Source organism: Euleptes europaea, chromosome 11, assembly GCF_029931775.1.
Source record: "Euleptes europaea isolate rEulEur1 chromosome 11, rEulEur1.hap1, whole genome shotgun sequence".
In the NCBI taxonomy this organism is placed as follows: domain Eukaryota; kingdom Metazoa; phylum Chordata; class Lepidosauria; order Squamata; family Sphaerodactylidae; genus Euleptes; species Euleptes europaea.
In genome coordinates, this window is record NC_079322.1 from 6,992,992 (window position 1) to 7,137,170 (window position 144,179).

Here is a 144,179-nt window from a genome sequence, read left to right on the forward strand (position 1 = left end):
TGGTGTTGGCAACCCTATCTGAACTGGTTTTAGGAGGTATTTAGATCCCTCGTAGCCCATTCAAACATGTAAGTCATCCCCAGATATCTAGTGACAAACACACACACACACACACACATGAACCGACCACAAGAGACAGTTTAGAAGGGCAGAAAAGGAGCCGACACGGATGGGAGACATACCTGAACTCCCACGTGAAATGCAGCCTCCACTTGAGCTTTGAGAATATTACACTTCAAATGATCCGGAGTTGCAGAAGGTGACACTGGAGGAGGATGAAGACTCTTCTCTGGAGCCTTCTTATCTTCACCCTGCTATGAACATAAGAAGAAACAGTGTTTTTTAAGGTACTGGCAAATCAATATCAGTGATTTGGAGAAATGGGGGGGCAGCATTAAACCTTTCAAAAGAAATGCATACACATTTCCCGGGTTTGTTTCTGACAATGGAATATTCTTATCATCATTAAAACCTTTTTATGCTGCCTTTCCACCTGATCAGGGTCCCCAAGCTGGGGCTCATAAAAACATTAAAATATTTAAATAACCCAAAACAACCTTTGCCAACCCTATTTATAGGGAGGGCCCCATCCAGCTCCACCCCTGCCTAGGGTTGCCAGGTCCCTCTTTGTCACCGGTGGGAGTTTTTTGGGGTGGAACCTGAGGAGGTTGGCAACCCTACCCCTGCCTGGTCCCCTCCTGCCCCTTCCGAGGCCATATAAGATCTCTGGGCTCTCTTTCTTCAGAGAGCCCCGATGTGGGCCACCTGGCTTGATGCTGCCCCGCCTGGGCCTGGCCACCTGTCAGCTGTTTGGCGGCGGGCTGACCATGAGCGTGGGCAAGGTCACCATGGTTTTACTCCAGCGATGGGAGGAAAATCGTGGTGACCTTGCCCATGCTCACGGCCAGCCCACCGCCAAACAGTTGACAGGTGGCCGGGCCCGGGCGGGGCAGCGTCAAGGGGCACTGGCTTCCGTGTCGCCTAGGGTCGCCAACCTCCAGGTACTAGCTGGAGATCTCCTGCTGTTACAACTGATCTCCAGCTGATAGAGATCAGTCCCCCTGGAGAAAATGGCTGCTCTGGCAATTGGACTCTATGCCATTGGAGTCCCTCCCCTCCCCAAACGCCACCCTCCTCAGGCTCCGCCCCCCAAACTCCCACCGGTGGCAATGAGGAACCCGGCAACCCTAGCGTCACCCCGCCACGGCTTCTGCCCACCCAGCCATTGCCTGCCCGAGCCTTCTCCATCCCCCTGGAGCCGGCTGCCAGGTAGGCTCCAAGAACGTGGGGGGGGGGAGGCGCCGTGAGTCCCCCCCAACCCAGGACAATTGCATATAGGTATTTAGTATGGGATTTGAATTATAGGAAAATATACCTAATCAACCAAGCAACTTAAGTCCCTAACGCTGGGCTCCCCAACCTTTTTGAGCCTGTGGACATCCTTGGGATTCTCACACAGTGCGGCAGGGGCAGCCACAAGGCGTCTGTCAAAAAATGGCTGCCGCAGGAGGTGGAGCCCCACACAAAATGGCTGCTGCAGTTACCGTCACTCCCACAGTGATAGGGTTGCCAGGTCCCCCTTTGCCACTGGCAGGAGGTTTTGGGGGCTAAGCCTGAGGAGGGCGGGGTTTGGGGAGGGGAGGGACTTCAATGCCATAGAGTCCAATGGCCAAAGCGGCCATTTTCTCCAGGTGAACAGATCTCTATTGGCTGGAGATCAGTTGAATTAGCAGGAGATCTCCAGCTAGTACCTGTGGTGGCAGCTGCTGCCAAAGCGACTTGTTTAAAAATGTGCAAAGCCAATCAAGTCTCCAGTGCTCCATCAGAAGCCTTGCTGGGCAAAAGCCCCCCCCCACTTTCTAAATACAGCTGGCAGGCACCAAAAAAGGAGTCAGCAGTGTCCCCCATGCTGGGGACCCCTGCCCTAACATCTCCTTGTCTGCCAGCCCTGTGGACTAAATCACAATATTTAGTCTGTAGAGAGAAAATTAATCAAGAGGAAGACCTAAACAGCTAATTAGCCAATTTTCTTATCGTCCTGATTTCCACTTAGCTGCTTTTGTAAACAAAGTTTCTCTTGGGCATATAGATCTGTAAACAGCTTACTGGCGTCCGGGGAAACTTCTAGGTTCATAATCCAAAATGTATCCACTGGCTTTTCTCTGTGCAGGTTTTTATCTAAGTGACTACAAAAAACTCTGCCTTTTCTTGCACAAAACAGAAGCTGGTTAACATTACTGTTGAGTTAACCACCGGTACAGTGTTGCCCAAGTGACAAGAATGATCTTTAATTAGCTAACAAGTTGCCTTTTTTCAACAGGAACACATTTGGTGGTTAAACTGACGGCTCTGGGAAAAAAGGACTTGTTAATTTGTTCAGTCAAGTGGATGTGCACAGAAATATTGGAAGGGTTAGCTCACTATACATGCACAAAAATCCCTTGATTAGAAGAAGAAGAGTTGGTTTTTATATTCCGATTTTCTCTACCTTTTAAGGAGAATCAAACTGGCTTTACAATCGCCTTCCCCTCCCCACAGCAGACACCTTGTGAGGTATGTGAGGCTGAGAGAGCTCTAAGAGAACTGTGACTAACCCAAAGCCACCCAGCAGGCTTCATGTGTAGGAGTGGGTTAGAGTCCGCCACTCAGGTGGAGGAGTGGGGAAGCAAACCCAGTTCTCCAAATTAGAGTCTGCTGCTCTCAACTGCTACACAATGCTGGCTCTCAACATTTAGTCAAGCTTGCTAGCTGCTGGCTGAACGTGTGGACCGTCTCCATCAAAAAGCCTGGTGTCTGAGCGGGCAGCACGTGATTCCAAGTGATGAGACCTGAGAAAGCTCATTTCTCATGAGGTTACCATCAACGAGCAACGGAAATACGTGTGTGAATCAGAATTTAATGGCACATTCTTGGACAGCCATCTTTACCCCAAAGAAATACCCAGCACGTTCTTGGAGAATCAGCTAGACAAGAGAAAAGCAGGGGCAGATAAGGAAGTGAACACAGCCCTGGAAAAAGCCACCAGAGTAGTCCCATGAGAATAACAGACTTGTCACTTCCATGCTAAACAGGGGCTGGTATTCTATACCTCTACACGTGCTCCCGATCAGGTTGAAGGATGGCGCCTAGCAAATCAGAGGGTGCACCTTCATGGGACCCCGGCCAGCTCCTTTGTCTTCTGCTTACCTTTTCCGTGCACTTTTTTATTATATAGTTTTTTAGCAGTGCCAAAGAGGGTCATGACAGTGATCAGTTGTTGCCCTCAGCGCTGTGCCCACTGTATATGGAGCAACGGAGTCTTTCCCGCTTGCTCTGCTCCAGCGAAAGCTCTGCTACAGACCTGCAACATTGTTGTCAGTGGCCATTTATTCATGGAAGGTTTTGCATTGGATTTGCCACTCTTTAGATGCACTTTCCCCCCATTCATATTCTCAAAACTCAACAATAAGTTGCCATGCAGAGTTTTGAGAATTCAGATGGGGAAAATGTGCATCTAAAGAGAGACAAATCCAATGCAAAACCTTCCATGAATAAATGGCCAGTGAGTCAGGTGTTTTAGGGCACTGCTTGAGTTCACGTTGTTCTCTCGGAGTGTGTCAGAGGGAATGGCCGCCTTACTCTCTCCGAACCACCTCTTGGGCACCTTTGATGTCTAATTTGCATTAGTTAGAGCGGTCCAGTAGCCCTCACAAGAGTCAAGTACGTTCTATTAATGTGCCCGGTTGTATTTGGCTTTCTCTCATCTTGTCGTCTAATTAAACATATGAAAACAAAATATACACGAAGACAAGAACAGACGTTTGGATCTCACGGGTTATTTGGCAGCGGGGTTGCCATGACGCCCTGGAGAAGGTTGCTCCACCACCCCTCTCGGCACAGAACGGAGTTCAGACACCGTTGAACGCAGGCACCACGGCACCACTCCAGAGACAGAGTTTTCATGAAAATTAATTGGGTCCTAACACCCTCAACTCATGCTTACGCCTTGGAAATAAGCAGGATAGATTTAAAATGGACATCCACATAAGTCTGCTGACAGGTGAAGTCCGTTGTGCAGCGTCGTCACTGCGGGGTGTTGAGACAGAATCCATTTTCTCTCTTTGAAATCCATTTTGTTCTCTCTAGCTGGTCATGCTGCAATTCTCCATCATGAGCCCCCCCCGGGCTTCTCGGAACTGCAGGTGTGTTGTCTGCAGGCCTCCTCAAGGTCTTTTTCCCAGGCCAGAGTTAATTAGCTCCTGAGATCCAGCTGAGTAGGGGGGGACTTGGTCTTCTTCCCCTGGGAACGCAGACCCAGCCAGACCCAGCCCAAAGCACCCAGAAAGTTCCAGCTAGACACCCCTGTGATTGGATGCTAGCTTGTTACCGGCTAGCTTGTCCTTATGTCTGAGTACCCAGAAGTTAGTTCACCCTCTCCTCTACCCACCTATGCTTCCAGATATGCTGCTCCTCAAAACCATGCTTGGCTTAAGAAACCATATGCCTTAATCACTAGCTATGCTATGCAACATCCTTAAGTAAATATTTAGCTAGACAGATTTCTTATTTTTATGCCACTGACCTGTAACTTGTGTTTTTAAAACTTTTTTGCTTAATTTTGTACTCAATAAAGTTTTTTTGCTATTAATGGTGAGTCTGGTCATGCAAACCCAGTACTGCTCAGCTGCATTACCAGGAAAGAAACAGGGGCTGCAGGGGGGCTTCTTCTGCATTAATTAAAATGGTCCAATGGCCCTCACAAGAGAAGCATAGAAGAAGGCGCAGACTTTCTCTTGCATCGCTGCCACCCAGCTGGGATCTGTCTAGCCCCCCCTTCAATGAATCCAGAGCGAACTACAGTAAAAAAGGTACCCCTCCCCTCCCCTGCTGCCCGGCCATGATCCGTCCAAAGATGGTTGCAGGGGTGCTTCCAAGTGGCAGGGAGGAAGGTACTTGTGGCCTGGAATGGAAAGCTTCACTTCCCTACTGATCAGTGACTCCTGTGCTGTCTGAAAAGCAACCTGGGTGTAATGGTTAGAGGGTCACACTAGCATCTGGGCGATCCCAGTTCGAATCCTCACTTGGCCATGGAAGCTTGCTGGGTAACCTTGGGTCAGTCACACGCTCTCGGCCTAACCTACAGGATGGTCGTTTCGAGGATAAAATGGAGGAGAGAAAAGCTACGTAAGCTCTTTTGTGTCCCTATTGGGGAGACCGCAGGGTATCAATGAAGTAAGTAAACAGATATTTTTGAAGAGACATGGATGAAAAATTGAAGGGAGATACACTCCTCCTTGTGGTATTTTTCCTCACCTTGGAGCTTAGTAACCATTTTGATCTAATCCCCGCAGTGCTGATAAGAGCAACCAGCTCCTTGAATGTCACTGACGTTGTTCGAGAGGGCTTCGTCTTCTGCGCTTCGCTTTGAGGCCTGCAGGGCGCTAGGCCTTATGTGCTGCCACCTCGGGCTCAAAGCAAACAGCGTTTGTGGCATTTTTCAGGATCATTATTCACGCCCAAGAGGAGCAACAATGACCTGAGTCCCTCTAAATCTTGGGGGTGTCGCTTTGCAGAGCTGCTACTGGAAAAGCAGGAGGCCGGCCAGGCAGTCTCATTGCAGGGGGAAGTGAGGGGCTGAAGGACGAGGGAAGTGTCGCTAGATTAGGGGACATCGACAGCAGGGCTCCCCTTTTAAGCTCTCACCACCAGACCCCCATGGAAAGAGGAGCATTTTCCAGGTCTCAAAACAGTTTTTTAGCAAACCTCCTTTTGGGGGAGGGGCTAAGTGTAGGGGGGAAATGGAAATTAATCCAATCCCTTATGAGGGGCAATATCCCAGCACTCACTTGGTGCAGGATATTCCACTTGTATAAAGCAGCAGAGTTCAAAACAGCCAAAAGCTACGTGGGGGAATATGAACAGCACACGTATTAAAAATAGAAGAAAACTGAATTTAATAAAAGTTTATAAAGTTCTTTTTTTCTATTCTTTTTTCCCCCCTATTCTAAATAAAAAAAAATAGGAAAAAAGTTTATAAAGTTCTGTAAAATGATCAACATTTTCCTTAAAAGGTTTGTACTACTTTTCTCATATTAACTGAAACATTGTTACTTCTTCATAGAGTGTGAGGCAGAGAATGAACACAGAGTGATACCTAGAGTGAGACTGACTGACTGAATCTGAGTGAATGACAGTTGGCAGCGTCAGTTACAAGTAACTGCCACCAGAAGGGAGGGGCTGCTTCTACAGGAGCACAGAGCCCTCTGTCAATCAAATTAGGCTCCAGCATTAAATCCAACACTAAGCACTAAGGAATATTTAGCCCTTCGCTCATAAGAAATGTCCTTGAGCTGAGCCAAGAAAAGTGGTCAGCCTCTAAAGCACGTTTATAAAGAGAGTTAATTTTCTGCAATGAAAGGGGGGGGGGTTCCTATAGAAAGGGTCCCCAACCTTTTGGGCCTGTGGGCACCTTTGGAATTCTGACACCGGGTGGTGGGCGCAACCACAAAATGGCTCCTGCAGGAGGCGGAGCCCGCCACAAATACACAGAGGAAGCCCAAATGCAGTGGGGAAGGGGGTCATTTAAAAAAGACTGGGACAGAGGAGTGAGAGAGAATAAAACCCACACCGTGGTGGTAGCTGCCACTGAAACAATACTATGCTCCTCTGCACAACCAATTAGATCTCCAGTGGCATTTTAGAAGTCCTGCTCAGCATGAGACAACGGGGCTGCACCCATTTTCAATAAACCCTCGGTGGGCACCAGGAAAGGTGTCAGTGGCTGCCCAGGCGCCCACGGGCACCATGTTGGAGACTCCTGTTCTATAGTTTCTGTTCCCCTTTGCATTGTGGTGGGGACTAGGTGAGCCCTTTCCTGAAGATGCAGCTGTTTTCTAATCTCACCTTCAGCAGCAATGAGAGACAAGGTCCCGGGAAGTTCTACAACCGGTTCCCAAAGGGAGGGGTGGCAGGAGAAGGAGGACAGGACAGGTAGGCATGGAGACACTCAGGTTGGCCGTTTCCCCTCCTCCAAAACTGTCTCTGACAGTGCATACATAACAGGCTCAGAGATGTGACACTCCAGACTTGACAACTTCAAGGTAAAGTATGCACAAGCCATAGGCTGTGGTGGTATTTGGGGTAAGGGCCAGGGGTCATTTGGTGCTCCCGCACACTGTGGTTTTGGAAATATCCAGGGCCGGTGCTTCATAGAGACCTCTTTTCTTTGGGGACCCCCCCCACCAGTTTATCGGTTCAGTTGCATGCTTTCTGTTGTCATGACTCACATGTACAAGCTCCAGATTCTGTCCCCCTCGACATCACCAAGAGACAGAGATATTCAGATGACAAGACTGGGGCCGTGCAGTTGTGGGGTGGGCTTAGTTCTCAGTAGGCTCCATGGAATTTTGTGGCAAATCTGCATGCTGCCCTCACTCCTGATTTTGTGCAGGGTCGATTAAAAGATCTCTCAGGGGAAATAAGCTTAAAGATCGGCTTTGCAGTCAACAATTTGCACCTCCTTTCCCCCCCATGCATTAGGCTTGGTTCCCCCCCCCCATTACCATGTAGGCATCCCAGAGCCGACCTTCACTGCTGTGAACGTCACCATAAATGTCAGTGATGTCGTCTTTGTTGGCATCCCAAAGTCAACCCCCTCTTGTTTTTGCACAGGCGCACTATCGATGCTGCACACTATCAATAAATTAGGAATGCGGGGGAGGAAGGAGGGTGCAATCATTTCTTCTGTGGGGAGAGGGGGGGAAGGTCAGTGGGGAGAAAACCACTGCAGGACATGGCGGGGGGTCGTTTTCTGTTCCAGAATCCTGTTTAAAAGGCTCAGGGAAAACAGTAGTGTATAAAAGGATGCTTGTGTTCACAGCAGATCAGCAAATCAACACACGAACGCTAATGTGTAGTTTTTAAAAAGCACAGGAAAAAATGAAGTCAGGAAATAGAAGGGGGGAGAGAATAGGTGGGATGAAGGGGGCATGGATTTGCCCGGTGGGTAGCAGGGGTGTGTGGATTTCAACCTAGAACAAATTCGGGAAAAGCATTTTATACAGAGAGTCAAACTGATTTGCTACCACTTTAAAAGGAAAGATCGCCATATAAGCACTCGGGGGGTGGGGAACAGAATAACTGTTATTGGCCCTGCCCCCTGGTTGTGTTGTTATGTGTCTATATGTTTATACTGAATTGCTTATTTTATATATACTTTATTAAAATGCTCTTTTAATGTTGAAATGTGTTAATGTTTCGATGTTGGCCATCTGGGGACTCTACTTGGGTGGAAAGGCGGCAGAGAGATTTTTTAGATAAATAATGATGGGCTTCTTATCCCTGACAGTTCCAGCCTTATTCGGTCCCTAAAGATACTTCTACATTTGCTCCCTCCTAAATAGTGTTGCTAACTCTGGGTTGGAGAGTTCTTGGAGATCTGGTGGAGGAACCTGGGGAGGGGAGGGGAAGGACTTCAGTGGGGTATAATGCCATAGAGTCCACTTTCTCTATGTTCCCCCTCCAGGGGAACTGATTGTCTAGGGATCGGTTGTGATTCCTGGTAGAAACAAATCTGGTTCCCCCACTCCTACACATGAATCCAGCTGGGTGACCTTGGGCTAGTCACAGCTCTCTTAGAGCTCTCTCAGCCCCACCTACCTCACAGGGTGTCTGTTGTGGGGAGGGAAGGTGATTGTAAGCTGGTTTGATTCTGCCTTAAGTGGTAGAGAAAGTTGGCGCATAAAAACTAACTCTTCTTCTTCTTCCAACCATCCATCCAAATCACAGGCCCTTTGCTAGCAGGACAGAAAGGCAGAGCCCCGGATAGAGGTTCCCATGCTGTACCTTGTTCATGTTGATGTGCAGCGCCGGCCACGGCCCAACCGCCTTCACCGTCTCTGCTTCCATCTTCTTCAGATGGACAGAAGCATCGTCATAAAGGCGGGGAACTCCTGGATGCCCAACATTAGCAAAGAAAACAGTCTGAAAGCAAAGTACAAAAACCCTGCCAAGATAACTACTGGACAAAGTTTATGCACATTTCCAAATTAAAATAATGTTTTAAGCTGTTTTTTTATAGTTGTACTCATCACTTTTTCATGATAACAGCTTGTAATAGGTTGTAACAACAAAGTTTTTAAATGTACTGAAAGTAGGGTTGATTACTCTAGTATGGTCAGTTCCTGGAGATTTGGGGGCGGTGCCTGTGGAAGGAGGAATTTGGGAAGGGATTTCATCTACAGTCAATATATACATTTAGAACTGTATACCATAGAGTTTGCCTTCTGAAGCTGCCATTTCCTCCTGGGGAACTGATCTCTGTATTCTGGAGATCAGCTGTAATTCTGGGAGAGCATCAGGCCCCACCTGGAGGATATCCAAAATGAAAGGGATTTTTTCCTACCTAGCCAAAGGAACTACTGCAGTTTTTCATACTAGCATGGTGTAGTCGTTAGTGTGTCAGACTAGGATCTGGGAGACCAAGGTTTGAATCCCCCACTCCGCCATGGAAGCTCGCTGGGTGACCTTGGGCCAGTCATACACACTCCGCTTAACTTACCTCACAGAGTTGCTGTGAGGTCAAAATGGAAGAGAGGAGGACAACGTAAGGTGCTTTTTGCCATTATTTGGTTCTTCTAATCCTTTTTACTTGGTAGAACCAAACCCTACAATCATGACTTCATTATTGTAACAGTTGGGCAGTCTGTCCTCCTTTTGTCTCTGTTGGTTATGTGTGCTTCCTCACCTTAAACACTTTTGCTTATAAGGCTCACTGAAATTTTAGTCATTCTAGCTCCTTTTAATATTTTTTTAACATAAACTGTGTGTTTTTTAATGTAAACCATGTTTCTAGCCCTGAAGAACTTAGCTACCCATTTTCCATATCTGGGGGCAATACTGCCGATTACATACAATGCGCCCACCAAATGCATGTACAATGTGCCCACCAAGTACATGTTCAGGTACAGTAAACTGAAATTTAAATTGTGTCATAATGCTCTTTTTCAATTTAGGATGGTAATGAAAAAAGGCAAATTTAATGCTGGGAATTATTAGGGAAGAAACTGAAAATGTAATGGAATTATAATGCTTTCACATAAAACTATGTTATAGCTGCCTTTGGAAAGCATACGGCTTTAGTCAACCCATTTTTTTTAAAAAAGGTATCAGAAGCAGAAAAGGCATCCACTACTGTAAAGTGTGTGGCATGAAGGATTTCGACAGAAGGGGTTCTGGTGTGGCAGCACAAATGCTCTTATCTTAGGGAACGGTAGAAATCAAGATCAGTGAAGAGGGATGGATTCCCATTAGCAGTCAGCCCACCCATTTGACTGATCTGATCAATCAAATCAATCAGGACTGACAGTTCTTCATTTCAAAAATCCATTTCCACTTCTACGAAGATGCAGCAGTGCCCTGAAAATTGCTGAGGCACACTAGTAAGTAAATTACATGGTGCACTTAGATCTCAAGCTTTTATACAGAACCATCCAGATGGAGAATTCCTGAGGGAGGGAGGAAGGGGAAAAAGGGACACAGACAAGGGCAGAAAAGTTTAACTGGAACACCATTTTTCAAAGTTTTGCAAAACTCTTTAAAGAAAAATAAAAATGAAATCTCAGGTCACTCTTGTGGATTACAGCTAACTTGTGGATTCCCTCACAAAAATCCTTGTGTCGTCCAGGTTCACCACGCCAAAACATTCACGGAAAAAGTTAATTGTGACTAGATTTCCTTGAAAATCAGTTTCCTTGAAGAGCATTCTTCTAGCGACAAGTCACAAGCCTAACAGCAGCATCTACTGCTTGGGGGATTCAGCTGATCATTGGAAAGGTTTCTGTCAGGAAGATGGTTTAACCTCTCGCTTCAGCTTCATTGCCTTCCCAAGAGTTTCCAGGGAGCCAAAAATTAATTTAGTAGACTTACTATTCGGGCTTGGAACAGAAGCAACTACGTCCTTGCTGTCAGGGGGGGCAAGTCCTCCATAAGTGGGGTGGTGGTGATGGTGGTGGTGGTGGTGGTGATGTCGTCCAGACGCTTTGGCCATGAAGGGCGTTCCGCCATTTTCTTCAATGTTAAACGGGTGAAATTCTGTGTTGTTCAAAGGGTAGCTGTGAAGCACAAATTTGGTCCAAATTTGGTACATTTAGAAAGGGTCAGAATCACATTAACAACAACATGGTCATTGTGAGGGGAAACTATGTATGTGCATTTATCACAGTTATTCCTGCCCACCCTTCCTCAGCGCACCATGGAACACTTCACTCTCTGAATGGGGACCCTTAGCCACAATAATTGCTGGATAGGACTTTTACAACGTTATCAAAGGATGGGAGTTACCACCAGGGCTTTTTTTGTGGTGGTACTTACCAGTACTGAATACCAGCAACTTTTTAGGGGGCTTTCCCAAGTCCTGAGGGAGCATTCCCATTCTCTTGAATGTAAGTGAAAAGAATGTAAGTGAAAAGAACTGTCCAGAACTAGAAGCTTGCAAAGAGGTGGATGAGATTTGGAGTAAACAAGGGGTAAGTCTTCTCATAGTGGTAACCAGTGCTTTTTTTCCCTTTCATTTTAAACAGGTGCTGGTAATTATATTTAAGGTTGATTTCCATCAATTGCTCCCTGCAGTCTGAAATGGTACAGCCTAGTAAGGAGCTCTATCACAGTCTTCCATCTAAAGCATGCTTAAAGGCAAAATATGGGGGTTCCTGCTCAGACAAAACATTCAAGAGAATGAGAGAGAAGGCAAGCCCTGACCTGGATGGCCCCAGCTAGCCCAACCCTACTAGATCTTGGGCAAAGCAGGGTCTAGTTAGTTCTGGGATGGGAGACCACCAAGGAAGTCCAGGGCTGCTGCACAGAGGCAGGGAATGGCAAACCATCTCTGAATGTCTCTTGCCTTGAAAACCTCCGACCATAAGTCCGCTTGCAACTTGATGGCGCTTACCACCACCACCAGTGATCCTACGGATTCTACACCATTTCTTTTGTGTGCTTGTGTTTCCTCAAATAACTGCCTTCATTAATGTCCAATACATCTCAGATTCCAAGAGAAGAGGATTTTATGAGCTTCTGGTTCCAGACTCTGCAAGGGGCTTATTTAGACGGCAAATACTCCAGAAACCCAGTAGATCAGCACAAGTATGCGTGTGCGTCTTTGGATCAGAACAACAGCAAATGCTTCATTCGTTTACTGTTGCACTGCCCTTTCTAGAATATTCTGAGACCCAGATTCTTGTCAAGTGCCCTGGCTATGGTGCATCTGATTTTGGATTCCGTAAATGTTTGTTTTTTGTTTTTGTTTTTTTTACATATAGTCATTCATTAATTCATTCATTTCATTTAGGCCATTTTAAGAAATATGCTCAAGGCAGCACACAAGATAATAAAATAAGCAGTAACTTTCAAAAAGCATTAAAACAGCTGAACAGAATTTAAAAACAGAAAAAGTAATTTAAAAAGGCTCTTATCTTTGTCTGACTAGGGCCAAGGACTTCACTTGGACCTCACTGTGGCAGCCCCCAAATGAGAAGCCAATACCTTGAACAGCTAAGCAGTCACCTGTGCTGGGAGTGATCAAGATCCTTGGAGGATTTCTGGCTATCACTCCTGATGGTGAATAACTACCTATGTTTTGTTCATTGTACGATACATACTTTTGTATCCGAGACTGAAATATATCCAGCTTTATATTCCATTGTGAGGTGTAGTCGGCAATGACCTTTAATCTTCAACTAACAAAAGAACTGAACAGGAGCCATATTTTGAACTCAGCGAGGGCCGGCCAACATCCAAAGCTGGTTCCAGGTATTTTGTTGCATCAAACAAAGCAGAGCTTCCCCCTCCTGGGCCCGTTCTGGCACTGCCTCGGCCCAAGTCAAGCCCTGGCAGTGGTGTTGCCTTATACTGAATCAGACCACCGAGTATTGCCTACTCAGACTGGCAGCATCTTTCCAAGGTCTCAGCCAAAGGTCTTTCACATCACCAACTGCCTGGACCTTTCAACTGGAGATACTAGGGATTGAACCGGGGACCTTCTGCATGCAAAGCAGAGACTCTGCCATTGAGCCACGACCCCTCACTCACTTCTCAGTGTTTGTGGCTAAGTGTGGGCTGAGACATTTGGAATACTAATAACCTGCCTTTCTCCCCAATGGGATCCAAAGCAACTTACCTAAACATTTAAGACAACAATAAAATCTCTTTACATACACTTTGAAGCTTACACGGTCTGGGACCCTCGAATCTGCGGGACCGCCTCTCCTGGTATGTTCCCCAGGGAAGGTTAAGGTCAGCTAATACCGATTTACTGGTGGTCCCTGGCCCGAGGAGTGTCCAGCTGGCCTCGACCAGGGCCAGGGCATTTTCTGTCCTGGCCCCAGCCTGGTGGATCAGTCTTTCTAGTGAGACCAGGGCTCTGCGGGACATTATGGAGTTCCGCAGAGCCTGTAAAACAGAACTGTTCCACCAGGCATACAGCTGAGGCCAGCTGCAGCTCCTACCATAAATGCTGGCCTCCCTACTTTACCTGCTGCCGCTGTGGCCTCGTATTGCAACGGTACGCGCCATCAGAAATTATGATTTTAATTGATTAGGGCGGTTTCAATTCACCGCTGTATGTGATCTTATGGCTTTTACTGTGTTTTAAGGTTTGTGTGAGCCGCTCTGAGCCCAGCTTGCCGGGGTAGAGCAGGTTATAAGACTGATATAACAACAACAACAATGAAGTGTTTATGTGAAAGCAGGCTTTTTACCTAGTTTGTCCCACTAGAGGCAAGATGTCCATGAAGGGACAGGTCAAGCCCTCTTGGCTTCTATTCCCAGTATTCTTTTCCAAGAGCACCCTGATTTCTACCACCCATCCTTACTTGCCTCCATTTTAAAATCACCCTCAGAGTTCTGCTGTGACAGAAAATAGTATTCCCCCCCAATTTTTTTTTTAATTTTCCCTGCCCTGCATAGCCCAGGCTTGCCTGACCTCATCAGATCTCAAAAGCTAAGCAGGGTCAGCCCTGGTAAGTACTTGGATGGGAGGGCCACCAAAGAAGTCCAGGGTCGCTATGCAGAGACAGGCAATGGCAACCCACCTCCAAACGTCTCTTGCCTTGAAAACCCCAAGGGGTCACCATAAATTGGTTGCAATTCTATGGCAATACACACACACACACGAGAGTTCCAGGCTTGCTTCTGCTTTTTAATTTTTTTCTGCTTCTTGTTTACTGGACTCTATCCCCTTTGAAATTTGAATACCCCACTGCACCCCAATAGGTTCTTCCCTGTCCTTCCTATATAACGTATATTTGGGGATACTATCTTTTACTCATTTTCCCCCATCCTATCCAGATTTCTGACATGCCCATGGTATGTTACTCTCACTAAGCACTCCAGGTCTCAGTCTTTATGTGCACAGCCAGCCACAGTCCCATTTCAGTTCAACTGAATGCCATGGGTCTTTGGTACAGGGTCAGCTGGCCCCCAAACATTCTCTGTCCTCCCAACATTACTACTTCATCCATCTATCAACACTCCCAAGTTCCACCCCCCCCCCATCCCTTTGGCTCTGCTCACTCAAAAGGCTGACTTTCCCAGCTACGTTGGAGGCCCTGAATTTTAACTTTCTACCAGTAATCTAATCTTTCCTCCATGACTACACCGTGACACTTCCCAACAGACCCCATAACCACCTGTTCCTCCCATCACACTACCACCAGCCCATCCAGAGAGCATGTGAAGTCTACAATATTCATCGCAACCAAAGCCATCACACAAAGACATCATAGACCTATCCTTTATCTTGATTTCAGTAAGGCTATTGATAAGGTTCCCCATGATATTTTTGTTGACAAATTGGGAAAATGTGATTTAGTTCCTATTACTGTTAGGTGGATCTGTAACTGGTTGACGGATTGCACCCAGAGTGCTTGTTAATGGTTCCTCATCCACTTGGAGAGGAGTGACTAGTGGAGTGCCTCAGGGATCTGTCCTGGGCCCTGTGTTCTTCAATCTTTATAAATTATTTGGATGAAGGAATAGAGGGGATGCTTATTAAATTTGCAGATGATACTAAATTGGGAGGGGTAGCAAATGCGGTAGACAGAGTCAGGATACAGGATGATCTTGACAGGCTGGGAATTGAGCTAAAACCAATAAAATGCATTTCAACAGAGATAAATGTAAAGTTCTGCATTTAGGTAGAAAAAATCAAATGCATAATTATAGGATGGGGGAGACTTGTCTTAGCAATAGTGTGTGCAAAAAGGATCTTGGGGTCTTAGTAGACCAAACACTAAACATGAGTCAGCAGTGTGATGCAGCAGCTAAAAAGGCAAATGTGATTTTGGGCTGTATCAACAGTAGTGTCCCGATCACACAAAGTGATGGTGTCGCTTTGCTCTGGTTAAACCTCACCTAGAGTATTGTGGGCCCCTTCTGATGGATCATTCCCTCCCTCTCTTGCTCCAAGACCATCAGTGGCCTGCCTCTTGCAGGCACCTAAACGTTTCATCTACATACTTCTCCACCTTTCTCAGCTACTCCATGTCAGCATCTTTTGCCTCAAGGGCAAGGGTCCCCAACTTTTTTCAGCCTGTGGGCACACTTGGAATTCTAACATAGCGCGGTGGGCGCAGCCACAAAACGGCTGTCGCATCTTACCTTCAGTCACACAGAGAAGATCCTTGTGCTGTGGTGGCAGCCCCTGCCAAAGCAACATTTTTAAAAATCCGTACAGCCAACCAAATCTTCAATGGATAGTCAGAAGCCTCACTGGGCAAAAAGTCCCACCAGCACCTGCCCACTGTCTAAAAACACTTGGCGAGCAGCAGGAAAGGTGTTGGCGGGTACCATTGAGCCCATGGCACCACATTGGAGACCCCTGCTCAAGAGTACAAGTTCATCATCTGAGAGCTGGGAGCTCATCGCATTGAAACCCCCCCCCCACCTACCCACTTGTGAGCCGGGGGAGGGATCTTCTGTGCTCTTCCCGGCCCCCTCCGTGCTGCCCTTGCTCCCCAGTCCCTGTTGGGCCAGCCTCAGACCGGGCAGAGATGCTGGATAACGCCTCCAAGTGCCTCCTCTGCCCTAGATTTCTGCTTTAGCACTCTGTACTCCTTCTCTCTAGTCCTCTCTCTCCTTGTGCTTTCAGCTCCGTCTCTCCTCCTCATCGGCGGGCCCTTCCTTCCTATTTATCCCTTTCCCCTGAATTCCCTACACCTGCTCCTTTCCAGTCACCACCCTTCTCCCCAGGCGCTCCCCTGTTCCCATTATCCCTCATCAGCCAGGCTTCCCGCAGGCGGGGCCTGGCTCTGTCACTGACGTTACTCCTGAGGAGGGCTTCTCTCCCCCCCTTCCCTCCTTGTCATCAGACTCCTCCAGGGAATGTTGTCTTGTTGGTCCCCTCCCCAGCCAGGCAGCTCATGTTCCTGCTGGGCTGTCTGCTGAGAGGGGTTGGGGTCAGCACCCACCCGTAGCAGCACAATCAGGAGCGGAGGAGGTGGAGGAACCTGTGCTTCTCTGTTTTCCTCCCATTTTGCAGGTAAGTAGGATCCCTGAGGTCTTTCTCGCCTTCCTTTGTCTTGCCCTTCCCTTTCCCGGGGCTGGAGGTCGCTCCCCTTGGGCAAGCCAGCGTCGGGCGGGACTCTGTCCCTTCCCCCTGCTCGGCTGCCTCCACACCAGTCCTGGCACGGGCCCCTTCTCCTGGCATGACTGAATTAACCAGGAGCCTCCCCAATGGCATCTTCCCCGTGTCGGGCACTGTGTCTGTGCCAGCCCAGAACTGCTTGGTGCTGACCCATGGGGTCAGTGATGTGTCTGCTGCAGCCTTGCCTGCCGCCTCTGCAACGGCTCCCCTGGCAGTGCTGTCCGGGGAGGCCGTGCCTGACACGGGCGCCTCCGCCAAACCCGGACAACAACTCCTGCTTGGCAGGTGAACAGGTCTATAGTTAACAGTCTGTACAGGACATTGAATAGTCCCCTCACCTGTGCCTCTTGGCTTCCTACCTTCATGACTGGCTTTATGATCCTTAAAGCATTTACTTTTGATTGTACAGTTGTCAAATAACAAGAAGGGCTGAGTTTGGTATCCTGAAATCTCATGCTTCTTATCCTTTTTCAGATGGCTTTATTTCTGGGGACTTGTTCTGAAGAGAGACCTAAATATATAGATAGGGCCAAAACCCCACCCACCAGCTTCAGCCAATCAAGCTGATTGGGACCTAGAGCATAAAGGCTGGGTGTGGTGAAATCAAGGGGGCATTCAGGAAAAGAGATCTGTTCCACCTTGAAAACTTCAAACTGAACAATTTATCGGTTGGCTAAAGCCTCATCTGTAGTTTTTAGCTTTTACACCTAGCTTAGACCTAGACCAAGCTGTATCTGAAGTTTCTTAGCACTACAGAAGAGCCAAAAGGACACAAAATGTAAGATATCCACACTCAATTTTCTTTGGGTTTGGGTTTTTTTTGGGGGGGGGTTTGTTTGTTTTAAAGCTGCTCCATATGGATCTACCGAGAACAAAACCAGCAAGTGAAAGATGCAGTTATTCAGAAGTCTTATAATCATTTCCTGTGTTTAAAGTTCTGACAAGAACCATCGCCGCTCAGATGTGGTGAGGCTGTGAGAAACAATCCACCACTATGCAAAGGAGGAGCGTATCCTAGCCTCGCTTTTAAAGAAGTGGCAAACCTGCATCTGAGCAATATTTCAATGAGATTTGGGACCACCCAGCTGACGGCCTTTCCATATGGAAGTCTCACCACATAGAAAACAGACTGCCTGTGAGAAGGCTCAGGTGAGCTCCCTGCTTGGAGTCAGAGGAGATGCAGCCCAGGCACAAGTTTAGTACTAGATCTCTGTTCCAACCCAGGATTCATCTCCCCTTGCGGTGGTTATGGGCTCAAACTCCACACACCCATTAACCACTGGTCTATATGGGCCAAGTTGGACTCCTGCACATTTTTTCACATTTATTCCAGTGTAACTATTTGCATGCCATTTTCATGTAGATGAAATAAGGTTACTAATCCAAAAATGTTACTCTTCCAATTGTTTGAAAGCCTTTATATACAACCATGAAAGGGTTTCCTCTCTGCAGAACATACCTGCTGTCAAAATTTTTAGCCAGTTTAGGTAGCCACAAAAACTATTCTTTGTTTAACAGAAGTGGTACGAATGCACTGGGGATCGAGGTCTAGTTTCCTAAGGCTGAAAGTAGCCAAAGGGGGTATAGAACACAGAACTCCAGGCAAATGAAAATATTCATATTTATTATTATTTGTACTTAGCACATACAAAGATTAGAACAAATGTCAATAGCATCTGTAAACATACTTTAAATAAAAAAAATTAAACTCTCACATATTTGCTCTGAAAGAATGTAGAAAGAATTTATAAATTCAGATTAATTAAAATCACATTTAAAACACTAGCACTTCCGATATACAAAGATATTCCTTACTCTGATCAACTTCAAGAGATCACAGCTTTAGGGCTAAAAATCAATGGGTTAGCTAAAGCTGGCACTGTAATTTCCATATCTGAGAGAGTTAAAACAAATTAGGAAATTGTGATTGTTTAAGGAACCTGAGCATGCAGAATATATGTCTGACTTTTGATTTATTCATACCCCGCTTCAAAACATGTCCGTCTAATCTATCCTTTATCAGCCCCTCTTAGGGGGGGGCCCTGTTCAGACTCCTGTGTGATGAGACTGGTGGGGGGGGGCTGGTCTTGGCTATGCCATCTCCAAGTGGAGATGACTGCCTACAATGGAGAAGAATGACTGCCTATAGTACAGTGACTGTAACCTCTTTCTGGACGTGGTGGTGGAAGGGAGGAAAGCCTCATGAAGGAGCCCATGAGCCCCCAGTCCCCAAACTCACAGCCGTGGAAATCCGTGGCCTGAACATGGTGTCCTGTCAAAAGTTCCACAAAGCTGAGGCACTTTTCCTTTCTGCCACTTCCTTACCGTGACACTCGACTGAAAGACAGCACCATCTATTATTAAGGCACTGTTTAACATCACAGGGATACAATATTGTAGCAGCAAGTACAGTATCATTGATGAAGATCACTAAAATCCAAATGGACACACGATGTAAAAACAATTCTTAGCAGTTTCCTGACACTTGTTAAATATGGCACAAGAACCGGCACGTCAATCTGGGATAAAACAGACTGTGGTTTAAGCATCCAATTTGTCTCCTGGATCCCTTTATCACTGGCCATTAAGTCACGCTTGATAACTACAATTTTCCTGATTCCCGTGTCACTCAAAGCGCAAAAAAGAAGAGGAGACATTTAAGTGGATGAACTGTGTCCTCTACATTAAAATGTACATTGCAAAGAATAAAGATGAGATGGCTGTACAAAAACTTGGGGGGATGGGGAATAAGCAAATGACAACATGCCAGACTTCTGGGCAGTGGAATTCCTTAAACCCCTCCCGAAGTACAAGGAACAATCATTTGCAAGAGTACCTGGAGAGCACTGTATGGATTATGACCCCATTTCTACAACTTATTTGCCATACACACAGACATTTTATGGAATGTGATGAAGACTGAAGATGGAACACGAAATCCCGATGTCTTTTCAAAGGGTTGTCATGAGCTTATCCTGGTACAACAGACTCTGGATCCCACCCAAGTTCTTCTGGTTCTGTTCCTGGATATACCGTAAATTGCTGTCCTCGCCTCCGCACTTCCAATACAGCCTGTCATCATGATAGGGTGGCCTGAACCATGCACACAGTGAAGGCAAACGAGAAGCCAAAAGCAAAATTACAGTTAGGAATGACAAAAAGTAATGAGTTCGTCACTTGGGGTACAACACACACAAAATGAGGCGAGAATGGGGAACAAATATCATGGACGGAAAGAGGGAGGGAGCCAAACTAATGTACGACCTACACCCAGCCAGGATGTGTTTTCTTGCTCAAACTTTGTCGCAAAGCACAACAGCTGCACAAAGGCCTACGATGCCCTTGCACCAGTCTCATTCCTTGCCACAGGGATTGTGAAGGAGAACTTCTCAAGGAACTGTGCTTCATAATTTATTGTCTACCTTTGAGCCCAGGAACACCTTAGACACCAACAAGATTTTAGGGTTATACGTTTCTGGGGTATAAGATTATACCATGAAAATTTTGTTGGTGTCTAAGGTGCTCCTGGACTTGAATCTAGCTCTTCTAATGTAGACCAACATGGTTACCTTATGAAACTATTATTCTGTGCCTGGAAATGATTTTGGTGTAAGAGAAACTCCCAAGGTCACTTTGAAGTACAGCAAAAGCATCCCTTTTTTCCTGTGGACAGCATGCCTCCCCCCACACAGAAAAAAAATGTAGCGTGAAGCATCCCTGGCAAAAACCCTTTTGCAGCAAACTAGCCATGAAATTTACAACTACGAGGAACTCCAGTCATCTTCGGAGGCTCTGCTTTGGTTGCCCCTGCCAACTGAGGCTAGAAGGGTGGCAACCAGAGAAAGGGCCTTCTCAGTCATGGCACCAAAACTGTGGAAATCCCTCCCCAGGGAGATTCATCTGTCTCTCTCTCTTGTTGTCTTTCACCAACAGCTGAAGACTTTTTTGTTTTGTCTGGCATATCCCCATTAACCGTTAGTGGCCTTCCTTCCAGTGTTGTTTATGTGTTTTTAATTGAATTATTTTACTGGTAAGTGTAGCAGGACGACACACACATACGCAACATGTTTGTGTCATGCACAGTTTAAGCTTTTAGGTATATACTTAAATATCTTAAGTTACAGCTCTTTCAGTAGGCGACGTCTTATAGCTAGGGTTGCCAACCTCCAGGTGGTGGCTGGAGATCTCCCACTATTAAAACTCCCCTGGAGAAAATGGCCGCTTTGGATGGTGGACTCTATGGCATTCTATCCCATTGAAGTTCCTCCCCTCCCCAAACCCCACCATCTTCAGGCTCCACCCCCAAGATCTCCAGGTATTTCCCAACTCAGAGCTGGCAACCCTACTTGTAACCCACGTAAAGATTCCCCAGTCAATGGTAATCAGTTCAGATATGTTGGATTGAGCGGAATATATCTTATGGGCAACACATCACTCCCATTTCAAGTTCTCCCCTGTACTGTGCAGCAATATGGCCTCATGTTATGGTGTCAGTGTTATGCATTATCTCACCCCTGGTACCTGGAGAAGTGAAAAGGCAAGGTGGAAAAATGCACCATGCAGCGGCAACATTATGGGTCTGTCTAGGCATGTATATTAGTCCCCTGCCACCTGCAACATATAGTTCACCCACTGACTTCCAGAATACATGCTCCAAAATATATTTATTGCTGTTTATAATTAGCTTCTTGCCATGCAATTGCCCTGGCATAGGTTCTCCAGTGTCCTAACCTGGATGGCCCAGGCTAGCCCAATCTCATCAGATCAGAGAAACTAAGCAGGGTTGGCCCAGGTTAACAGTTGGATGGGAGACCGCCAAGGAAATGCAGGGTTGCTACCCAAAGGCAGGCAATGGCAAACCTCCTGTTTGTCTCTTGTCTTAAAACCCCTCAGGGGCTGCCATAAGTCAGCTGCGAATTGACAGCAAAACAAAAAAGACCTCCAGTGCAGATACAACTGAAACAAATGGAGCTGAGCTTGGAAACATTGCTCTGGTTTTTCCTCAAACATGGCTAGTACTTATACAGAAGCCCATCTCCAGGTTTCAGCTGCCCTTGGGCAAAATTACTTCACACATCCCCCTACTTGAAAAATGCTTTTGAATGTTCAAAGTGCTTCACAAAGATGAGCTCAATAGTCTCTACAACAAACCATAAGAAAGGCGAGATTGTCCAGATAATGTGTGTGTGTGTGTGTGTGTGTGTGTGCGGGGGAAGGGTGAGACTCAGAGCAAAACTAAGCAAGATGCCATGCTCACATTTGTCCTGGGGACACGCCTCCAGTTTGTAGCACTGAGGAAAGCTGTGTAAGTGGCCACAGGGGCCCAAATTCTGGCCGGGACCCCCATGGCATGAAGGGAAGAGAGGCTCCTCTCCCCACACCATTTTTCTAACCCAAAGTGGTATGTGGGGAGAGAGCATGAGTGTCAATAACCCCCCAATGCCCTTCTGGGTTGGAAAAGCAGTGTTGGGGGAAAGGAGGGAGTCTTTCCTCCACCTTGCTGTGGTGGTCCTGACCAAAATCAGGACCCCGCGGCCCTCTTAAATGGCTCTCCTTGGCATTACAAAATGGAGGCATGAACCCGGGGGACAGCATCTTGCCTAATTTGGCCCTGAGAGGGTAGAGGCTTCCCATCTCTCGCAACGTGATGCTGCTGCTGAACCGGGAACTTCTGGTCTGGTCTCATGGCTTACACCTCTTTGCTTCATTGCTATCCTGGCTGAAAGGCATGTTGCTTTCTTAAGGCACGGCCTAAATTCCAGACTGCTACCCCCCGCCCGGTCAAGTCACTGCATTTCCCCCTACATCGGACAATTTAGATGAAGTTAAAACCGACAGTGCACTTACCTGACATTCACAGGTGGGTGGGGATGCCAGTGTGACTGGCCCAGGTGCAGATTTGGGTGGTACAGGGGCTAGAAAACAAAGAGCGAACCTTGATTACTTGACTATCTGCAATCTGGTTGTGCCATCTGAGCGCTCTGAGGTGGCTTCTAAGGAGAGATAAACGCATAAATTGCTGTAGAAAGGAGCAAAGAGTCCAGTAGCACCTTAAAGACTAACAAACATTTCGGGCAGGGTATGAGCTGTGACTCACAAAAGCTCATACCCTGCCCGAAATGTTGTTAGTCTTTAAGGTGCTACTGGACAATTTTCTCTTTTCTACTGCTACAGACAGACTAACACAGCTACCCATCGTGATCTAACACAAATGGCCGGACCCTCACCACAGAGAACTCTGCAGCTGCTGGGTTATGGCTGTGGCAGGCTGAATGTGGTCGATGTCACCTCTGAACAAAAACTCATTTGGATGTTTTCTCAGAATTGATACTTATCTTTTTATGTTCTGCTTTTTAAAACTTCAGAGCCAGTGTGGTGTAGCTGTTAGGGTGTTGGACTAGGATATGGGAGACCCAGGTTCAAATCCTCCCTCTGCCTTGTAAGCTTGTCGAGTGACCTTGGGGTAATCACATACCCTCAGCTTAGCCTGCCTTATAGGGTTGTTGCATGGATAAAATGGAGGAGAGCAATGTAAGCCACTTTGGGTCCCCGTGGGGGAGAAAGGCGGGGTATAAATGAATTAAATAAGCAAAAATCTAAGGATGAAGATGATCAAAATGAGGTGGTAGTGTCTTGAAATGGCAGAATCAGCTATATCCACTCAGAAAGAGAGTCAATTTTAGTACAAAAACAACAAAATCGACCCTGCAATTAGAAAATGCCACACAGGGTTAAGCAGAGGGCTAGGTAAGACCCTTCCTTCCCCCTAGGCTAGCTTTCTCTTTGCAGTGATTTCTTTCAAAATTTGGGAGGAGCATTTTAAAAAAGGCTGAAGCGATGCAATCCAGTCCACCACCTCAAGGACTGTATCATCTTTTATGGTTTACGTTTTTCATGCTGGGCTGGGTTTTTAATGCTAGATGTTATTTAATACCTTTTAGTGTTTTGTTTTTATTATTTTTATTCTGTAAGCCACCTCAGGCAGGTTCCTGGAGAGGCGGCATAATTTTTTTTCTAAATAAATGATAAATAAAACAATCTCATTACGCTGCATGCATACATACTGCCTCAGCAAGATGCATGCCTAAGGATTTGCCCCACCAAGGGCCTCTCATGAATATACCTATCTGGAGGGCCTGTGCACTTGTGAATGGCTCCAATAACCTGGTTGGGCCAAGAGCATCGCTCGTAACAATGTTCTCTGTGGTGGGAAGGAGCTGCCGCATAGTGTGTCACACTGGTACCCATACTGTCAACCCTCCTTCTTCATTTCTGTTAAGATTATCCTTGTACTTGGACATATCTGTTTGTGAGAATACCACAGTGGTGTCCAAAGTGGGAGCAGGCCACTGAATCTGCTAGAGATGGCTGTCAAGGAAGACTCGATAGTGAATCTGGAGTTTCCGACAGTTTCTACAAGATATGAAGAGTTCAGACGGCTACTGAAGGAATACTCAATAGTGAGCAGGCATAAACTCACATCTTAAATACAAGCCTGTTCTCTTTCCTTGTTCAGAGTTTTATATTTTCCAGCATGCATCCAAAACCTTCTAAGTGTGCAGCTAAAAAAGAACAATATGTGACCTGCTTTTGGACAGAGTGTGTTCATAACTCCGTGGTGAACAACTCTGATGTTTCAGAGGCTCTGTCTAGGAGCTCCAGGTTTTGTTTTTTTTAAAAAACAGAAACTCTCTGAAGACCAGCTCTTAGACGTGAATTCCTGTTCAACTGAATCTAACTTGGTCCTTCAGGAACACTGGCAAATGGATGTGAAGCGTACAACACACCAATAGGGGAAAAAACACATTTCAAGAACTCTAATGCCAGCGAAGCGGGTAGGCGAGAAGGTGAGTCACTTTGATCATGACATTACTGGTGCCTATAATTAAGGTAATAAAACAACAAATCCATATGCCTCTTACCTGATAGTTATGGACTTCTGGATTATTTTTAGCACTGAAACGAAAATACAGATCGGGTTTTTTGCATCGTTCTTGAAAGATATTACAGAAGCTCATGTTATCCATGAGTGAAACAGGCTAAGCAAGTAACAGAAAAACCAACATTTCCAGGCCAAATCCTGCTTTTCCTCTCCCTCTTATCTCAATTCCAGCAAGAGAGTTTGAATCATGTTTTAAACAGCATGGACATTAGGAGTGATAGATGAAAAGGAAACACTTCAAGTTTCCCTTCCCCAGTTGCCCTGAAAATAAGGATTCACAAGGGGAGAGCTGCATAAGTTTGAGGGATGTTGGAGGTAATGCCCTCTGTATCCATTTCCCCGTTGATCTTCCACATACCCATTACCACCCCCAATCATAATATACATCAAATGGCTCTCTCTGTCCCTCACACACAGACACTCAATCTAATTACTGACCAACACTGTAATAACACAGCTTACTCCATTCCAAGCTTAACTCCTTTATATCAAATTCCCATCTATCTCTCACTCTTGTGTGTTGCCATTTTTAAAAATCTGAGATTTGAGGAATGTTTATGAACATTCTATAACACCTCAACAGCTGAGCCAATGGCTATAAGGAAAGTTCATTTCAGTGAACATGGCACAGTTCTTGCCAATAGTATCAGAGATTTCAAAGACTGGGGCCTGTGTGGATATCAATTTTTTTTATTGAGTTGACCTTTTGTGATTCTTTGCTGCAAAGCACTCCTATTCAAAAGTAAACTATATTACCTGTGCTTTATTGTGATTCCTCACATGCGTCTATGATCATAGTAAGGAACCAAACATTATTCAAAATAAACTTTGGCTTGATTCAGATTCAATAGCAAATAGTTTGCTGCTGCCTGAACAAGCCTGCTAGTTCCTTGGAGTTATTTGCTCCCTCCCTCCTGCACGGGGCCTGATTATATCCATGTTTGGAAAACTATAGAAAACTATAGTTTGCCATTAGGTCCAAACCAGTAAACTATAGTTTGTGCTTGTGCTACAAACCAGGGTTCCAAACCACAGTTTATTCCCAGGGGGGAATCCAGGGTAAATACAAGCTAATTGATTGGACCCTACCACTTCATTCTGGCAGCACCTACATATTCTTCTGCACAAGATGCCTTTGTGTTGTCACAAGACAATCTTGCATCAGCAGAAGTCACCAATTGCCAGAGAAATGTGAGGAAGCTGATGAAATGAAATGGTAGGCTCCAACCCATAGTTTGCAATTTTGATAACAATAACAATCCATGATTTGCTGTGAAAGCAGACATCTGTAACTGTTGCACATTAGCGGAGGAAAAACATGCAAGCATTTGACTCTGCACGTGCGTAAACATGGATAATGCTTATGATGCTTGCAATGCAGCCCTGTATAGCATTTCAGCTGGATACTCCCCTCATAAGAGAGTCCTACTAATTGCATTAGTAAAATAAGTAGCTTGGATCTATAAGCCTAACTGTAAGAGTCCCAGCCTAGCTGTGCTAACTTCGCAAAATCACTTGCTCAGACTTGGATGCAGAAACAAAGGATTTATTGAAGGCTTCAGATAGGATAGACAGACACGGATTTGAAGTTGCAAGTGAGCCACCTTATCAGGGTTACAGAATATATTGACTACAGGGCATCAGGGTTCACACTTCAGTCGTGGGAAGCTACAAGATAGATTGGCGCAATACAAAACATCAAACAGGTCCCAGAGAGACTGTTAGGAGTCTCAGCCCCTCAAGGCCACAATCGGCCCGAGGGAGTGCAAGCAGGATGCGCCACAGGGGAGGGCAGGACTGGCACCTGGGCTAGGCAGAAGAGGCGCCGGGATCCGGGAAGGGGAAGGGGAGGTGTGAACTGCTTTTACGAGTTCAAAGGTCCAGAGATAGGGAATGCAAAAAGGAGCAGGGGGGATCGGAGACACCTGGCTCTCACACTAACCTACCTACCTTCCTTCCTTCCTTCCTTCCTTCCTTCCTTCCTTCCTTCCTTCCTTCCTTCCTTCCTTCCTTCCTTCCTTCCTTCCTTCCTTCCGAAGATACTGATTTAAACAGTACCATTCCTAATTTTGTTTAGGAATGCACTACAAAAACCAGTCTGCCTTTATCAATAATAATTTACTTGAATTCAAAAGGCATTCATCAAACACTACCTACTGAGATGGCAACATTTAAAAAGAAAGACCACCAAATTTTTGGTAGGAAGAAATGTTGTATGGAACAGCCACTGAGACAGAATAAGGAATATTGTGTTAAATTACAGAGAGAAACTACACAAAGCAATCAAATTCAGTAAGGCAGACATGTGGTGGAAGTATACAGATACATTCTAGACACACAGCATTCTATTAAGCAGTATTACCACTGAAAAATTCTGTGTACCTGAAAAATTTGTAGCTGCCCCCACTAGCAATGTCTGGTCTCTCCCCTCTCCCAACATGAATGTTTCGTCCATCTTGCCAGTTTTAACTATAGTGAGGGGTTATGTCAGCACCAGCCTTTAAAAATAGTGTTGAATAGTTTGCTCTGAAACCAAAATGCCTTGCTAGTGTCCAAGTGAACCCTAGTTAGTTTGGGCCACAGTTAATTTCAGCATCAATGCAACCCTAGTAGAAGGGAATGTGGCAGCCAGGAGGGGGACAGAACACACAATAGTGTGGCCAAAACCCCACCTACAGCTAAGAATTTGGGATTATCATCTCTTTACCAGCCCTAAAAGGCTCTTCTGTATCTATTTCTACATGTTATTTCCTCTGAGACCCATAAACTGCCAATACTTGAGAGCTGTGTGATGTATCTGGATTGCAATCCTACACCAGAGATTTAATACAGGGTTGTTTATGGCAGATAACAGCTAGATTCAAGTCCAGCAGCACCCTAGAGACCAACAGGATCTTCAGGGTATATAAACTTTTGAGAGTCAAAGCTCCCTTTGTCAAATAATCTTGAAAGCTCATACCCTGAACATCTTGTTAGCCTGTAAGGTGCTACTGGACTCTTCTACTAGCTCTTCTACCGCAGACCAACATGGCCCACCCTCCTGAAACTATCTTTATGGCAGATAGTTTTTCTCAGGCCCAAGTCATGGGTGGCAGATACCACGCCACAGAATGAACGGGAAGCTGCTGACACTTACCAATGCGGAGATACTTTCAGAGGGTTGTTTGCTGAAGGGAGAGCAAAGAAATTAAGAGTTAACATCATGACTTTAAAAAGCAACAAAACCTGTGTTTATATCAATGGAATGTCTGCTCGTGAGTAGAGGAGGTCATCTTGTCTTTGTGGATGAAAACTGAAGGGGGGAAATCCTGAACATTTTCTGCCCTGCTTCCTGCCTTATTGAACCCAGGACCTTCTGCATGCAAAGCAGAGGCTCTTCCACTGAGCCAAGGCCCCTTCCCAATCACAACATGGGGACCAGTTCTGTAATAGAAGACGGGATCTGAAAGAATCTAAAAAAAGCGAATGCAGCTGTGGTTAAGGCACACCATTGTCAACAGACTGACATGCTGTGATGGCATCTATGTCACTGACCCATTTGCTTTTTTCTTGTAATCATCTGATAAAACTACTGAGCGTTTTGTATGCCCCTGCACACTTTTTTTCACACGGTTAAAAATTTCAGTTACTGTAGAAAGCAGGGAAAGCTTAACCTGAGTTATGCTCATGACCTGTTGGTCCGCAAGCTTACGGAACTGAATAAAAGAATAACCTGAGTTCCAGGCAACTGGAGCACAGCGATGCTGATCAGAAGTGGATCATGGGCTTTTGCAAAGCTCTTTGATCGTCTCAAGGTCTGGTGTTTCTCCCATACACAAGAGATGCTTCTTTGGTGTCCCCTCCCGTCTTCCCAAATATTATACAGAAAAAACTCTGCTTTACTAGAGGATTTCTTAGGTGCTTCTGAGAAGACAGACTTGAGAATTTAAAAACAAAAAAAGATAATACATGTAACTGACACAAATGGCCTTTATGCATCTCTAAACGTTCATTCCCTCAGCAATGAAAGCTGTGATGAAATGAAGCCATTTATGTTATGTGGAAAGCTCCAATTTCAACCGAGCATTTGGACGACTGCACAAACGCCATACAAAGACGGTGGCTACGAATCCTAACCTTTGAAAGTTGAGTGCCTTCTTGAGGGATAGCGCTTGCTAGGCCGCCTTTCAAACGTGCTAGTTCTGCGTAACCTGGATCCGTGCGTTGCCTGGTACTCCGTCCTCCCACTTATTAAAAAAAAGGGAGGTGGAGTGTTAGCATCACAGACTAGATTATTGTCATGACCCACCCCCACTAAAAAACCCTAAACATAAAAACTACACACACACACACACAAGCTAGATGCAAAAACATAAGCATGGCTCCTTTTTTCCCCTCATAAAAAAGCAAAAGGGCATATAAGAAATACATACGAGGAATTCTGAGTTAACTACTGTAGGCAGCTATTCACAACAATCAGAATGATATGATTACAACGAACATAACAAAACCCAGAACGGCAGCAGTTAAAAGTCATTCTTCAGAATGTGCCCTCAAAGCTTGCTTTAAAACTTACTCATAAAAAACAAAAGGTCTCTCAGTTCCGGCTAAACTCCTCCTGCCTCCCCAGGCAAGTTCTGTCCACAAGGCAAAGCAGCTCCTCTCTTTCTCCACCAAAAGAACTTTCTTGCTACTCTAAAAACCAAAATACTCAACCCCCACCGCCAGCAATGCTCTAAGCATGAAGATTTCCCTTACCAATCCTGTCCCTCTTCTCTCAGCAAAGGGGAGTAAGCCACACCAACCACTGAACCAAACCCACTCGTATTAAAAAACGGGATAATGACATTGCAGAAGAGCAATTTGCGGCTCATTTACAAACGTCACTTTCAGTGTCCCCCAGAAAATGAGACCTCCTTCAACTTTTTTAACTGAGCGGTCGAAATCTGTAGAAAGCAGAAAACAATACTGCATCTAGTGAATGCTGATAAAGGTCGTTTTTAGCTTCAGTGTTCCACAAATAATAGCTTGCCTAGTCACCTATGATGATGGTCTCTAGGTAGGGTTGCCAGCCACCCCAGCCCCCTGGCAACCAGTGGTAAAAGGGGTGGGGGAACTTGCCAGCTGCAAATGTAGGCCGGCGCCGATGGTCGTGGGGATGAACTGGTATTTGGGCAAAAACTCTATGGTAGAAGCTATTTTTACCATAGAGTTTTTGCCCAAATACCAGAGCATCTTTGCAATCAACAGCAACATGATGAAGTTACAGTGATGCGTTGAAGCCAGCCTCCCTTTGCAGCTAGTAAATCCCCCTGCCAGCTGGCTGAAAGGTGCCAGGGGAGGGGGCTTGGAGGAGGGTAGCCCCAGTAGGGGAATGGCAACCCTACATCCAGGTGACTAGTTAGGAAAGCTTTGGCAAAATAGAAGAGAGTTGACCCTCCTCCCTTCTACCTTCAAGCTGATATGTGTAGACAACTAAACTAGTTGAAAAAATCAGCTAGTAATTTTTGTGGATTTATCAGCAAGGCTACATATACAATTAAGTACCTGAATCTGAAGCGGGAACCCAGCCGGATAAAATCTGACCGGTTAGATTTACTGTTTGCTGGTGTGCGCAACCGGAAGAAGGCGTGGTGTTCCACCGCACACTTCCAGAGGTGCTTGCATGTTTTAGCGTTGTCTAATCGGAAAACAAAGGTGTGTTCTTGCTCTCTACCCTATGAGAGGAAAACAGAACTCTTTTAAGTTCTCAACGCATGCCATCATGTTAAAATCAGTGTCATAGAAAGAACTCTTATCCCGGCAATGGGCTGGGCCCCTGATCAGTATCTGTGGAAATCAGAGAGCTCCACCCAGTGCTCCAGGCAACAGGAGACGGGGTACCTGGTCATCGTCTTCTACCACCACAAGCGTCAGTTTGCTCTTTTTGAAGTCCATTTTCGTGATTTTAGGCCTAAGGAGAAAGGGAACATGTTACCACAGATGAATTCACAAGACACATACAATTAAGGTGCCTAAAGCTTTTATAAAACGGCAACCTAACTTGGTTTTAACTGACTTCTCCTTTACTTTGTTCTGTGACAAGATCTACAAGATTAAGAAACCAGTATTACTTTTTCTGGGAAGAAAGGCAGCATGGTATAGTCTGATCTCATCAGATCTAGGAAGCTAAGCAGGGTCAGTACTTGGAAGGGAGACCATCGAGGAAGACTCTGCAGGAAGGCAGTGGCAAACCACCTCTGTTTCTCACTTGCCTTGAAAGCTCCTTGCTGGGGTCGCCGTAAGTCGGCTGCAACTTGACGGCACATTCACACACAAATTACTTTTTCTATCCTTAAACAGTATACATCAGAACCAATGTGGTGTAGAGGAAAAGGTGTTGAAATGTAAGCAGGATGGGACTCACCAAAAAAATAAGCCTATCTTGTTTGATCCTTCAAAGATGAGGATACCTGTCGGCGTCAACCCGAGAGCGTACTCACAACCGTCTCTTCCCTATAAGCAAGGCAAGATGATGTTGAAAGCAAAGTTTCAGCCAGGAGGTTTATATTGGAAAACTTTCAGAGGGTGGGCCATTACAGACCAACAAGATTTTTGGGGTGTAAGCTCTCGAGAGTCAAAGCTCCCTTCAACAGACAGGAAAACTGAAACAGGGGGATGAAAGCTTTTTTAAGTGCTACATATTTAGTGCAGAAATCAACACACTGGTCATAACCTTCCCATCCGCTACAAAAATAACCTGCAGAGAAAATCTCTTACCTTAACAATGTGCATATCGACCCCGTACATCTCGAGCCATTTGGCTTTGTTCAAGTAGCACATTTCGGCCTGTGCAGGGCTCTTTCCCCTAGACAAGAGAAAGGGGAGGGGGGAAATCAGCTGATTCTGAAATCTTCTATTTTTTTCTCTTTCTACTTGTTTTTAAGAACCCCATTTTAAGGCTGACAATGCACAGCTCTACATTCATTGTTTATCCCTTCCAAAATTTGCAAAACAAAAGCAGAACACCACCCATACCAATAGGACCGTTCTCCTCGATTAGTACTATACCTGAATTCTTTCCACTTTTGAAAAATCTCAAATTCCATAGTTTCAGTTTGGTTCGGAGTAAATCTGAACTCTGACACAAGTTCTGGAGTGTGTTCATGATGTTCACACTCGCCAAGCTCAGCTGCCAAAAGTGGAAATTTCAAAGAAAAGGTTACAACACTGCAAATTAGATTATAATTCTCACTCATTTCTTATCCCAGTTAGCCCTCAGAAAAAACACATATCTTCAGCGTGTTCAGGGTGGCAACATACATTCCTCCCATACTTTTCCCTCTATCCTGGGAAGTAGATTAGGCTGAAAGCACACAACCGGCCCACAGTCATCCAGTGAACTTTACACCTGAGTAGGGATTTGAACTCAACCCTTCCCATTCCCAACCCAACACGCTAACTACCACATCGCACTGGCTTCTAGAAAGTAACATTCTTTCTGTAAAATTCAGATTTACAACTACTTCATGCCAAATCACCCTATTAGAATACTTCAGAAAGTATTATTCTAAATCCAGTAACTTTCTACAGGAAAATGATTCAAATATATGTTCAAATACTTTCACAATAGACTTGGGAACCCAAAAGACTTGTGAAAAGCGATTTCTAAAATAGCAACCATATTATTGACTTATCTCCTTTTTGCCTCCTATGAGTGTCATCTTCTATAACATTTGTGTTCTATAAATGGATAATTCATTCTCTTAATTTTCCCAGTAGAGGGATTGGTTCTCTTTCCCAACAGATATTAGTGGAGTAAATCTATTTCAATTCTCGCTCCCCCTATTATTCAAACCTTTTTTCTATTAAAATCTGAATAAAATGGGATTATGTATAGACTCTGAAGAAGAAAAGAGAACAAATTTCAAACAGCATAGCATCTGTAAAGTAATACTTTGATGGAACCAATTTGAGTGTTCTAAACAACCCATTTGCTACCTTTTAAAAAGGAGTATTTCACAGGAACATTGCTAGTAATTTGGGACTGGAGTGAACCCCGGAGTTTTCAAGTAAGAACAATCACTCAAAATTTCCATTATCTTTCTTTTAGATCCTTCTTTTAGATCTTTTAAACCTTCCAACATGAGAGAAAGCTGTAGTTGTCCTCTCAACAACGACATGAACCACAGAGCCATCTTCTAAAAGCTACATCTTATTCTCAAAAAGAAGCTCGTTCCCTCACACAGTTTTGCCAGAATCCTGTGGAGAACATTATGTATAGAGGCAGCATATGTGTTTACTGCACAGCAATTCCAATGACCGCAAAGCCATCAAAATCTGGTCCCTCAAAAGGCCATCTGTGAAATGGCCACCAATGGTCTGAAACCATTCAGCTGGTGACAGGATTTACCTTGGAGGCACAAAGCTGCCAGCTCCACCGCCGTTTCATAAGGGCATTTTAGTCTGTGAAGAAAGAGACACACACAATTTGTCATAATGAAGAACAAACAGACACCCCATACCCGTTCTCTGGCTCTGTATTCACACTCATGAAATGAATTGTGTGTGTGTGCAAGTGCCGTCAAGTTGCAGCTGACTTATGGCAACCCCTCATGGGGTTTTCAAGGAAAGAGATATGCAGAGGCAGTTTGCCATTGCCTGCCCCTGCGTAGCAAACCTGGACTTCCTTGGTAGTCTCCCATCCAAATACTGACCAGGGCCAACCCTGCTTACCTTCCGGGATCTCCAGGTCAGGGAGGGGGAGGGGAGAGATAAAACCTGGCCTGGAAATATCAAAAGTTAAGCAGGGCCCGCCCTTATATAAATAAACCCCAACCGGGATGGCCCAGGCTAGCCGGATCTCTTCAGATCTCAGAAGCTAAGCAGGGTCGGCCCTGGTTTGTACTTGGATGGGAGACCACCAAGGAAGTCCAGGGTTGCTACGCAGAAGTAGGCAAATGGCTAAAACCACCACTGAACATCTCCTGCCTTGAAACCCCTATGAGGTCACCATAAGTGTGCAGCGCCTGACGGCAAATATGTGTGTTTAATATGGTGTGTGTATTGTACTCCCCAGAGCACTGAATGTCATAAGCTCCTATCTGTCGTGCTGCAACCCAGACACAGGCCTAAGATGCCCAAGCGCATCCAAAGCACAGCACCAGAGAATGGACAAGTCCTCACCTTCCTCACCAGCTGAGATCAAAAGACATGACTGCACCTACCAATGTGGTGGGCATAATCGTGACCCCCAGTCCCCTTAAGGCAACCTTTCCCTCTCTCTCTCTGGGCATCCATCAGCAGGAGGAAAGACCTCAAACTCACAGGAGAAAGACGGGCATTGCTCAAAGCATTTTGTGTACTGAGCGTGTCATCAAGAGCTTGCAACAGAAGAAGCAGCCTTTTCCACATGTGGTGGGATTGCAGAATGATAAAAGTGTTTTGGAAAAAAGTCCTAAAATGGAATAGATTCAATATTAAAGAAGAAGCATCTCCCTTACACCATTAAAGCGCCTGTCAGACTATAATTTGGAAAAGCTACCTCAAAAAGTTGTGGTATACTATATCGCACTTTTTGGTAATAGTGAGGATGCTGATAGCAAAATACTGGAAGCAGACTACTTTGCCAACCTATGAAATCTGGTTGAGAAAAGTTTGGTTTGTCATGATCATGGACAAAATCACAATGTTAAAACAGGATTGTAAGAAGAATAACATCTGGGAACTCTTTGCACTTTGCTGGTCTATGTAGATTTCTGGAATAAGAACTTTCCTATGGAGTCAGCAAAGAAGGAAATTCTGAATTTGATGCAATGCCTTGACTGGTAACACTGGGAATATATTGAGAAAAAGAAAAATATAGGAGAAAACGTAATGAAAATAGGACACTTTTTTTTGATTCTGTATAAAAGTAAACTTTTTGTAAATGTACTACAGTAAGCTTAATGAACTTTGTATTTTTAAGTAGGTTGGCACCAGGTCATGGCTTTTAATTTTTCTTTGTCTATTCATAATTTTTTTAAAAAGAAAGAAACCGAGGAGCAGTAAGATGGCATGAAGGGAGACATGGGGTGAACAGGCTCGATTTTGGACCACTGACATTATTCTAATTCAGCCATTTATCACACAGATAACTTTAGTGTAAGTCAATTTGGGTCTAACGGTTCTGCATCCCCCCTATGCACAAACCAGCAAAGCCCGAATCCTTGTATCAATGCACTCTCAATTATCGGAAGCTACCAAAATACATCAGAACAAGAAGCAGCTATGTTAATTTGATGTGTCTTAATCAACTTGACATTGTTATTGCTAAGCCAAAGTGTTAGAGGAGCAGAAAGAGAGTATTTTGAGCAATACAAAGCAGGACTCGAAGTTTTTAAATCAATGGCTATATCTTTTATTTTACTTTGAATGCCTCCTGACAGGAAACATAATTCAAATATAATTAGCATAAATAAAGATTTGTACTTACTTTCCCGAAAGAATGTCCTGCCTTAGCTGCAATACAAACAGGTACCTAGCAACATAAAAGCAAAACGACCGTCACATTTCCCAATAGTTCTCCACCCATTCTGGGAAATAAAAAATAATTGTGTAGCACCACTTTTAAAAAAATAGCCCTAGCTACAGTTCTCAAACCATTAACAACAGAGTACTTCCACAAAAAACCAAAAGGATTGTTTTAGGGTCATTCTTGCATTCCCAATACCCCACAATCACTTATTAAGCAGTAGATCTCTAGGAAGAAGAAGACAGGTTATTGACAGAACTTATTGAAGGTTTCTGATTGACTTTGAATACACAAGAATTTAGCCACCGAATCTGTAGGCAGCAGCTAAGCTCCTCACCACCACCCCCGTTACACCAGTGCCGTTGGAAGGGTTTACGCAGCTCTCCAGAACGCTTCGAAGCTGCAGCAACCCAACCACAGTTTGATATAATACTTCACAGTAGGATTCAGCATGGTTATGATGAGCAGGTTGCTCATAGCAAGGGGTCACCATGACTGAAAAGCGAAGGACGTTTTGCTCCCAGATTGCAGTCCCCGAACCCAAAGGATTCACAGGGAGTAATGGAAGCAGAACTGGGTCTTATTGGCAAAGCCTTGCCCTGGGATCTGTCACCCAATCATGCTACGGAGCAACAGGCTATTGAAAAGAGGCCCACCAACTTGGCAGGTGAGCTCCAAACCTTTACCCCACCCCACTCTCCAACCATATTAGGCCACCAGCTCAGCCAGCGCAAGGACGGGCAAAGCTTACTTTCCCCAACCTAGCACTTAATTCTGCTTCCTCAAACTACACACAACTTCCAGGCTCTTAGGAGGAAGAAGCAATGAACATTAGCTCCGTCTCTGAACTGAAGTTTCATCTGGGACAGCAGTAAGGTTAAGAGGCAATGTCCCCTCCTGAACTGTAGCGACCCTGGGCTTCCTGGGTGGTCTCCCATCCATGTACTAACCAGGGTTGACTCTGCTTAGTTTCTGAGATCTCACAAGATCGGACCAGCCTGGGCCATCCAGGTCAGGGCACCTGCAATATTTTATTCTTCCCCAACAGGATGAAGTGGCAGCTGGGCAGAAGAAAAACAAAGGGACACATTTGGGAAGGGAGGGCTAAACCTACTGCCCCGTGACCCCACCCAAGGCTATTCCCATCTTCACAGCCCCATTTTCAGTTCCGTTTCCAGCGTGTGAGGGAGTGTTGGCTTTCCCCCTGCACTAGTAGTGCCCGGAACCACTTTCAGTGCCTGTACAATGTGAATCGATAAAAGAAACACACTGGGGCTATTTATGCCATAAGGCTCTGAAGAAAGCAAAAACAGTCATCAGATTATTAGGGTGGAATCAAAGAGAACGGAGAGTAATGACAAATGATGGACGGCCTCTCAACAACACCCTGTTATTCACTACTGTTAGTGTAGGAAGGACAGTATTATTTTGTACATTAGGAACGACAGGTTAATAGGCAGGATGAGGAAAGATCTCTGTCGACAACAGGCGCGAGGCCAGCTAGAGGTTCTGAACGACCTTTCAGTCAGAAGCCTCCTTGCCCAGTGAGCAAATGAGGAGGGGGCAGGTCTTCTCCTCACCGGGATCAAATTTGCCACCCTGAAGAGAACAGGAGACAGGCGATAACGCCTCTTCCTCCTCCTGGCCACTGGCTGCTTGCCCCTTGGCCATCTGGGTGAATAAACAAGCAGTTACACCACTGAGTAGCAACAACAAGTTGGAGCAGTGGGGCTCGCTGGGGCTCAGCAGCTGTCCCAGGCTCCACACAGGAAGAATGACAAGGGTTAGGCCTTACCCTCACAGTCCAGAAGCATCTCTTATTGAACAAGGAATAACTGGACACAGATGAACCAGGAAGGAGGTGGCTTCAAAGAAGCATCTGAACTACACTTCAGTTGTAGCCCACTAGAATCTACTTCATCAACTAAGCCTTGGTCCATCCAGAAGGAACAACTACCCCACACTAACAGCACTTGTCACCATTCTCCTCCTTTAGGCAGTCAGCCAGGGGCAGGACACTGGGACAGACAGGTTCTTACCAAAACTAAAGGCTGCAGCTCTCAGCACCCCTTATCTTTCAGAGCCAGGGAACACTGGATCAGGCCTTAAGTATCCTAGCTTTTACAAGAAACGGTAAAGAAAAGCCTAGGAAAATTTTGAGTGTAACCAAACTAATAAGGAAAAATGAGGCACAAGGCAACTAGGTAGGAAGAACGCTACCATATCACCTTCTCCGAGATGACCTGACCTCACCATGCCACTCCTAGATGCCTTGCTCATAGTTGGGACACCAGACCAGGGTAGGAGGGATCATCTGCCTGTAGAGAAGACAGACAGAAAACCCACTAGTAAGACCATTTACTCTACCGGACAGATGATCCAGAACATGTGAGAGGTACTAGAGTTATCTTCCCTACAGGAAGGGAACCCAAATCCTCATCTGATAATGGAGACCTGAAGTCCCAACCATGAAATCTACAGCAAGAAGGTTTCCAACAACATCATCATGGTCAATACCACACCACTTTACAAAAAAAAAAATTACCATAGTGTGGAAGTGAAACTGCCTAGGGCAGAAAGCTTCTGAAATTGCTGAGCTATGATCTTATAAGCAACCAGAATATCTGCTGACTTGTACGACCTTTCCAATACAGGATGTAGCCCAGCGTCCCTCCGCTGCATAAGGATATAGGGAGCTGAGAGTTGCCCTCCCTAGCTATGCATAGTTTGAAGAACCTGCCTGTTCCACCGTAGAGAAACGCAGAGGGAAAATGCACTCCATTTCATAATTAAGGCAGAGAAATATACACCAAGACTAAGCTACTGTAAGACAAGGTCAAAACAGGCTGAAAAGGCAAATGTGAAGAATAACTGTTGAAGGAGGCCTGCCAACTCTGAATACCAGAACGATGGACTTCATTTCATCCATTATTTTCATCTGAGGACATTAAGCAGTGCTGCAGGGGCCCCCAACGTGGTGCCTGTGGGTGACACGGCACCCACCAAGGATTTTTAGAAAGTGGTAAAGGCCAGGTGGGCCTTTTTCCCAGCAAGACTTCTGATTGGTCACTGGAGATTTGAGTGGCTGTGCAGATTTTTTAAAAGGTTGCTTTGGTAACAGCTGCTCCCACAGCACAAGGATCTTCACTGTGTGACGGAAGGTAAGCTGCAGCAGCCGTTTTATGACTGGGTCTGCCTCTTGTGGCAGTCATTTTGTGGCTGCATCCGCCACACTGGATCAGAATTCTAAAGGTGTCAAAGAGGCTCAGAATTGGAAAGGTGTCAAAAAGGCTCACAAAGGGTGGGGACCCCCACAGTGCCCTAATACTTACAGCCACACATCAGATACACATACTTGGAAATAAGGCCTGCTTATTTCTAAGTAAGTGGCATATGAGAGAGGAAATCTGGAACACCTCTGCCAGCTGTGTGAGATCAAGGCTGAGCAGCTGTTTCCCACCCTGTTGCAGGTATTTAAGCCCTGGAGCGTGCCGGGACACAAGGCTTCTGGCAAGACCCAAAGGGCTCTTGGCTCCCAATCTGTGGCCCAGAATCAGTAGGGCCAGTGGATTCACGGACGACCCACGATGTTGTATTGTATATATTTCTTTTGTTTGTCTAAATGATGCCCCCCAAACTTTCTGAGCCTGCAGGCACCTCTGGAACTCTTAACAGAGCACGGTGGGTGCAGCGACAAAATGGGTGCTGCAGGAGGCAGAGCCAGCCACGAAACGACTGCAGCAGCTTAACTTCAAACACACAGTGAAGATCTTTGTGGTTTCATGGTAGCTGCTGCCAACGCAGCAGTTTAAAAAGTCTGCACAGTCGATCAAATCTCCATCAGCCAACCAGAAGCCTTGCAGGGCAAAAGCCTTACCTGGCCCCACCCATATCCTAAAAACATTTGGTGGGCGCCAGACAAGAGTGTCAGTGGGTGCCAAGTCGCCCATGGGTACCATGTTGGGGTCTAAACTATATTTTGGTGTTTCTTTGTAAGATTCTTTTCATCCCCAGTATGTGTGTGTGTGTGGGGGACACAGGACAGAAAGCGAGCAAGTGCAGGACTGAACACTCAGTGCTGCCGCATTCTCCCTCCCTCTTCCACTTTCTCTCCTTGCTCCATGTTCTCATGACTACTAGGGAACAACAGCCATACGCTTCTGCTTTCTGAGTAAAACGCAGCAAGAACAAAGAATGTTCGAAGTATGCCAACCTTATTCTCCATTTCCAAGAAACCTGACTATACTCTTGCATCTATGATACCCATTCGTGGAATTTCTCCTGCAGAGGGTTGGATCCACCAGAAATTTCCACTGGTGGAAGAGATTTCTCCATCAACACATGTCTTTCTTCTGCTCCCACTGCAGCTCAAAATGCTCCCTCCCCCAAAGAGACACATGAGGAAGGAGCAGAAGGTCAGTGTGTGTGTGTGTGTGTGTGTGTGAACAGACCAGCAAAACTCACCCTCCCTTTCATCTAAAGAACCCCTCCTGGGCCATCAATAAAATCCATAGAAAAAAAGCCTTACAATAGAACCACCCTGACAGTGGCCAGAACTCATGTGGAAAGTTTAGAAGACCCAAGCCTCAATGTTAAGGACTTCTAATGACATGTTGGACGTTAAGGAGAAGAATTCGCTTCTCTTTAGCGACAAGCCAAGGGAAACCATCACTGACAAATGGTGTGCCCCTCCAAGGCGGCTAATCAGATTTCTAGAATCTTCCCAAGACTGGCTCAGTAAATATCTGATCCTCAAAGCTCATGGCTTTACCCAGCTTCACCACAGTCAAGACGTTCATCTCTGGCCACTGAATTCCCCCCCTCGTCCAATGGTGAAGGCCTGTGATTAAGTGGGATTCAGCTGGATTAAGACCTAAAGTTGCATTGGAACTGTGGCTTAACTTGGAAAGGTCTGCGGCTCAGTCATCAAGCTACAGAAAGCCAGGGTTTCTGTGCATGCAGAAAGCCCAGGTTCAGCCAATGTCCTTCCAAATACGAGCACCTTAGAGAGACTTCTGGCCAAGGTCTTTGAGAGCTGCTGCCAGTCAGACTGGACAGCATGGGGCGGATCAACCACCCGGTCCAATTCCATATAAGACAGTTTCATATATGTTCAAACTCTGAGCAGACGCACCCCTTAAATGAAGTTAAGGTGGGAGCTGGGAAATTTGCACTTGAGAAGACCGGGCGTGCACTCCTGTTGCTAACTCCTGAACCCTTTGCTGAAGGTTAAGGGGGACGTGTCAAATATACCGAAGACACGTTCATTTGCACAAAGAAGCTTCTTGCATTTGCTAAATTCTGGCCAGATTTAATGAGCAGGACTCCACAAAGCCCCAACAGCAGGAGCTGAAACTGGATAGCTATGCAAATCAGGCCACACCTGGTAACAAAAAAACCAATGAACAGCCATTTACTGGTTTTTACCTATAAGCCGCCTCAAGCAGGGTTCTGAGGAGGTCCCATATAGACATCCCAAATAAATAAGTTTAAGCAAAAGCTACACAGACTCTGCTTGCTGAACAGCTCCAGAAAAAGGGCAAGCAAACGTTTACCCCCACCCCCAACTCTCATAACGTGTATTAAGTGCTACAATTCAGGATTCCTTCCTACCTTGTGAATTCCTCATGGAGGTTGTTTGGCTCTGATGAATAGTATTTGATCCGGAAGTGCAACGCATAGGGTGGCCCAACTACACAAAGAAACAGAAACCACACAATAAACAAGATTAAATGTATGTTACAGCATCATACGGGATTTTTTTTTTTTTAGTGAAACTCTGGTTTGAATGGCGCTAATGTGACAGAGGGTGAAGGAGAAAATAGTGTAACGGCAGGGAGCCCAGAGGCAGTGCTTCTGGAGAGGTAGAGAGCAGAGCAGACCACAAGACTCAGAAATGGGACCCTGAGGGTCAAACCAGTTAAAAAACAGTGTTGCTTACCTGTAACTGTTGTTCATCTAGTGGTCTTCTGTGCAGGCACACACATGGGTACTGCGCACGCGCAGGCCAGCCGCGGAGAACTTATGCTGGAAAGCTCTAGAATCTTCGGGCCTCTCTTGCCCCTCCCCCGTCCTCGGCTCTTCCCACCTAAGCGGTCATGTGACGGGGAGGGGCGACTGGCCGTCCCTCCAGTTCTCCACTTTGCCGCCGCGGAATTGACCTGCAAGAGAGCAACCACAGCAGGGATGGAGGGAGGGATGTGTGCCTGCACAGAAGACCACTAGATGAACACCAGTTACAGGTAAGCAACACTGTTTTTCATCGGCGTGGCTTCTGTGCAGTCCCACATGGGAGAATAGCACGCTAATGAAACACAGGAGGCGGGAGTAAGGTTGCAACTAATAACTTTTTATTTCCCTTACAGAACTGTGTTCAAAACTGCCACCCCCACCACGGAGTCACCGCGGATGCCAACATCCATGGAATAGTGGCGAACAAAGGTGGCTGGGCTGGACCAGGTCGCAGCCCGGCAAATATCCAACAGACTAGTGGATCCCAGGAAAGCGGCCGAGGAGGCCAATGCTCTGGTTGAGTGTGCTCGAAGATTGAGGGGACACTTCTTGCCTGCCGCCTGGTAGGCGATAGAGATGGCCTTGGTCAGCCATCGTGAGATGGTCTGAGGTGAGGCCCTACCTCCCTTTTTTGGGCCAAAGAAACCCACAAATAAATTATCCTCCTTACGATATTGTTTTGATCTGTGTAAGTAAAATAAAAGAGCCTGTCTGACATCTAATGTGTGCAGGCGCCGTTCTTCGACCGTCAGTGGATCTGGGAAGAACTTGGGTAAAACTATCTCCTGAGACATGTGGAACGTGGAAACCACCTTAGGGAGGAAATCAATACTGGTGTGAAGGACCACCCTGTCACTATACACCTTAAGGAAATGGGGGTCATGACGTAGAGCAGACAGGTCGCTGACCCTCCTGGCGGAAGTAATGGATACCAAAAATGCCACTTTATAGCTAATACAGCAGGCACGATGCAACGGTTCGAACAGTTTGGTCATCAGTTGGGCCAACACCCTGGTAAGGTTCCACTGTGGCAAGGGCGCCCTCACAGGGGGAAAAGTATTGTTGAGACCTTTTAAAAACCGTTTACATAACAGCTGCGAGAAGAGAGACCGACCTCTCACTCCATCATGCAAAGACGAAATGGCCGCCAAGTGTACCTTTGCAGACGAATTCGCCATTCCCCTTCCTTTCAGGGATAAAAGATACTCTAGTACCCTAGCCAGGAGACACGAGTTTGGACTTAAACCCTTCTCTGTTGCCCAGATTTCGAACTCGCTCCACTTACTACTATACGAACGCCTGGTAGAAGGCTTTCTAGCTGCCACGATTACCTCTGCCATCTCCCTGGGGATGTCCCCCATCATTGGATCAGCCATGCTGTGAGGTGGAGCGTAGCAGGATCGTGATGCCACACCTCCCCTATTGAAATCATGTCCGGGGTTATCGGGAGTTCCCAGAACCGCCCCTGTACCAGTTTCCAGAGCAGGGGGAACTACAGCCTCTTTGGCCAAAAGGGGGCTACCAAGATCACCTGGGCCTCCTCTACAGCTATCTTGCTCACCACCCTGTGCACTAAGGAAAGCGGGGGAAAGGTGTACATCAATCGCCCGGTCCATGGGATCTGACCTCGGATCCCTTGCGGCTCTTGAGTAAAGGTGGGGCATTTTGTGTTGTCCCCTGTAGCAAATAAATCTACCGCAGGGGTGCCCCAGCGATCCCACCGTTGAGCCAAAATGTGGTTGTTTAAAGACCACTCGTGTTGCCAATCGGAATCTCTGCTGAGGGCATCAGCCACAACATTTGACTGTCCTGCAATGTGAATGGCCGTGAGGTAGACATTGTGTTGGACGGCCCACTCCCAAAAGCGGAGGGCCTCCTCGCAGAGTCGTCGCGATCCTGTACCACCCTGTTTGTTTATGTAGTACTTCGCGACCACGTTGTCTGTTGCGATCAGGATCCTTTTGTCCTGAATAGTCCCTGCGAAAGAAATCAGAGCATATCTTATAGCCCTGAGCTCGAGGAGATTAATGTGCAATTGTGACTCCTCCAAGGACCACCTCCCTCTTGTCTGTAGGTGATCACAATGCGGCCCCATCCCGTTAGGGAAGCGTCTGTCAATAACTGGATGTCATGTGATGGCACCCCGAATGGTACTCCTACCAGGAGATTGCACTCTTGGCCCCACCAGTTGAGGGATCGAAGTACTCCTCTAGGGATAGACAGCATCTTCCCCTGACGATCTACATTTGGGCGGAAGTGCTGAAGAAACCACGATTGGAGAGGTCTCATTCTGAGCCTGGCCAGGGGAACCACCGCTGTGGTGGAGGCCACGAGGCCCAAAAGTGTCTGTATGCGTACCGCTTTTTGAAAACGGTTCCTCTGGAAAGCTTCCACCATGGATTGAATAGCCCTCGCTCTCTGGAGGGGGGGGGATAGCCTGGCCCGTTGAGCATCCAAGACCGCCCCAATGAATTCGATGCTCTGAGTGGGCTCGAGTCTAGATTTGGTCTCGTTGACAATGAGACCCAACCTGTTTAGGAGATGCAAGATAACCTGTACGCTCTCTTGAACCTCGCTGGGGGAAGAGCCGACCACCAGCCAGTCGTTGAGGTAGGGAAAAATAATAATGCCTTGAGTAGCCAGATGACCTATCACCTCCCCAACACACTTCGTGAATACTCGGGGAGAAGTAGTTAGTCCAAAGGGGAGGACGTTGTATTGAAAATGGTCACCTTCACAGGAGAAACCCTGCAAGACTTGTGAATGGCTATGTGAAAATAGGCATCTTTGAAGTCCAAGACTGCAAAGAATGCCCCTGCAACCAACAAAGTCCCCACCTCTTGGATGGACACCATCCTGAAGGGTCTAACACGTATGAATTTGTTCAATTCCCGGAGATCCAGAATGGGTCTCTTGCCACCACCCTTCTTATCCACCAGGAAATAGGGTGATTAGAACCCGGATCCGATCTGATCCTTAGGAACCTGGCTGATCGCACCCTTCTGCAGCAATTCTGCGACCTCATCCCGTAACATGGGGAGAACCTGAGTATCTCTTAAGGGAGGATTCAAGAAAGGAGGACGATCCAGCCATTCCAAAAAATTACCATGTTTTATTATGGATAACACCCATTGGTCTACTGAAATGAGAGCCCATTCAGAGTGGAATGGAGACAACCTGTCCAGGAAACGTAGGGCAGGTAAACCAGAAACAGGAACGGTTAGTCATTGCGAGCCCTTCTTTGGGTTCAGTCTGCCTTGTGGAGACCTATCACCCCTCTTTCCCCTATTCTCGGGGGGAAACCTCCTCTGGTCAGGTGGATTAAAGGGCTGTCGGGTTTGCCCCGAATATTGGTAAGGAGTGAAACGATACCCTCTATTATAGAAGGGGGGATTCTGTCTGGGTCTATACTTGGAGCGGAAGGATGAGGTTGAAGGCCCAGGTGCTGTAATGCCTAATGATTTGGCGACAGCCCGATCCTTTTTGTACTTATAAAGGTATTCGTCAGAGGCTTGGTTAAAGAGGGCTTGGTTCATCGAACGGCATGCCCTCCATCTATTTTTGGCTTCCTGCGGCAAATTAGAAGAACGGAGCCAAGAAAAGCGCCTTAATGCCACGCTGGACGCCAAGGTCTTACTGGCGACATCGGCATCGTGCCTGGCCGCATAAAGCTGATGACAGCCTAAGCGATAGCCCTCCGATTGCATGGCTTTGGCTACCTTTATTTTTTCCTCCATTACATCAGGGAATAAATCAGTGACGTGTTCCCAAAGTAACATTTGGTAACGTCGCATCAATGCACTATGGTTGGCTACCCTTAAACCTAGGGAACCTACAGAGTAAAGCCTGTGACCCAGGAGATTGAGCTTTCCCCCTGGCTGGGAGAGTATCCGCCACCAGAGAGCTACTTTGGGGGTGGCTGGTATAGGCATGGGAATTCACCTTCCTGTACCCTATAAAGGTTATCCACCTTCCTGGGGATTAACGGATAAGAAGCTGGCTTAGGCCAATTAGTAAGGGCAATTCCTCTGACGCCCTTCACCATGGGGATAGCCACTGGTTCGGACTCAGGGGAGTACAGGACGTCCATTATGGGATCCTCCTCCCTGGATTGTGCGGGATCAACCTTAAGCCCAAGGGCTTAGGCCATTCTAGCTAACTGGTCATTATAGCCCCTAATATCCTCCAAAGGGGGGACAGGGAATGGATCGCCCACCACGTCATCAGGCGAGGGCCAAGACGAAGTTTCAGAACCCCTATGGGATAATCTAGTGTCCTCGTCAGAGTCCGAGGGGTCCGACTGGAAGACCTGCCTCGTCGTGCGGGCAGCACCTCTCGACGTCGAAGCCTGCGGCATCAATGCCCTCACTTTGCGGTCTCTTGGCGATCTGGAACAGCCCCTCGATGTCGAGGCCCGCCGTTGTGAATCGGGTGGAGTTCCTCGGTGCTGATGGTCCTCTCGACGCTCGCCAGATGAATGAGATCGGTGCCGATCTGGGCTCCTTCGTGGTGAAGGGTCCCGGGGTCGTTCGGGATCTCTAGTTGCGTCATGACCACGAGGTGAATCCCATCGTCTGCTATCTCTTTGACGAGGAGGTGGGAAGCGGCAGCAGGAGCAGCTGCCCCTTTGATCCCAATACTGACGGGATCAGTAACACTTGCTGCGGTGTGACTCGGCAGATTGGCGTGCGCGCATGTCGGAGTCAGAATGAAAATCCGGGATCACTATCACATCATGATCCTATGGGGGAAAGTACATCTGCTCCTCACGGGGGGACCTCTTCCACTTGGGGGAGCTGGAATTTCTCCGTTCCCTGGAGTCTTTCCCTTGCGATGGAGCGCAGCTGTGGCGTCCCTGAGAGGAAGCTGGCGAAGGAAGGAGAGACTCGCCAGACCTGATGACGCTCGATAGAACCGCGCTGCTGGGTCAAGGAAGGGGATCACCGCATATCCTTAAGAGAGGTTGACGGGGAAGTCTTCGGTGCCGATCCGGTCTTCTCCAAACCCTCTCTAGGAGTCGTGATGGTCCTCGGTGCCGAGTCCTCCTTAGGCGTCGAGGGATGTCCCGGCACCGATCCCTTCTTCGACGTCGAGCTCTTTGGTGGTGTCGAGCCCCTCCTCGACGTCGACCGACGCTGGCTGCTCGGTTCTTTGTCGCGACGGGGAGATTTCTCAGGGGCCCCTGTAGTAGACGATGCCATCTTCTTGGAGCTAGTAGAGGCGTCTGCCTTTTTCATCTTCTTAGAGGATGAAGAAGGGGATTTTTTGGTGGAGGCCTTAAGGACGGGAGCAAGGGATTTCTCGTAGAGAAAGGCTTTAAGTTTCAGGGCCCTGTCCCGGCAGGAGCGGTGGGTAAGTGAACTGCAATGTTTGCAGGACGCGGTGATATGATCCTCCCCCAGGCAATAGATGCACTCGTCGTGCTCGTCTAATTGCGACATTTTATAGCCGCACGAGGAACATTTTTTGAAAAGGGCCATCATATCTTCCATATGACGACTTAAAAATAGGAGCTCACCAGAAAACATTCTATCTTACGCGACGGCGAAGAAAGAACTGTAGGGACGGCCGCTCGCCCCTCCCTGTCACATGACCGCTTAGGAGGGAAGAGCCGAGGACAGGGGAGGGGCAAGAGAGGCCCGAAGATTCTAGAGCTTTCCAGCATAAGTTCTCCGCGGCTGGCCTGCACAGTACCCATGTGTGGGACTGCACAGAAGCCACGCCGATGAACCTCTGGGAGAATGGGAGGTAGACTGACAACAAACAGGCCACTTCCAGTGCAAACCTGTAAGAGACACGACACTCTAGAATTCACCCAAAACTTTAATGTTTTAAAACCCATAGAGTACTAGATGACTCCTAGAGTGTTATGCAGATGCAGCGATATCACTGCCATGTTCGTGTGTTGGAAATGTCATTGCGGCATTGGCTCGATGCCAATCACCCCTCCATTTTGTTCCCGCTGCTCCAATGAGGAGCAACTGGCACGGCAGGGCCTAGAGTAAAACAGCAGCTATTCTAGATCACATGTCTGCCCTGTGCCCCTCCCCTATTAAGTGGTGGGGAGGGGACCATTTCTATCTCGAGAACACAGGAGGTCGAGTGCTAAAACTGGCAACTACCAGGTTCAAATTTCCACAAGGATTCACTAGATGACTTTGGGTCAGATATTCTCTCAGTCTAACTTCTCTCACATGGGGATAAAAGGGAGGAAGAGACAACTGTGCACAGGTTGAGTATCCCATATCCAGATATCCGATATCCAGACTGACCCGAAAACCAGACTTTTTAAGCCGGCATACAGGTGTTATTCAAAGGCCCTCAACAGCACATCAGTTTGCTTTTTGATGGTTCAATGTACACAAAATATTTTTAAAGTAAGTTTAAAATTACACTATGTGTATAAAGTGTATATAAAACATAAATGAATTTCGTGTTTAGACTTGGGTCCCATCCCCAAGATATCTCATTATGTACATGCCAATATTCCAAAATATGGAAATACAGACCACTTCTGGTCCCAAGCAGTTGATATAAAGGATAGTCAACCGGTATAAAATATCCTAAATTCAGTAGATTAAAGACTGCCAAAAAAGTTAGACAGATGACAGGGAGACTCTGACTAACGCCTTTTTTTTTTAAACTAGAAACACAGCACTAGAAATTGAACACACTCAGAGTCACAAATCCATCATCTTAAATGTAAAGAGATTTTCAGTGTGATTCCTGATATCTTCTAAATGTACAGGCAGGGGATCTGTGAGACTCTAGTTTTTAACATAAGTTTAAATGAGACAGCCCAGCGCTGACCTAGAGTTACCCAGTTCAAATTAATTCAGTTTAAAGGTTTATTGGCAATGCTCCTATCCTGCACTTTCTTGGAAAGCACAAGGGTAGGTTACACACATAAATGGCTTGCTGAGGCCAGGAATCTTGGTGGTCATCTATGAAGGCAAAGGTCAACTCCACACCTGCTTAGCTTCAACAATGCTATGGCAGGAGTAGCATCCATCAGGTACAATAGAATCTGTGTTCAAACATAGCATATTTCTGGCCTGAATGAGAATCTTCCAAGAGAAGCACCAAAGTAGATAGCATCAGGGAAATTACTGAAAGTCTCACTAGTAAACACACACACACCCTGCTTTTAATTATCATTTTTGAAAGAGAGAAAAGCACAGAATGCAGCTGACAAGTGGTATCTGCTGCTTGAGAAACAGCAAAGAAGTCACAGACATGGCCAAGAATATAAGGGAGCACTTGCTGGTCTAGGCTAAAGAGAAGAAGAAGAGTTGGTTTTTATATGCCGACTTTCTCTGTCTTTTAAGGAGAATCAAACCAGATTACAATCTCCTTCCCTTCCTCTCCCCACAACAGACACCCTGTGAGGTAGGTGGGGCTAATAGAGTTCTGAGAGAACTGTGACTAGCCCAAGGTCACCCAGCAGGCTGCATGTGTAGGAGTGGGGAAACCAACGCAGTTCACCAGATTAGCGTTCGCCACTCATGTGGAGGAGTGTGGAATCGAACCCAGTTCTCCAGATTAGAGTCCACCACTCCTGATCACCATACCATGGAGGATTCTTTTGCAAGCCAGAATCAGGGCAGACTTGGTGTTTCAAGCTAACAATGAGACATGAAAAACAGGGACTCAAGGAAACCAGAGCACAACTTTGAAGAGAGACACAGAACAAAGCAGCAGCAACAGACTAAAAAAATGGCCTCTAATAGTTTAGAAATGGTATGCTAGTATAATATATTTAAAGATGATACATGAGTATCGATAATGTTATTGATGTTTTAAATTATAAGATAACAAGTAGGAGACTCATGCCTGAGGGGAACCCATCCCCTTCCCCCCATGTTTGCTCGACAGGCTGCCTGGCAAAAATCACGCAAAGTGATGGTATCGCTTTGCTCTGGTTCAACCTCACCTAGAGTTCAGTTTTGGGCACCGCAATTTAAAAAGGATGTAGACAGGCTGGAATGCGTCCAGAGGAGGGCAAACAAGATGGTGAGGGGTCTGGAGACCAAGTCCTATGAGGAAAGGTTGAAGGAGCTGGGTATGTTTAGCCTGAAGAGGAGAAGACTGAGAGGGGATATGATAACCATCTTCAAGTACTTGAAGGGCTGTCATATAGAGGATGGTGCTGCGTTGTTTTCTGTTGCCCCAGCAGGTTGGACCAGAACCAACAGGTTGAAATTAAATCAAAAGAGTTTCTGTCTAGACATTAGGAAGAATTTTCCAACAGTTAAAGTGGTTCCTGAGTGGAACAGGCTTCCTCGGGAGGTGGTAGGCTTTCCTTCCCTGGAGGTTTTTAAGCAGAGGCTAGATCGCCATCTGTCAGCAATGCTGATTCTATGACCTTAGGCAGATAATGAGAGGGAGGGCATCTTGGCCAACTTCTGGGCATGGAGTAGGGGTCACTGGGGGTGTGTGGGGGGAGGTAGTTGTGAATCTCCTGCCTTGTGCAGGGGGTTGGACTAGATGACCCTTGTGGTCCCTTCCAACTCTATGATTCTATGATGTGTTTTAATGATTAGATAATGTGGAACTGTATTTTAATTAAGATGTTTTAACTGGTATTTATATGTATTTTAATGACCCTTGTTGTTCCTCGCCCTGAGCCTGGCTTCGGTGTGTGTGCTAGAAATATAATTTTTTTAAAAACATTAATGTAAGTGTGGGCATGAAAAAGAGTATTCATAAAAAAACTGGTATTAGCTAGAGAATGTTCCTTTATGCAATAAGAAACCCATGACTGCTTTTAGGAGGACTAAGCATCTGAGGGAACATCCTGTTCATAGCAACACTCAAAAATGTGTTAGTCATCCAAGGGTCCTACCTGGCACTAATCCTCCTCAGGGGCATTTTGCCTGTGGAAATTGTAATTGTTGGAAACTAACACGGAATATGAAATACTTTATCAACTCTTTGGAAAAGAATAAAATATATACTAAAGCAGGGGTGTCGAACTCATTTGTTCCGAGGGCCGGATATGACATAAATGTCACTTGGTTGGGCCGGGCCATGTGTACAAAGTAAACAAATACCGTAAATACCATAAAATGTAATGCCAGGTACCGGGGATACAAACTTCATTGAAGACACAGGCAAAGTCAATTAATGATATTATTTTTGTTATTGTTTTAAAGCATGTTTGCATTTTAAGTAAGAAAAAAAGTAAAAATAATATCATTAATAGGCTTTGCCTGTGTCTTCTATATAGTTTGTATCTCTGGTACCTGGCATTAAATTTGATCTAGACTGGGGGGGGGGGGCTGCCTTGGTTGGGGAGCACACAAGTCTGGACTGGGGTGGGCGGTGGCTGCCTGGGAACAGAATTTCCCCAAGGATCAGAATTTGTACTCTGGGACTGGAATGACATGTCGCAGAGTGTAATGACAGCCCCTAGGAGTAGCAGAAGCATTCTGGGGCTGTCATTCCATTCCCAAACACTTCTGCTACTCCCAGAGGCTGTCATTCCACTCTGCATCCTGTCATTCCAGTCCCAGAGCACTGAATCTATTCCCAGGGGCTGTCATTCCATTCTGCAACCTGTCATTCTAGTCCCAGAGCACAGATTCTATTGGCAGGAACCGTCATTCCACTCTGGGGGCTCTCCTTCTTTGCAACTCTTTTTGTGCTGTAATGTATTTCAATGGAGCCCATGCAAGAATTGGCATTTCTGGATCCCATTATCTCCAATGGGCCTTCAAGCCACTCCCATTGTTTCCAATGGGCAATCCTGTCATACCTTTTAGTACATCCCCTTGTTTGTTTTAGGAACTGTGTGAAGAATTAACCTTTGGGAAGTTCTTCTTGCCTATGGAGCAGCAGTGCAAGATTGCTGAGGCTTGAGGATAGGAGATCAGCATCTTGCTCACTTACAGTGCATTCCTAAGGAGAGTTACTCCAGACTAAGCCCATTGAAATGAATGGGCTTAGACTGGAGTAACTCTCCTTAGGAATGCACTGTTAGTCCTGACCCTCAGCAGTTGCCCCAGAGCTCCAACTGCTGAGGTTTTACACTCGGTGAACAGGAAGCTGCTCATCTTGCTCCATAATTTGAGCAGTGCAATGTAGTGAGGAAAATACACATTAAACATGTATTTCTGTGTCACCACCCTAATTTCAGATACTGTTAGGGTCTCAGTCTATCTTCCACAGTTTTCTCCTTTTCTTTCTCCAGGGTGCTCAGGTTGGCCTACATGAATCTCCTTTTTCCCCTTTTTATCCTCACAACAACCCTGTAAGATTGGTGAGGCTGAGAGGGCTCAGGGACACCCAGTAAGTTTCATAGTGGAATAAAACTGGAGTCTGTCCTAATCAGATACTCATACTGGTTCTTACCCATTTGCAGGTTGGGGTCTTCTGTTAGAGCAGGTTTTCTTTTGCCTTCAGAGAACTGGGTTTCTGCTTCCCCAAAAAATACTTGTCTAATTAGCTTAGCTCTGAGCCCCCCCAAAAATTATGATAACTGAGCCCCCCCCCAGAATTAAAACAGGAAGGACTCTGCGTGGTAAGTACAAGGGCTCCACTTTGTGCATATCTGGGGGAAGAGAGAGACACAAACACAGCACAGTCCAAACCGCCACCTTCCAGGGGAAGCAAACTCGCTCCTCGTGCAATTGTGCCCCAACCCCAACAGTACAAAGGGGGTGGCTTACATACAGCGTTCAAATCAGCGTTGAGGTGGTGGAAAGCTGGGGCACCCAAGACGAAGCCTGGCAGCCTAACAACGGCAACAGAGATGGCCATCTGTCAGCCAGGCTGATTCTGTGACCTTAGGCAGATCATGAGAGGGAGGGCACCTTGGCCATCTCCTGGGCATGGAGTAGGGGTCACTGGGGGTGTGGGTGGGGAGGTAGTTGTGAATTTCCTGCATTGTGCAGGGGGTTGGACTAGATGACCCTGGTGGTCCCTTCCAACTCTGTGATTCTATGAGGGCATTTGTTCTTTAAAGCTACAGATGCTTCTTGTATTCTGAGGGGTTAACCCTCCAGCTTATTTATTTCAGATTTCCATTGTTTTTTTTGTAAACCTAGAGCTTACTCAGGTTTGTAGAAAGGTTTGTTCATGGTTCTAAACTCCGGATTTAACTATCCACGCATTTTGCCATGATAAGAACTAGATATATTGACTGCTGATTAGTTAGCCATGAATGTGAGCCCTATCGAATAGAGCAGCTAGCTATTATTTAAGATGATTTTGAAAACCGGTGGACATGTGAGTCTGGACTATTAGCTGTTTCTTAGAAGGGACTCCTCCTCTTTTGACCTGCTTATTTTGGGTAAGATATTTAATGGGCTCAGTAAATTGCTTTCCTATAAGCAGAATCAATGGACAGTATCTTTTTATAAAAAGCAAGTTAATGTTAAAAATTTAAATATTTGTACTTTATTAAAAAGATAAAATTGGGTCAATACTCTGCAATAATATTTTTGCTTGTATACTTTACCTATAATGAACCAAATTGTTATGTGGTTTACCTGTTGCCTGGGGATGAATGATCTGATATAGGAAAGTTAACTAGACACCTAGGGCTCCGGAAATGCTCACCTATACCTGAACCAGGCCTGACCAAAGTTATCCAGAAAAAAAGAATCACGTATCAGACTCGCCATACTTACTTTTTATTTGCTTCTTGATGGGTTTCGAAAGGTCCAGCCAGTGCTAGGAAAAGAAAAGCCTTGTTTAGAAAAAGGGGCAGGACTTTGCTGGTCGTTTATTCTAGCTCAGAGGTCCCCAATATGGTGCCTGTGAGTCCCACAGCGCCCACCCATACTTTTCCTGATGCCCGCCAAGTGCTTTTAGAAAGTGGGCCGAGTTAGGTGGGGCTTTTGACCAGCAGGGCTTCTGGTTGGATTGGCAGATTAAAATGCATCATGTTAAACAGAGCTTCTGCTTGAAATGTTAAAGAGGTACTAATACGAGTTATGTATAACTTTGCTCCCTGACATTTTGTGATTGGCTCCACCTCCCGTGGCAGCCATTTTTGTGATTGCGCCCATGGCCCTGTGTCAGACTTCCAAAGTTGCCCGCAGGCTCAAAAAAAAAAAAGTTGGGGACCCCTGCTCTAGTTTAAAAAGAAACAAGCAGAAGACTTCTCTTTACGCAAGAGAAGAGCCTTTACTTCATAAATATTTGCAGTAGCCCCACAGTCTTGATTTCATTGGAACATGTCTGTTCAAACACTAACAGAAGGAGTCAATTGCTTTTGTGGTTATATTCTTCATGAGATACAGCACACCAAGGAGCCTGACAATTTAATCAATAAAAGGAAATCATCACAGACAATGAAACACAGGATGTAGTATAACCTTACTGAGCTGGATCCCACGGATCTGTGCTGCTTTCAGCATCATTTCCCCACAGCCCAAGGAGCTGAAGGCTCTTCTGCCAGGGGAAAAGCATTGCCAGAGGAATGCCTGCACTAGAGGAAAGCACGGCTGCTAGTGTAACAGATCTGTGGGACCCAATCATTAAATTCACTACAGTCCTGAATAGTAAATCATCACCACGTTTCTTTTTAAAAGCAGCTACACAACTGTAGGACTTAGGGTTGCCAGTTCTGGGTTGGGAAATACCTGGAGGTTTTGGGGGCGGAGCCTGAGGAGGGCAGGGTTTGGAGAGGGGAGGGATTTCAATGCCATAGAGTCCAATTGCCAAAGCGGCCATTTTCTCCAGGTGACCTGATCTTTGTCGCCTGGAGATCAGTTGTAATAGCAGGAGATCTCCAGCCACCACCTGGAGGGTGGGAACCCTAGTAGGACTAGAAGAGAAAAGCCCACGTGCAAGTTCTTCTTGTACTATTCCACAAGAACAAAAGAGCCCAGTGGTCCGTCTAGTCCAGCCTCCTGTCTCATAAGGTGGCCCAACCAGTTCCTCTGGCTGTCCAACAACAGAGCACAGTGGCCGAGGCCTTCCCCTGATGTTGCCTTCTGGCATTGGTATTCGGAGGTTTACTGCCTCTGAGGCTGCCTGGACCAAGTGTCCTCAAAGTGAGAAGGCAGACTCCTAAAACGAGCTTCATAAGATATTCCGGGCCCAAGAAATTTAGAGCTTTCTCCCACCTCCAGGAGAATGACTCTGATTTTAGAGCAGGGGTGGGGAATGTCAGGCCCGGGGGCCGTTTAAGGCCCGCCAAGTCTTTTGGTCTGGCCCTTCGTGACTCCTGGCAGATCTCTACCTCAGAAGGATGTAAGACTGGTGATTCCCCCCCACCCCCACCCCCCGCAGACAGGAATAGCCTCTATTCAAGGAACCTTTTATCCCCCTTTGCAGAAGAGTCGTTAGCTATGGAGCTGCTAGGACCGTCCAAGAAACTGTGTTAACCCTTTCCCAACTGGGCCATGGAGAAACGTATTCCCTTTGTACTACAAGAGGGCTGGGGGCGGAAGTGGTGACAATGGAGGGGTTAAAGGGGGCAGGACCGGAATGCGTGGGGGGGGGGAGTTCTTAGCCAGTGTGTCCTCATTTCAAGTCAAGTCAAGTAGCCTTTATTGGCATAAGATAAAGTGTATAAAAGCAAATACATAAAATCCGTACAGTACAAGAAACTCCATAGTTTTTACAGTAAAATCAATTAAGGTGCATTAGACAATTTAACAGTACTAGGCCAGCATTATTTGGTGCACAAGCGCTCACGTTCTTGAATCGCGAACTGTAAGAATCTTGTCACCAATTCAATTTTTATGGGGTCCTGGGTGGTCATGAGGAAAGACACCTTAATTTTGGTGAGTAACCATCCCCTGTCCACAAATAATGTGTCAATAAATTGAGAACGGACCCTAGAATAAAATGAGCAGTTAAGGAGGACATGGGAAACTGATTCTATTTTGCCCTCCCCACAAGGACAGGCCCTATCCCTATATGAGACCTTATTGAATCTTCTGTAGAGCAAGGCGGAAGGAAGGGCATTAAATCTAGCAAGCATGTAAGCCCTTCTCTGTTGGGGATCAGTTAAGCATGAGAGGTAGTATGCTAAGGACTGATTGTATGTCCCGGGCTTCCAGTGTATAGGGGAGCATCTACTGCAGGCCGCTCCTCTAAGCTCCTGCAGATCTATATCCAAAAGCCTGTTCTTAATCAGCTCAAAAGCTGATTTCTCTGTGAGGCAGAGCAAAGAGTCCAAGGGGATTCCATTGATCTAATTTTGCTTTCGATATAATTTGTTCAACTAGCACATTCAAATTCTGATAGCATATGATGGGCAAAGCTGTTGAACTCTGGTTTGAAATGCCAGTGTAGCCAGAATTTGGTTGTCATGAGCCAGGCTCTGGTTTCCAAATGCATTTGGTTTGTTTCTAGACAGAGCGATGCATAGGGGACACAGGATGGTAATCCTAGAATTTTCCTTAGGAATTTGGATTGTATTTTTTCTACATCCTGATTTAGAGCTTGGATCCAGATTGGAACTCCATATTAGAGCGTGTCCTCATTTCATCCCTGCAGGCGGAGGTAGCAGGAGCTGGCTGTAGAATCCAGCCCTGACCATGTAGAGGAGCAGGAGCAACTCCGGCGTGTGGCTGGATGGCTATGCCCGGCTGGTGCAACAGACCATCCTGTGCCACCAGGTGGGCAAGTGCGCCACCGGTTGGATGCCTGCCTGCTTGCCCAAGCGGGGGGGGGGGGTCATCTGGGGCAGCTGCCTGCTTGGGGCTTGGCCGGCTAATTTTTAAACTGATAATTTTGTATGGCCCGCGAATGATGTTATAAATATCCAAATGGCTCTTGGCGGAAAAAAGGTTCCCCACCCCTGTTTTAGAGAGAATTGTGAAAGCTGTAGCAGTTGAAGCAAGACCTAAGCACAGCATTTGAGTAAGCACGTTGAAATTATGGGAAAGGGGCTCCTCACTCCTGACGCGTTACCCTCTTAATCTAAACCAGGAGTCCCCAGAGTGGTAACTGTGGGTGCCTTGTACCCTTGGGCTTCCTCTGTGTGTGGCTCCGTCTCCCACAGTGGCCATTCTGCGGCGGCCTCTGCCTCCCGTGGCAGCTATTCTGTGATCGCGCTCACCGCTCGGCGTCAGAATTCCAAAGGTGCCCAAAGCCTCAAAAAGGTTGGGGACCCCGAACTAAACCCTAAACATTTGCTATTTGTTAAGTTCACAGTTTTCCCCCTTCTGGCTGATGTCTGATAAAGGTATAATTAGGTATTTCATTTATTATGCTTATGGCCCAATACTTCCTCAGGAAAACTCCCGAGTGGCTCCCCAGTGATCTCCCAACAGGGCAGCTCTGACAGGAGCCCAACTGTCCTGACTTTTTCTCTTTTTTACTACATTAACATGCTACACTGAAAACTGAACAGGCTCTTTGGTATACAAGTGATGCTATTCTCCCCCCCCCCTTTTTTTTTGGGTTTAAAAAGCATTCAGCATAAAAAGAAACAACAGGTAGAGAGATCCCCAATATTCACTATTATGATAGATGTGCTATACAAGCTTCAAGACTTACCGTAGCTGAGTTCTTAGCTGAGAGGCTCAGCTTCAAGACTTAGCTGAGAGGCTCTCCTGTTTCAGTGTAGCCAACATTTTATGAGAAAGACTTGGAATAACTGCAATTTGTAAATCCTAAGGGGTATGTCTAGTCCAAAAAAGATGCACCACTATTGCACAGAGCGTCATCTTGCACGTAGTTTCAGAGGGCGGCGGAGTTGGCCCGCAGCAGAGCAGATAGGTCTGAGTCCAGTAGCACCTTAGAGACCAACGAGATTTTCGGGGTGGGAGCTTCCAAGGGTCAAACCTCCCTTTGCCAGATACCGTTGTCAGGTAGCTGATGAAAGGAGTTTTGATTCTCGAAAGCTTATACCTCCCCAAACCTAATTGGTCTCAGAGCTGCTACTGGAACTCCAATCTAGCTGATCTTCCATATATCTGCTGGAATCAAAATAGTCTTCAGCATGCAACAGCTGATGGATGACAATATTTACAGAGCTGTTTTTCCCTTTACTGAGGTGTTAAACTAAGCAGTTTCCTATCGCTAGCAAACACAGGAAATTAAAAGCCATTCTCATGATAGCTTTCAGACAGGAGGAACTGTGGTGCGGTCAAGGTACGAAGATGAATCCAAAGAAAACATTCTCATTTTGGAGCAGAAATCTGAACCCATTTATTACAACTCCATTTTTAATGTCTTTATCCCCCCCCCAACAAAGCTTACTGATTACATTACACTTTGCATTACAGTTAGGAATGTTTGTTATTGCATGGTTAGCCTTGAAAACCTGATGTAGGACACATACGGCTCTGAGGACTCTGCTTTCTCTAAAGCATTTACCTCCATGGATGTGCGGCTGCAGGGGACTTTGCCAAGAAGTTAGCCGGCCGGGAACGGGCAGAGGGGAATGCAGCATGCCCAAAATAGCCACCCTTTTGCTCCCCGCGCCATTAGCAGGGTTGCCAGGTAGCTGCTGGCAACCAACGGGGGGGGGGGAGGGACTTGCCAGGAGTGGGGGAGGCCTAGCCCGGCATCTCAGCACCAGGGATGCAAGCGACATCACTTCTGGCAACGTGGGGATGCTCTGGTGTTTGGGCAAAAACGGCTTGTACCATGACGTTTTTGCCAAAATATCAGAATGTCCTCAGCGACACAATGCTGTCACTTCCGGCGTGCGCTAGAATCAATGTCGCCCCGTCACCACTGCTGAGACACAGGGCTAGGCCTCCCCCCACTGCCGGTTAAGTCCTCCACCGACCCACTGATTGGTGGTGGGGACAGAGCCTGGAGGCAGTAGATCCCCTGCCCCAGCCGGGGGCCCGGCAGCCCAAGCCATTAATGCTGGGGAACTCCCTGGCCCCTTCAGGCATACGTCCTCCCTCAAACGCCAGCCCACGAACAGGAGGGGCAGTACCCAGATGGGGTAAGAGGTCAACCCACTTATCAATGGGCCTCATCTAAACTCCATTTATTTGAGGCGGAAAGCAGTTGTCACGGGCAAGGAAGAGAGGTGGCTGATTTAACTCTTCCCTGTGGGTATGCGTGTAGCTTGTGTGTCTGAATGAGATTACTCAGTCACAACACTGGCAGCCTTTTCAGAGAGGAAGACAGCAGGTGAAGTTTAAACAGCTCCTCCCTCTCCATCACTGGCAACTGAACTTGCAAAAACGTTTTTTTAAGTGACTAGGTTTACAGCCTTTAAGAGGGTGGTGAGTAGATTGGGGTGGGGGGGAGGTCAAATGAAGCTTGCCGAATGAGGAAAACTATCCTCCCCATTAAGCCTGAAGCAACTTTTCTCAGCGTAGGTCAACACAGTCGCTTAGCAAAGAAGAGTTTGTTTATTTCACTTATACCTCGGCCTTCTCCCCAATGGGAACCCAAAGCCACTTACACCATTCTCTTCTCATCCATTTTATCCTCACCACAACGCTGTGAGGTAGGTTGGGCTGAGTGTGTGTGACTGGCCCAAGGTCACCCAGCCTGCTTCCATGGCAGGGTGGGGATTCGAACCAGGGCCTCCCAGATCCTAGTCCGACACTCTTAACTGCTACACCACATTGGCTCTCAGAGTACAGAAAGTGAACCTAAGGGAAAAGGGGAGGCATTCAGACCTGAGCCCTGACCCAACACGAGAGCAAGTGGGTTGTTAACCCTTTCCTTTCCCCTTTTTTAAATCTGCCCCCCCCCCAAGTCAGGTGTTACTAGACCACACCAGGTACGAAACGGAAAAAAGAGGTATGATTAGAGTGCCTAGGTTTTTTCCTGTTCCAAAACTACCAGCAGGAGCCTCAACTAGAGAAGCAGGTTTAAACTGCACACTCGCAGGCTTGCATTTTAAACCTGTATTTAAATGTGTGCATTTTTGTTGGATGGGGAGAGTTTGACAACTGACTGAGAAGCAACAGAAGCTGCTGTTGCTTCTTCAAAGAGAAACCAAGGAGCGGCTCAAAAGTTATACCTGCTGGCCGGCAGGCAGCCTGAACAGAGGACAGTGCCCCTGCATGCTGAAAATGTCACAGTCTCTGACATCTTACAGCCCATGAACTATGATATTGTGTTGTACATATGCAGAATAATTCACTATAAAACTAAAACTACACAACAAACTGCAAACTATATACCGTAGCTGACGTTTTAGTTATTCTTAAGAAGGAAAGAAAGCCTGGAAATATTAAACCAGAGGCTTATGTTTCTGAAATATACTGGCAAATATAGCAGGGTCACAGCTGACTGACTTGCTAAGCTTTCCCTACTTTTTCCTGACCTTCTCCAGCCATTTCAATAGAGAAGAGCAGAGCCCTTTTCATATTTTTTCAGCTATAGACTGTCTTCCTGCCCTTCCAATGACATCATACACAGAGATGCTTTCCACCCTCCAACTACAAGGCTATTCAATGCTAACTAATGATGACATTATAATGCAATATAAGCAATAATTGTGTTTTATGATTTAAACATGTAAACATGATACTATTGATTCATAAATGAATGTAATGAAATAATATTATGCTGGAGATGAGAATGATGTTAAAATTGAGTATATAGAGTTATCACAAAGCTCAAAACTGATTGTTTATAGTTTAGTAAAATAGACTAAAAGAAAAGGAAGCCCATATTAGGCAATGGAGGAGGACTGAGCAGTATTACTGAGGAGGACTACTCAGCCCAAATTTTCTCAGAATCAGCAGTATTGAGGGGTTTGAAATAGTATAAATAAAGGCAGAAAGGCTAGATTTTCAGACCTCATTCAGACTGTCTCAGAAGAAGGTGTCAGTATGTATGGCTTTGAATTATTATTCTAGAATGTGAATTAGATACTTTAGACTAAATCAGACTTATTTGACTGTTATATTTTACAAGCTGGATTTTAAAACTGAATAGTATGTAAGACTTGCTTGCTTTACTGCATACATTGTAACTGAATACATTGTTACCGCATACATTGTAAGTGAATGTAAAGACTTTGTAACTTGCATTTACACATATTTACTAGAAGTACATCAATAAAAAGACTTGCTTTTTAAAAGTAGGTAAAGTCGTTGAGCCCTGCTTAGTAGGTGACTATCTGAATAAGATAACATATCACTTCTCAGGAAGTGGTCCATTCTAAGAGTATAGTCACTCAAAGGCACGACCCGCTTCAAAAACTCTCCTCAAAGCTGCCAATATTACAGACTGTGTTTGGGGACAAGGCCCCAGGCTTCTGCCCCACAGATGGCCTCTCTGACACCTGCAGCCTTTTAAAAACAAGATAGATAGATAGAAAGGGGGGGGCAGGTTTTTTGTTTTTTGCAAAAGCACAAACATTTTAACAGCCTGCCACATTCCTCTCCATAAATGCAAACTCACCTAATATTATCCCATTTACCAGGTCTGCAATTCATGGTTATAATCTGCACGTATGAAAGTTTTCATTGTAAGCAAAATGGAACTGTTTTCCATAGTTCAGAAAAATCACTAGCCCTGTCAATTAATGCCATTGCAAAGATTAAATGGAATAATATAACCCACTCAGGAACATGCTTCTTTCTCAATTGTACTTCAGTGCCAGCAGTAAGAAAACACCCACCCACACAACTAATCAATAAATACTTCTCTCCACTTCCCTTTCCCTGGGTGAGCAACCTGAAATTATCCTGCACAATCAATAAAAAGACTCAACCACAGGTAAGCAAGTAAAATATCTGGATCCAATTGCAACGGAATTCACAAATACTGGATCAATACAGTCACTGCACAGTAATATTTAACATTCTTTTTTTTCTTTTTTTACAAAGCAGTAGTTGCTACAGGGAAGGCAAATCTTCTGTGGAAGAAACTGCCTTTTTAAAAGTAATTCTTTTAACAAACTCATTTATTGGGGGAAGCCTCCACACCTCTTATGGCTACACTTGACTGTAATTTGTGGGTCTCGATGTACAGCAGTTCCTTTCTATAAGAAGACATACTGAAAAAAGGCTTGTGGTAACTGAGGGCACAGGAGAGGAGCCTGCTAAAGAGTTGGAGAAAGGTGGGAGAGGTTTCCTTTTTAGCTGCTCCGGCCAGATGTCTCTGTAGCCTAGAGAACAAGCCTGGAAGTCCATGCAGCTACGTCAGGTAGCTTTATCATTAAGATATTGGGGAAGAGGTGTCGCAGCGGCGGCCTCTGGTGTGTGGGGTGCCGCAAGGTGCGATCCTCTCCCCTATGTTGTTTAACATCTATATGCGTCCTCCCGCCCAGCTTGTCCAGAGTTTAGGGCTGGGGTGTCATCAGTACGCTGATAACACCCAGCTTTATCTGTTGATGGACGGTCATCCGGACTCCGCCCCAGACACACTGGCTAGGGGCTTGGATGCTGTGATTGGGTGGTTGAGGCAAAGTCGGTTGAAGCTTACCGTATATATTCGCGTATAAGCCGAGTTTTTCAGCCCCAAAAATGGGCTGAAAAAGCCGGCCTCGGCTTATACGCGGGTCAATACGGGGGAGGGAGGGGGGAGGGAGGAGGGAGGGGGGAAACTTACCGCCGTCGCCGCCACCGGGCCCGTGCCGCTTCCTGCCGCCGGGTACGGCCTGGGGCAGCCTTCCTGCAGCTGCAGGATGGCTGCCCCGGCCCCCCCGGCCCCCGCCGCCATTTTTCCCGGGCGGGAGGGGCCATGGGCAGCCATCCTGCGGCTGCAGGAAGGCTGCCCTGGCCCTTCCCGCCCCCCCCCCCCGCCATTTTTCCCGGGCGGGAGGGGCCTTGGGCAGCCTCCTGCAGCCGCAGGAAGGCTGCCCAAGGCTCCCCCGCCCCCGCCGCCATTTTTTTCGGGCGGGAGGGGCCTTGGGCAGCCATCCTGCGGCTGCAGGAAGGCTGCCCCGGCCCTTCCCGCCCCCCCCCGCCATTTTTTTCGGGCGGGAGGGGCCTTGGGCAGCCTCCTGCAGCCGCAGGATGGCTGCCCAAGGCCCCCCCGCCCCCGCCGCCATTTTTTTCGGGCGGGAGGGGCCTTGGGCAGCCATCCTGCGGCTGCAGGAAGGCTGCCCCGGCCCTTCCCGCCCCCCCCGCCATTTTTCCCGGGCGGGAGGGGCCTTGGGCAGCCTCCTGCAGCCGCAGGATGGCTGCCCTGGCCCTTCCCGCCCTCCCCCCCGCCATTTTTTTTGGGCGGGAGGGGCCTTGGGCAGCCATCCTGCGGCTGCAGGAGGCTGCCCAAGGCCCCCCCGCTCCCCACCGCCATTTTTCCCGGGTGGGAGGGGCCTTGGGCAGCCTCCTGCAGCCGCAGGAAGGCTGCCCGGGCCCCCCCGGGCTGCGGCGCCGCCGGACCCTCGCCGCTGGAGAGCCCTATCAGGTAAGCCTGCGGGGGGGGAGGGGTTATAAGCCGACCCTCGGCTTATACGCGGGTGCCTAATTTTTCCCCATTTTTGGGGAGAAATTAGGCACCTCGGCTTATACGCGGGTTGGCTTATACATGGGTATATACGGTAATCCATCGAAGACGGAGGTCCTGTGGCTCAGCCGGGGCGGCCTTGGGGTGGAGTGCCAACTCCCAGCTCTTGATGGCGTGCACTTGACACCTATGCCTGATGTCAGGAGCCTGGGTGTGACCTTGGATACCTCCTTATCTATGGAGGCCCAGGTCACAGCCACGGCCTGGTTGGCTTTCTTCCATCTCTGCTGGGCCTGGGAGTTGGCACGCTACCTCTCCTGCCCCGCCTTAGCTACAGTGATCCATGCGACGGTCGCCTCCAGGCTAGACTACTGTGACTCGCTCTACATAGGACTGCCCTTGAAGCCGACACGGACGCTCCAACTGGTACAAAATGCTGCGGCAAGACTTCTTACGGGGACCTCACCACGGGCTCATATTATGCCAGTGCTTAAACAGCTGCACTGGCTCCAGCTGGAATATTGCGTCAGATTCAAGGTGCTGGTTATCACCTTTAATGCCTTATACAGTCTAGGGCCTTCATACCTGCGGGACCGCCTCTCCTGGTATGTTCCCTGGAGGACTTTTTGTTCAACTAATACCAATCTTTTGGTGGTCCCCAGCCCGAGGAATGTCCAGCTGGCCTCGACCAGGGCCAGTGCTTTTTCAGCCCTGGCCCCCGCCTGGTAGAATAGCCTCTCGAGTGAGACTAGGGACCTGAGGGACCTTAAAGAGTTCCGCAGGGCCCGTAAAACAGAGCTATTCCGCCAGGCTTATGGTTGAGGCCAGCTACGGTTTCCTGTCTATGATTGCTGGCCTCCCCAACCCTCACCATTGCTGTATCTTAATCCATCTGCTTGCCTAGTTAAACCTTTTTACACCTAGAGGCACCTAAGTAGTTTTAGGATAATAGGTTTTTATAATGTTAGGGCTATTTTAAATGCTGTTTTAATGGTTTTATTGATTAAATGGGTTATTACTCTCCTGTATGCTGCTCTGAGCCCGGTCTCGGCTGGGGAGAGCAGGGTATTAAATTGAAACAACAATAATAATAATCTTAGTAAACCAAATCATGGTTTCCAATCTTGCTTGCCTGATCTCACCAGACCTCTAGCTAAGCAGAGTTGGCCCTAGTCAGTATTTGGATGGGAGACCTCCAAGGAATACCAGGGTTGTGATGTGGAGGAAGGCAACGACAAACCACATCTGAACGTATCTTGCCTTGAAAACCCTACAGGGTTGCCATATATCAGCTGTGACTAGAGGTAAAAAAAAATCACACTAAATACAGCTAAATAAACCATGGTTTCACATGATGTTCGAGATGAGCCATCTTCTGTCAACTTAGAGACACTGTTCTCTCCACAGAAGGTGACCCTACACCCCAAATGTGGTGGTAGTAAAAAGTGCCATCAAGTTGCAGTTAACTTATGACTATCCTGTATAGTTTTCAAAGCAAGAGACAATAGCCATTGCCTGCCTCTGTGTAGTAACCCTGGGCCTCCTTGGTGGTCTCCCATCCAAGTACTAACTACAGTTGACTCTGCTTAGCTTCTGAGATCTGACGAGATTGGGCTAGCCTGGGCCATCCAGGTCTCAGACACTTATACGAGCAGTAGATTCTTCTTATTTATTTCAATACAAAGAGTAATTTACCAATGGGATGAAGACTAAAACTCTTAGTTGTCACTTTAAAAAAAAATGCTTCCTAAATTATGAAACGTTAACAGAAAGAAAATAATGTTCAAAGTATAAGTTCTCCTATGATTTTAAAGTTCTCGAAGCTGATGGGAGAGAGGAGGAGGAAGAGAAGAGTTTCCCAGGCTTGAAGCTATGGAACCACAAGAAAGCTTTCAAAGACCATGCCCTGAGAAGCTCCATAGCATTTGATATTATTAGGGGATCACAAAGCTCCTTTATCTAGGGCTGTGTAACGTCTGTCAGGCTTGTCCACTTGAGGGTTACTTGGGGATTCTATGGTCACCTTGACAGCAAAAAGAAAATCCCCACTCGGTGGAAAATGCCATCGGTCACAGCCAACATACAGCGACACCATGGAGTTTTCAAGGCAAGAGATGTACAGAGGTGGCTGGCCATTGCCTGCCTCCGCGTAGCAATCCTGGACTTCCTTGGTGGTCTCCCATCCAAGTACTAATCAAGGCCAACCCATCTTAGCTTCTGAGATGACGAGATCAGACTAGCCTGGGCCATCCAAGTCAGGGGCATGGTTACCCTGTCTCAAAAGCCTAAAATCTACCTAGACTCTACTCTAGTGTATGCTCATTCATCCCCGGCATGCTTGATTTTCCAACGTGCAAGCAATTTCTGATGCAATCCACTATTCTAATTTCAGATCCATCAACTGGATTTGGAAGAAGAACAGTCCCCAAAAGTTGTACCCAGCAAGCTGGTCTGGCTATTAGCAACAGTGCAGCTCCCATTTATTCCTCCCCCTTGGCTCTCCCTCTAGAGTTAACCGCAACACACAGAAGACCGGAGAAAGACAAGCACAGTCACTGTTCCAAATTGGGCAGCTTCTTGCATTAGACTGATCATTATACAGCTGCTCTGCCGGTGCCTGCCGAATGTCATGTAAGATCAGCTTCAGCAATAAATCACGGCTGCTAATTTGTAGGCATCCACATCCCTAGGCTTCTGGCATTATCACAAAAACCAAATACAGCAATTTGCCACAAAACCGGCAAGGTGCCATACTTACTCTTGGAGGAGGGGGGACAGCTGAAAAAGTTCCACACTATTGGTGCCCCCCCCCCAAATATATCTTCTTGAAATGTTGCAGGAACCGTCTATAGATTATCAAAATTGCAGACAAGAACTAAGTGGCATTCTTTTTAAGTTGTTAGTGGAACAAGAGCTCTGGAAGAGCTCTGGGGGTCTGCGAGTCTAAAGCTTTCCACATACGGTCGGCTGCATAAAATCTACCCCCGGGGGCCACAGTCGCTGGAAGGTCTTATTCAACAAACGGCTTTTCACTAGCTGATGGAACCAGTTTTCTTCAGCCCATTTATTTAATACTGGTCAAGCATAAAGATCAGCTTGGAAATGGTTGAGTGGCGGACAGGACTCAGAGATGAAAACAGCCTTAACTTCTCCTTTATAGGTTTTGCACAATGATGTTCTGGTAGGCCCCACTTCTATTCTTAACTCTTAAGTTAAATAGAGTTTGTTAAGAGGAGAAATCTTGCTTCTAGTTTAGAGCCTGTATACATAGCAGATTGTTGGCGAGCCAACCTTGTACAAATAATAAAACAAAGACATGGATATTTTCCCTATAAAATATTAATTATTATATACCATCATACCATATATATAAAATAAAATTCAACGTGGATATCTGTCAACACACAAATAAATATGCATCATTTAAAAACATTTTCTGTAAGCATCGAATGTTATAATAAGATCACAAGAAAACACATTTTACATGAAGTTCTCCGAATCATGAGATTTCATGAAGCTTGTATTCAGGTGCCACTTTACAGAATTAGGCTCTGCCCGTCTCTCAAGTGAAAATCCTCTATTGTCATTTCGGATCATTTCCATGTATGCACAAGCTCATTCCATATTAATGGCAGGCAAGACTAGTGCTAGTTTTTGGCTGGCAAAATTTTAACTACTGTCCATAAACCAGAAGCCAGATTTCACCCAAAAAACTATATTGTCCCTTCAAATAAATTCAACAGCACCAAAGTATCAAAAGGTAACTAGCTGATATTTTTATCAACAGCATAGCTATACTTATTGAGTTTTAATCTGTTACTGAAATGTAACTTTTGTCAATGATTGTTATATGAATTTTTATCTGTTCTTGTAACAGCCTTTGGCCATATGCAATAAACCTGAACCTAAACCAATAGTATAACCAATAATTATTTCTCAACATTTTTTAAATTTTAAGGCAAGTCCACTACTTACATATAAAGTATCTGCCTTCTTTGTGTACAATCAAAATTTATTCTCAATGCCAGGGTATACTGTATGGAGCTACATACCAGAGATAACTAATTTGAAATGATTTATTTTAATTTAACCCAGATGGCTTTATATTTACCAAAACTCCAGCTCTAATGCCCAGCAGACACTGGGATATGCTTCTGCAGCATCCTTTCCCATTTATGCTTAAAATAATTTCCCAAGTGATCTTCTGTAATGAACAGCTATTTAGAACGGTACGAAAGTAGGCCTTTGCAGTTGTTATTCTGAAACCTGAACTCAAAAATAATATAATTTAACTGCAATTTCTAATTATTAGATTTTGCTGTCATATGTAAGGCACTATGATAACAGGAATTGTGCTCCTACGGGGAAGGGTTCTAAGAGAACAAAGCACCGTCTCTCTGGGCCTGCACTTGGAAGTTCAAGGAAACCTTTTTAAACAGTTTGGTGAGGCGTAACATTATATAAAGTTGGAATCTTGAAGAAAGTTGTTGCCTAATTTTTGATTTTCTGTCCCAGCAATAATTGGCATTAATGATGGCCTGGATCCAGACTAAACTTTCCACTGACAGATGGCACTTCTGTCTGTGGAAAGAAAAACTTTCTGGGTGTTCCTTTCCTTACGCAGACCCCAGAACATAAAAGCTACTGCTGGGGGAACAGTGGATGCTCAGGAACAGCATGGGGGGCAAATTGGGGGGGGGGCTGCAGTGGGTGGGGGGAGAGACTGGCAGAAACTGGCCACTTTCTGTTAACAGAGAATTTCAGCCAGCCCTACAGCTTTAAGCTTCGGCACGTTTTCCACTTCCAGATCATTTTTTTGTGTGCCATCATAGAATCATAGAGTTGGAAGGGACCACCAGGGTAATCTAGTCCAATCCCCTCCACACTGCAGGATATTCACAACTACCTCCCCCACACACACACCCAGTGACCCATACTCCATGCCCAGAAGATGGCAAAGATGCCCTCCCTCTCATCATCTGCCTAAGGTCATAGAATCAGCATTGCTGACAGATGGGCAATCTAGCCTCTGCTTAAAAACCTCCAGGGAAGGAGAGCTCACCACCTCCCGAGGAAGCCTGTTCCACCGAGGAACCACTCTAATGGTTAGAAAATTATTCCTAATGTCTCCCAGAATTACAACTGGTCGCCAGATGACATAAATCACTTGTTTATTTATTGTTTATGTTTTGTTTTTTTTAAAAATATTCCACTTCTAGAGGAAATGGTTACTTTGCAAAGGTTGACTGAATGGCATCATACCCTACTGAGGTCCTTCCCCTCCCTAAATCCCACTCTCCCAGGCTCCACCCTCAAATCTCCACGTATTTCCAAACCCAGAGTTCGCAACCCTAGCTGGAATGGCAAAGGGTACCAACCTCCAGGTGGGGTCTGGAGATCTGGAATGACACCTGATCTGTAGACTAGTTCCTCTGGAGGAAACAGTTGCTTTGGAAGGTGGACTCTATGGCACTACATCCCTCCCCTCCTTAAACCTGGCCTTCCCCTCCCCAGTGTCATGAGTCAGCCTGAACTCTCCTAGGAAGGAGGAAGGAGTGGCAGAGCAGGGTGATGCACCAGTGGAAGTCTTACCAGGGCGACTGGACCATAGGTCTGAACCAGCAAAGACGGCAGTTGCAGAAGAAGGTGGTACATATTGGGAAGGAGCAGAGGAACAGAGAAGGTTATCACCTCCAGACTCGCCCAGCCCAGTTAGCCGGCAAAGATCAAAGGTTCGGCTCAGTTTGCAGGAGAGGCGTCGCAGCGCGAGATTGCAGGCAATTGGTCGTAGGTGTTTGCAGGAGTCAACACCAGCGAGTGATGCAGAACAGCTGGTCCGGGAAGGGAGTGAGGAGGAACAGCCATAAATCTTAGGCTGGCCAGTCAGTCAGTGTGGGAACAACTTTGCTAATTACTGCAAGCGCTGCTGCTCGTGCTGAGATCTCTGTGCTCAGTATTATCTCGCGTAGGTGCCAGCTACCAGCTCGTGCCCTTCTGGTATCCCTGCAGAACCTGGGAGGACTGAGCCTAGTCCTTGATTCAAAGGAGCTCATTCTGGTGAGTAGACCTGTTCCTTGTTTAGAGTGCTGCCTTGGTTACACACTCAGTCCACCCACACTACCGGGAAGAGTAAACCGCGACAGGTTCTGCTCCCCCCAGTACTCTCCATTGCTGGGAGTGGAGTCAGAAGCCAAGCACCTCTGCCTGGTCCCTGCCTGTACGCAACACCCAGGAATTTTCCAACCAAGAGTTGGCATCCTTAGGAGTGGCCGATTCCTTCGTTTCTGCAGCCCAAACTCAAGAGATAAAGAGAGGTTGGAAGTCCCACCATCTTGTCAGGCAAAGAGAATAATCAGGTCCCCTTCACTTCCAAAACAACCATCAGGTCTTGCCTAGCCACAGCTGCAGCTACTTCCCGAAGAGCTCTCCAGAAAGAACAACATCTGGCTGAGATTTCTTCCTTGCTGTTGCTGCTGTGCACAAGCAAAAAGGGGAGAGGCAGCTATTCAAGGGGACTGGGGCTGCTGATGGAAAGCTTCCCCACAGAAAACACAATTCTTCCCCAGCAAGGACCCTTTGAACTTTTGAGAGGGTTTTGTGCCTTTGCAGCTTGAATGGTCCTTTGATAGAGATGCTTCCTTTGGTGTAATTAATACCCCTCCCACCAGTGGCTTCAGGGTCAGGGACATGGGGGTTGTCACGGCATCCGGTGTGCAGCAACATCACTTCTGCAAAAACCTCAGAAGTGACATTAGGTAGCTCTAGGAATTCCTAGAACTCTATGGTAAAACCATACAGTTTCCGACAATTGCTAGAGCTATCCAATATTATTTCCAGGGTTTCCCAGGAAGTGACATCACAGCACACAGAACACCAACTTTAAAAAAAAAGGCCTGGGTAAAATGGGCTGCTGGCAGGGTGCCTCCCACCATTGTGGGGGGACTGGCAGCCCTACCCCCCCCAAAAAAAGGGCCATTAAAGTTGCCAAAGGGCATATGCTCTCAGTGCAAAGGGCCTTGGAGGTACGTAAGGCAAAAATCAGAGGGCCATGCAAAAGATGGCTCCTATTCCCGGCCTTTGATTTCCCTCCTGTCACGGATCAAGGAAGATATTGTTTTTCCAAAAATAATAAGACCGTCAGAAATTGATGGCACATGAGAGGCTTTGTGAGGTAAAAATTTAAAATAGCAGATTTTATTACACACACACACACACACACACATGATATTTCGTTGTTTCCGATGGTACTACTAAGTTTCACTTATAACTGCTTGACGCTTGGTTTCACACGGAGAGGGCTTTCTTTTGGTTGACAGCTTCTGTTTGGTTTTCACTCCACGTAAACACAATGTTTCATCAGTTTTTAGGAGTTAGGAACTGTAAAAGAAAACTCACTTCCCCAGTTCATTCCTTAACCTGGACTGGGATCACTCTCGACTCCAGAGATATTTCTCCTAAACCCTTTAGGGATCACTCACTTCCCCGGAGTGATTTCCCTTTCTAGTTTAAAGATCACTCTTTCTTCAAAGCTGTTCCCCACTTGAATGATTAGGATTGACTCTCCATGCTTGGAGATACTGTCCTCCTTAAAACCCCGTTTGATGACCCTGTCTTGATCAGACAACTCACACAGTGTTCCTTTGATTTAAACTCCTGGAGGAGAAAATCCTCTCCAGGCAGCTCCCAGCTCTACCCCGCTGCTTCAACTCCCGTCGGTGCATCACTGACTCTTCCGCTCTGAACTGTTCCAGGTCCTGCGGCCACTCCCGGACCTCCACAGCCCTCGATCCTGAGGCTCCAAGGCCAGAACGGCTCCCGGGAATTCAGCAGTTCTTCACACCTCCCTCCCTGATGCTGAAAGCTACAAGCTTTCCTGCAAACCCAGTCATCACTGGGCAGAGTGAGTGTTGTGAATAGGGTGGGGGGTTGCTTTCAGTTCTGCTTTTAGGATTCCATGTTAGCATGGATGCACAGTCCTCTTTCACCCTGCTTTTGGAAATATAGCGCGGGAAATTATTTTTCTTCATACCTGGAAGATTACCCTGGAATGCAGAATGTTTCTTCATGCTGGCAAATAACCCTGTTTTGCGATTTTACTGATCCATACATGGCCGTGTACTTTGACTATTTGAGGCAACGCTGCTCCTTCTTTTAGATATATGGATCTGTTCATTGCCAAACGCTAACACGGTTGGAAAGGAATGAGGCAGGGTATAAAAAGTAACATTGTTCACAGCGTAATACGTTTAACATACGTTGGTTCTGGTTTAGCAACTCTTTTCAGAGCCAAAGACCACCGCGGGGAGGGGGAGAGATGGAAGAAATTTCTTTCTGGAATTATCACCAAAATGTAGGTTTTAGCACAAACAGTTAACAGGTATGGCAAATCCTATAATGCAAAATCCAGCTTTCTGAACACAAACCAGAGGGGGTGAAATAAACATCTAACAATCAGCTTGTTTATGTTGCCTTCAAATCATACTCTCAAGTATGAAAAAATCTCAAGACTCTAAGATTCAGACAACACACTAAATCATAAGGATGTCATAAGGATGCTGCAGACCCAGTTCTGCTGGCAGTGGCCCTTCCCTCCAGAGGAAGGAGTCTTCCCTGACGCAAGACACTGTGAATATTTTATGCCAGGGAAAGGTTCCTGCTACTGGAAGAAAGAACCTCTGCTGGTGGAAGTCTCCTGCCAGATCCAACCCTCAAGTTTCAGCTTCCAAGCCGCTGCAAAAACCACATGTGAGATTTTGTTTACAAAATTTATACCCTGACTTCCTGCCCTCCTCAGGGGCCACTACTGCGGCTAAGAAATTAAAAACAGGAAAAATAAAAACCAACAAGGAATGTGCCATTAAAACAATTAAACCCAGAGCTAAAATACATACAAAAACATGAAAACAATAATCAAAACATTGGGCTTGAAGGTTGGATCACTAAGGGAATGCCAAACGCAATGAGAAAGTTTTCACCTGCTGGCAGAAGATGGCAACAGAAGGGGACAAACTAATCTCCCTGGGGAGAGAGTTCCACAGTTTTGGTGCCACTACGGCACTGGTTCCCAACCAGGGGTCCATGGACCCCCAGGGGTCCGCGAGAACTAAATTAAGGTCCGCGAAACAAAGTTATAAACCCATAATAAATTAATATTTTCAATTAAAAGTTCTCTATTATAAAATATATATATTCAAATATAATTCTAAGTTTAATGTTTAACTAACAGTTATGATTAAAGTTTATTTTCAAATTCCCGGAATTTTTATTTTGAACCTTGGGGTCCCTGCACCGAACAAAAAAGTCCTAGTGGTCCCTGGTCAAAAAAAGGTTGGGAACCACTGCACTACAGAGAAGGCTGTTTTGCAGGTTGCCACCTGGCTAGTCTCAAAAGGCAGGGACACTCAAAGCAGGGCCTCCAAAGATGACCATGGTGGTCAGATGGGTTCATAAGGGAGTAGACGATCGTTCAAGGATGCCGGTTCCCAGCCATGTCGGGCTTTAAAGGTCAACAACAGCACCTGGTGATGCTTGTTTGGTTTGTTCTTCATCAGCTCAGCTCTCCTGTTGCTATAGCAGCACAGGAGCCTCCCAAAGGGGAATGCTGACCACAACCCTGTGACACTGCCCAACTACAGTAAACACAATCCACTTCAAACAAATGTTCAGTTCTGGCTTGCTGGCCAGTTACTAATCCTACTGTTGTTGTTTTTATTCTGGACATCCCTCCAAGCCATAGGGAAATGTCCTTAACCATGGTGCGACATGGGAATTCAGTGGATTTGTCTTGCAAAACTATTGAGCTTTTGCCAATCTGGTGACAAGGAGCATGGGTTTGGGCTTGTTACCAGTCAAAGTCTGCGGTCCTCTGATTAAACACGACAGCAGCAAGATGGCAGAAAGTAGGAGAACACACAATCCCTGAAGGCGGGAGGGTGCAGCCGTCGCACACCAATTACCATTTCCTTACAAATTCCTCTAAGATCATTTCCTCTGCATTCCTCAACCCAGTTCCAGCTGGGTTCCCTCCATACTTCAGTGGTCAGCTTTAGTTTTAGCACATTTTTTCCCATGACCATCATCTTTGGCTCAATATTTTGGGACTCTCAGCATATTCTCTCTTGACATGCTCTACTTGTGTATCTGCTCATATATAAACTCATACTGAACAATCCTATTTGAACCGGCTTGCCTCTTATCCCAAAGCCCCCTATTTTCCCCAACCAGTCTGCGTTTCCTGTACTAAAAGCTGAGCTGCTTTCACCAAAAGTATGATACGACTCCTGCTATTTCTCCACATTTTTTAATCACCGCCTTTAAGGACAGCATAATTTGAGCTTGACAAATGCCACTAGTAAATAAATAAGTACATCTTGTTCCTGTAGCACCTACGGTTAAATTAGTTTATCCTCACATCTGAATACAACTGCTGTTCATACAAATAATATGAGGTGGAAAAATAAATTCAGTTTGAAACACAAACCTTATACTTTGGGAGATCACACCAGATAGAAAATCTACTTTCAGTAGCATTCTTAGTGAAGAATTTCCAGAAATGTTTGGTTCTGCATGCTAGAGACCTCAGGTAGCAATAACAGAAGCAAAAAAGGCGGGGGGTCAGAGTTCAACACATAAATGCTAACTCATTTCAGTGTTGAAAACTATCTTGGGAGTAAAGTGTTTCTGTCTTCACAGTAAGCCATAAAGGAGGAGACTATACCTCCAGTTAAATTAGTCTTACTTATGCACATCTGGCCCTTAATAATCTGCATTGTATCTCTGAAATATCAGCCTAGATTGGTATAAATTTGCCACTAATTCTAATCCAAACTTTTTTTTGTACAAGAGAACCTCAAGATGGCACACTACATGATTGCAATTTATGCCATTTTAAAATGGAATAACACAGCCTGCCAGCCAGCATCACAAAAATACGTATTTAGTCAGCTGGCAGCCATGAGACTGTAAACATGAAATATTCACATGTCTGAAGCCAGAATCCAGGCTTACTTACAAAACAGTGACCCAGAACATACAGTATACAAAAAAACCCTCCTTTGTCAAGGCACTAATTGTTCTTTCCAGACACCACAATTACTGTGATATGAAAATTGCATACATACCATCACCTGGGACATATCCATGAACTGCAGGCCAAAGTAATCTGTTTCGACAAGATCCAAGTGATACACAATCTGGTCAAACAAATCCTGACCTTTTGCATGTTTCTGTAAGGAAAAAAACAAGATTTTTTTAAAAGGAGAAAAAAATAGTTGTTTGTACATATATCATGTAAACAAGCCACACTGCTTCTTTATCACAGGGGCAGAACACACTCGCATATTTCCTAACATCCGTGTAATTATGTGGATGTGATGAATTAGATCAGTGTCACTCCAGCCCTGGTTGACGGTACATGGTGCGCACACATCAAGGGACACCAAAGACAACTCATCAAATAACAAATGTCCCACGTCAGCTATAAAGTATGAGAATTGCCAAAGCATCTGGGAATATGTATTCTCTTTGCTAATGGAAGATTTTATACTTTTTAATTGCTCAAAATGCAAAGGGAAGGGAAAAGAAATCTTCTACGGTCGTAAAGTTCTGAGCAGTCACTTCGATTCATGCATTAGCAAGCTTCCCATGAAAATTTGGAATCATTTGAGGTCTGCTGGCACTTTCCCAGCAGTGACAATCACCCAGCACCATTAGTCCCTTTAACAAGTAGAAATAAAGGGATGCCCCCCAACCTAAGTCCAGTCTGTACACTGCTTAAGATAGTAACTAAGCCCCATGTCAGCATAGTATGGAGATACGCGGCACAGGGCCCTGCTGGCACCACATCGATTGGAGCAAGCTAGGTATTTGCATGGCAGCGCCACTGTAGGCACAAAAAGACAGGCAAGACAAGAGGCATCCTGGGGGAGGAGTGAGGCATAACCAGTGCCCTAAGCTAATTCAGCCAATGCCCCACCATCCACAGCAGCACATTATGTCCACAAAACTCACAGGTATCAATGTAAATGCTTCCATTGCAGTCAAACAGGAAGGAAAAGCAGCACCCCCTCTTGCCCGCTTCCCATCCCACCTACAGACTGGCACAGACTGCAACACATCTAGTTCACACAGTGTGGTGATGAGCAGAACTCTAAAGAAAGGGCACTTATTTATTTATTTTCAGATTTGTAGCCCTCCCCAGGAAGCTGGCTCAGGGCTTAGCACCAAGAGTGAAGGATGAGAACAGATGTTGTTTTCACACACTGCTAACATGGCTCTATTCAGACAAGCGTCTGTTTGGTCTGTCCACTCACATAAACACATGAAGCTGCCTTCTACTGATTCGGACCCTTGGTCCATCAAGGTCATTTTTGTCTACTCACATTGGCAGCGGCTCTCCAAGGCCTCAGGCTGAGGGCAGTTTATCACCTACGACCTAGTCCTATCAACTGGTGCTGCCAGGGATTGAACCTGAGGCCTTCTGCATGCAAAGCAGATGCTCTACCGTTCAGCCACAACCCCTTCAACTGGAAGAGGAGAACACACCCCGCACAAGTAAGTCTTAAACTATGAATGCTGCAAATGTTGCTCCCCTACACTGTTCTTACAGTGTCCCAATAGCTCAACAAAACTCCCTTAACTGTGCGGTAGTAGGGTCTCCACACAGGGTAAGTGGACACCCGAGAGGGACGCTGCAGATATGCTGGCAGATGCATAGGCAGATGCAGAGAGAGGAATAATAACCCAGAAGCTGCAACCGATCCAGAATGTAACAGCCCAATGACTATCAGGAGCTAGCCACTGGGAACTACCTTGCTGGATCAGGGGAATGCTGTAGACATAGTTTATCTAGATTTCAGTGAGGCTTTTGATAAGGTCCCACGTAGTATTCTAGTTGACAAATTGGGGAAATGTGGTTTAGGTCCTATTATTGTTAAGTGGATCTGCAACTGGTTGACAGATCGTACCCAAAGAGTGCTAGTTAATGGTTCCTCATCCACTTGGAGAGAAGTGACTAGTGGAGTTCCTCAGGGAACTGTGCTGCGCGCTGTGTTGTTCAACATCTTTATAAATGATTTGGATGAAGGAATAGAGGGGATGCTTATTAAATTTGCAGATTATACTAAATTGGGAGGAGTAGTAAATACAGTAGAAGTCAGAGCCAAGATGCAGGATGATCTTGACAGGCTGGAGAAGCGGGCTAGAACTAATGAAATGCACTTCAACAAAGACAAATGTAAAGTTCTGCATTTAGGTAGTAAAAATCAAATGCATAATTATAGGATGGGGGAGACTTGTCTGAGCAGTAGCATGTGTGAAAAGGATCTTGGGGTCTTAGTAGACCGAACACTGAACATGAGTCAGCAGTGTGATGCTGTAGCTAAAAAGGCAAATGCGGTCTTGGGCTGCATCAACAGAAGTATAGTGTCCAGATCAGGCAAAGTGATGGTATCGCTTTACTCTGCTCTGGTTAGACCTCACCTAGAGTACTGGGTTCAGTTTTGGGCACTGCAATTTGAGAAAGATGTAGACAAGCTGGAACGTGTCCAGAGGAGGGCAATAAAGATGGTGAGGGGTCTGGAGACCAAGTCCTATGAGGAAAGGTTGAAGTCGCTGGGTATGTTTAGCCTGAAGAGGAGAAGACCGAGAGGGGATATGATAACCATGTTCAAGTATTTGAGAGTTATAAGCACACACAAAATATAAAAACAGCTACTGAAATATTGGTTAGGAAGGAGGGATCACTAAGGGAATGCCAAACAAAACAAAACAAAAGTCTTTGTCTGCTGAGGAAGCAGTGATAGAGGGAGACAGATGACTCTCCCCGGGGAGAGAGTTCCAGAGCTTGTCAGACAAGGATGTATTTTATCTCCCCATCTCTTCAATCTATATGCAGAACATATAATTAGGAAAGCAGGATTAGATTTAGATGAAGGTGGAGTGAAAATTGGAGGGAGGAACATTAATAATTTGAGATATGCTGATGACACTACATTATTGGCAGAAAATAGTGAAGATTGGAAACAACTACTGCTGAAAGTTAAAAGAGAAAGTGCCAAAGCAGGACTGCAGCTGAACATCAAGAAAACAAAAGTAATGACTACAGGAGAATTACACAACTTTAAGGTTGACAATGAGGAAATTGAAATTGTTCAAGACTTTCTATTCCTTGGCTCCACCATCAACCAAAAGGGAGACTGCAGCCAAGAAATTAGAAGGAGATTGAGACTGGGAAGGGCAGCCATGAAGGAGCTAGAAAAGATTTTGAAGTGTAAGGATGTGACTCTGGCCACCAAGACTAGATTAATTCATGCCATCATATTCCCTATTACTATGTATGGGTGTGAAAGCTGGACAATGAAGAAAGCTGATAGGAAGAAAATTGATTCCTTTGAAATGTGGTGTTGGAGGAAAGTGTTGCGGATTCTGTGGACTGCCAAAAAAACAAATCAGTGGGTTATAGATCAAATCAAGCCTGAACTGACCCTAGAAGCTAAAATGACTAAACTGAGGCTGTCGTATTTTGGTCACGTCATGAGACGACAAGAGTCACTGGAAAAGACCGTCATGATAGGAAAAGTTGAGGGCAGCAGGAAAAGAGGAAGACCCAACAAGAGATGGATTGACTCAATAAAGGAAGCCACAGCCTTCAATTTGCAAGATCTGAGCAAGGCTGTCAAAGATAGGACATTTTGGAGGACTTTCATTCATAGGGTCGCCATGAGTCGGAAGCGACTTGACGGCACTTAACACACACACCCTTCAACATCCCCGATCAACTTAAGTAAAGACTGCAGCTCCCCTGCTGATCGCACACTTGGGGGCCAAACCCAGGTTTGCTCAGTGTAATGTGGACTGAGCCCAGGATAGCCCAATCTCGTCAAATCTCAGAAGCTAAGCAGGGTCAGATTTGGTTAGGACTTGGATGGGTGACCACCAAGGAAGTCCAGGGTTGCTACACAGGGGCAAGCAATGGCAAACCACCTCTGGCCTTGAAAACCCTACGGAGTCATCATAAATCGGGTGTGACTGGAGGGCCCTTTCCACCCCCATCAATATGCATGGAACGGCCCAAGGATATCTGCCTGCCTGGATAAGAAGAGTTTGTGAAAAAATAAACGCAAACCATGAACGAAAGAATCAGACATCTCTCTACACAAAGAGCTGACGCCTATTCATAAGAAACTTCAGCAGATTAACTGAAATTTCCTTTAAAGAACAAGAGCTTGCATCCTATACTTTCTTTCCACTTGAGGACCGCCCCCTGAGGAGCACGTTCCCCCAGCTCTAAGTGTTTCCACTCACACAAGACCAGTGAGCTTCAAGGAACAGAAAGCGCCGGGCATGGAGTTTTGTGCTGTTCAAGGGACACAAGCAGAAACAAGATACAGGATCCAAGCCTGGAACCTTATAGAAAACAGCCAGTCGCCCTCCAGGTGAGCACTGATTTTACAAGAATCTGTGACCTTGCATTGAATGAGCCTGTTAAGAGAGGAAAACTGGTATCTTTGGCTCCTCATGATTGGTTGCTTCAGGCAATACAGAAGCACGTTTTATATTTGAAGAAAAGAATAACATTTATTTATCCGAAAAAGGTAATTCCAAATGTCCTGCTAGCTGCCGTAATATACCGTATTTTTCGCTCTATAAGACGCACCTGACCATAAGACGCACCTAGTTTTTAAAGGAGGAAAAAGAAGAAAATATATATATATATATTAAAGACCCGCTGGGTCTTTAAGAAAATATATTTCTCTTCTTTTTCCTCCTTTTTCCTTCTCTTTCCCCACCGCCCCCCTTCCCGGGACTCCCGGGAAGGGGGGCGGTGGTGGTTTAAACTGCTCTGCGCTGCCTGCCCAGGCAGCGCAGAGCAGTTTAACCTCCGCACACACACACCCCGCGCTTCCCATCCAACAGATGAGAGGTTATTATGGCCAGGGCTGGGTGGAGGGATTACTGCACTCCACTTCCAGTTTCCTAGTCCTGCTCTGTGGAGCGTGCACACAGCAGGGCTAGGAGGAAGGCTCCAGCCTCCCTTTCCAGGCTGTAAGCCCGATTGGGACCAGTCAGGCTTGCAGCGTGGAAAGGGAGGCTGAAGCCTTCAAAGCCCCACTGTGTGCACGTGCTGAGAGATCAGAGCGTGTGCACAGCGGGGCTTGGGGGAAGGCTCCAGCCTCCCTTTCCAGGCTGCAAGCCCAATCGGGACTAGTCAGGCAAGCCCGATCAGGAGGGGCGGTGGGTCTTTAAACTGCTCCTCCGCACACACACCCGCTTTCCGGTCCTGAGGCTCAGCTGAGCCTCGGACCAGGAAGCGGGGGAGGTTAAACTGCTCTGCTCTGCCTGGGCAGGCAGCACAGAGCAGTTTAAAGACCACCCCCCACGCTTCCCGTTCCAAGGATCCACCCAGCAGCTGAGCCTTGGGACCGGGAAGCGGGGGGGGGGGGGGGAGGTTAAACTGCTCTGCCCTGCGCTAGGTGGCTGGGAGGGGCCTCCCAGCTCCAGCTGGCGGCGTCCCAGCGGGCTCCCGGGGCGGCTGGCGCTGCATTCGCTCCATAAGACGCACTGACATTTCCCCTCACTTTTGAGGAGGAAAAAAGTGTGTCTTATAGAGCGAAAAATACAGTATGTTGTTCATTCCGCTTTTTGATTTGTCGCTGACTTTTCATCTGATGTCATGTCATACAGCTGTTCTTGTGAAATTTTCTAATTCATGTTTTCTTGCAAGCAGTCGTTCGATCTTTTTGTTTTTGGTATATATATATTTCTTCTATGTAACTGTATATTTATTCAAAATAGACTTTTCATGTTTTAAAAAACCCTTCAATATAACTGTGTATGTTTTCCAGCTAGAACTTTCATCTGCTTTGCATTGTTAGAGGGGAGGTGTGTCCTCCTCCCCCATTTGTGCTGCTGAACTTTTTTTGTTGGATGTTTTGAGGGATTGCCTTTTTTTTTACAAGAATTTTGCCATTTATGCAGCGTTATAATTAATGGAGCAGGTAAATAACAGTATCAGGCAACTAGATATGCAGGGATTCACCCAATGCAAAATACTGCAGCCTAGCTACACTACTTTTTCTACTGCAATTACTCAGAATTCCTCAATACTTTTTTTGGGATTTGGCACTGGAGCAGTTTAAAGGAAAACACCCCCACCCCCCCACACTGCTGGCACGCTGAGAGCAGCTTCCTTTCAAGCAGCTCTCCTGCCAAATTCCCAAATGGCTTTTGGAACTCGGGCAAGTTTAGAAGCGCAGCCGGAGAGTTCTAGGGATCTGCCTGCAGATCACAGGGAAAAGGTTTTATATCAGCACAAGCTGCCACCCAGAAGAAATGCCAGCGCTTCCTGCCAGATTCCCCCATGGATGCTATCCGCAAATGGTATGGCTCACAATCACCCCCCACCCCAAACCCCTTTCAGCCACCACCAGAAATTCATTTATGCCTCCCCTTTTTCTCCCCAACGGTGGCTTATCCTCCCAACAACCCTGGCAGGTAGGTTAGGCTAAGAGCATGCGCCTGACCCAAAGTCCTCCATGGCAGAGGGGATTCGATCCTGAGCCCCCCAGATCCTAGTCAGACACACTAACCACCGCATCACTCTGGCTCTCAGTTTCTGAACATCCTGAACCACACACTCATTTAGTACTGCTTGTTTCTGTGGCATGCGGCTTCCTGTTGCTATCATTCCTGTTGGGAAATGCATGCGCTCGTCTACTGCTCAACCACGGCTCCTACTTCCTTCCTGGAATTACAGGTTGAGTATCCCTTATCCAAACATCCGATATCCAAACTGACCTGAAAACCAGACCTCTTGAGCCGGCATGCCGGCATTACTCACAGGCCCTCAGCAGCAGGCCAGTTGGCTTTCTGGTGGTTCAATGTACACAAAATGTTTTTAAAGTAAGTTTAAAATTACACTATGTGTATAAAGTGTATATAAAACATAAATGAACGTTGTGTTAAGGCTTGGGTCCCATCCCCAAGATATCTCATGATGTATATGCAAATATTCCAAAATGGGGAAAGATCAGAAAAACGGTCCACTTCTGGTCCCAAACTGTCTGGATAAAGGATACTCAACCTCTCCTGGCTTGCTTTCCGTTGCAGCCAAACGAGAGCCAGTGTATCATCATGCTAGAATATCAAACAGGAATCTAGGAGTCTCAGGTTCAAATCCCTACTGTCCCCCATGCAGTTCACTGCATGCCTGGGGGGGCAGCGATTCTCCCTCAAGCCTAACCTACCTCCCAGAGATTTTGTGAAGATAAAAAGAGGAAGGGAAGCCATGTATGTCAAGCTCAGCTTTCTGCAGGATAATAATGTAGTAGAGAAATTAAATTTGGACCTGATAACACAATCCATGAAAACCATGATCACAAAGTTACCAAACTAGAGATATAAAATTTCCAGAACATTTTTTGGGGGAAGGGACATGGAAATTTTGGGGGGGGGGGGCTGATTTAAACACATGTGATACTTCCCTATTAAACAAATTTATTTTACTATTTTAACAACATTAAATGCAAATGGCTTCTCTCTATGCCACCAAAGCCATTTACCTTAATTCCTGATATCTGAGGTAGGAAAAAACAGAAATTGAAGGTAGGAACAAAAGTCTGTAGTAAACTAAAAGAAAATGTATTGTTTGGCAGAAATACTCATACAACAAGAGGTAGGACTACAAGCCTATTTGGATATTAAACTTTATAAGATTGTTTAAGTGTAAATCAACATATTCTTGCCTAGCTTATAAACAAAAAATATATTACCTTGTAGATTGTACATACAAAATTTCATACTCCTCATTTTGAATAAAAACCTTGTCTCTCATTTCACTCATTCCAAAAGGTTCCCCAAAAATTTCCCTTGGAAAAACTGGAAAAAACCTTCAGACTTTTCCATGCAATACATTTTGAGTGTAAAAAACCTTCCCCTAAGAAGCATTTCACTCATTCTAAAGAAAATACTTCATAGGACACCCCCCCCCAAGTACTCCCCAAAATTACCCTTTTTCTGTTGGAAAATGGGGGGGGGGATTCTTGGGGAGAAAGGGGACTTATTTTCCCCAAACGTTTACTTTCCTGGGCCCTTACAGCTCCAAATACCATATCAGATGAGGGGGAAACTACTCATGGTATTTCACAGTGTAGAGAAAGCAAAGTATCAGTTTAGCCCCACTCTGCTTATCTGTGTGGGTAGTTATTTTTAGCAAAACTCAGATAACCTGTCACTTGACTTGCAACTTGCTTATGTTGGGCAACTCAGCAGTCAGACCAAGAAAATTTTGTGTGTGTGTGTTGCTTTGAAGGGGGGGGGAATCACGTGATAATTCTCTGGCTCTTGCGTGTTCCTTCGCCCACCCCAAAGCACTTCAGAGGTCAACATGATTTGCACGCAAGATTTTTTCGCCGCCTCCACCTCCCAGTCTATCCCGCACTTCCGCACATGCTGGATAAGGCACTTTCAAATCCACTTTCAATGCACTTTAGCGACAGTTTGCAAGTTGATTTTGCCGTTCCGCACAGTAAAATCCAGCTTCAAAGTGCATTGAAACCGAACTGAAAGTGCATTATTCGGCATGTGCGGAAGTGCCCCCTGAAAGAATGGGTGCTTCCTATATATCCAAAATAAGCATAAGAGTCTTGCCAGGTCAGAGTTTCCCCCCAGAAAGCAGGTAGCGAACAGGCCCAAATTATCTGAAGCCCTTTGATAAGAAGATTCTTCACTTGCATGTAACTATAACCGTTACTCAAAAGGCACGAGCTGGTCCAAACTATGGCAGCCAGGCTATTGAGGGGAGGCTGAATACAGGGATTGCCCTGGTGTTGAAAGATATGCGCTGATTGCCCATTTGTTTCCAAGCACAAAGCAAAGTGCTGGTGGTTACCCACAAGACCCGAAATCAGGGGTCCCCAATGTGGTGCCCGTGGGTGCCATGGTGTCCTCAGCCACCTTTCTTGCCTCCTGCCAAGTACTTTTAGAAAGTGGGAAGGGGACAGGGGAGGCTTTTGCCCAGTATGGCTTCTGATTTGGTCACTGGAGATTTGATAGGCTGTGCAGATTTTTTAAAGTGTTGCTTTGGCGGCACCTCTGCGCAAGGATCTTCGCTACGTGAATTAAGGTACCGTATATACTCTAGTATAAGCCGGGTTTTTTAGCCATGATTTTTGGCTTAAAAAACTCACCTCGGCTTATACTCAGGTCAATACGGTAATTCGCCTGCCGGGCCCTCTCCCAGCGCGCTCCCACCGGCCAGCTGATGGGCGGGCTGTCCCGCCTTCTCCCCCCCACCCCACCCGATTGCGCCTTCTGTGCGGCGGTGGCGGCGGCTTCTTACCCCCCACCCCACCCGATCGCGCCTTCTGTGCGGCGGCGGTTTCTTCCCCACCCCACCCGATCGCGCCTTCTGCGCGGCGGCGGTTTCTTCACCCCGCCTTCTGCTGGGCGGCGGTGGTTTCTTTCCCACCCCAACTCACCCACCCCCCCACCTCACCCAGGCCGGTCCTTCTGCTTGCCCCCGCAGGGAGGGAGCTGCCGCCACCGCCTGTCTGCGCGCCTGGAGCCCGGTCAGGTAAGCCTGCGGGGGGGTGCATTTCCCCCTCGGCTTATACGTCGGTGCCTAATTTTTCCCCATTTTTGGGGTGAAATTAGGCACCTCGGCTTATACTCAGGTCGGCTTATACCCGAGTATATACGGTAAGCTGCGACAGCCATTTTGTGGCTGGCTCCGCCTCCTGCAGCTGCCATTTTGTGGCTGCGCCCACCACACTGTGTCAAATTCCAAAGGTGCCCACCAGCTCAAAAAGGTTGGAGACCCCCCTGTCCTAAATAGTTTGGGGCTTGTGTATTTAGAAGTCCAGCTACTCTTATATTGTCCAGACAGCCAGTTAAGAGCCTCCTCCCAAGCCTGCAGAAGTGAGGTGGGGTGGCAACCTGAGGCAGGGCTTTTTCAGTGGTGGTGCCTCACCTCTGTAATGCAGCATATACATTTTCTAAATGAATAGTTACTCTGAACAAAAGAAAACTGGCAGGAGATGCAATGAAGGCTCTTGCAACATCTCCTGTTGTTTGCTTCTGAGAATCGGGCCGTCAAACATGATCCATAATTATGAAAAGGGATGTTGAATGCATGTTTTTGAAGAAGAACAAAAGGGCCAATTAAGTCAACTGAAACGGTATGCTTCAAAATAGTGTCCAGGAACAGGTCAGACATCACAGAACGTCAAGTTCAAAAGCAGGGGAAAAACACACACAGGACAGCACATTCTAGATTTTACACAAAACTTTAAATGTATAATTAGCAGTAATAATACAATTAAGACCCATAACCTTTAAGAAGCTCAACTGGGACATTACACAAACCAGTGAAAGGGTACATGGAGAGCTCATGGAGAATTCAGCCTCCCGAGACTCCAATGCTAGGAATGTACGCACATTTCCAAAACACAATACCATGCCACCTTTCCCAATGAGTTCTCACTGCAGCTTGCAAAAACAAATGACAAGGAGAGGATAGCTGCAGCCTTCCACAACAGTTAGCAATTGGTCATCTTCTACCAGTGGAAAATGTCTCCACTGATGGAACAGCTATGCAGGATCCAACACGTAAGATTTACCCAAGTGCTCTGAACGTTCAAAGCACTTTGTGGATACTATTCTCAGTTGTCCTCCAAGCTCTAAGGATGGCCAGGACTATTACTCCGGCGTAAACTCACGCTGGCCTGGAGGTAACATTCAAACTGGGGTGTTGTCTACTCACCTACTCTAGACCAGTTGTATCAGCCAAAAAACAACAACGAGATACTAGCAAGTCCCTGAAATGTACAGGGTGGAGGCCCTCTCTTTATTCCAGAGTGAAAGCGCTTGACACAGGGTGTGATTTTGCTGAGGCTGTGCCGGGGGGCTACCCTTCGGCCCCTATGGAGCCCCCCAAACCTGGTTACTTTGTGCAGGATAGGGTACAAACGGGCGGCCGGTCTGATGTGGTGATTAGAGTGTTGGACAAGGAGACCCAGGTTCAAATCTGCGCTCTGCTGTGGAAGCTTGCTGGGTGACTTTGGGCCAATCACACACTCTCAGCCTAACCTACATCACAGGGCCGTTGTGGGGATAAAATGGAGGAGAAAAGAATGATGAAAGTCAGTTTGGGTTCCCATTGGGCAGAAAAGCAGGGTGTAAATTAAGTAAATAAATAGGCGTCTGTTGTATCCTTCTGAAGCTTGGACTCTCGGAAGCTGATACCCCAAAAATCTTGTTAGTCTCTGAGGTGCTCCTGGACTCAAATCTACCTATTGTGTAAGCAGGTTATCTGAGTAGGCACTCCAAATCTGGAGGAGGTGCACGCAAACAGCGTACCCCCAGGCCTGTCCATCAAGCATCCTATCAACTTGCTGACTTGACCGACAGCCCAAGGTGGCTGCACCAGGGTTGGGGCGATTGTTTCTCTGCCCCACGGCTCTCCCAGATCTCCTCTGCCTTCTCCCAGGGTGATCACAGACATTCTTCTCCTCAAAGTACCATTTCACTTGGATGCACAGAAGTGTTCTCATGGGCACAAAGAAGGCCCCTTGCCCTCAAGTGTGACTTTCTCGCCTCTCTCTTTCCCCGGCAACCCCAAATGCTCCTCCCGACACCCCAGAGGCAGACTTTCAGCGGGCATCGGTGGCTACAGTGGAAAAGTGAGAAAGTCCTCTTTCTGCAGGCAGAAGTCCTGGCATCCTTAGAAATGCTGCTGCTCTGGATCTAAGCGTTTATGTTTATATATAAGCCTGGGGGTGACAGACAGGGTTGCCAACCTCCAGGTGGGGCCTGGAGATCTCCTGGAATTGCAGCTGGTCTCCAGATGACCGTGATCAGTTCCCCGGGAGAAAATGGCTGCTTTGGAAGGTAGACTCTATGGCATTATACCCCACTGAGATCCCTCCCTTCCCCAAACTGCGCCATCCTCAGGCTTCACCCCCAAATCTGCAGGTATTTCCCAACCAGAGCTGGCAACCCTTTGAAAAGGAAATGCTGCCCAGCTCCGATGGCCAGACTGTCAGAACCACCACTGCAGGAAAGCTGCATTAGCAGAAAGAGCCTCTCTGAATCTGTTGAGCGGGCAGCTATAGCATGCAGCAGACTCTGAGGAATGTTATTAAGGACTCCCCACAATACTGTGCATTTAAACCAATCATTTATACACATATAAATAAGCACTGACATTTAAAATTCCTTATTTTGTTTCAAATCCATGTCTCTTCCACAACTTTTAAAATATAACCAAGCCTTCATTTGTTTTACTTGGCGTTAAGAAATGTCTTCTGAAGGTACAAATTGCTCCAACCTGGACCAGAGAACCTTGCTCAGCCTGTTATTCCACACAAAACAGAGAAGACGGCAGTGAGCTGGCGATTTTAAACGTGTAAGATTACGGCGTGATAAGGAGTAACAACGTCTGGCTCATGCCCTTGACGACTTCTGGAGGACAACAGATACTCTGGCAAACGTTACTGACGTTCAGCGGCTAAACCGCTCTTCGCAACGCTGCTGAATCCCACCCTAGCAACACTACAGAAAAACCTCTTTGGAAGAAGTCAGAGGCTCTGAAACAGAAGCCGGAGGGCTTTGGGCACCCAACTCAGGATACATTTAGATAGGTTATCCTTCAAATGTTCTACAGGAGCGGCAAGAGAGAAAGAGCAATTCATACGCCCAGCCCCCGTTTATCAGTTCCAGGGAGGAAATATAAGCATATAGCCCTTGCAGTCCTATCGCTGTGGGCTGAGTCAGAGCGCTAAAAACATTTGCATTCTGTATTTTGCTTCTGGGTAAAGTAATAATCGTTAATACGCCGCTCACTTTTTATTCAGTGCTGTACTTCTGTGACACATGCCAGGTTTTCAGGAGTTTAATCAAAATATGCAGGAGAAAGTGAGTCTGGATTCTGCTTCTAAAGGACAATACGTTTATTTACCCAAGACGTTCACAGCCCACTCACCCTTGTGTCCCGGTAGGTCCACAAGACACGCAACTAAGTATTAAAAACTCAGGGAGGCTGCCAGGTGCTGCCGTCAGTTGCCAAGGACTCTTCCCTTCCTCTCGCTGAGCTAAATGCACTAAAAAAAAGCCTTCTCATAAGTATGCATGCCTGGTTTCTCTTTTCAGCAGGGCATTTCGACACCCAGAACTGAGGAGATGACATTCAGGTGTGTACTGATTTATTCCACATTAGTTGGGTGCATCTTGTTGCTACAAGTTACAACTGGTCCAAGCCCAGATTCTATCCAGGACGGTGAACATTGTAGAAATTCCATTGCCTGTAATGAAGGGGGAGTGTCTCTTCATAGGCTAGCCAGGCTGAGCTGTGCGGAAGGACTCCACTTTCTCCTCCGGATGGCAGTTCTGGTAGTCATGCTTCCAGGCCTCTCTTAATGCTGATATAATCACTGTGTTTAGTATTGCCTTACAAGACTCCCGTTGGGTTTCTTCCAGGCATTTAACTGCCTCTGCCCTTGGCAGCCTGCATGGTAACAACAGCCGCCATAAGCAGGGAATTATTAATTGATTTGCCAATGTAGCCATCCCCTTGATTTAAGGTAGAGTTGTTAAGTACCCGTGGTGGGCAAGATGCCTTCGCCTCAGGAGAGAAGGAGCCTTCACGGTAAGTAATCAAGGCTCCTTTCTCCTCTGAGGCTCCGGCATCTTGATTAGTGGGACCTATAAGAGCTCCCATCTGGGTGGGTTACGAACCTTCCTCAGCGACCTGTTGCAATACCCTGTGGCCAAAGGCCACTTGAGCAAAGGTCCAGGTATTCACTCTGTAGTGCTTAATAAAGGTTGATACCGATGTCCATGTGGCCACACGGCAAATCTCCTCCACCGGGGCGGGTCTGTCAAAGGCCGCAGTAGCGGCTGCACTGCGTAGCGAATGGGCCATGATGCCCTCAGGGGCAGGGATTCCTGAGGCCTTATAAGCCTCTATGATACAGAGTTTGAGAGTGCGACTGATTGCCGCGGCAGACATTCTCTTCCCCGTTGTAGGGTTACTGATCCCTATGAACATGAAATCTGATTGTCTAAAGCCAGCGGTTCTATCTATGAAGATGCGTATAGCTCTACGTAGGTCTAACAAGTGCCAGGAACGCTCCTTGGGGCAGGAGGGTTTAGGGCAAAAGGATGGCAGGTTAATCTCTTGTGACCTATGGAAGGGAGAGTTGACCTTTGGCGTGAAGGTGGGATCCGGTATCAGGACCACCTTATCCTTATGGAAAACGCATAGACCCTTGCGTATGGACAGGGCCCTGAGTTCGGAAACATGCCTGGCCGAGGTGATGGAGATCAGAAACAATACCTTCATAAGGAGGTATTTCAGGTGTACTGAGCATAGAGGCTCGAAAGGTGCTTTGGTGAGAGCATTGAGCACTAGGTTGAGACTCCAAGAAGGAAACCTGTGGGTGACTGGAGGTTGAGTCTGCGTTACTCCCTTTAGAAATGCCACTATGTGTTGGTGCCTGGAGGTGGGAACCCCGTATAGAATGGGAATAACTGTGGCTAGTGCAGCGATTTGCCTCCTTAATGTAGAGGCGGAGAGCTTAAGATTTAGGCCCTCCTGAAGAAACTCCAGGATTCTATGAACACCCGGTTGAAGGGGGTCAACCTTCTTCCTTCCAGCCCATCGGACAAAAGCCTTCCATGAGGCGTTATAAATCCGTCTGGTGGACGGTCTACGCGCCTCAAGGATGGTCGACACTATACCCTCGGAATATCCCTTACCTAGTAAGGATCTCCTCTCAAGTGCCAGGCAGTCAAGCAGAACCATTGGGGTTCTGCGTGGACTAGGTGACCCTGGTGGAGAGTTCCCCATTGAGCTGGAATTCTCCAGGGTTCCTGGCAGGACAATTGGCGCAGAGTTGCAAACCATGGATGACGGGGCCAAAACGGTGCCCTTTCCGTCTGGATCTTCTGCAGTACTTTTGGTAGTATTGGAAGGGGAGGAAAGGCATAAAGCAGTCCCTGGGGCCATGGGCTCAGGAGGGCGTCTATGCCCTCTGCTGCCGGGTGGTGGTACCTTGAGAAAAATCTTGGTACTTTGAAATTTTCTACGGAGGCGAATAAGTCTACAGAGGGAACGCCGAATTTGGTGGTAATTTGCCAAAAGGCCTCCTGATCCAAGGACCACTTCCCTTCGTCTGCGAACTGGTGGCTTAATCGGTCCGCTTGAACATTTTGTTCTGTCACCAGGAAAAAACCCTGTTAAGATTCAACCCAATACTTAATATGCCACTAGTCATATTTCTGACAGAGACCATTTCTGTCCAACGTGCTTTTAGTTACTGCAAAATCTGTGCCGTTTTTAAGTTAAATTTCTTCTCACCTCACAGATGGCAAAAACCAAGGAATCCGTTTACATCTATCTCTCTGTCTCATATTCTGTTTTGCAATTTTGCTTGTAGAAAACCAAGGAGCTTATACTTTTAAATGCCATAAATATGCTACACAGTTCGATTTGCAATGGTAAATAAGTTATAAATGATGTATTTTATGGCATTAAAGCAGTAAAATAAGTTTTAGTCTTGGTAAGTATTGCATATATTTTAATTTCCCACAAAACGTCTATTCCTCCCTCTCCTCCATGGAAAAGCACAGCTCCCCCCCTCCAATGACTTCAAAATGTCTGAAAGTTTTACATCTCTGACTTCTGTCCCTGGATGGAGATAATCTTGCAACAGCCATCAATGTCCAGGTAACAGCCAGATGGAATTACTGCAACAGGCTATTTGTGGGGCAGCTTTCAAAAACAGCTCAGAAACATCAGCTGGCTCCACGAACACAACCAAGTTTATTTTCTGGAACTAGGACATTAAGGAACTAGCGTTAAAATCTCTCCATGGACTTCTAGTATGTTTCTGGGCACAATTCGAAGTAGCAGTTTTTACTTACAAATCCCTAATAAATAAGGAACCGGTGTCCCTGCAGGCCCATCTACACCCCTATGCCCCTAAAGACTATCCTCAAAAGCCCTTCTCGCTGCTGATTTTCTGGGGAATAGGGTTGCCAACTTCCAGGTAAAGCCTGGAAATCTCCCAGAATTACAACCGACCTCCAGACAACAGGGATCAGATTCCCTGGAGAAAATGGCTGCTTTGGAGGGTTGCCTGCATGGCATTATACCCTGCTGAGGCCCCTCCCCTCCCCAAACTCTGCCTCCGGCAGGTTCCACCCCCAAATTCCCAGGAATTTTCCAACCCAGAGTTGATGACCCTAGTGAGGAGATACCAGGGAAATGGCATTTCCTGGGGAGGTGGAACCAGAGACAGCTAGAAGGGCTCTCCCTGAGGAAATGGGTGCTTAGGCAGCTGCATCGCACAGGTACGCACATGCAAACACACCACAGACGCCTTCTGCACGACCTTCTGCCCCACAAGGGCCCCATCCACCTTGACAATGCCTACTCTTGCTATTCTGTAATTCCAAACAGCCACAAGAACTCATTGTTATGCATATAAAATAGTGGATTAGGAGCGTCACATGCACTTGGGCTCTTAATTCAACCTTTATGCTGGAAGGACTCCTCAAGAAAACAAGAACCCAAAGGTAGGAGGCAGTTCGTGAATCGCCTCCTTTGTGCGCCGTTGTCATCAAGTACATTTCCAGCCTCAACATAATCCTTTCATGTGTTAATGCTTAACATTCCATGTGGCTAAAGCCAAGCATCGCTGGGGTAATATCAGTTTAACCCAACCGTTGACTGTTTTTATTGCCAAGATTACATGGTTTTAACCTCCCTTACCACCAGCTGGCTAAAATTGGACACTTTGTTCACACCGTTATAAAGGAGCCTTGGGGTAGAATTATGAAATTACTCAAGTCTTTTCCTCGTCTCGGCAATTAAAAACAAATATTGTGCGCGAGAGCAAGGCAGGTCTCTAAGGAAACAAGCTTATTAAAATACAAATTTGCCTCCCCTTAAATTCATGGAGCAGACTGACTCTGAGAAATGCAGATGCGGGCAAAGTTTGGCATATTACAGAGGAGTTTCGTAACTGTAAGACTCTCTTGCAACACAACCTGAATGCCAACGAACTGCAACAACACACACACACACACACACACAGGCAGGTCACGCCTCAAGTTGGGTGCACAGTGAAGTAGCCAGGCAACCGGCGGCATCAAGTCATGTTTTCAGCCCAACTTGCCTCCAGGGACCTTAAGGAAGCACACAAGAGTCTTCCTTCTTCCATTTCCCCCTCACAACAACCCTGTGAAGTAGGTTAGGTTGAGAGAGGGTGACTGGTCCAAGGTCACCAAAGGTCGGTTGGGGATTTGTGACCAAGTCCTCTTTCAGTCCTACCCTGACACTCTAACCACCTCCCCACACTAGGGTCTCACAAACTCATATGTTCTAGATAAACAATGTTCCTTTGGTTACATAGACTGGCCATGAATCGCAGTATTAGGTATCTACTTAAATGGATTCCTCCAGAAGAGAACTTATGAGGGCCAGTAGATGATCTACACCCACTGTAACATACCACGTGGACAACATAGTAGACTGGAGCCTGGCTCTTTAAAAGCTCTGATAAAAAACAAACAACAAAAAGGGGAAGGAAAGACCCAACCTAAAACCAAAGCTGGGTACCCAAAGGTTGGCTGGAAAAATATTCAATTTTATATAGAAATATGTTTAACTTTAAGGTGCTGATATCTATATTAAAATCATTAATAATTATATTAAAAGAAAGCACAATGTCAACTAATATAGGCTGAGAAACTAAAACCACATTCCAAACACGTTTCGGCCCCCTGACCTTCAGCAGTGGTCTAATATCATCACTTATAATGCACACCAATACATATTACGACATGTATAGCAAAATAATAACAACCACCTAGGTATGTATGCAGGGATGTATTCCAATCTGACTCTATGCCCAAAATATTCTATAAAATTTATAAAATTAAAGAGCCCACCGTCGTGGGATACTTTATGCTTATTCTTTTCAGGGCTTTGTGTTAGCCTTCCATACAAGGTGTGCATACAAAACTGCAAACAAACCCCACACTAGAAAGAGAATGGAGTACATGGCAAACAGCTGTACTCTCTGCTCTCTTACCATAGTGTATCTTAGTTTCTGCCATCTGAGAAGCTGGAAAAAAATTAAAAGTTGAAAACAGGAACGCACTTTGCAGAAAACAAAAGGTTTTAGAAACATTCCTCAGATATGCAGGCACAATATTAAGAACTATCAGCAGACTTGGATACTGAATTAAATGCTGCAAACCTGACCACTTCAACCATATATCAGCAGTGAACACAAAGTGTGGCATATTCATTGTGGGCAAAATGATTTACCCAATAAAGATATCACTGAAGATACGTCTGATAAATCTACATGGATTATCTTACGCTGCAGGTTGTCTTAGATAACGATCTTAATTTAGCGATGTCCTTAGAACAGCTTTTGTACTGAACAAAACTTTGTCTTAAAAAAAAATCTGACCCATTCCAAGAGCAAAAATATTTCACAGGAAATATTTCCCCCTCCCGCAATGTTCCCCAAAGTTTCTAATTAGACTTCTGGGGAAATAGGGGAGGGGCGTCCCCAAATGTTCCCTTTCTGCCCCTGGGCCTTCACATCTCCTAGCCTAAGCTGAATGTGTTCTTTAGTTTTAAGGGCACCAACATGTTCTGCGCACATTTGGGGCCACCTCAAGGATCAGTGGCCATGCCAGCGTAGAACAAAGAGGGTTCTTAGTCTCTGGGTTGCATCAGCTGGCAGGAGGGACTCCTGCAGACCATAAAGAGACGCCCAGGTTTTGCTGTAAGAAAGAGAAAAACAGGAGAACAGACCCAACAGTAGTGATAAGAGTTGGCAACCTCCAGAAATCAGTTCTCCTGGAGAAAATGGCTGCTTTGGAGGGTGGACTCTGTGGCATCATATCCTGCTGAGGTCCCTCCCCTCCCCAAACCCCCACCTGCCCCAGGCTCCATGCCCAAAATCTCCAGGAATTTCCCCACCCTGAGTTGGCAGCCCTGGGCAGCCATCAGGCAAGCAGCAGAGGTGGGGAGAGCTGCCTGGTCCGTGTCTCCTCAAATACCTCTCAGTCTCTGCTCCACCCCATCAGATACTCCAATCGTGTCCTTACTATTATAAATAAGGGCCTAGCCGCCTTCAAAAGTGAAGAGCTTCAAATGAGAAATGCTGGAACCACCTCTGATTGCAAGTGAGCAGCCTCTAATCTTGACTGCTGCTGCTTCTTTAGTTAAATCCTCCCCTGAAAAGAGTTACAGCTTTCATATCACTCACTACAGCCTAGAGGCAGGAGAACAATCCCTACATATAAATCTCTCACCTAAAGTGATCTCCATAACACCTTCCCCGTTATTAACCGCAGGTGTTCAACCTTCCTACTCCTGAACGCATTCTATTTCCCCATCCCTGCAGACTGCAGCATTTTGTTCCGTCCTAGAAACAGGCTTACTACAAACTCCTCTGTGACCCCACGGAGCAAGTGTGCAGCGCTACGGATGGAAGAAGCGCAACGGAAAGGAGTGAACCGGGGCAAATGTTCTGCATCATCTGCAGCCCAACCCCAACTGGCCTGCTGCCCTGGCATCAATCTGGAATAAATTCTGCAATGGGCAAGCAGTGGCTGAACAGCAGGAAAGATGAGGAACCCAGACACGATCCAGAGGAGGTGTGTGCATGCAGGCGAGCACCTCCCGCACAGCCAGAGCTCTCTCTATAGTAAGTCACAGCAGTCCCAACTGCTGAGGAATCATGCGGCTGCTGATTGAAGAGGGTTGCTGGTGATTGGCACATTAGGAGAAAGTTGTTGCTGGGCACTGCTCATGTACACAAGGGTGCACAAACACATGGAGATGCCTTATGCTGAATAAGACCCTCGGTCCATCAAAGTCAGTATTGTCTACTCAGACTGGCAGCACCAGGGTCTCAAGCAGAGGTCTTTCTCATCCCCTACTGCCTGGTCCTTTTAAATAGAGATGTTGGGGGTCAAACCCGGGACCTTTTGAATGCTCTACCACTGAGCCACAGCGATGGATAACACAAGAGTTGGATATGATGCGGAAAAATGGTTAGAATGCCTTCCCAGCAAGGAATGACTAAGGAGGCAGGGGGCTATTCTGTTCATATAAAATTATGCATGTGGTGGAGACAGCAGAGAAAACTTTTTCTTCTTCTGCTAGATTAGCAGTTCTTATAAGCACCAGATGAAGTTGATGGGCAGGAGATCCCAGAAGGAGAAAATAAAGTACTTCAATACTCGATGACACCTTATCTTGTTTCAGAGGGTGGCCATATTAGTCTGCAGTAGAACGGCTAGATTCAAGTCCAGTAGCACCTTGCAGACCAACAAGATTTTCAGGGTACGAGCTTTTGAGAATCAAAGCTCTCTTTGTCAGATACACTTGTACCTGACGAAGGGAGAGTTATCTCTCAAAAGCTCATGCCCTGTTGGGTCTTGTTGGGTCTCTATGGTGCTACTGGACTCAAATCTAGCTACTTAACTAATGGAACCCACAGCCATAGGATGTAGTGATGGGCACCAATTTAGACTTAAGTAAAGCTCCAGACACCGTAAGCCCCTGAATACCAGGGGCTGGAGAGCAACAGCCATTTCCTGCTTGCCAGCTTTCCAGGGATACCAGGTTGGTCACTGGGTGAAACAGGAGGATGGACCAGATGGGCCAGTGGTCTGATCCAGCAGGGCTGGCCTTGTGTTCTCTTGTGCATTACCTTCAAAGGAACACACCTAGAATCATGAGCTGGAAGGGGCCACACAGGCCATCTAGTCCAACCCCCTGCTAAATGCAGGATCAGTCTGAAGTATCCCTGACCCGTGTTTGTCCAGCTGCTGCTTGAAGACTGCCAGTCTGGGGGAACTCACCACCTCCCCAGGCAGCCGATTCCACTGCTGAACTACTCTTACTGTAAAAAATATATTTTTTAAAAAAATCATAATATTCCAGCTGTCCCATTTCCACTCATAATTTAAACCCATTATTGCGAGTCCTCTGCTGCCAACAGCAACGGCTCCCTGTCCTCCTCTAAGTGACAGCCTTTCAAATAAAGAGAGCAATCCTGTCCCCCCTCTACCTCCTCTTTTCCAGACTGAACATTCCCATGTTTCTCAGCCTTTCCTTGTAGGGCTTGGTCTTCAGGCCCCTGATCATCTTCCTTGCTCTCCTCTGCACCCGCTCCATTCTTTCCTCATCCTTGTTGAAGTGGGGCCTCCAGAACTGCACACAGCACTCCATGTGCAGCCTGACCAATTTGGATGTTATGCCTCTGTTGATACACCCCAAGATCACATTAGTCTTTTTTCTTGCTGCATCACACTGGCTAATAATATTTAGCTTACGGTCCCCCTGTACCCCAAGATCTTGTTAACACAGACTATCAGACTTCTGACCCCAAGCGACAAGACACACAAACCCAGTTCAGCATGCAATATCTAACAACAGATGGCTTAGTTTAGCTTACTGTTGTTACGGTCATAGACCAGCACGAACAACAGATGGCTGCTTGACTTCACCATCTATCTTACTCAGGGTGGGCTTCAGCGCCCTTCTACCACAATGGTACCCAACATGGGGGCTCACGGGCATCACGGCCACCAATGTGTTTTCCTGAGACCTGTTTTGTCCTTCCATCAGCATCTCTTCCAGAAGCAGCATGACAGTCCTGGATTTCCCCCGCCTCCCTAGAACATGAGGTGCTGCAGATAAGCCCAGCAGGCCTGACTGGAGAACCTATTCCGAAACAGCTACATCCCATCATAGGAGAATGCTTGGCTTGGAACCGCTCAACCAGGGTAGATAAAAATCATATTTTTAAAAATTTAATTCAGATTTTTTCTGATGAAATGCTTTTTGAGGAAAAATCTATCTAAAGATAGTTTTTTATTTAAGATACATTATAGTCCAAAGGTTAGTCATAATGAAATAAGAATTAGTTTTTAATTGTATAGCATGAGACTGTATATTGGTGCAATGTTTGTATATTTTTGGTAAATGATGACATCTAAACAAAAGTGCTTGATGGTAATAGGGGGGGAAATCCTTAAAATGTACATGAAAGTGTTCCCAGAAAAAGAAGTCCTCTTTGGCCATTGAGAAGTGGCACAGAATCAACCAAAAAATAGAAAAAGAAAAGGGAGATTTAAAAATGCAGGAGATGGGACCGTTTGCAGGAGCTATCCAGAAAAACACAGCCTCTTCAGAGGTTGCCCATATATCGAACTTGAGAGTGGTTGATAATCCCCAGGAAGTCACTGGGGTTATTTTCCTCAGTAAATTCTTTTAATTTGAACTGTGATGCAGGTACTCCCATTATAAGAACTGAAATGTCTTAACTGTGATGTTCCCCCCACAACCGGAGGGCATCCCTCTAAATCAACAAAGATTAAAAGGTCTAGGCCAGAAGCAAATATGTCACCGTCAATAAATGCCTACTAATTTGGTGAAGAATTTGCCTGGAAATAACTACAGAAAGAGCTTTCAAAAACCAATACGTTTGCTGGGTGCTTATTAAGGAAATCAAGACAACCAGTAAGGAGCAGTTGCTGGAGTGACTCAAATGTGTGAGCTCCAAGGCCAAATTCAGCTCGGTCATCCACTCCCACATATTGCTAGAAAGTCTGCTGTGCGCCCACTGCATTGCCTCAACTGCAATTATAATGAAATACCTTTACAAGATTTACAAAGAATAAAGGAAAAAAGCTGTCCAACAAGCAACCTCTATGGAACAGTTCTGCAGAGGGGAAAAGGGAACATCAGAATATCACTTTCATGGAAAACCCATAAGCGACGCCAGTCCCCTCTAGGAAGCACTACAAATTCTATGGTAAAACCACAGAGTTTCCACTAAGTCCTAGAGGGGATTGGCTTCACTTCCGGGTTTTCCAGGGCTTTGGCTCAGTGGTAGAGCATCTGCTTGGCATGCAGAAGGTCCCAGGTTCAATCCCCGGAATCTCCAGTTAAAGGGACCAGGCAAGTAAGCGATCTGAAAGACCTCTCTGCCTGAGACCCTGGAGAGCTGCTGCCGGTCTGAGTAGACAATGCTGACTTTGATGGCCTTTTTTTGTTTATTTTTCTTCAGCTGCTGTCCAGGGCAGCAGCAGCAAACGGGAGCTGGAGGCAGGGGAGGTTGGCAGCCCTCTCATACAGTAAGGATGTCAAATGTCAGTAAACAAATGTGCATAGCTGGCACAGTTTGGGAGGTTATTTAAAACAGAACAAAATACATTAACAGAATATACAACTATTCTACCTATTATAGGTCACTTTCAGAATTTTGAGAAAATTGATTTTTTTTTTAATTACATAGCTAGAAACTTGGAATTGAACTGAATTGAGATAGAAGGAGAAAGGTTAAATATGTTTAATAAACAAGTAATAAATGTGTTAACAGATATGGAAGAATATGTGGAGAATAACAAATGTAATTCAATGAAGTTGGCAATCGAATTGTAACTGTGAACGGCAAGCTTCACTTGTTATATTGTGTATATGATGTGATGTGCTTATGTTTGTTTGTGGTGTCTTGTCAAAATAAAATTTTATTTAAAAAACAAAGAAAATAAAGCAAGCAAAGCACACAGAGCCCTGAGGATAGGCCCTCAGTCAGACCATCAGTGGGAGAGATGGTTCCCTACCTCAAGCGTGCCAAGGGCCCTCCAATCTCCTGCTGCTGTGAGCAGGAGAAATTGTACCCCCTCTTGGTGCTTAAATTTTCCATTAGCAATTCCTCCATCTCACTTAGAACAACTGAGTCTTGTTGCTTGGTTAATACAGCAGGTGCACAAACCACTGTTTAAGCAAGTGAGTTTCCCATTGCCATTTCAATGAGAAAAGATTTGCTTCTCATCTCCATGATCCATCTGTCACAGTTATGGAGACTAAAGGCCCAATCCACCAGGAAATTGCCCTACGCAAGCCCTACTGAAATTAGATGCATTGCTCTCATACTTTTCAGTGGGCATTGTTCCAGCGAACGTCCCAGGGTACTGTGCTCTAAGGCCCTCCGTTTCTTTTCCACCACAGTTCCATATCAACTGTTGCAAGACTGTTGTTTTCTGTTGCCCCAGAAGGTCGGAACAGAACCAGTGGGTTGAAATTAAATCAAAAGAGTTTCCATCTAGACATTAGAAAGAATTTTCTAACCGTTAGAGCAGTTCCACAGTGGAACAGGCTTCCTCGGGAGGTGGTGAGCTCCCCTTCCCTGGAGGTTTTTGAACAGAGGCTAGATGGCTATCTGTCAGCAATGCGGACTCTATGACCTTAGGCAGATCTTGAGAGGGAGGGCATCTTGGCCATCTTCTGGGCATGGAGTAGGGGTCACTGGGGGTGTGGGGGGGGAGGTAGTTGTGAATTTCCTGCATTGTGCAGGGGGTTGGACTAGATGACACTGGTGGTCCCTTCCAACTCTATGATTCTAAGACCACAACAGGTGACAGGTTTGTTGGTATGAGACAATAACAAACGCAATGAGCTGCGAACCGATACTGTGCAACTACTTCATTGGAAAGGTTTGAAGTCAACCTTAGCCTGGGTCCTAAATCCTTTCTTCCAATGGCACAGAGTTCTTTTCCACTACGGAGGCAACGCTCCACTGCGCAGGCGGCCCCTGCAGCATGAAACCCTTGCACTCAAGAAAGACCAATGTCTTTTAATGAGCTGAGAAGTGCCTAGCACTGGAGGGATGTGTTCGTTCGAAAGTAGAGGACCCAGAGGGACGCCCGTGGAAGGGAGGCTGAGGATCCAAACCCTTATTTCCAATTCCCATTCTCAAATATATAGCCCAGTTTCTCAAAGATAGGCACTCATACACACTACTTCAGGCAGTCTTATTGCACCAACCATAGATCATTGGTCCCCAGCCTTTCTGAGCCTGCAGGCACCTTTGGAATTGTGATACAGCGGGACTTCCGGTGGTGCCGCTGGAGAGAGCACTCCATTTCCCCAGGCTGTCCTGGGAGAAATCCAAGTTTGCGTTATTTCTGGGGTACATAGATACCCCAATCCGACCCTTGCAAGTGGGTTGGAAAGCAGGAACTCCCTGCAGCCCGCAAACGTGGTTTGACCTCCTAGGTACTCTGAGGGGGCTTTTTTAAGCCCCTCGGAGTCCTGGACGCCGGTCCTGCGAGGGCACTAGGGAAGGACATCGCCAAAACGCAACTTTGGCCTCAAGCTCTACCCTCCACCACCTTAATACCAACATAAGGACTACATAAAGAAAAGAACCTCACCTCTTGACACCCAAGTGAGTACAAAAGAACTCTGCGTCTACTTACTGGAAACTTGAACAGACGGGGGGCTGATAAGAATATTTCTGGGACCCCCACTCCCCCTTAATTCGAACTGAAAAAGTTTGACTTGAGTTAATCATCGGGATTAGCGACAGGAGCCTTATCAAATCGATCAGCCTAAACCATAACAAAGAGTCGGAAGGATACCTTTTAGATTGACAAGAATTATCACCAATGAGAAGGTCCGAGGAAAGGGGAGGGTGATCTTTCTTCCTGATTTTCCGGCGAAAAGAATTTCCTGCCACGTCTGTAGTAAGGGAGTGCCTGGAACGGAAGACTCTCTATAACACCCTCTCTATCATTGGAACTAAAACAACAGGAAGTAGCCGTGGGACTGAATACGCGTCGCACTCGAGTTACTTTGAAATCATTCCTGAAGGAATAACCATCGAGAAGAGGCGGTAGAAGGTCCGCAACACTAGCAACTTCCGGTATACTTCCTGATTAACCCGATCTAGAGCGACCGAAAAAACTCACTGGTATTTCAAAACTTTAAAATGCAATTCTAAAGCCAATTTCGACTCTTTTCAACCCGAAAAAATTATAAGGCTGATGTTTGAACTATTATCTTTTAATTAGTACTTTAAAGGCCCTGTCTGTGGATATGTATTTTACCAGCTTCTTTTGAATGTAAATGTCTCGACCCCGCTCTGGCTCATTACACAGCCCTGCCTATACCAAACTAAGGGACTCATTACAAACCTCAACCATGGAAAAAAAATTACAGGACATGCTAACTAAACAAACTGAGGCAACAAATAAACAGTTTGAACAGATGTCCACACAGATGGCACAGTTGACTTCTATGATGACAAATCTTGGTCAAGCATCCCAAGCTATTAATCAGAAGTTGGATGTGGTAACGGGAGACTTGAAAGAAGTAAAAACTCAAATGACTGTTATGAAGACAGATATGCAAGCAATGGATGCATCAATTAAGAAAGTGATGGATGAGCACAAGGATACAAAGAAAAAATTAACAAGCCAAGAAAAACAGATTGAAACAATACAAACTGATCAGATGGCGGCAAAAAATCAAATGGCAATGATGGAGATGAGAGTGAGAGAGACTAATCTTCGTGTACGCAACTTTCCAGATATGATGGGAGACAATAAAGAAACTGTATTACCAAATTTGGCCTACTTATTTCAGATAGATGAACAAGAACTAAAACAAGCCATTAACAGAATATACAGGATACCACTACCTGCTAGAATGAGAAGATCTAAGCCAAGAGATTTGATGATAGTGTTTTATGACACTAGAGTTAAAGACAAGATTATGAAGATCCACTATGAAAATCCAGTGTCAGCAGGAGATTCCTCTCTTATATTACTGAAGGATATTCCAAGGCATCTACTCTCACAGAGGAATAATTACAAAGACTTTGTGTCTACATTGAAAGCTAATGGTATCAAATACCGTTGGATCATGCCACAAGGATTGGCTTTCACCTACAAGGAAGTGAAAACGACAATTCTATCTCAAGCAGATGTGGGGAAATTTCTGAGAAAATATAAAATGGACCTTAAAGAATTACCTGGGGAGAAGGAGGAAGAAGAAGAGGAAGAAGAAGAGGTACAGGGTGCAGAAGGAGGTACCAAATTATAGACTTTCTATTTTGCTAAAAAATACTACACCATGGCAAAAGCAATTTCTTGGAATGTAAATGGACTGAATGAGAAAACTAAAAGGGCTAGAATCTTCAAATATTTACAGAAATATAAATACTCCCTAATTTGTCTACAAGAGACTCATATAGCTTTAAAGCATAAAAAATACTTGGAGAAACAGGTGCTTGGACAAGCATTTATCGCCTCAGCCAAAACTAAAACAAAGGGAGTGGTAATTTATGCCCACCCCAGTCTTTGCCCAGAATTAGTATATAAAGATAATGAAGGAAGAATTGTAATTATCAGAACTAAAATATTGGGACAAAGGACAATAGTGGTCGGAATTTATGCACCCAATGAAGGGAAAAAATCCTTCTATGAAAAACTACACGATTTGATAGCCCAACACGCAAAAGATCAAATCTTATTGATGGGCGACTTCAATGGAATTATTCTCCCATCTTTGGACAAAAAATCAAAAGCAAAAGACGTCAATGACGGATGCTTACCTAAAACTTTCTTCACCATGGCTTCAGAATTAGAATTACAAGACATTTGGAGAACAATGAACACAACGGCTAAAGAATACACCTTTTATTCAGCGAGACATGATTCACACTCCAGAATTGATATGATATGGGCCAGTAAATCAATCTTCACTCAGCTACGCAAAATCCATATCTTACCTAGAACTTTTTCTGATCACAATCCTGTTACTTTTGATTGGAACAATAAACAAGCATTTAGATGGCGAATGAATGATAAACTTCTAAAAGACAATAAGATACAAAAGGAATTACAGGCTTTAATGAAAGACTTCTTTGAAATTAATCTTAATGGGGAAACCTCTCTGAATACAGTTTGGGATGCATTTAAAGCTGTTTTGAGAGGTTTTATGATACAGAAACATTCGGCTTGGAAGAAGACTCAATTACAATTTACAAACAATATACTTTGGAATTTACAAAATTTGGAGCAGAAATTGGTAATGGTAACACAGGAAGAGGAGAAAAGAGAAATTCAAATAAAGATTTCTGCATCTAAACACCAATTAAATTTGGTAATAATGGAGGAAATGAATAAAAATTTGAAACTTGCTAAACAAAAATATTTTGAATATGCAAATAAACCAGGAAAATTTTTAGCAACACAGTTGAAGGATTCATTTCAAAAGAAGATTATAACAAAAATCCAAACTGTTAAAGGACCAGTCTATTCAACTTCAGAAATTCAAAAAGAATTTGTTTCATTTTATTCCAAGTTATATCAGAAAGAAAATACTCCAAAGCAGAAAATAGATAAATTCTTAAATTCAATACAGATGAAAGCTTTATCAACGACCCAGAGAGAATGTATTGAAGCTCCAGTTACAAGAGAAGAAATACAAGAAGCAATACTGAGACAAAAAACGGATAAAACACCTGGACCAGATGGAATTACTGCACTATTTTATAGAATGTTCAGTGACAATCTAGTTGGCTTTTTTGGTTGACTCTATAATGCAATTTTGGACGAGGGAATATCCCCGGAGACTTGGTCACATGCATTTATATCATTGATACCTAAAGAAGGAAGGGATCCAGAAAAAACATTTAATTACAGACCTATATCGCTGTTAAATGTGGATTACAAAATTTTTGCTTCGGTTTTGGCATGTAGGATAAAACAATTTATTAAGGATCTTATACACAAAGACCAAGCAGGCTTTATACCAGGTAGGCAAATAAAAGACAATGTAAGAATTTTACTAGACTCATTGGAATATTATGATCAGAACATCCAACAAACTGCGGCCTTTGTATTTTTAGATGCAGAAAAAGCCTTTGATATGGTCTCTTGGAATTTTTTAAAACAGATTTTGGATAAATTGAATTTTGGAGATCGTTTTCAGAAAGGTATATCGGCTATCTATACCTCCCAACAGGCGAAAATTTTGGTTAATGAATCAATGTCAGATAATTGCCAAATCACGAAAGGAACTAGACAGGGATGTCCCCTGTCTCCACTTTTATTTTTGTTGGTGTTGGAACCGCTATGTGTGAAACTAAGAAGTATGGAGGACATCCGCGGATTAAGAATTAAAAAACATGAATTCAAGTTGAGAGCATTCGCGGATGACCTCCTGTTAATTTTGGAGAATCCAACACAGTCAATGAACATACTTCGGGAGACTTTGGACGATTTTGGGAAAATATCAGGTTTTAAAGTGAATCAAGAAAAAACAAAGATAATATTTAAAAATTTACCGGAAATACAGCAACAGGAATTTATATCATATACTGGTTGGGAGAAAGCCAACAAAGTTAAATACCTGGGAATCTGGATTACTGCAAAGAATAAAGATCTGATAATTAACAATTACCTCAAGTTATGGGGTAAGATTAAAACTGATATGATTATATGGTCAAATAAAAAATTGTCATTAATGGGACGTATTTCAACGATTCAAATGAATGCTCTACCAAGGATGCTCTTTTTATTCCAAAATTTGCCAATAATATCACATACTAAATACTTTGATACCTGGAGGAAAGACATTTCAAATTTCATCTGGCAAGGGAAAAAACCAAGGACTGCTTATAAATATTTAGTGGATCTAAAAACTAGAGGAGGTTTAGCACTACCTAACCTTCAACTTTACGCTGAAGCGGTAGCTTTAGTATGGATAAAAGACTGGATGGACTTGTCAAATACACGTTTGCTAGACTTGGAAGGTTATAATAACTTAAGCGGATGGCATGGCTACTTGTGGTATGATAAAATTAAATTACAAGCAACATTCCGTAATCATATAATCAGGTCCTCTTTATTCCGTATTTGGATGAGATATAAACATATTTTGGAACCAGAAACACCAATGTGGATATCGCCTCAAGAAATGTTAACATTGCGCCCACTTAGACCAGACAAATTTATCACCTATCAAGATTTAATTAAATGGGATGGAAAGAAATGCTCACTAAAAGACTTTCAACTTCTTAAGGACGATTTACAATGGCTTCAATACTATCAAATTAAATCAGTTTTTGTACAAGATGTCAAAAAAGGATTTTCTAAAGAAAAATCTTCTTTTCAAAGGATTCTATTAGATAATAATACAAAACTGATTTCTAAAATGTATAATCTCCTTTTAACATTATATTGTGAGCAGGACACGATCAAACCAACTATGATCGATTGGGCTCAAAATGTGGGACATGATATTGCCTTAAATAAATGGGAACGACTATGGTCTAAAGATCTAAAAGGAATAAAAGCACAGTCAGTGCGAGAAAACATTTATAAAATGATGTATAGATGGTATTTAACACCTAAGAAGATTGCAAAGATTTACAAAACAATGTCCCCTATCTGTTGGAAATGTAACAAAGAAATTGGTTCCTTTTACCATATGTGGTGGACCTGTGATAAAGCTAAAGACTTTTGGGACATGATCTACAATGAATTGAGACTAATATTACAAAAAAATATACCCAAAACACCAGAAATGATGTTATTGAGTATGATTCCAGACGACTTATTAACACAAAGAACCTTCTTGATTTATGCCACAACAGCTGCGAGACTGCTTTATGCAGCGAAATGGAAAGGGATCGAAACTCCCGAGAAAAAAGACTGGATTGTTAAAATGTTTGAAGTGGCAGAAATGGCAAAACTCACAGCTATTTTAAATGAAGAAAGTGAGGCTCGGTTTTTGGGGGAATGGGAGGCGTGGATGCATTATTGTGAATATGAGTTAAAATTGGGAAAAATGGAAGAATATTTTCTAATCTGATCCAGAGGATTTCTTTGTCTTTTTTATAATGAATAAGTATAATTATATTTACTAACAGATTATGGTTTTCTTTTTGTTAAATGATATTGATAGAGCATCAAGATTAGATTAACTACGACGGGATGAATTTTTTATTAAGAGGCAGATGGAGGTGAGGGGGAAGTCACAGATTTTCCATTTTCTTTTTTTATTACTATATGTTATGGAATTATAACAACTTTAAGTTAGAATTGAAATTTTATATTGTTATAGATGTTTATTGCAATGGAAAATTTATAGTATAAAACCTAATAAAATTTATACAAAAAAAAAAAAGGAATTGTGATACAGCGTGGTGGGCGCGCCCACACAACAACCACCATAAAATGGCTGCTGCTGGAGGTGGAGCCAGTCATAAAATGGCTGCCACCGCTTACCTCCAGTCACACAGGGAAGATTCTTGTGCTGTGGTGGCAGTTGCTGACAAAGCAACCTTTTTCAACATCTGCACAGCCAATCAAATCTCCAGCGGCCAATCAGAAGTCTTGCTGGGCAAAAGCCCCACCTGGCTCCACCCACACTTTCTAAAAATACTCGGCAAGCACCAGAAAAGGTACTAGTGGGCATCATAGTGCCTATGGGCACCATGCAGGGGACCCCTGCCATAGACATTTCTTTAGAATACAATAAACACTCATAAAGCAAGTAAAACTTCTGTATGATACAGAGTACCACAATAATAAAGGTAGAGCTGATACACGCACGGACAAATTGAAGTAGCAGTTACCATGTATGTATGTTCAAGAGAATATTTAAAGTTAAAATGAGGGGGGAAAGAAGCAAACATCCATTTCCTCTTAGGTTGTGTGGATCTGTACACCTAGTCCTTAGTTGTCTGGCTTCGAAAATATGTCCACGAATCAGTAAAATAATATTCGACTTTTATCTTTTCCTGCCAGCTAGTCCAAGCCCCCCCTTTTGGACATACAATAACGTGGTGAGGGGGGTTTGTGTGTGTCAGCAAAGCTGGGAGCAATACCTTAAGGGGTCTAGACTCTGTCAAGAAGCTAAACTCCTCGCAGAATCACTCAAGGCAGAATGGTCACAGCTGAGACAACAGACTAAGATGCGCCCGTTGATCCCTGAAGGGGGTGGACGCATCAGCAGAAGAGAACAGTTTCAATGGTGATGGGGGCAGAGGAATCCCTGAAGGCTAGCTACTGAGCAGCGGCAGTTGTGGAAGATGACACTGGTGGAGGATCTGTAGAAGATAACAGCAGCGCCACTACAACTAACCCTGGTTAGTACTGTGCAGAAGAAGGCACTGGTAAACCACTTCTGACCAACCCTTACCTCAAAAACCAGGTGATGAGACAATCCAAAATGAAAAAGATATTGTGCTGGAAGATGGTACCCCCAGGTCAGATGGCACTCAGTCAGGTACTGGGGAAGAGCGGAGGAAGAGTACGAGTAGTGCTATTCTTAATGACACGACTGGACTAAAGCCAAAAGGATGTTCAGTTGTTGATGTGAATGGATGCAAAAGGAAAGTCCAAAGTTGTTTGATGCACATAATAGGAACATGGAAAGCTTGAAATTGTAAAACAAGAATGGAACTTTTAAACATTTCAATCCTGGGCATCAGTAAACTAAAGTGTTTTACTCAGGGTATGAAAAAACCAGAAGAAACAGAATTGTTTTAATAGTGAGGCGAGATGTGGCACAGGCAGTCAGGAGCTATAATAATAATATCAATCAGACTTCAGGGAAAGCCTATCAACATAACCATAACTCAAGTTTAGGCCCCAACTACAGATGCTGACAAAGAAGAAATTGAAAGCTTTTATGCAAGTGTCCGGGAATAAATTGATCACACACCTAAACAAGACATGCTGATAATCATAGGTGACTGGAATGCAAAAGTAGGAAACAAAGCAGAATCAAATATTGTTGGCAGATTTGAGCTAGGAGCACGAAATGAAGCAAGAGAGCAACTCACAGAATTCTGTGAAGGCAGCAATTTGTTCATTGCAAACTTGTTTCAGGCAACCATGGACATCACCTGACAGCCAGTATAGAAATCAAATAGATTACGTAACTGGGAAACAGAAGATGAAGAAGCTCTATTCTCTCTGCTAAAACAAGACCAGGGCCTGACTGTGGTACAGACCATGAATTGTTAATATCGAAAATTAGAATAAAACTGAAGAAAAACACCAGAACATGTGTAGTACCAAAATACAATCTAAGCAACATTCCTGAATGAGTTTAAAGAACATGTAAAGAACAGAACTGCAATACTAATTTCACGTAAATTTAAACCAGAAGAACTATGGGTTGAAACTAGAGATATTATCAATGAAGAATGCACAAAGACTATTCCTGCAGCCAAAAGAAATGAAAAGTCTTGGTGGGTGACTGAAGCAACTCTGACAATTGCTAAAGACAGACAAGAAGCAAAAGTAAAAGGCAACAGAAGCAAAATCAAAAGTCTAAATGTAGCATTCCAGCGACTTGCACATAGAGACAAAGATAACTATTATAATAACCAAGTAAAGAAACAGAAGAGAACAACCAAACAGGAAGAACAAGAGATCTGTTCCACAAGATCCAAGAAATCAAAGGGAAATTTAAAGCATGGTTAGGTATGCTGAAAGATCAACATAGAAATACAATAACTGAACAGGAAAAAATAAAGAAAAGGTGGGAACAATACACTGAAGAACAATACAGAAGAGATGAAAGGATGACAGATTCCTTCCAAGAAGAATCCTTTGAAGAAGAACTTAGTTTTACAAAGTGAAGTGAAAGCTGCACTGAGAGCAATTGGGAGAAACAAATCACCAAGAGCAGATTGGATATCAATAGAGTCACAGAAACAGAGAAGCCACAGAAACAGAGTCCATGAAAATTTTGACAAGAATATGCCAACAAATATGGAAAACAAAACAATGGCCCACGGACTGGAAATGGTCAATTTACACTCCAATTCCCAAAAAGGAGACAAAGATTGCAGCAACTATTGGACCACAGCATTAATTTATCACACAAGTAAAGTGATGTTCAAAATCTTACAACCATTACCATATTCGGAACGAGAAATGTCTGACGTTCAAACTGGATTCAGAAAAGGAAGAGGCACTAGAAATCATATTGCAAATCTACGTTGGTTACTGGAACATACAAGAGAATTTCAGAAGAAAATTGGCTTGTGTTTCATAGATTACAGCAAAGCTTTTGACTGTGTGGATTATAAAAAGCTATGGCTGGTTTTAAAGGAAATGATTGTTTTGATGCACAACCTGTACTCTGGACAAAAGGCCACGGTTAGGACAGAAGATGGAGAAACAGAATGGTTTCCAATTGGCAAAGGTGTTAGACAAAGATATATTTTATCTCCCCATCTCTTCACTCTGTATGCAGAACATATCATAAGGAAAGTTGGATTAGATTTATACAAAGGTGGAGTGAAAAGTGGCAGAAGGAACAGTAACAATTTGATATATGCCAATGACTACACATTACTGACAGAAAATAGTGAAGACTTGAAATAACTACCGTTGGAAGTTAAAGGAGAAAGTGCCAAAGCAGGACTACAGCTGAGCATCAAGAAGACAAAAGTAATGACTACTAGAGAAGTACTCAACTTTAAGGTGGACAGTGAGGAAATTGAAATTGTTCAAGACTTTCTATTTCTTGGCTCCATCATCAACCAAAAAGGAGACTGCAGCCAAGAAATCAGAAGGAGATTGAGACTGGGAAGGGCAGCCATGAAGGAGCTAGAAAAGATTCTTAAGTGTAAGGAAGTGTCTCTGGCAACCAAGGTCAAATTAATTCATTTCACAGTATTTCCTATTACTATGTATGGGTGTGAAAGCTAGACAATGAAGAAAATAGAATCCTTTGAAATATTTTATTGGAAGAGTGTTGCAGATACCGTAGACTGCCGAAAAACAAAAAAGTGAGTTCTAGATCAAATCAAGCCTGAACTGTCCCTAGATGGATTGATTCTATAAAGGAAGCCGCGACCCTCAGTTTGCAAGACCTGAGCAAGGCTGATAATAATAGGACCTTTTGGAGGACATTGATTCATAGGGTCGCTGTTGAGTCAGAAGTGACTTGACAGCACTTAACACACAAACACACAGACCAAACTCCAATATTCAAGTCCACGTCACTCACATTCCTTACATGGACCTCGAAGGAGCATTTTCTACTTATTTTACATGCAAACATTTAGGGTAAAGACCTCTGAATCTCCTTCTCTGCAGAAAGAAGTTAAAAGAATCCCAGACTCTTAACAGCTCTCCTCCTGAGAAAGCATAAATTTGTTCATAAAGAGTTCCTTCAGCAACACACCCAAGCAATGCGCTTCTGAGCATTGGTCTTCCTTTAATTCAGCCCCTCCGCCATTCTGCATGCATCGACACAAAGAAGTCAGGCTTACTTTCTGCAAAGTGGCTATAAAAACGATGTCTGACGTCTTCTATTCGTTGCATGTTAGAGCAAGCTGAGCCACGGTGGCCGTCAGAGCATCAGAAGCTTTGTGTTCATCAACAGCAGAAGAAATGGTCAACCTGCATCTGAGCACTATCACCTGAGGCTCAGATGTCAAAGGGATCACATACCTCCTCCATGCAAAAAACAAGCCCCACATGCAGAAAGCTAGCATGTAAGGGAGAAAAACCTATCCTTCTCCTTCATGTGCCAGTTTTCTATGTGGAGGGAGATCCCCACACACACACACACACAAAAGTTATGTCAGTGTAACAAGTTCATGGTGAGAAGTGCTTTCAAGTTGCAGCCGGCAACTCTATGGGGTTTTCAAGGCAAGAGACGATCAGAGGTGGCTTTCCCACTGACTGCCTTCACATAGCAACCCTGTACTTCCTTGGTGGTTTCCCATCCAAGTACTAACCAGGGCTGACCCTGCTTAACTTCTGATGAAATTGGTTTAGCCTGGTCCATCCAGGTTAGGGTGACAGAAGCCAGTTTTCACTGGCTTCCATCTCTTAGGCCCAAATCCCACTGCTCTGAGTGCGGGGACCCTCCAGGAGAGGATATCACACAGCACAGGAGCAAAAATGTGAAAGCCCAGAAAAAAACAGGAAAATGCAGCAAACCCCCCCCCCATTATTCTCTTGAAAAAATTACAAAATGTTGAGAAACACTGAAAAATTAATATGAATATTCTTCCTTTGGAAAGTGTGAAATGCTTTTTCAGACAAGGTTTTATTACAAAATCTGTACAGCAATAGTGTTCAGGCTTTTTTTCCATTGGAAAAACTGGGAAATTTGGGGTAGCACTGAAAAAAATGTTATGAATTTATTTTCCTTTTGGAATTAATCTAATATGCTAAAAGGTAGAATAGTGTGCAACAATTTTCAGTTCTCTCTTTTTAGTACTGGTATATTTGCAATTTGGTGTGTAGAAAACTAAGGTATTTAAATTCTATAAAAACACTAATGCCCTTTTACTTGTATAGGCTAACAAATATATAAATGATGCATTTTTTATTGTTAAATATCAAACAGGTTATGGTTTGCAAAGTATTGCATCTATTTCCATTCATCCCCCAAATGAGTTTTTCCCCCCATGGCTTTAAAATTTCCAGAAATTTTACATCTCTAGTGAGGAGGGGATCACTTTCCTTCCCTCTTCTTTTCTGCAAAGTGATTCCATTTGCAACAGTGACCCACTTCACAGAGAAGTTGAGAGAAGCATAAAGCACTTTCCCAGCTTCTTACAATCTACCTCAAGCCAAAGCCATGTGAGACTACAAAGAGGTTGAGTCTCTCTGACAAGCAAAGGCTGTTTTCTAGTTTGGACCAAAATTTAACAAGGGCACAAATAGCGCAAGCCACAGCCCAAATTCTGTATGTGACTAACACAGATACAATTTCTCCAGGCAGTTTCAGCCACAGTTCTCTGGTTTCTGTGTACTTGAGGCAGGGCAGAACAGGTGGAACAAGCTATATATTTTTTTAAAGGTACTCACTGCTGATCTGGATGGGCCAAGTTTAGCCCCATCTCATCAGATCTCAGAAGCTAAGAAGGGTCAGCCCTGGTTAGTATCTGGATGGGACACCTCCGAGGAAGTCCAGGGTTGCTATGCAGAGGCAAGCAAACCATCTCTGTTGGTATCTGCCCTGACCTGGATAGCCCACCCTCATCTCGGAAGCTAAGCAGGTCCAGATCTCAGAAGCTAAGCAGGCCAGGCCCTGGTTAGTATTTGGATGGGAGACAACCAAGGAAGTCCAGGGTCTCTGTGCTGAGTCAGGCAATGAGGAATCTCTGTCTCTTGCCCTGAAAACCCACTGAGGGCCCCATAAATTAGCTGTGACTTGAAAGCACTTTCTACCACCACCACCACTCACTACTACACGGGGCGGACTAGCCATTTTACCTTTGGGGAAGTCTCCAATGGGCCCTAGAGGGCTGCCGGCAGCTGGCAGCAAACAGAGCCAAGTCCCAGGAGCTCTACTTGGGATTGAGGGAGCCACTCTGCATAGCTTCCTCTGGGACCATTTTGACTTCCCAGTCCATGCTGGCTATGACAGATATAGGTGTTGCAGAAACGGCCTGTTCCAGTCCCAAGAGCAAGAACAGTCAGGTCAAGAATGTCCTTCAAAGTCCGGTCCCCTGACTTCCAGACTCCGCTTTGAGGGGCTTCAGTAGCATAGGGAGCTAGAAGTAGGACACACAGGATCCTATGGGTCCTTTCCACTAGCAGAAGGAGGAGTATCTCCCTTGGCACAAGAGAAGCATCTTGCATCAGGTGAAGTCTCATTCTGCCAGAGGAAAGCTCCTCCACTCCTAGAAGGGGTCCATCCCTGGGGACACGCAAAAGCTGCCTTTGCAGGGTGTTTTTTTTTTTTAGCTCAGCCGCTGCATTCTCCCCATTTGTCTGGCTCGACTCTGAAATGCAGCCTTCCCCTCCAGACACGATTGCATGCTTTAAACCCTGCAAAGCTAGACGACCGCCACATTTCTTTTCAAATATTTCTATCTCGCGCTTCCAAAACGCTCCTATGTTAACGTGCCCTTTGTTCAGCCCGACAGATCCAGCCAGCAAGCTTTCCAAACACACTTTCCCTGCCCTCGGTGAAAACATATCGGGAAGCCAGCCATTCCGGAGATTATCATCTCATTATAGACCATTTATATAATTATACCGAGGAATATTTCCGCTGCAGGGCACTCTCATTCCAAACCTTTATTCAATTAAATGCCTCAAGAACATTTAGCAAGATCTGGGAGACCTTCAAGCCAACAGTTCCTTTACCAATAAATGTTTAAGGAGGCAGGACTCTCACCCAACAGCCCTCCAAGCGGCTGACAAACCACCCCTGACAGGGCTGTTCAGCCTGCCTTTCCCAATATATGGCAGAGGGGTTTTTTCACCCAGTGGCTGGGAGGGGGGGGGGAGGTGTTACAGAATAAACACAAGAATCTTATTGGCAAAATCTCTAACTTCCAACTTCAGCCCTGACTCAGAGACCTCTTCGAATCAGGATTGCCTTCTCTCTATAGGACGACGCAGCAAAGGTGATCCGTCCACACCCATGACGAAAATGAAAGTAATTCGTGCTCTATTTGCGCTCCTCAATGCCGAAGGGCAGCTTCCGGGGTTCAGGCAAACATTCCAGACACCACAAACAGCAACAAAAACCAGGTGTCGGCGTACTCCTGATGCCAACGGAGTTTCATGCCCCCAGAGAGCTGCCCAGCTTTCATTCACGCAATTCTGCTATTTTAAAGAGAGAGACTTGTGTCCCTGTGAACTCCGACTGGCATTTAATTCTTCCCTGAAATCCAAGCAGTCTCTGAACTCCAAAGCCAAGTTCAGGGCTTAGGAACATGTTACAGGACAAAACCACATCTGGAGACCATGTTTTAACTAGCATGCTGAGACCTTTGGAGCGAGCAGGTTTGCTGGGTGAACACACCTTGTGGGAGCTCCTTCGAATGCCCAGGAGGACCGCTCCTGATCAATTTATGGGCAATGTTCTCTGGTGCTGCTAGGGTTGCCAGGACCCTCTTCGCCACCAGCGGGGGTTTTGGGGGGCGCAGCCTGAGGAGGGCTGGGTTTGGGGAGGGAAGGGAAATCAATGCCATAGAGTCCAATTGCCAAAGTGACTATTTTCTCCAAGGGAACTGATCTCTATCAGCTGGAGATCAGTTGTAATAACAGCAGATCTCCAGCTAGTACCTGGAGGTTGGCAACCCTATGCCACTCGTCATGAGCGCAGGATCATGCTGAGCCTCTCTGTGCCTGCACAGTAAGAGATCAGCCTCATCATACATGAACTAAATTATCTCATTTACTGGAGAAGAGACAGAATCCCCCATGGGTCACAGCTGGTGAGCTGACAAAAACAGCAGCCCTCTAGAAATCATGGCCTGTCTTATGGGTTGCCCCAGCTTGACACCTGTGCAGTCAGATGCATCTATCCAAAAAGACCAGCATTGGAAGCCCTATCCTGCATGGTGCAGTCAGCGGCAGTCTATTCAACAGTTGGGAGGGGCTGTGGCTCAGTGTTAGAGCATCTGCTTGGCATGCAGACGGTCCCAGGTTCAATCCCAGCATCTCCAGTTAAAGGGAGTAAAGTAAGCAAGTAGGTGATGTGAAAGACCTCTACCTGAGACCCTGGAGAGCGGCTGTCAATCTGAGTAGACAATACTGACTTTGATGGACCGATGGCCTGATTCAGTAGATGGCAGCTTCATATGTTCATGAGTTCAACAAGTGATCGCAAGAACTGATGGGGTGGGGGCAGACAAATATGGAAGGCCTGCCAAAGTTTCAAGTCCTAACTCAAAAATCTAAAACTGTTTTTTCCTGTTCACTACATGACTTTTAATGTTGAAGGTAGCAGCGGTGGCAGACGTGGTATCGGAGGGTCCCTGTAAAAATGCCACCTCGCCACAGGGTAACCGCAGAAACCGGCAAATCCAAACTTGTCTGGAGGCATTTGGGCATCTTGCTGAGTGATCAGTTCTCTGCTTGCATCCAGTGCAAGATGAACAAGCATGCCTCTCCACACCCGACAGTACCTATAGCTCCACACTTTCCACAACAGATTAGCCAACTGAAGTTTTATGTTGATTTATTTCCTGGGGAGGGCCCGTTGTAAGTAATGCAGCAGTCTGGGGTATTACTGTATTACAGAAGCAGAAGAAATCACAGATGGTTTTAGCTTTACCAACAAGCTTATACTTCCTTCAACATTTGGAACAAAAAGTTATCACCAGTTTGCCAATCAACTTTTAATTAACAAACTGATCAGCAACTAGGCAAATCAACAGGTATTAATTGTGTAACTGGAGGACCGCTTTATCCAACAATTGGGCTCCTTGGATGCCTTTTGCTCTTCATACAACCCCAAAAAATCACTTAATCATTACAATCATTTTCACCTGACAACATACAATTGAAAGTCTAGAGAAATGACATTTTCAAAAGGAAGTCACTCTCCAAAGCAGAGGACTTTGTTTGAAATTTCTGAAAACCAGGAATGAGAAGGGGGGAATGAGATTCATTACCAAAGGAGAACAAGGGGAAGGGGAAATGCAATGCATTTAAATCTGACACTACACTATACAAGGGCCAAGAAGAAAGCACATTTTCAAATTAATGTTCCAAACCTTCCAGTTATCCACTTAAAAAGCAGGTCGTTTTAGAACAGCAGCCAAAAAGCAAAACAATTTAAGATTAAACTCTCTCGGGCTAGTAGAAGCAAACAAAGTCAGCTGGGTCAAAGGAGTTTAAAAATAAAAGGACTGCGCTACCACCAGAACGGAAAAGGATTAATACTGTGGGTAGAAATGGGCTGTGGCTCAGGGACAGAAGAAGAGTTGGTTTTTATAACCCATTTTTCTCTACCTTTTAAGAAGTCTCAAGGCAGTTTACAATCACCTTTCCTCGCCCCACAACAGGCACCTTGTGAGGTAGGTGGGGCTGAGAGAGTTCGGAGAGACCTGTGACTGACCCAAGGTCACCCAGCAGGCTTCATATGAGGGAGAAGGGAATCAAACCCGGTTCTCCAGATTAGAGTCCGCTGCTCTTATCCACTACCCCACGCTGGCTCTCGAGCACCAGCTTTGCATTAAGAAGGTCCAGGTTAGCTTGATCTCACCAGATCTTGGAAGCTAAGCTTGGTCAGCCCTGGTTAGTACTGGGATGGGAGACCACCAAGGAAGTCCAGGGACACTATACACAGGCAGGGAATGGCAAACCACCTCTGAACGTCTCTGCCCTTACCTGGATAGCCCAATCACATCAGATCTCGGAAGCTAAGGAGGGTGAGCCCTGGTTAGTACTGGGATGGCAGACCACCAAGGAAAGTTCAGGGTCACTACACAGAGGCAGACAATTGCAAACCATCTATGAACATCTCTTGTCTTGAAAACCCTACCAGGTCGCCATAAATTGGCTGCAACCTGACAGCACCTACTAGGTGCAATCCTCAGAAGCATCTGCACTTTAACGGATCAAGTGGTAGATAATGTGAAAGATCTCCACCTGAGACCTGCTGCCAGTCAGAGTAGGCAATACTGATAAACCAAAGATGTGACTCAGTGGAGCACAGTTTCACACATTCAATACCTGCAACAGCAAACCTGAAAGGGCATTTATTCACAAGCTGCACCAAACAGCAAATTAATGGGTTTCTCCCATTAATGAAGCAAGGTCCGATGCATGCTAACTTAACACTGAAATAAAAATTTAATCCTTAAAAGGTGCCACAAGATCCTGGTTTATTAATGTTCAAGTAGTCCTCTTAAACAATAGGGGGGAAAACATCTTGAGGGTCATAATTTAATACATATCTAAATGCGCCTAAGAGTAAGCCCACTGAAATTGCCCGTGTTGGACGGCACCTTTCATTTTTTACACCATGTTTAACAGTAGAGATCATCACCCGAAGACCTTCATTCCCGAAGAATGGGTGGTGCAGGTGAAGTCCTCTCTCCTACTTTCATGATTTCCCTCTCAGTTTGCAAATACACATTTTTCTGCTCTGTTACAGAAGACCTTCAATCCCACCAATGATGTCTTTATAGCTTAATTTGCATGTTGTAAAATGCCAAAGATTAAGCTAATGGCAGGTTCTATAAACCTGAAACTGAAAGGGAAGTTACACAAGAAATGAATGACAAAGGCTCTTGTGGGGTGCAGCCAGGTAACGCCTCGATTCTACACGAAACTCTCGTAGCAGCACAGTGGCAGATAAAAATAAAGTGGAGAAGGAAGTCAACTGAATTCACTGGGGGCCACCTAAGAGTCGGGGGGACAAAGTCACAAGGAGCGTTCAATTCCCTAGATGATCAGAACTTACTTAATGAAGCTCCTGTTGCATTTGAGGCTTTGCAGAATAGGTAACCCAATTTAGAGATAAGAGAACACCACCCCATTCATGGTATAACATCCCCATCTCCAACCACGAAAACAAGCCAAGCTAACAGGTGATTTTTTTGTTTCCCCATTTATAAATCACAATTTTTTAAAAAAAAACTGCCCTTCCGTTAAAACCCTCTCATTCCACACAAAACATTGACAACAATCAGATTTTAAAAACCTATAGCGCTATTTTCCCTTGTAGACATATACAAAGAAGAGAACGATCCACCTCCCCCCCACCACAGAAAGCTCTCCATTCTGAAATGATCCGGAAAACAAAACAGCGAGTTGAGAGTCTCTAACTCTCCACCTGCTCTGCACTGCCCAACCTGCACAGCCAGTTCCTGGTCTCCGGTCTTCAGATAAGGGCTTTCTGGGCCGTTGCCCTACAGCCCTTCCCCTGGGACAGCCTGCTCTGCTTCAAAGGAACATCTTGCTTCCCTAGTTTCAGAACTGCGCGTGACAGAGACTCCTCGAAGCTACCCAGCCCAGAGATCTGCACACATTCCATGCACCGCTATGGCAGCATCAGCTGCAGCTTTAACACATGGACAGTTACCACTCAGATTCCCACCCACCCCTCCACACACACACACACACACACACACACACACACACACACACACGCACGCTCAATCAACAAGCCGCCCACATGGGTATCTGAATTCATCGCCAAGGCAAGAGGGCTCAGCAGTAGAGCATCCGCTTTGCGTACAAGGACCCAGCATCTCCAACTAAAAGACTCAAGGACCAGAATGGCCCAGGCTAGCCCCAACTCCTCGGATCTCAGCAGCTAAGCAGGGTCAGCCCTGATTAATGCTTGGATGGGAGACCACCAAGGAAGCCCAGGGTTGTTATGCAGAGGAAAGAAATGGCAACCGCCTGTTCGTCTCCTGCCTTGAAAACCCCATGAGAGTTCACCATAAGTTGGTTGTGACTTGAAAGCCCTTTCCACCACCATAGGTGATATGAAAAACCTCTACGAGCTTCCGGGAAGTCCCCTCTAGCCAATGCAGACAACACTGACCTTGACAGACCACAGGCACAATGCAGTAGCCCCGCTCACAAGTTACAGTGAATGCATGCAGAACCTCTGGATGCAAAATCCACGTGTATACGCTTGAAAAGTAGACTTGATGTTCAAAACCTGATCAGAAAAGGGATACGAATCTTATCTTGGTCCGAGCCACCGACAAACACCAACCTAAATTTTCAACAGTTCACAATACAAGACCTTAGAGCAAGACCTTACAGCGCAACATGTAAACCAACACCATGCAAACTTCTGCCGATCTTACCCTTTTCAATACTCAAAGTGCCCCCTTGTTCATGGTGCATGACTCTCAAAATCGTCTGCATTTAAACACAGCATGTTTACATGGTATTTGACAAAGGAAGCTTTGACTTTGGAAAGCTCACAGCCCAAAAATCTTGTTTGTTTGTAAGGTGCTTCTGAACTCTAGCCTGTTTTCCGGGTGTTGACCCAGACTGACCGGTGGGTCAGTTTCTCGAAGAGGGCCAGTGTGGCCTGACAGTCAGAAAGACCCGCAAGGGTCTGGGCCAGACACTCCATAGAGGAATCGGAGCATGTCACCCTCTTGAACCCACGGGGTTGTTGTGAGGTTCAAATGCGAAAGCGAGATCTACCGATGCCCCCTTGCGCTTCCCGAGACAAAGGGGGAGGAGATGCAAAACAGTCCAGAGGGGCCGAGGCCAGCAAGCAACCGGCTCCCCAGGAGTTTCCTACTATCGACAGAAGCGGATTGTCATGGTTTTGAAAGAAACGGAGCAGCACAAGAAGTGCCAAAGGGTGCAAGCGCAAAGACCCCAGGCGTTTCATACTTGGGGGGTTTCCAAACATCAGCCCTGTCTTAGGAGGGAAGGGCGGAGCGATGGATTTCGTGGCTCAAGCCTACCCACCGGGCAGCTTAAAACAAATGCAGTCCCCAACCTGGCCAGACTCCGACCTAGACCCATTTGGTGAGATCCAGCAAGGGGTGGCGCTGAGGCCCAGGGCTGGAGCGACCGCTTGGCGCGCAGAAGGCCGCAGGTTCAATCCCCGGTCTCTCCGCTTTGAAAGGGGCGGATCATGGGGGTGGGGAAAGGCCTCCCCCACCCCCACCCCCACCCCGCCACCAGGGCCGGCCAAAGCAAGCAACAGGGGCCTGGATCGAGCAAGGGGCCGGTTCGGCCCCAGGCAGTTCGGGGGGGGGCGGACTCTTCCCGCCCCACGGCTCTACAGGTGCCTGCCCAGCGGTCCCTGGGGGGAAAGGCTCTGTTCACACGTGCAGGCAGCTGGCGAGCACGGGTTCGGCTCCTGAGCACGCTCTGGGGGGAGGAGGGGGGGAGCGGCGCGCCTTTTGCGCGGGGGGGGGGGTCGAGCGATCCCGGCCTCCCCGCCCCGGCCCGACTCACCGGCAGCTCCACGCTGAGCTCGGCGCCGTCGAGGAGCTGCACCCGGCACTGCAGCGCCGCCGGGCCGCCCGCCGCCGCCGCCGCGGGGACGTGGTGGGGCGGCGGGGCTGCCCCGGCCCCCCGCGGCGCCCCGTCGCGCTCGTCTCCGGGGCCCCCGCCGATGCCGCCGCCTCGCCCGTAGCGCTGCATGGAGCGCCGGCCGAAGGTCCTGCGGAGGAAGCGCAGCATCCTGCGCGGCGCTCAGCCGCCTCGCGAGGGGACGGGAGGGGAGGGGCGCGGCGGCCGCCCCCTGCCCACCGCCCGCTCCCCCGACGCCTGCCCGGGCAGCTCGCCCCGCACCGCAGCCCCGCCACCGCCGCCCGGGAAGCCAGGCAGGCACGCAGGGAGGGAGGGGCGGGGTCGCGGGCTCCGGCCGGCCCTTCCCCGCTCCGCCCTCCTCCTCCTCCTCCTCCTCCTCCTCCCTGCTGCGGGCGGCGCTGCTCGGAGCGGGGCAGGACAACCTGTGGCCGGAGCGCGGCGCCGGCCCGCCTGCCTGCCTGCCTCCCTCCCGCGGGGCGCCTGCGCTCTGCCCGCCGCCGCCGCCGAGGGCTGCACCTGCGCCGCCCGCCTCCACCTGCCCGCCCGCCCGCCCGCCCCTCCGGGCCCCACCTGGCGGCGGCCGCCTCGCTCCGCCTGCGGGGCCCCAGCGCTGCGCCCGAGCGCCTCTGCCGCGCCGCAGGGGTGCGAGCCTCCGGGCGGAGGGGCGGCCCTTTCCAAGCCCCGGTTGCCAATCTCCCGGTGGGGCCGGGAGTTCTCCCGCAATTGCGACTGCTCCGCCACCCAAAGAGAGCCATTCCCCGGGAGAACGTGGCCGCTGTGAGGGTCTGTATGCCTTTCCCCTCTTGCCTTGTATGTTCACCCCCTCCTCCCTGGACTCGTAAAAGCAGTCCAGGCCTCTTGCCTTTCCTTGGTTCAGGCGCAGCATCTGACGGGCCCCAGGTTGGAATGTCTCTTCCCTCTTCCCACGTCCCTCCCTTGCTCCTACTGACTCCCTTCCGTCAGCTGTGGCCTTGGAGGGTAGATAGTACTAACAAGCTCCTTGAGTTCTTTGATGTTTTGTACCATGCACAGTTATCGCTTCCCATAACATACGCTTGGCATCTGTTTCCCTGTAGGGGTTATAATTCTGTCTTTGTGAATCTGTGTTCACTTGCAACTTTACTAGTGTAAGGCCTGTACTACCTGAAGCCTCCAATAAAGATCCTTGTTTCTGCATGACAGTCTGAGCAAGTGATTTGATGGAGTTTGCACAGGAAGGTTGGGAACCCTCACAGCCGCTTCTGAGCGTGGCTTCTATGGCGCCGGATCCCTGCGGAGCTCCCTCCCCCGAACTCGGCCCTCCTCAGGCTCCGCTCCCCAAACCGCCACCAGTTTTACCTACCTGAAGCTGGCTACTTGCCAGGCTCCAGGGGGGGGGGGGCTGGAGATCCCCTGGAATTAGAACATCTCCAGACGACATAGATCAGTTTCCCCTGGAGGAATTGGCTGCTGCAGAGCATGGAGGGCCTCAGAGCCCGATGAATGGCATCCAAGGGTACTCAAAGAACTTGCAGATGGAATTTCTGAGCCTCTGGCCATTATTTTTGAGAATTCTTGGAGAACAGGTGAGGTGCCAGAAGACTGGAGGCAGACCAATGTTGTCCCCATCTTCAAGAAGGGGGAAAAGGAGGATCCCGGTAACTACTTGACTTCTATACTGGGAAAAGTTTTCAAACAAATCATCAAACAGTCAGTCCTTGAGCATTTAGAAGGGATGGATCTGATCACTAAGAGCCAGCACAAGTTTCTCAAGAACAAGTCATGTCAGACTAATCTCATCTCCTTTTTTGAGAAAGTTACTACCTTGCTGGATCGGGAATGGTGCAGACATAGTTTATCTAGATTTCAGTAAAGCATTTGATAAGGTTCCCCATAATATTCTTGTTGACAAATTGGGAAAATGTGATTTAGATCCTGTTACTGTTAGGCGGGTCTGTAACTGGTTGACAGACCGCACCCAAAGACTGCTTGTTAATGGTTCCTCAACCACTTGGAGAGGAGTGACTAGTGGAGTGCCTCAGGGATCTGTCCTGGGCCCTGTGTTGTTCAATATCTTTATAAATGATTTGAATGAAGGCATAGAGGGGATGCTTATTAAATTTGCTGATGATACAAAATTGGGAGTGGTAGCAAATACGGTAGAAGACAGAGCCAGGATACAGGATGATCTTGACTGGCTGGAGAATTGGGCTACAACTAATAAAATGCACTTCAACAAAGATGAATGTAAATTTCTGCATTTAGGTAGGAAAAATCAAATTCCTAATTATAGGATGGGGGAGACTTGTCTGAGCAGTAGCATGTATGAAAAGGATCTTAGGGTCTTAGTAGATCAAACACAATATGAGTCAGCATTGTGATGCGGAAGCTAAAAAGGCAAATGCGGTCTTGGGCTACATCAACAGAAGTATAGTGTCCAGATCACACAAAGTGATGGTATCGCTTTACTCTGCTCTGGTTAGACCTCACCTAGAGTATTGTGTTCAGTTTTGGGCACTGCAGTTTAAGAAAGATGTAGACAAGCTGGAACGTGTCCAGAGAAGGGCAACAAAGATGGTGAGGGGTCTGGAGACCAAGTCCTATAAGGAAAGGTTGAAGGAGCTGGGTATGTTTAGACTGAAAAGGAGAAGACTGAGAGGGGATATGATAACCATCTTCAAGTACTTGAAGGGCTGTCATATAGAAGAGGGTGCCGAATTGTTTTCTGTTGCCCCAGAAGGTCAGACTAACCAACAGGTTGAAATTAAGAAGAAGAGTTGGTTTTTATGTTCCCACTTTCTCTACCACTTAAGGGAGACTCAAACCAGCTTACAGTCACCTTCCCCTCCCCAGAACAGACACCCTGTGAGGTAGGTGGGGCTGAGACATCTAACAGAGCTGTAACTAGCCCAAGATCACCCAGCTGGCTTCGTGTGTAGTTGTGGGGAAACAAATCCAGTCCACCAGATTAGCCTCCGCCGCTCATGTGGAGGAGTGGGGAATCAAACCCGGTTCTCCAGATCAGACTCCACCGCTCCAAACCACCACTCTTAACCACTAAACCAGTAGACATTAGGAAGCACTTTCTAACAGTTAGAGCAGTTCCTCAGTGGAACAGGCTTCCTTGCAAGGTGGTAAGCTCTCCTTCCCTGGAGGTTTTTAAGCAGAGGTTAGATGGCCATCTGTCAGCAATGCTGATTCTATGACCGTGGGCAGATCATGAGAAGGAGGGCATCTTGGCCATCTTGTGGGCATGGAGCAGGGGTCACTGGGGGTGTGTGGGGGGGAGGTAGTTGTGAGTTTCCTGCATTGTGCAGGGGGTTGGACTAGATGACCCTGGTGGTCCCTTCCAACTGTATGATTCATCTCCTCTCTCATCCCCTGCCTGCTCTGCCCAGTAAATGCAAGGAAGGAGGATGGTAAGAGATCCTGATAAGAATGATGCTAGGAAACTGGTCGCTTTTAAAAATATCCCTCCCTACCCCTGAATAGGAACTTGGGGTCCTGCACAAGGTTACCTCCTACTCCATTCTATCCTCACAACAACCCTGTGAGTTAGATCAGGCTGTGTGTGTGTGACTGGCCTAAGGTCGCCCTTTGAGTTTCCATAGCAGAATGGGGATTCAAACCTCAGTCTCACAGATTGAACTCTCTGACACTCTAACCACTACACTGTTGCTCCCTGCAGTGGCACTGATACACTTCAGGATGCAGTCCTATCAATATATCTACTTCCAAACCACACCATAGAGGATTTGATCAATAAAGCCACAGATTGGAGCTAGGGACAGACTTGGGGGGGGGGTGTGGAGGTGGATGTCTGCAAAACCGAAGTAAGGCCCAGGGTTGCAGAAAATCTGAAATCTAAAAACAATAACAAAAATAAAAAATGGGATTAAAACTCTCCAAAATAATAGAAACAATAGTTTTAGCTTTAAGCCACAGGACTGTCAGTGGTTGTTGGGAGTTGCTGGGCAACCACAGCAATATTCTTAAGACTTCAAGCCTTGGTTTCTGTAGAGAAAAGGATATTGAGGGGGCAGGAGTAGACTGGGAGGCTAAAGCAGCCCTGGAAAAGCCACTGTCATGTCCCCCGATGGAAGAGAACTCAGCAGAGAAAGGCCCAGCAGTGACTACTGGAAATTTACTGCCCACCCAGCAGTCTCAGCCACTGCACACCTTAGTTTGGGAATTTGTGCTTGAAAATTCAGTTCATGTGCAGGCCCAATTCATGAGCAGGACTACAGGGAGAGGGGGCTTAAAGTTTCTTTTTCCCCAGGTCTATTTCAGGTCAGGGAAAATAGTGTCGAGGGGAAAGTGTCCCCCGTGTTCCGCAGCCCTGATCTGAATGTGGCCCACGCCATGCCTGAGAACTGAATTCCTGGCACAGAACTCCCAAGCCATGTCTGTTGACTGGCTGTGGAGGCAATATGAGGGCCTAATAACAAGTGAATTCGCCCTCTGATAATAAACGGCATGCTTACATAAACCCTATCTTACTTGGGAATTTTAGGGAAAAAGCAAAGAGCCCTAAGGTATAGTCAAGGAGCAGAAACAAATTAAATGTTGATCAAAAGTAGGGCAGTGAAGGGAAAATACTAGTTTAGAACAGAGATCTAGTGCCAGTTCGAAGAAATGGGTTAGGTCAAGGGTATCAAAGTTACAGCTAGGAGGCATAAAATGCAGAGGAGACGTCTTGGTGCCAGCTTGCTAGAAATTCTGTTCAGTATTAATCTGTCATGATCTGAGGAAATTGCTCACCAAAATGACATCCCTGGGCTTAAATTAGTCAGTCCGCCTGTCTATTTGTTTAAAATGTTTTCTAGTTAAATTCGTGGTTTGGAGGAACCTCTGAAGTAAGCCTTAGTGCTTACAGAGCTCCAGGGGTCCCCAACCTTTTTGAGCCTGCGGGACTCCATGTCAGGGACCCTTGGCGCAGTGGTTCCCAAGCAATGGGTGGCTGTGGAATTATCACAAGGGGTCCACAAATCCATTCCACTTGGGTGGCTTTCTGCCTACCCCCCCCCCCCGGCTCACCTCTATGGTGGTCATGCCCCCCAATTCTGCTAGTCAGACTGGGCTTTGTTGCCCAGCTGGGGGGGCCTGCTCCGAGACCCCCTCCAGGCAGGTGGTGTTAAGCCAGTCTTAGCCAGAGATCCCCGGGTGCCACCAGCCCAGTCAGGGCTGCTTGCCTACTCACGAGGAGCGTGGTGTAGTGGTTAAGAGCGGTGATGTGGTGCAGTGGACTCTGATCTGAATCCCAACCTCACCCCATAGCCTCCCGCTGGAGGAGAGGGGGGACCTGGCAGCCCTACTAATGTGGTGAACTGGATTAGTTTTCCCACTCCTACACGTGAAGCCAGCTGGATGACCTTGGGCTAGTCACAGCTCTCTCAGCCTCACCTACCTCACAGGGTGTCTGTTGTGGGGAGGGGAAGGGAAGGTGATTGTAAGCTAGTTTGATTCTCCCTTAAGTGGTAGAGAAGAAGAGTTGGTTTTTATATTCCGACTTTCTCTACCACTTAAGGAAGAATCAAACTGGCTTACAATCACCTTCCCTTCCCCTCCCCACAACAGACACCCTGTGAGGTAGGTGGGGCTGAGAGAGCTCCAGAACTGTGACTAGCCCAAGGTCACCCAGCTGGCTTCATGTGTAGGACTGGGGAAACAAATCAAGTTCACCAGATTAGCCTCCGCAGCTCATGTGGAGGAGAGAGGAATCAAGCCCGGTTCTACAGATCAGAATCCACTGCTCCAAACCACCGTTCTTTTTTTTTTTAATTGTTTTTTATTCGGGATTTTGGGGGTACAAAAGATAAAAGGGGAAAAGAGAAAACAAAGAGGGATTTTTAACACTGTCTCGCGAGAACCCCGTCTTCATTGTTCTTGGAGCCCCATTTTCATCATTAATAGCATTCTACCATGGTTACATATTATTCTGGTCAACTCTATATTCAAATCCAAAATTGCCTTTATATTGCCTTTATGTATACAAATTAATATTAATACTGATTTACTTCCAATAAGATATAATACGGTTCTACTTTTACTCATTTGTATAAGCTAAGACATCATTCTAATATAGCACGTTTACATTTATTAATCGTTGACTGGATTGTCTTCTATTATCACCCTTATCTAAGTCAAAATCTTTACATTTGGTTTGTAATCCATAGTGTGGTTTGGTATTTTGCAACGGCCACAGTCTTATATTCCCTGAATTTGTAATCCAAGATTATTTGATTTGTAATCCACGTGTTTGGTTTATTTTCATCCAGTTTGTAATCCGCAGGTTTACAACCCAATGTTGTTCAGTTTGTAGTCCACGAGTTGAATTTGTAATCCCCTATATATTTTATGGTTCGGTTTAGTCACTAGCGGTCTTTGGTATCGGCCCAAATTCCATTCCAATTTTATTTTTGGTTTTTAGTTAAATTATTGGTATTTGTCATAGAATGGTTGCCATTTTTGTTTGTGGTTGTCTGCCATCTTATACTGCATCAGAGCTGAGAGTCTAGACATTGAAGCATACTCATGCATTTTGGTGATCCAAAGGTTTATTTTTGGAACCTGTCAGGAGTCAGGAATCGTGCGGTCCAGGCAGGCTCTTGACATGAGTTAGGCCCATTTCTGTTCAAGAGCATCTTTCGGTTTGTTTCCCTGAGCTGTTCAAACTATCCCCGCTCCCTGCCTTCCCCCCCAGCTCTGACCTTGAGTCACAAGCAGGCAACTTCAGTATTATGGCTTGCTCCCTCCCTGCTTCCCATCAGGCACTGTTATCTCTCAATTCCCAGGCCTGCTTGATCTTGCACCTGGGGTTGCTTTGTGCTTAAAGTTATGCTTTGTAGAATGGATGGTCATTAGCAGCTTTGAATCTGTGGATTGCTTATGCTGTACCTGCGGCTCCTGAATAAATGTTTACCTGCTTTAGACCTGCCTGTCTGAGCGAGTGACTTTTTGGGATTGCCGAGGTTGGCTGGAGAACCTCACATTAAGCTGCTAATCATTTGCTCCGTTCTCCACTCCCAACCCAACGTGAGGGTGGCTATGGCGGGGGATGGAGACGACAAGAAGGAGGAGGGCAAGACGGTGCCTCCGGCCGAGCCCAATCTTGGCTCGAAGGGAGACAAGCCAGTGAACGAGAAACCAAGCGGCACCGGAAAGGGTGCGGTACCTAAGATTTCTCGTATTCGATCCTGGATGGATTCTCCCCGACCTTAGATGGGGTCGGGGGCGGAAAGTAGGCGCCGGAGGCCAGCGATTTCTGGGATGCTTGAGGGGTTTGAGGAAGACCCAGCCGTAGGGAATAACACATCCTGCCTGTGTTCCCCAGCACCTAATATAATAGGCATGCTCCTCTGATTCTGAAGAGAATAGGTACACATCATTAATTTTAACTGGTATTTTGTAATGGCCTGATATTATATGCCATTAAAGGTTTTTGATTGATTGATTGATTGATTGATTGAGGTATGCATCATGACCAGTAGCCATTTTGACTAGTAGCCAAGGATAGCTCTCTCCTCCATGAAAATGTCCACTCCCCTCTTAAAGCCTTCCAAGTTGGCAGCCATCACCACATTTTGGGGGAGGGAGTTCCATAATTTAACTATGCATTGTGTGAAAAAATACTTCCTTTTATCTGTTTTGAATCTGTCACCCTCCACAGATGACCCCGCGTTCTAGTATTATGGGAGAGGGAGAAAAACCCATCTCGTTGGCGGGTTGGGAAGAAAGCGTTACAAACCTTAACAGGCTCATTTCGGACAAAACACAAAAACATGGATTATATCAGACAAACTATGGTTACTGTGATCATTGAAATGCAGGCCACTCCATAATAGCTGGTTAAGGTCCATCAAGCCAGCATCCAGAAGCATGGCTTGAAGTGTCTTTATTAACCATGGTTTTAACTGTGGTATGATGTATGAATGCGGACCTCCTGGGTTGTTCCCCAGCAATGCCCTTGTGCACTCTCCAGCTACAAGGACACCTGGACAGAGTACAAGTGATGAACCTGGCTCCTGTAGAGGAAAACCATGATGTGACTGATCACATCTGGGCTTTGCCTAGTATGTGGACCAAACCGCCATTTGAATGTCCATGAAACAGTCCCAGAACATTCTCAACAAACACAACAAGCACTTAAATCTCTCAGTTCCCTGTGTGAATAACATGGCCTGACCGGATCTGCTGAGCCAGGCAAGCTGTAGGAGCCCTTCCCACATATGCTACATTATTTATTTATTAGACATAGTTTTTTTTTATAGTTTTATTATATTGGGGGGGTACTGAAAATAAAACTTTTATGGAGACAAGCTGCATTCAGGACAGACCTATGATAACTTGCTCAGAAAACTCTTGGAAGAAGAAACTTCAGTTGAAATGATACCATCATTAGGTAATAGCATATTTGTAAAAACTGAAATGCAGCTGAACCTGAAGAAGCAGATGAAGAAATCTTCTTGTTCCACTTTGGAAAAAGCTGACTGAAATAACCCAATGAAACACTATTTTACTGGGGGAGGGGAAGTGTTTGTTGTTGATTTCCCATTGGCCCAAGCCAACCAAAAATGAGAATTTATCCCTTGGTGTGGCAAAATTTTAATCTATGGTTTTTAATGATACCTCCTTTTAACTGTACTATTTAGATATTATATTTTTGTAGGTTCGGTTATTTATGTATTATGGAATCTATTGAATGTGTTTTCCTTATGACCTGTTGGCCCACAAGCATAAAGAATGGGAACTAGAGAGAGAGAGAAAAGAGAATGAGAATTTATAAATCCCACTTGGCTTATCTTTGGCTGGATTGTTCTCATTTGTCTTCAGTGAAAGTGTTTTTCAGACATCTGACACTATGACAGGGAAGAAAAGAGTCCAATTAGAACAATGAAGGGTTGTATTCAAACACTATTGGTAATAATACAATTCACATCTGACCCTAACCGTGTCTCCAGTAGGCCCTGCCAAATATACTCCCATTCCAAATGCAAAGCCAGTTAACAACATAATGAAATCAATAGCTCAGACAAGCAAAAGACCATTCAGAACATCCAGCAGCATCCAACAATTGCATCTAAAATAGATCCAAAATGCCCAAAGAATGGAATCGGACAGGCTTCCCCAGAGAGAGAATCACCACAGCACCGGGTAGCCATCAGACAAACCTCAGGTGGCACCAGCAGACAGTGAGGTGTTTCACTTATCAAAATTATTCTGGCTTCCCTTTTCATATGCTTTTCACGAAGAGGAGCTGCCCCCCGTTTGAATTTCACTTTTGACAAAGATTCTGTGGTGATTCTGGGTACGCCCTTTTGTAGGACAACACAAAAGATTCTAGTACAGGGGTGTTAAACATGCGGCCCGCGGGCCGAATCCGGCCCCCGGAGGGCTTTTCTCCATCCCGCAGAGTCAAAGCAGCTAGTCCCCCTTTCCCCCCTCCCCCAACCTTTTCTGGGCTTCCTGGGCCTCTGCGGCTTGGCGCGGCTAACCGGAAGGCTTCCTCCTCCCTCTCCGGGCACACACGGACCGCTGAAGCCCAGTGTGGCTGGCTTGGAGCCATCGCCTTCCTTCCCCCCTCCCTCCCCAGGTGCACACAAGCTGCTGAAGCCCGATGCTGCCGGACTGAACCTTCCCTCCTCCCTCCCCCCTCTCCCTGGGCTAGCACGGGCCCCCTTTATCACTCTTTCTTTTCTCCTTGTTCTGTCACTGTCTCTCCTTTTCTTTCTTTCTCTCCCTGTCTTTCTCTCTTTTTCTGTCTCTCCACTTCTTTCTCTTTCTCCCTCCCTCCTTTTCTTTCTTCCCCTCTTTCTTCCCCTCTTTCCCTTTTTCTTTCCCTCCTTCTTTCCCTCCTTCCTTCTTTCCCTCCTTCTTTCTTTCTTCCCCTCTTCCCCTTTCTTTCCCTTTCTTTCCCTCTTTCCTTCTTTCCCTCTTTCTTTCCCTCTTTCTTTCCTTTTCCCTCTTTCTTACCCTCCTTCCTTCCTTCCTTCTCTTTCTATTTATTTATTTATTTATTTGCACATGGCTCGGCCCAACCAAGTGACATTTATGTGATATCCGGCTCTCCTACCAAATGAGTTCGACACCCCTGTTCTAGTAACTTGTACACGGCACCTTAGCTACATGTTGCCAATCTTAGTAGTGAACCACCACAGTTTAAAATACCAAATGATTACTTGTACTTTAAAGTACTTTAGCTAGAATCGAGTTCATTAGCGCCTTAGATACTGACAAGATTTTTAGGGTATGAGCTTTCAAGACTCAAAGTTCCTTTTGTATCTGATGAATGGAGCTTTGACTCTTGGGAGCACATACCCAAAAAATCTTGTTGGTCTCTAAGGTGCTCCTGGACTCAAATCTCGCTGTTCTTCTGCAGACTTACATGACTTTAAAACGGGTGGGGAATGTCAGGCCCGAGGGCCATTTAAGGCCAGCAAAAAATAAGGCCAGCAGATCTCTAGCTCAGAAGGATCTAAGACTGGTGATCCGCCCCCTCCCGCAGACAGGAATAGCCTCTATTCAAGGTGGATGTGTGTTTGTTTTGCCGAGAAAAGGAACCTTTTCCCCCTTTGCAGAAGAGTCGTTAGCTATGGAGCTGCTAGGACCGCCCAAGAAACTCTGTTAATCCTTTCCCACTCAGGCCATGGAGAAACGTATTCCCTCTGTACTACAAGAGGGCTGACGGCAGAAGTGGCGACAATGGAGGAGGCAGGGCCAGAGTGCACATGTGTGGGGGCCGAGTTCTTAGCCAGTGTGTCCTCATTTCACCCCTGCAGGTGGAGGTAGCAGGAGCTGGCTGTAGAATCCGGCCCCGACCATGCGGAGCAGGAGCAATTCCGGGGTGTGGCTGGATGGCTACACCCAGCTGGTGCAACAGACCATCCTGTGCCACCAGGTGGGCGAGTGTGCCACTGGTTGGATGTCGGCCTGCTTTCCCTTACTAATTAACATGAATTGGCTTATTGATATGAGATTGAGCCTAAGCAGATGGGCAGCCCATTCCTAAGGGGGGGGTAGATCTGTAGTGGCCGGGAGCAGCGCAGCCTCACCACCTCCACTGAGGCTCCTGGCTGCAGAAAATAAAAGCACTGTAAAAAATAAAAAAGGGGAAACGCCCCCATAGCCAACAGTGAGGCTATGCCACTAAAAATGGTGGTGTGCCAGTGCCACAGCTCGAGGGGTGTTCTTGAGTCCAAAGAGGTTAGGAAGATGCCTAAAGGCATCTCCGGCCCCAGGAATGTCCCCCCATGCCAGCGTGGGATCCCGCTTCTGGGATTTCGCTGCCAGCGTACTAGCGCCGGCAGCTGAGCCCTGAGCAGCCGCGTGGCTTCCTGGTATCAGCGTGTTTGCCCCCACGCCAGCGTAGGTGCTGCTTTATTCCATGATAAGGTGGCACCTACACTGGAGCGGGGTCACGCCAGCTGCTAAGGAGCTTCAGCTGCCCCCTTCAGGATTGCAGCCTTCGTGAGTTCTCCCCTGCCCCTAGACATCTCTCATCTCCACTTTGGCAAACCAGATGTTAGCTGTGTGGGGAACTGCAGATCGACCTCAGGGGTGACTCTGCAAAGTGAAGAAAACAGTTCTGTGAATTTTACATCTGGGACAATATAATAGTCAAAGGAGTTCTAGGTATGGGAGGGGGGAATTATGGTTTGTTATTGCCAAAATATCTCCAAACAGAAGTAGCACAACCTAGTACAACCTCTTCAAACAGAAGTAAGAAGACACACAGGCTTTGCATTATACCAAATTATGCAGCTGAGTAATTCGGTGTTCACATAAAGTGAGGAATCTTAGTTTATAAACCAAGGAATCTGTGCTTTATAACTCCAAATGGATCATTGTGGCTGCCTTGGTTGCAGTTGATCTCTCTAGCAAAGGTGGCGTGTGAAGGCCAAAACTGAGGCAACAATAACATGATCCATGATCCCCGACTAGCTTTTAAACTTTAAATTGCAGCCATACAGGGGCTGTGGTGTGAAAGGAGAGGGGGGTTAACTCCCCTGGACCATTTTTACTTTCTGAATCCCAGCTCTCAGCTATTTATTTGCCTGTGAAGGGAGACATATGGGAAACTGTGGCGCAAATAACAGCCAGGGGGGATTTAAGCCATAAAAATGGGGGAGGAGCATTAAATTTTCTGTACCAGTCCAAATCAGGAACTCCACGTGGCTGCAGTATAAAGTTTAAACCGTAGCTGATCTCCCACTGCCCACTTGGCCCTCAGCGCAGCGGAGAGCATCTTGTAACAGTTTGGCCCAGGCTCTGGCCGCCAGAGACCCTCGCCGGAGACCCCTGGCACCTTCTGCTGTCAGAAAAGATGCTGGTTGCCACACGTACTCAGCAATGACACGACAAAATTTTCTTTGCAAATGTTTGCATAATATTATGTGATTGCTTCCAGGATACAGGGCCATGTTTCTAAACATCAGCTGTGTCGGTGAATCAATGTGCAGAAAAAGAAGAGATGCTTTCCATATGCTCCTTCTGCTTGCCTCCGTGTATCCTTCTGAGTCTAAATTGTAGCTTGAAAATAAATGTGGCAATTTTAAAATGTATTATCCCTAAAATATAAACTTTATTCCCAGGTTTTTATTTTAAAACTGGTCTCCGGCTCCCACCTGTTAGGGACTTGAATCAGAACTCTAGCCTACAATGTGCTTCAGGAGCAGGAGAAATATGCAAGATGAGCTTCCATGATCGGCAGGCAGTATGAAGCTTCGGGATTGGCCAGGACTGATCACTAGAAGAGGAAAAGAAGGGGGCAACATAAATAAGTAGAGGGAAAAGGAGATATCCCAGACCCATAGCCATACATTTCCTGGTGTGGGAGCGCATGGGGGGGGTGGAGATGCCAAAGCCCCAAAATGCCAAACCCTGATACCAATTGATATAGATGGGATCCAGTGAGGTCACATGAATAGCAATATGATTAATAGTAGTACATTTACACACGACTAAGTATGTGCTACGTGGTATCTGTGTGTCATCACCTAATAAAAAATTAAACATGGAAATTAAATGCGTACTAAATGTAAACTGTAGTTGAGATGCCCAATTATCAACCCTCCCCCCAATTTCCAATTTACATGTGCAGTGGCAATTACACGCAGGCATGCATGAAAGTCTTAGGAGAAGCTGTATATCTGTCGTGGCATAGCATTGGCTAGCCACGCAAAACTGATTGCCCCTTAATTGTATTATTAGTCCCTTGTTGATTTAATTTGCATATCTATATTCTTTCACAGGAAGGCATAATGTTGAGGGGCAAGATTCAGAACTGTGTTGGGAAAGATGAAGGGGTGGAGTAGATAGCAATTCTTCTTATTTACTAAAATGAGTCCAATGACACCCGCCTGCTAATCACTCCCTCAAACCTAGAAATTCATCCCCTAATATCAATTGGGTAGAAGTATGCACTTGCCCTGACCTAGATGACCCAGGTTAGCCCGATCTTGTGAGATCGTGGAAGCTAAGTAGGGTTGCCAACCGCCAGGTACTAGCTGGAGATCTCCTGCTATTACAACTGATCTCCAGTCAATAGAGATCAGTTCACCTGGAGAAAATGGCCGCTTTGGCAATTGGACTCTATGGCATTGAAGTCCCTCCCCTCCCCAAACCCCGCCCTCCTCAGGCTCCGCCCCAAAAAGCTCCCGCCGGTTGCAAAGAGGCACCTGGCAACCCTAAAGCTAAGCAAGGCCAGGCCCTGGTTGGTGCTTGGATGGGAGACCACCAAGGAACCCCCTGGTTGTTACACAGATAATGGCAAACCACCTCTGAACGTCTCTTGCCTTGAAAACCCCATGGGGTTGCCATAAATTGGCTGCCACGTGACAGCACTTTCTACCACTGGAAGTATGTTGTTACTGTATAGCAGGGGTGGGGAACCTTTTTCCCGCCAAGGGCCATTTGCACATTTATAACATCATTCGGGGGCCATAACCAGGTGTAGATCTCCCGGCGGGAGGGAGGCTAGGGTTGCCAGGTCTCCAGCCACCACCTGGAGGTTGGCAACCCCAGGGGAGGCAACACAGAGAAGGCCTGGAGGGGGCCCTCGCTCCCCCTGTCCTCCCCCGCTCCCAGGCGGGAGGGCAGCCAGTGGTGGGCCCGAGCAAACGAGGCTCCAGGGGGGCGCAGCCCGCAGTCGATCCACAGGGAAGGAAGGAAAACAGAGAAAGGAAAAGGGAGGAAGGGGGAAAGGGAGAAAGAAATGGAGGGAGGGGGAGAAAGAGAAGTACGGAGGGAGACTGACAAAGAGACAGAAAAAGAGGGAGAGAGGGAGAGAAAGGAGAGTGACAGAAAAAGAGGAAGAAAAGAAAGAAAAGCCTTCCTCCCGACACACACACCCGCGCATGCTGGCCCCACGCGACCAGGCCCCAGCCTCCACGCCTTCCCCCACACACACACACCCCCGGCCCCGGAGATCCCGAGGGCCATGGAAAATGTCCTTGGGGGCCGCATACGGCCCCCGGGCCTGAGGTTCCCCATCCCTGCTGTATAGTGAGTGGGGAACACTGCATATGTGCAGAGTGCTTGCCATTTTAGTACTCAGATAAAAGTTTACTTTTGGCTCAGATTTATTTGGTCTCTTCCAAAGACTTTTATTTTCTGTAATGGGAGGAGACCAGGCATGTAATAGGTTGTATATATTACCAATTACACCAACATCTGGTGGTATTGTCTTAAGTTTTTATGCTGGGCTGTATATGTCTCTCGCATAAGTTGTGTGCAAGTATCAACCTATTCCATCAGTTTGAATCATCACAACACCAGCAATGCAGGACGTTCTGGTATTCTGATGAAAACTCTCTGGTAAGAAAGGCATTTATTTACCAAAGGCATTTACCATGCCCTATCGCCAGCGACACAATATCATCGCTTTCAGTGAGCGCAGGAAGTGACGTTGCCGTGATGTCTTTGTGATGCTGGCCAAGGCCTCCCCTAGCTCCCCATGCTGCCCACTGACACCCCTCCTGATGTTTACCAAGTGTTGTTAGAAAGTGGGTGGGGCTTGCCCAACAGGTCTTCTGATTGGTCGCTGAAGATCCGATTGGCTGGGCAGATAAAAATATCCGTTTCAGTGTTGGTTTTGTTCTCTCTCACTCCTCTTTCCCAGTGTACTTTTTAAAATTACTCCCCCTTTCTTGGGCTTCCTCTGTGTTTGCGGCTCTACCTCCTGCACCTCCTGCATTTTGTGGTTGTGGCAGCCATTGCGTGGCAGCACCCACCACCCTGCTTCAACGTTCTAAAGGTGCCTGCGAGCCCGGAGAGACTGGGGGGACTCTTGAACGAAGGCAACATAGCCGGTTATGGTCAGGCACCGTGGTTATCCAGGAGGGCCCATAGTGAAGAGAGAGGGAGATGCACCGGCAGTTCTGAATCCAGTGGCTCCTTCATGCAGTATTTGCAACCTAGATGTTTGAATAGCAGCAAGGATGGATGGGAGGACCTCATAGTCCATCAGTGTAGGAAACCCCCTCCCTGTTTGCAAGAGGCGCCTCCTTCCTTTCTGTTGTCCATGCTGACAGGTTCCCCTATGCACTCTCTTTATGTGCTTTCATTCATTTATAGCAGTGGTTCCCAACCTTTTTTTGGCCAGGGACCACTAGGACTTTTTTGTTCGGTGCAGGGACCCCAAGGTTCAAAATAAAAATTCAGAGAATTTGAAAATAAACTTTAATCATAACTGTTAGTTAAACATTAAACTTAGAATAATATTTGAATATATATTTTTATAATAGATAACTTTTAATTGAAAATATTAATTTATTATGGGTTTATAACTTTGTTTCGCGGACCTTAATTTAGTTCTCGCGGACCCCTGGGGGTCCATGGACCCCTGGTTGGGAACCAGTGATTTATAGAGATCAGTGGCAGAGCTCACAGCACTATGAGGCTGTCTCATTGGCCTGTCTAGACTGGCATTGCCCTCTCTGACTGGCAGCTAGGGTTGCCAGGTCCCTCTTTGCCACTAGCGGGAGGTTTTTGGGGCGGAGCCTGAGGAGGGCAGGGTTTGGGGCGGGGAGGGACTTCAATGCCATAGAGTCTCATTGCCAAAGCAGAGTCTCATACAGAGGTCTTTCTCAGCCTGGCTGTCTGAAGGTCAAAACAAGAGGCAGAGAGTTCCATCTCTGGTGCTTCCAAGCATTTCCCCCCTCTTTGTAAATAGCAGCCATGCTGACCTCCAATGGCGCGGGGACAGGAAGGTTAACCTCTCCCCCCATGCCATTTTTAAAACCTGAAATGGTCCACTACTCAAGTGCCCCTTGCCCTGCTGGGGTAGTATTGCCAGTCTTCTGGTGGGTCCTGGAGATCCCGCGGAATTGCAGCTTTGAAGGGTGGATACCACAGTGTCATACCTTGCTGAGGTCCCGCCAGTCCCCAAACCTCCAGGAATTTCCCAACCCAGAGTTGGCATCTCTGTGCTAGGTAGAATGTACAGGCTGCTCCAAACCAGCCCCACTGCTATTTACCGAAGAGAGGAAAAATGCTCCAAATCCAGAAGTCTCACCTTGCCCAGTTCGACCCAGGTTGCCAAACTGGAAGCGCTGCCGAAAATGTTGAGAGCCGTCTGCAGGCTGGAGCCACCCATCCACCACCGTCCCCGGACTGCTGGAATCCTGACCAGCCACAGAAATAGACGGCACCCTTCAGCTGCCCTTGAGAGAGTTTTGCAAGCAAGAGTTCAGTTGAGGTCTTGCCCCCATTAACTGAAACCTTTGTAAGAGTCTCCGGTTGGTAGCCTGTTCGAATAAGCGAAATTAACATAAAGAACCCTGATTTAATTTCTAAATCAGCTCAGTTCAGTGAGCACCAGTGCTACAGAAGAATCCACGCAGTCTCTTTCCTGATCATCTGTGCTCAAGAGAAATCGCTTCTTGCATTTCCCAACCCACTTCAACAGAACTGTGTGAAAACAGAAAGGTGTGGCTCTTCCTTGCACTGTTATCAGTTAAATGCACGGATTTGCCTTTGAAAGCCTATAATTCTCTCTCAAATGAGATAAAGCGCTAATTGCTGGGGGGGGGGTTAAGAAAATGGACTATTAATATGATACAAAAAAGATGGAAGTGAACAGAGAGAGGAAGTATAATCTGTGACATGATTTAATGTGTTTACATTCCTATTAGGATTTCTATATTTGTGAACGGCAGAACATTTCCCATGACTCTCCTAGAATATAAAGGAATAATAATGTGGATTCCCCTTGTAATTAGTTCTCCTAGAGAACATCAAGAATTTCTAATATCATCTTTGGGGGTTGTGTAGGAAGAAACTGCCCTGAGGTCTTTTTTAGGTCAAAAGGTGGAATTGGGATTAGGCCGGATTTGGACTCGGCCATACTCTAGACAAAAACTGGAACAGGAATCCTTGAGGTCCGTCAGCAGAGATCGACAAGGCTGAGGCAAAGTCAGAAGACCAGTTTAAAAAAAAAAATACAAACAAGAGACAACTTCTCAAGTTCATAGTTACAGAACAAATGAATGGCAACCCCACCCCCCTCCACTGCTCCATCAACCTTCTCCCTGGGGCCCATTGTGTCTTTCTCATTTGTTTCTCTCCTCTTTGATATATGAAGCACAGGGTGAAAATATTGGGCAGAAACCTGTAGAAAGATGTATGCTATTTGGGGGTTGCCTCCTCAGTCTGCAGTGGGAAATTTGTGGCAGACCATAGTAGGGCAGGGCTGCCATCCTTCAGGTGGGATCTGGAGATCTACCAGAATTACAACAGATCTCCAGACTACAGAGGTCAGTTCCCCTGGAGAAAACGGCCACCTTGGAGGATAGACTTTATGGCCTTGTATCCCACTGAGGTCCCTCCCCTCCCCGCCCCTCCCTCCCCAGGTGCCACCCCCAAACTCCAGGAATTTCCCAACCCAGAGTTGGTAAACCTATCAAGGGTTGCCAGCTCCTGGTTCAGAAATACCTGAATATTTTGGGGGTGGAGCCTGAAGAGTCAAGATCATCCTGCATCCTGGCTCTGTCTTCTACCGTATTTGCTAGGACAGGCATCACAGTGCTGTGTAGCTGATCAAGTTTGAGTATTTGCTGACGTCCCCATGGGCAACATGATGCCCCTTAAAAATCAGGGCAGTGCCTCCATTATTTTGCTAATCATGACCAATCAGTATTCAGAAGTGAACACCAATAAAACACCTTCTAGTTTTTAACTCTTTCACAGCAATCAGTGTTCCCCCCCCCACCAAGAGAGACCTAATTTATTCCTGATTATATTTTTGTCAAATTCCTCCTGGCCCGTTGACGCACTAGCAAATAACACCGCAACAGAAACGCGCTCACCATCACAGATTCCAAAACGATTTAAAAATTCTGTACCCACCTATCGCCCTTTCCCGGATTTTTTCTCAAAAAATCGGATCTTCTCCCTTCGCACCCAGCGATCTTGAGTGCAGTAAAGTTTGAAAGAAGGGAGGGCCAGCGCCCCCGCCATCACAGCGGAGCCCTCGTCCCGAGAAATGCGCATGCGCGGCACACTCCGCGCGGATATTAGGAAAAAAATGTGATTGGCCACTTTTCGGCTTGAGGGATTGTGGGATGGCAGCGAGGGGAGAAATAAAGTGGATTTTCAGATCGCACTCCAGGCTTCGGGTGGGAAAAACGGCTTTTTTTATTTACATCGCGTATATGCGATTTCTGTTAACGCGGAGAAATCGTGCGCTGAGGCCGCTTCCAACATCCTTCGCATGACATGAGGTGCGGACATGCAGGGAAAATGCGCGTGAGAAGGCGGCGCAAATGGTGAGTGCGGACACGGCCCTGGTTTCCCCCAAGTTATTATATTTTTACTACCGCACTGGGGGCATCAGATGGATTTTTGTCTCAGGCACCAAAATATCTTAAGCTGTCTCTGTAAATCCCTGATGATAAATATTTAGAAACAAAAACGTAAGTGCACTTGCTAAAACACGAAGGTCTTTCATGCAGGGTCGTTTCCCCACGGTCCCCCCCGCTGACTGCGTCAGGGCTTCCTTTTGATTATGTGTGCCTTTTCCGACCATCAGAGGCCGCCTTGCTCCCCCTGTGCGTTTTGCCCGCATTTTTCAGATTCTGGCTGAAACAGCAACTGGAAAACATAAGCAAATCAAGGCAATGGCAAACCACCCCATTAACACAGTCTGCCTAGTAAATATTGTGATGTCACCCCATGAGTCAGTAATGACCCGGCGCTTGCACCTTCATCTAGGGCAGTGGTTCCCAACCTTTTTTTGACCAGGGACCACTAGGACGTTTTTGTTCAGTGCAGGGACCCCAAGGTTCAAAATAAAAATTCTGAGAATTTGAAAATAAACTTTAATCATAACTGTTAGTTAAACATTAAACTTAGAATAATATTTGAATATATATTTTTATAATAGAGAACTTTTAATTGAAAATATTAATTTATTATGGATTTATAACTTTGTTTCGCGGACCTTAATTTAGTTCTCGCGGACCCCTGGGGGTCCATGGACTCCCGGTTGGGAACCAGTGATCTAGGGATACCTAATAGGATTGCCTTGTACAAAAGAGTACTAATCAAGAGGAAGCCCTGAAGCAGTCGGCGGTGGTGACCGCGGGGAAACGTCCCTGCGTAAAAGGCCTCACTGTTTACGTCCCTTTGTGTGAGTGTGTTAGGGATGATGGGAAAACCCATCTGTGGCAGATTAAATGCTCTTGTGTATTCTTGCTAATTAAATCAACTGGCTGTTTTTGCATGGTTTGTGCTGCTTGTCTAATTCCCTGGTGTTCCATTAGCATAAAACAAGATTATCACAGCCCCCGGCCCCCACCCCCGTGGCTTGCAGGATCCAGGTCTGCATAAGCCAAGGGCCTCCCACCCTCCTGAGCCTGTGGCCACCGTCGGGATTTTGGAACAGAGTGGTGAGCACAACAAAATCAATCATACATTCAGCTGTATGTGTGCTGATCGTAACATGGGAATTACTCAACACACATATAAAGAAAAATCAAGTATATGCTGTACACAGATTGTATGTGCATCCAGTTCAACTTATTTTATTTGCGTTATTTATAGTCTGCCTTTCTAACGGGGACTCAAGGCGGATTACGCATACCGAGTCAGTACAATCAACAAAATGGGACATTCAGTAACTGATGCATTAGGATATTAGAAGTCTGGAACCACCAGAAAGAACTGAAGCAGAGCATAAGTATTAACATGACATATTAAGCAGTACAGAGATTGCATAATAGCATCCTAATCACAGTTAGCAATACGCAGCAGTACAGACCACAGACCCAATCATTTATCCAAGTAAGTATGTGAACTCTTTTGTACAGGGCAATCCTATTAGGTATCCCTAGATGAAGGTGCAAGTGCCGGGTCATTACTGACTCATGGGGTGACATCACATCACAATATTTACTAGGCAGACTGTGTTAATGGGGTGGTTTGCCATTGCCTTCCCCAGCTGTCTATGCGTTACCCCCAGCAAGCTGGGTACTCATTTTATCAACCTTGGAAGGATGGAAGGCTGAGTCGACCTTGAGCCGGCCACCTGACCCCTGTGCAGAAAAGCCCTCTTGAATAGTTCAGATTGGCATAGTTTGAGGAAGCAGGGTCAGACCCGCTTAGGACTTGGAAGGGAGACCACCAAGGGAGTCCAGGGGGTCGCCGGGCAGAGGCAGGCAAAGGCACACCACCTCCTTTAGTCTCTTGCCTTGAAATCCCTACAGGGCTGCCACAAGCTGACTGTGGCATGACAGCCTTTTCCACCACATAATGGAGACAGCATTTCTGCCTCTGTACATGCCCACACCTCATTATCCCTCCATCATTATAATGTAACACACATCTTAAGTAGGAGTGCTTCTCTGATGGGTTTCATCTCAAAATATCTAAGCTAGATTTACCTGTCATGGCTCCGGCCCCCACACTCACTCAGTGAAACCGTGGGAGCAAAACTGGAGGCAGAGATGACAACACGCAACACTATGATGTCACTAGGGTTGCCAGGTCCCTCTTTGCCACCAGCAGGAGGTTTGGGGGGCGGAGCCCAAGGAAGGTGGGGTTTGGAGAGGGGAGGGACTTCAATGCCATAGAGTCCAATTGCCAGAGCGGCCATTTTCTCCAGATGAATTGTTCTCTATCAGCTGGAGATCAGTTGTAATAGCAGGAGATCTCCTGCCACCACCTGGAGGTTAGTAGTGAAAATATAGTACTAGGCTCAAACCAATTAATTTAAATAATACACAAGCAAACTATGCAAACATATATTGTGAACAATATGTAACATCTACAGACAAGTGAAAACTGCAGTGATAGTATGTACAAGCAAATCTAAGATGGAAAGTCTTTTTCAAGGTAAGTAAGAGTCTTATCTCTAGGTTGTTTTCTTCAAAAAGCAACACGAGGAAGGCTGAAAAAGTCCACAGTAACGCGGTCCGGATGCACACTAGCGTTTTCGTACACTAGCGTGTACTTGTCTGTAGATGTTCACAATATATGTTTGCATAGTTTGCTTGTGTATTATTTAAATTAATTGGTTTGAGCCTAGTACTATATTTTCACTACTATCCCAGTAGTACTTGTGCATATTTTTCTCAGACCACCTGGAGGTTGGCAACCCTAGATGTCATTTCTGGGAGCTGATTTCATGGTATCACACTGTGTTGTTTCCTCAGTCTCCACCCCTCCCCCAAATGTCCCCACCCCCAAAAGCCTCCTGGCCAGCAACCCTAACCTAAACCTGTGTTTTAAGATCCTCACGTAAATCAGTGGGGTCAACTTTGGTGGGCTCATGATGCCCATACTAAATAATGAAAGAAATATTAATATCCACAGTCTTATGGAATTTGGTCAGCTACAGAGAAATGTCTTTTTGCAACGAAAATTAAAGACGATAGAAGGCTGAGGCAGAAACAGAAACAGAAGATTAATTACTTTTCGAGAATAATTAGGATAACTCCTGACTCATCAAAGAAGAATTTGATAATTTAAGAAATAATGATTATGTCTCTCTAATTAGGGAGAAAAGTTGAAAAGATTCCGTTTCAATTGCAATAGCTGAGAAAATACAATTTCTTCATAGTTATACTCATGTCATATTAAGAAAAGAGGATATGTGAAGGATGTGGTCCCTCAGTGTGTTAGGAAGTACCTAGGTTAGCCGGGGCCCAGGAGGAGGAGGCAGGCAACGCAAACCACCTCCCAACGTCTCTTGCCTCGAAAACCCTACAGGGTTGTCATAATTCAATCCAGCAAAAACGTAAATAAAAATCCGCACCAATATCCCCACTTCCACAATGTAATTGAAGGCTTTTTCTTAGGGTTGCCAGGGTCCCTCTTCACCACCAGCGGGAGGTTTTTGGGGCGGAGCCTGAGGAGGGCGGGGTTTGGGGAGGGGAGGGACTTCAATGGCATAGAGTCCAATTGCCAAAGCAGCCATTTTCTCCAGGTGAACTGATCTCTGTCACCTGGAGATCAGCTGTAACAGCAGGAGATCTCCAGCTAGTACCTGGAAGTTATATCAAAATAGACACTTCTGTGTACCTTGCTGTTAATCCCAAATACACACAGAAAATCAAGTGCAAAAATTAGCCCAATGCATAATCACAATCAGAATAAAATTATTCCATACAGTCAACATTAATACACCAGAGAATACATTCATACTATGTAGTATCACAAAATACACATCTACAAAGGTAAGTATATTCAGATTAGTCCAAGGTCACCCAGCAGGCTGCATGTGGAGGAGGGGGGGGGAACCAACCAACCAACCCAGTTCTCCAGGTTAGAGACCACTACACTACACCTGGGTATCCATCTGGTCTGTCAAACTGCATCTTCACTTCTCCAGGCGCATACTGTCGTTTTGAGGAACGCTTTGTACAGAACGTGGGTTCCTTTGGTGCAAGATTTAAGGGGAGGGGCTCTTTAAGCAGGGGATACACAGCCATGCTGGCAGGAAACATGGTGAAACCGTGGCGAGGTTTGCAAAGTTGCTGTTGATGATCAAAACCATGCAACAGATTACCTTAACAGCATGATGCGCCGACTGAGATCAGAATCAGACATAAAACCAGACCAGGCAACCAGGGCTGATAGCAGCTGAGGCAAGAAACAGCCGCCTGAATGAAATTTCTGACCGGCCATCTTCATCCTACAATTCTAACCCAAGCAATATCCACATACACATTTTTCTCTGCTTTTGCTTCCCAACTGATGTGTTTTTTTTAAAAGAGTCCATACAACATCTGTCCACTAAAGACCACTCTCCAGCTTTTCCTCTGCTTTGTCCTAATCTTTCCCAAAACTGCTTTCTATCATCGTTTGAAAGAAAGGACATTTGCACACCATCTGGAAGGAAGGTGTGAATTGGGGAGGACATGGGCACCATTTTCTTTCTGTCAGCCCCTTGTGGCCATGATTTTTCCCACCTGAGGGCTTTTAAAACACATGCATTGATAATTGCTATCATGCTGTAATTCAGTAATGTTATAATCTATTGTTATGCTCTATTAATTCGTCTGTACATCCAGCTTTCTTTCTTTTTCAAAAAAAGTACCCCATTAGCCCTTTTCATTGCAGATATATAAGGGGAAAGGTGCAGGCAGGATTTCCCCCCAAGATTCTTTGGGAAGAAATAGGAAGGGGAAACTGCAAAATGGCTGAAGCCGGGTGGGGATTTTCTACATGAGGAGGCTTTGGTGCTGCTAAGAATTCTTCCTCGTTCTCAGTGGTAATGAAAGCAACCGCAGAGGATTATTCCTGTTCTTCTTTGGGTTAGATCCCTGTTATGCCTAACTTTTCTAAGCGGTAGATAGAAAACCCACTGTGAAACCTTACATTTTAATTCTTTTATTGCCACAAGAAGTATGTGGCAAAATCATTGAGGTGAGAAGCAAAGCAGACTGAATGTTTTATTTATCGACAATATTTATTCCCTGCCTTCTGACCAGTTGGTCCCTGATGCAGCTCGCAACTCCTTGCATAAAAGCAATCATCCTAAAACAGGTCCCCACCTTTTGGGGGCCACCAGACACCTTTGGAATTCTGACCCAAGGTGGGGGCGGGGGGCCACAACCACAAAATGGCTGCTGCCGGGTGGGGTGTCATTAGAGCCCCCTACTGGGCCTGTTTTCCTCAGGGGCTCGTACTAAGTATCCCCTTGCAATCTGTGGCAGTGTTGCTATTAATATTGATGGGCCATATCTTGGTTACAATAATGTCCCAGGTGACTGAGGGTGGGTTGTTCTGATCGTTCTAGGAAGGGGGTCTCCAGTTTGAAGTCCACAGGCCCCATGACACCTGCCGACACCTTTCCTGGCACCCACCTTTTCCTGGTTTTTAGAAAGTGGGTGGGGCCAGGTGAGCATTTTGCCCAGCGAGGCTTCTAACTGGCCACTGGAAATTGGATTGGCTGTGCAGATTTTTCAAAAGTTGCATCAACTGCAGCTGCCACCACTGCACAAGGATCTTTGTTGTGTGGCTGAAGGTTAGCTGTGTGTGTATATATATTTTTAAACAATATGTCCACTTTAAAAGGCATCCTGTCAAACAGAGCTTCTGCCTGAAACGTTGAGGGACCAAATTTGCAGAATAGCTACAGGTGACTCTCCTCAGAAGAATCCCCAAGTTTGGTGAAGTTTGAATCAGGGGGTCCAACTTTATGGGGATGGCCCCCTTCTTCCTAAAGGGGGTGCCCCCCATCTTCCATTAGAAACAATTGAAAACTCCATCGGATAGATGTGGACCCCCAACCCCCTTTGGGGTCCCATAAAATTGGATCCCCTGACCAAAACTTGGAGGTTCTTCTAAGGAGAGTCACCTGCAGTTGTGCTGCAAATTTGGTGCCTCTACCTTAAAAAAACTGCCCCCCAGAGCCTCCCCCCAAATTCCCCATACTTTAATGGAGCCAAAAATGTTTGGCTGTCCCCCCACCCACCAAAAAAACACCTTTTACTGGTATGGGTATTTGTCTTTTTCCGGCTTTTCCAAAAATGTTTGGGTCCAATAAAGTCGAATCTGAAAAAAACAGGGGGAAATGGTGCACACCCCTAGGTGGTACCACTATGGATGTTGCCCCTTGCAGGAAGGGTGGTGGTGCAATCAAGGGCCCTTCAAACATCTGGGTCTGGTCCTGCTTTCGCTTCCTCATTCTCTGATATGTAGTCTTTCACTTGTTTAAGCACTACTCACAAAATAAGCTGAATTAGGGGCTCTTAATAAATGATAGTCATCGAGTGATTGACAGTCTTTTGCCACCCCCGGGCTTCCTTCTTCTGTTAAGAATTAACTCTTGGATTGCATGCTCCGAAAACAACCCGGAGTCTTTTCCACCAGAGGACCTTTGTGTTCATCTTTTAAAACAAGACTTTGAGGAAATCAGAGCAGAGCAAAAGGGACGTCCATTCTATGGCCAAATGGCAGGAATCCCGGCTTGCAATATTATTCTCTGATCTTCCTTTAAAAAAAAAAAAACCCCAGGACTTCCGGTGCTGCTGCTGGGGAGAGCACTCCATTTCCCCAGGCTGTCCTGGGAGAAATCCAAGTTTGCGTTATTTCTGGGGTACATAGATACCCCAATCCGACCCTTGCAAGTGGGTTGGAAAGCAGGAACTCCCTGCAGCCCGCAAACGCGGTTTGACCTCCTAGTTACTCTGAGGGGGCTTTTTAAGCCCCTCGGAGTCCTGGACGCCGGTCCTGCGAGGGCACTAGGGAAGGACATCGCCAAAACGCAATTTAGGCATCAAGCTCCACCCTCCACCACCTTAATACCAACATAAGGACTACATAAAGAAAAGAACCTCACCTCTTGACACCCAAGTGAGTACAAAAGAACTCTTCGTCTACTTACTGGAAACTTGAACAGACGGGGGGCTGATAAGAATATTTCTGGGACCCCCATTCCTCCTTAATCCGAACTGAAAAAGTTTGATCTGAGTTAGCCATCGGGATTAGCGACAGGAGCCTTATCAATCCGATCAGCCTAAACCATAATAAAGAGTCGGAAGGATACCTTTTGATTGACAAGAACTATCACCAATGGGTCCAAGGGAAGGGGAGGGTGATTTTTCTTCCTGATTTTCCGGCGAAGAATATCCTGCCACGTTTGCAGTAAGGGAGCGCCTGGAACGGAAGACCCTCTATAACAACCTATCTATCATCGGAACTAAAATAACAGGAAGTAGTTGTAGGACCGATTACGCGTCGCACTCGAGTTACTTGGAAATCATTCCTGAAGGAACAACCATCGAGAAGAGGCGGTAGAAGGTCCACGGCACTAGCAACTTCCTGTATACTTCCTGATCAGCCCGACC

At 46.0% G+C, this 144,179-nt stretch overlaps 1 protein-coding gene across 1 annotated transcript; it reads right to left on the bottom strand.

The window, feature by feature from the left end:
* Positions 1-19,485: 19,485 nt before the first annotated feature.
* Positions 19,486-118,059, bottom strand: LOC130484339 (band 4.1-like protein 4B). The gene is made up of 16 exons (XM_056857291.1): positions 117,832-118,059; positions 73,449-73,553; positions 52,677-52,719; positions 40,645-40,723; positions 34,993-35,037; positions 32,932-32,984; positions 31,590-31,710; positions 31,299-31,386; positions 30,946-31,034; positions 30,423-30,492; positions 30,087-30,256; positions 28,677-28,786; positions 27,697-27,727; positions 24,541-24,574; positions 22,466-22,533; positions 19,486-19,711 (listed from the first exon to the last, which is right to left on the bottom strand). The coding sequence occupies exons 1-16, from the start codon at positions 118,057-118,059 to the stop codon at positions 19,570-19,572; spliced, it is 1,476 nt and encodes a 491-aa protein (XP_056713269.1). The 3' UTR covers positions 19,486-19,569.
* Between the last annotated feature and the right edge of the window lie 26,120 nt (positions 118,060-144,179).

Coding starts and splice junctions, on each gene's coding strand:
- LOC130484339 (XM_056857291.1), bottom strand. CDS start 118,059: ATGCTGCGCTTCCTCCGCAGGACCTTCGGCCGGCGCTCCATGCAGCGC. Junction 31,711..32,931: donor GGCAGCTTTGTGCCTCCAAG/GTAAATCCTGTC, acceptor CACTTTTGGCAG/CTGAGCTTGGCGAGTGTGAA. Junction 22,534..24,540: donor CAGAAGTCCATAACTATCAG/GTAAGAGGCATA, acceptor TTTGTTTTCTAG/CCCCTGTACCACCCAAATCT.